Source organism: Lissotriton vulgaris, chromosome 2_1 (assembly GCF_964263255.1).
Source record: "Lissotriton vulgaris chromosome 2_1, aLisVul1.2, whole genome shotgun sequence".
NCBI classification, from domain to species: Eukaryota; Metazoa; Chordata; class Amphibia; order Caudata; family Salamandridae; genus Lissotriton; species Lissotriton vulgaris.
Window position 1 is genome coordinate 619,796,050 of NC_141687.1, and position 144,179 is coordinate 619,940,228.

The 144,179-nt window shown below is 46.8% G+C and overlaps 1 protein-coding gene and 1 non-coding gene across 5 annotated transcripts; one reads left to right on the forward strand and one right to left on the reverse strand.

Annotated features, from left to right (window-relative positions):
* Positions 1-27,939: 27,939 nt before the first annotated feature.
* On the forward strand, positions 27,940-28,309 carry LOC147730860 (small Cajal body-specific RNA 2). Its single transcript, XR_015308945.1, has one exon.
* A 14,371-nt stretch (positions 28,310-42,680) lies between these two features.
* TSLIG1 (tRNA splicing ligase complex subunit 1) lies at positions 42,681-98,845 on the reverse strand. 4 transcript variants are annotated; one of them, XM_086955707.1, is made up of 7 exons: positions 98,606-98,845; positions 71,551-71,575; positions 70,877-70,998; positions 70,707-70,789; positions 64,990-65,042; positions 64,809-64,845; positions 42,681-44,754 (listed from the first exon to the last, which is right to left on the reverse strand). In XM_086955707.1, the coding sequence occupies exons 1-7, from the start codon at positions 98,685-98,687 to the stop codon at positions 44,668-44,670; spliced, it is 489 nt and encodes a 162-aa protein (XP_086811833.1). In that variant the 5' UTR covers positions 98,688-98,845; the 3' UTR covers positions 42,681-44,667. The 4 variants fall into 4 exon arrangements, with proteins under 4 accessions (XP_086811833.1, XP_086811835.1, XP_086811834.1 ...); XM_086955709.1 differs by having other exon boundaries at positions 71,468-71,575; positions 98,606-98,729; XM_086955708.1 differs by lacking the exon at positions 71,551-71,575 and having other exon boundaries at positions 98,583-98,722.
* Between the last annotated feature and the right edge of the window lie 45,334 nt (positions 98,846-144,179).

Below are 144,179 nucleotides of genomic sequence, written 5' to 3' on the forward strand. Positions count from 1 at the left end.
GCGTAAAGGGCAGGGATCAGGATCTTACATAAGAGAAGCGACTCTACCCCCCCTGGACATCCAGTAACGCAATCCCCTCCCCAGGGAGCATCAGGGGGTGGGTTCTTTGTCCCCAATGCCATACCTTAGTCCTCCACCGACCACAACCCTACGGTGCATGTCATACAGAACCCGGGCATCCCTCTTGCCCCACCTGAACGCTTTCATGGGGATCCAAAGAAATTTGAGACATTCTTAAATCAATGCCGGCTCCACTTTTTGTGTAAGCCTGCGGTGTTTCAGGACGATGCCTCCAAAACGTCATTTATGATGTCCTATATGAGTGGGAACGCGGCTAGTTGGACAATCCCGTTAATGGAGAAGAATGATCCGGTGTTACATCATTTCCTTGATTTCTGTTCTGCCCTCCGGAGGTTGTTCGACCGCAAGACTCATATGTTGTCCTTGGACAAAGAACTTATCACATTACGCCAGGGGTCGCAGGACCTATTGACCTATATCACCGCTTTCAACAGACTGGTGGTTGAGACTGACTGGCCACAGGAGAAGCGCACCTCATTGTTCTATCAGGGACTTCGAAGTGAGTTAAAGGACGTCTTGTCTCAAGTAGTCCAAATGCCTGCCAACTGTGAGGATTTGATAGATCTTACAGTGCAACTCGACCATCGCCTTCTGGAAAGGCGGGGAGACCGGAACCGGAGCGACATGAAAGGATGGTATCCCAAACCCAAACCGTCGGCGGAGGAAGGCTCTAAGAATCCAGAGTGGGGGGTTGAGCCGATGCAGATCGGTGGGATCCGAGGCCCTCTGACAACGGAAGAACGGGAGCGCAGACGAAGGATGAAGCTTTGTCTATATTGTGGAAAAGGGGGGCACTTCATACGTGAATGTCGAGCCAGGGCCCAACAACCCGAGAGAAACTCAGGGCCACGAAAACCCGTTATCCTGGGAACCAAAGAGACGTCGGAAAACTAAAAAGTCCGGCCCAGACGGAGGTCGCTGGGTTGGACGTGAGACAGACATCGATCTCCTCTCTCCTTGCCAACACGATGATGCCAGCAGTGGCCCATATAAACATGCCGGTGACCTTATTTATAGCCGGGAACAATGTCACTCACGTGGAAGCCCTGTTGGATTCGGGAGCCACAGGGAACTATATCGACCTCGAGTATGCTGCCTCCCTTGGGATTGCGTGGGAGCGGAAGAATGAGCCAGAAAACGTCAAAGCTGTTGACGGCTCTTCCTTGACCTCAGGGCCAGTAACCAAACATACGGTGCCTCTTCGCATGCAGCATGAAGAACACCAAGAATTCATCCAATTTGACTTGATAGCGGCGCCACAGTTCCGCCTCATCCTAGGCATGCCCTGGCTGACTCTCCACGATCCTGATGTGAGCTGGTCAGTACGAACGGTGACGATGAATTCGGCTTACTGCAAAGAACATTGTTGCAAAAGTTTCCCGGAGGCAACCGACGACGATGAAATCCCTTGGGCGCATCATTTGGCTGTCTCCTGTGCGGAAGCCCCAAAGAAGGCCAGCTCTTTACCCAAAGAATATGAGGGCTTTCATGAACTCTTTGACAAAAAGCAGGCAACAAGATTACCCCCGCATCGTGTGTACGACTGCTGTATCGATCTCCTACCAGGGGCTGCGATACCCTGCAGTAGAGTCTATGCTCTAGCAGAGAAGGAGAACCAGTATTTGAGGAAATACATTGATGAAAACATGGCCTCCGGATTCATTCGCCATTCTACTTCCCCTGCTTCATCCCCTTTATTTTTTATTCCGAAAAAGGACTGCGATGAATTGAGACCCTGTATCGATTACCGAGCACTGAATAGTATCACGGTCAAAAACAGGTACCCCCTTCCGTTGATATCCGTGCTGATGGATCAAATCAAAGGAGCCCGCTATTTCACCAAGCTGGACCTTCGTGGGGCCTACCATCTTGTGCGCGTAAAACAAGGCGACGAGTGGAAGACCGCCTTCCGCACCAAGTTTGGGCTCTATGAGTATAGGGTAATGCCATTCGGTCTATGCAACGCCCCTTCCGCCTTCCAATATTTCATGGATGAGGTGCTAAGGGGATTGTTAGATACCATATGCATGGTATACATAGACGATATACTCATCTATTTGAAGACCATGCAAGACCACGTACAACACGTCACTGCAGTGTTAGAACGTCTGCAACAAAACGAATTATACGCTAAACTTGAGAAGTGTCTGTTTCATGTCCCAGAGGTGTCCTTTCTAGGATACGTGATCAACGCTTACGGTTTCCAAATGGAAAATGGAAAGGTAGAGGCCATTAAGAACTGGGCTACGCCACAGAGCGTCAAATCCGTGCAGAGTTTTTTGGGCTTTGCAAATTATTACAGGAGATTTATAAAAGATTTCTCCAGGATTATCCATCCCATCTCCTGTCTGCTGCGAAAAAACGTGCCATTCAAGTGGGGGGAAGAAGCAGACTTATCCTTTCGCACCCTCAAGGAGCGATTCACTCAAGCCCCCATTTTGCGCCATCCGGATGCCCAACTACCATTCATACTGGAAACAGATGCATCTCAATACGCTCTGGGAGGGGTTTTGTCCCAACGCCATCCAACAACTGGACAAATACATCCCGTCGCCTATTACTCCAAGAAACTGAGCCCAAGCGAGATCAATTATTCCATCACGGATAAAGAATTGCTCGCCATCAAAAGAGGTTGCGAAGAATGGAGACACTACTTGTGGGGGGCCAGGCACACCTTTGAGATATACACGGATCACAGGAACCTTTTGTTTTTGAAAACGGCGAAGGCCCTCACGCCAAGACAACTCCGATGGACACTCTTTTTCTCGGATTACGATTTTGTGATCAAGTATCGTCCCGGCCCTCAAAATGGGAAGGCCGATGCCCTTTCCAGGAACATGGACATCCCTGACTCAGACACCCTAGACCACAGTGAACCACCTTCTATCTTGTCTGAGGGTGCTTTTCCCGAAAGCACCATTGCCTTGCTCACATCCACTGATTTCCTCGAGGACATTAGGGTATCTTTGACGGAGGTCGATATTCCAACTTGGCTCCAAGAAGAACCCCTAGGGCGAACACAAAGCAACGACCTTTTGTATCATCACCATGCCTTGTATGTCCCGGACCCTGGCCTACAGATGCAGGTACTTACGTGGGCTCACGACTCTGTACTAGGAGGGCATTGGGGTGTATATAAAACTATTGCCACCATAGAACGGTCTTTCTGGTGGCCCAACCTCAGAAACGACGTAAAGAAATACGTCCGGAATTGTTCGGTGTGTGCACAAAGCAAGGCGATACATAACCGACCAGCTGGGTTGCTCCGCCCGATTCCCATTCCTCCCAAACCTTGGCACACTGTATCAATGGACTTCATTGTGGAAATGCCTTTGTGTCAAGGAAAGACTACGATCTTGGTCCTCGTTGACCATCTGACCAAAATGGGCCATTTTGTACCGTTGGAGGGACTACCAAACTCCGCAGAACTGGCACTCGTGATCCTGCAACATCTTGTGAGAGCCCATGGCATCCCATCCGTCTTCATTACCGATAGGGGTTCGCAGTTTACATCCCGGTTCTGGAAAGCCCTTTGCAAAACGCTGACCATCGATGCCCGGCTCTCAACGAGTTACCACCCTCAAACAGACGGAAAAACAGAACGCCTCAACCAGACCATAGAGCAGTACCTGCGATGTTTTTCCCTGCAGAACTCTACGGACTGGGTCACCCTCCTGTGGATGGCGGAGTTCACCTATAATAACACCGATCACTCCACCCTGGGCTGCTCCCCTTTCTTTTGTCTTTTTGGATTTCACCCGAACATTCTTCCTTTTGAATGGCCTGTAGCATCCCAGCTGCCGAGCATCGAAGAACACCATGCTCATCTGCATGCGGTTAGGGTCGACGCCATCCATCATCTGTCAGCTGCACAAGCAACACAGAAAAGACATGCGGACAAGAAACGCAGCCCAGAGCCGGATTACGAGGTGGGGGACAAGGTATGGCTCTCCACGAGGTATATCCATCTCAGGGGTGTCAACAAGCTAAAGCCCAAATACATAGGTCCTTACAGTATCGAGGAAGTAATTAACCCTGTGGCCATGAGAGTGTCTATCCCTCGCACCTGGCATATCCACCCTGTGTTTCATGTGTCCCTTCTCCAGCCCTGTCCCGTAGAGACGAGACTGCCCGCTCATCCCCCTCCAGTGATAGTGGACGGGTTGGAGGAATATGAGGTGCAGGAACTGTTAGACTCAAGGCTGTTCCGGGGAAGGGTTCAGTATCTAGTACATTGGAAGGGGTTTGGTGTTGAGGAACGGACATGGGAACCTGAGCACAATCTCCATTGTCCCGAGTTGGTGGCTCGCTTCCACGAGGTGCATCCGGGGAAGCCGGGTCGACCGCCGAGTCGGCAGTCCTTAAGAGGGGGCTCTGTAGCGCTGCTGTCCTCGAGGGGTCGAAACAGGTACGCAATACGCGGAAACCGCCAGGGCACTACAACTCCCAGAAGGACCTGGGCGCGGGCTAACCGGAAGTGGTTGTGGGACCAGAGATATAAGCAATCCTCCTGCGTAGCTCAGTGCTTATCAATCTTGCCATCGTTTCAAGAGAGAGAGAGCCTGTGCGCGGACGCTTGCCTTCCCGCTAGGAGGACGCCGGATCGAGTTGTGCGCGGACGCTTGCCTTCCCGCTAGGAGGACGCCGAACAGAGTGGTGCGCGGACGCTTGCCTTCCCGCTAGGAGGACGCCGGATCGAGTTGTGCGCGGACGCTTGCCTTCCCGCTAGGAGGACGCCGAACAGAGTGGTGCGCGGACGCTTGCCTTCCCGCTAGGAGGACGCCGGATCGAGTTGTGCCCGGACGCTTGCCTTCCCGCTAGGAGGACGCCACATCTTTTTCCTTCTCGAACACTTAGAGGTAGGAACTTGTAAAGCACGGCCGTGCTAGAGAAACTGTTTCTTTTTGTCTCCCTTAGTCCAGAGGTGGAGTAACAATCCGTTGTTGTCATACTTCGTTTACTACCTCCAGTGACAGTAACTAGTAGGTTCTATCGAAGCCACCCCTGTAATCCTTTCAGGGTACCTAGTGGTAAAGGAACTCTTGAGTCTCAGGATTTCCGACCCTCACTACATCACCCAGAATCCTTTTGGGCATCTCCCCTGTTATTATTTGTAAGTACGGGTTTTTCCTTAAATCCTTTGGTTCTCTACGAACTGTAGGCAGGGAACTAATGGTCTGTTCGTTTGTGTTTTCCCAGTATTGTTGTGACTTGAAGACCTCCTTCCCTTGTGACCATACCAAGAGGGGTACTTCTCAACAACATCCTCCTTCGTTGTTCTCTCCCTTTTTCCTGGAGTGCCTTCTGTCCCTTGCATGTGTTTAGTGCAGGGAGAGTGGGCATTATTTGGGAACTGGGATACTATTCTTCGCGCTGTGGTCCCCGTCGGCCAGTACCTGAAGGTTAGTGGCTTAGGGTTTCTCTTCGTGGGATATCTGTGGGTTGCTAACCGCAACATCAAGTGACCTGAATTAATTTGGGGCTGATTAATGTGTCACAGAATATTTTTTTAGCTGGCACCTGCTTCCTTAGTGCTTCCTGATTAGTGATCTTTTGCACTTGCTAAGTGCTTTCATTGTTGCAAAATTAGTTACAACACCTGCCCTGCCCCAACTGACAATAATGAATTAGGGGCTGATTAATGGATTTGAACTTCCAGCCTGGCTCCTGCTTGTCTCCCTTAGCTGTAATTCAGGACCTTTGTGGCATATGTGTAACTATTCTGAGGTTCAGAGCTGGGTCACATAATAGTTGCAAGTAGGCAACTGAACTCTGGAGGGGCCCCTCAGGAAGCACTACAGGAAATGGCTACTAATGATGAGCCTGAACTTTTGAACCTGGTAAGTAGTTTCAGTTTTGCTAAGATCGTATTTCTGCAATTTAGCGCTTATTCGCGGGGCGCGAAGTTGTACTGGGAAGCCACGAACTCACGCGAACAGTGCGAGCAAGCCATAAAATCCGCTGCTCGCGGATTTGGCGGGAGATTCGCGAATCTCGCGGATTGCGAATTTACCGAAAATCCTCAAAATCCGCGAGCGAAACGGATTTTCCGCCCATGCTTAGTAATGAGGGGATTGTGGGGCGGAATGTGCGGGATTGATTTGCTTTGACGAACCTTTCGACATCGATCCGCGCCCTACTGGCCCTTACGGTCATCGCAGTGGAGACTGCGAACACTAGTGCCTATCTTAGAGGGGTAGTTGGGTGTGACGGTTTGGATGGGGTTGCTTCCGTTTGTGGGGGGGCCTGTCCTGGGGGGGTGGGTACCGAGAGTAGTTGGGGTCGCTCCGGTTGTTTTGGGGAGGGGGGGTTTCTTCTGTTTGGAGTGGGAGGGATGGGCAGTACGTGGTTGGCAAACGCGCATGGTCGATGACTTCTATTGTGTGCGAAAGGATATGGCTAGTACGGGGGCTCTGAAATGTGTGACCTGGAACGTGCGGGGTATGCAGACTATGACACGAAGGCACAAGGTTCAGGCGTACCTCAAGCGTAGGGGTGTGCACATAGCGTTCTTACAAGAGACACATCTCAACAAGCAGGAAGGGATTGCGCTACAGAGGAGGTGGAGGGGGCAACTGTTTAACACGACGTATTCAGCCTTCGCAAGGGGGACGCTGATTTGGATACGTGCGGGGGTCCCTTTCCAAGTCACTAAAACGTTGGTAGACCCAGAGGGCAGATATGTAGCGGTGGAGGGGAGACTGAGGGGTAGGGTGGTATCCCTCTGCAGCGTGTACGCCCCCAATGTGGATTTGCCCGCGTTCTTATCCACACTCTCTGGCAAACTGGCGAGTTATCTAGCAGGGCCGATGCTCATGGGGGGGGATTTTAACTCGGTGGTAGATGTTGATTTGGACAGGTCCCATCCCCCGCTGCGCGCATCCCCAGCACATAGGGTGGCTAAGCGCAGGCTAGAGTGGCAGGAGAGTTGGGCCCTCAGAGACGCCTGGAGGACACTGCACCCCGCCACTAGGGACTACTCCTTTCACTCGCATTTGCATGATCTGCATGTTAGGTTGGATGCTTTTCTGTGCTCATCACATATGCTCTCCACGGTGGGTGGGGCGGAGTATTTGGCTCGAACGATGTCGGACCACAATCCTTTGTTGTTGTCCCTGAACTGGATGGTGGAAGCTAACTGTGTGCCAACATGGCGACTGCAACCTGACACCCTGGATGACTTGCTTTTCAGGGAGGCCCTTGGGGAGCGAATAGAGCGCTACTTTGAGGAGAATAGTGGCTCCGCCTCCACTAGGGCGGTAGAGTGGGACGCGTTTAAGGTGGTGGTCAGGGGGCACTGTATTGGGAGCGCTGCGGGGGCCCGCAGGACTTTGATGGATGATCTTGAGAAGGCGCAAGAGCGGTTGAGGGAGAAGGAGAGGGGACGCCCGAATCACCCCGAGCTACAGGAGGGGCTTAGTGGCGCCAGGGAAGCGCTAGCGGTGGAGTTGGAACGGCTGCGTAGCTTTGACCATAAAACGTTTATGACAAAGGCGCATGCGGGAGGTGATAAGGCGGGGTCAATGCTGGCGTGGCTTGCCAACCCGATCAGGCGGGGCATGCCGATCATGATGATCCAGGCGGTGGGGGAGGAGCCCTGCCACACCCAAGCCGGAATACTGGATAGGTTCCTGGCGTACTACAAATGTTTGTACGAAAGTGGAGAGACGGGCGGGGCGGATGAGCTGGGCGCCTTTCTAGAAGGGTTACAGCTACCGCAATTGGAGGAATCGGAGGCAGAGGAGTTGGGTCGGCCCATCACGATCGGGGAGATAGGGAGTGCAGTGAAGCAGATGGCCAGAAATAAGACTCCGGGTCTTGACGGTCTCCCGATTGAGTTTTATAGTAAATATTTGGAGTACCTAGCCCCGCAACTGCAATTGGTTTATAATGAAGCGCAATCGCGTGGTCGGCTCCCAGGCTCCATGTGTGAGGCCCTCATGATCCTGTTATTAAAACCGGGCAGGGAGGGTGCGGCTCTATCCTCCTATCGTCCGTTGTCCATGCCTACAACGTACTATAAGATCCTGAGTAAAATCCTGGCGAATAGACTACTGGCCCATATGACCGGTCTGGTTCACAAGGATCAGTGCGGCTTCATCCCTACACGTAACACCACCCACAATATCCGCAGGCTTACAAGGTTGATGGGGGCCCACTGGTCGGATACCATTACTCCGTTTGTACTCTCTATAGACATCGAGAAGGCCTTTGACAGTCTTGAGTGGGGTTATCTGTACGAGGTGATGCGGCGTTTCGGGCTGGGGGACGGATACATCAACTGGACCAAAGTCCTGTATACTGAAGCTGTAGCTAGAGTCAGGGTTGGCTCACTGATCTCGAAGCAGTACTCCGTGCGACGAGGCACTAGGCAGGGGTGCTCCCTCTCTCCCCTCCTGTTTGCTTTGGCAATGGTACCCTTTGCTGTGGAGGCCAGATCGGGCCGCCACTATGCAGGACTGATGTATAGGGACAGGCCGCATCTCATTTCGTTGTATGCAGATGACCTACTTATGTTCTTGGCCGATGCGGACGCAGAGCTACTAGGGGTGAGACGGCTGTTGGAGTGGTTTGGGCGACTGTCGGGCCTGAAGGTCAATTGGCCCAAATCCTGTTTATTCCCCCTGAGACCAGGAGAACCGTGCCCTCTCACGGCGCAGGAACTCCGGTGGGAACCGCATTGTCTGCATTATCTAGGAGTTTACGTCTACCATACCCCAACGGATATGCTGGATGGTAATATCAACCGTTGCATTACCGCCCTGAGAGGGAGTATGGATTTTTGGTCCACTCTTCCACTGTCACTGGCTGGTCGGATCTCCCTTTTTAAGATGGTGGCTCTGCCCAGGCTGTTGTATTACTTTAGGACGCTTCCGGTATGGATCCCAGGCTCTGTTTTTCGGCGCCTGAGATCACTGGTCATAGCGTTTCTCTGGGGCACAGGGAGGCGACGCATCGCGCTGGATACCCTTTTGCGGCCCAAGGATGAGGGAGGCATGGCGGTGCCTGATTTTGAAGGTTACTATCTAGCAGCTCAGTTGCAGGCTTTCCCTCAGGAGGTCGCGAGGGTATATAGAGGCCCGGAGCATGCTAGAGATGAGGGCACCCCGCGGCATGTGCTGGCGTACATCACACTGCATCAGAAGCTCTTGGTTAGAGACCTGACAGTGGAGGAACAGACATTTCGACTCTGCTGGAATCGGGCGTGCAAACGAGCGGGGGTCCGCCTTATGTATGCTCCTGAAATCCCGTTGGGGATGGTTACGGCCCTCCCTCATGGAGGGGACTGGTCGCGGTTACTGGGCTGGGAAGAGGCTGGGGTCCAAATGCTGGGCGACTTGTACGAGGATGGTGTGCTGCTCCCGTTTCAGGAACTGCAGGAGCGGTTCGACCTCCCACGAGGCAACTACTTGTTGCATGCGGCGGTAACGGGCGCTATGCAGGACCATTGGGGAGAAGGGTTGCAGGAACCGGGGACCTCCTTGGCATGCCAATATACGATGATGGCAGCCGGGACCTTTAAGGCTGTCACCTGTCTATACTCCAGAATGTTGGGGGAGGATTTGCAGCCGCTCGCAGCTTTGAAGGCCAAGTGGGAGTTGGACCTCCAAATGGAGATCCCTGATGCGACCTGGGGTCAGCTGCTGCGACGGGCACGGAAAAGTTCGAGAAACGCCAGGTTTCAGCTAATCCATTTCTACATTATCCATCGGGCATACCTCACACCGGGGAAAATACGGCAATACTTTGGGGTGGAACAAGCAGCCTGTCCCAGATGCAATACAGTTGGAGCGGACTTGGGTCACATGCTGTGGGACTGCCCTGCCCTGGGGGATTACTGGCAGGAGATTGGGAGGGCTCTGAACAATGCAACGGATAGGGACATACAGTACACCAAGGCAGTGGGGGTCCTACATTGGTTTCCCCACACGTCTTAGAATAAAAATACCAGTAAATTTATAGATTTTGGGCTGATCCTTGCAAAGCGGGAGATCACGAGAAATTGGAAGTCGAAAGCGGGACCCACATATAAGCGATGGTATGGTGAATGTTTGCGGTGGGCGGCATGTGAAAGCACCTTGAGGTACCAGGTGGCTTGGAGAACGGATGATGAGAAGGCTATGGAGAGGGCGACTGCATGGGAAATGATGGTACAGGCGCTCCGAGATGATGCTGATGAGGAGAATGAGGAGATGGAAGAATTAGGCGCAGCTAACCCCGCTAACTTACTGGGGGACACACCTTAGCGAATGTATAAGACCTTCCTTCAACACACCAGACTTTACTTTGACTAGAATTTTTGCACAGCGCGGCCACGGGGGGGGGGGGGAGTTCGGAACTGTTGGGGTGATGGGGGGAGGGTGTTTGATAGGGGTGGGGCGAAAATCACAAAAGCAACCCACTTTTTCTTGCAACAATGATGTCGGACAATGAAGTATGCAGCGAGGAATGACCTAAGGGTAAAGGCAGAACTGTCTTCTTTATGGGGACGTGCCACTCAGGATGGGGGACGATAATCACCACTGTATCTTCTTGCTATGCTTTCTGATCGTACCGTGAAATTACTGTCTGTGCATTTATTTTGGTGATGCAATAAAAACGATGTTACAAAAAAAAATCTATCCATCTCTTTAATCCATAAATCAGTATTTTCTAAACCCTTAGCAATCTGTATTGCTTCTTCTAATGTAGAATCTTTAATAAGCAATTTTTCGCACACTCTTTTGTTGTTAGTACACCTAACAATTTGATCACGTATAAGTGAATCTCCCAAATGTTCAAATTGACAAGTCAAGGAAAGTCCCCTCAACGCAGCAACATAGGTTGCAATATCTTTCGTCAACCTTTTGTGCGCTGCAGAAAAACTTGTGCCTCTCCAATACTGCATTGATATTTGCAATAAACCTCTTTTCCAACATCTGCATGCTCATATCATAAATGTTACTTGGTTGCCCATTCCCCAAACCCAGAGAAATTTCTGGTAAGTTTTCATACAATCAACGTCCCTCTACGCCTAAATGATGAAGCAAAATAGCTTGTTTGCGAATAGGTCCATATTTGTCTGAGCCTGTTGCTAAAATATAGGTTAAGAATACTTTCTTCCATTCTTTCCAAGGAATGGAAGGTTCACCAGGGGTAGAGAGAAAAGAGGGAGGAGCTACCAAACCTTGATCACCCATGAGGTAAGTGTAACTTAAATATCACCTGGAAAGAAAGTAATGTTGTTAGGGTAGCAGTTTAAAATGATAAAATTACTGACAATAAGTTGTCCACAATTCAAAAATAATAAGTTAAAATAAGAAATTACTGTTACTTTTGTCCATGTTGCTTACAAATTTCTCTGTAGATTGAACTCTCTTCTAAATTTTCATTGCTGTAAGTCTCTCTTCTGTAAATTAGATCGCTAGAAATTCCCATGTGAAGAAATTAAGAAGCATGAGGAAAAGAAAAACAAGGTTTGAATTCGGGTTGCACGCGTTGTGTGTAGTTTTTTGAAGGAAGTTGCTGTAGTTGTAAAAATAAGTTTTCCCAACCTCTCAAAATGGCCGCTTAGCGTAATGCACGTCGCTTTCTAGTGGAGGTTGTACTCAGCGTAATGCACGTTGCTCTCTAGAAGAGGTTGGGCTCAGCGTAATGCACGTCGCTCTCTAGAGGAGGTTGGGCTTAGCGTAATGCACGTCGCTCTCTGGAGAAGATCGGGCACACACAAGTGTTCTGCTCTTGCTAAGACACCTGCACACACGTAAAGCAGAGGAGAAAATGTCGGGCGCTGCAAACGAATTCCAATGTTTTAGAAGATGCCGTTTCTAACAAACTTCACCCTTCCGAAAAACAAGGCTCCAAATCAAGTTTTTGTGTACTTCAGATATAAACAGTAATTTTGAACAATATGCCATGTTCACAGTTATGCATTAATGTAGATCGTGCATATTTTCATTAGATGCAAATGGTGATTTTGAACAATCAGTAATGTCACAGACACACATGATAGAGCGCGCAGGTCACCCGGCTCAGAGTTTACCAGATTTTCACGCACTTGGGCCTATGACGTGATTACGAAATACAATTTTGTTAGTCGGGTGATTTTACACGCCACTATCAGTATTCTATGTGTGTTTCCTGTAACACTTTTACCATGGTACCTGACTTACCACAGTCACTTACTCCTCCTGATGGATCAGGAGCTGTCGAGGACAGGTGATAACACTTCTAAAACACTTAATCTATTCATATAACATCAGTTGTACCTTTTCTGAATGACCACAGACACCTGAGGCGTTTTAAAGTCTTTATATAAGAATGTAAAGTTTAAAGTGACAAAAGTATAAGGCAAATGCTGATAAAAACATCAATAAGCAGAATCACAAAGATTATGTAACTATGAATGAGGGAAAACACTATTGAGGGCAACTGAGTTTCTATAGGGTAAGGGTAACCGGGAACATACTATTCAGTTTAGGCTTAAACTAGGGACTGTAAGTTTAAAACACATTAGTCAGTGAATCTCTATAATCTATAAGTGATTCAAACCCTAATCTTAGTCTATCTAACTTGGATCCTAAAGATTCATCACACTTTATTTAAGCAAACAGTTTCGATATGCCCTATAGGAAAGGGAAAAATGGAACATGCTAACAAACAATTTGCAAATGCATCAGTAGAGATATCAGAGAGAAAATATCATGGGCATAGAGGCTTTATTAAAGAGCAGGAAGGAAAGGATAGTAGATGGACACCCACGGGTATATTTACCTAGGACAGGAATGAGGACTAACCCTGGCCACTGGTCAGCTTCGGGAAAGGACGAGGACAAAGACCCTCAAGGATTTAGGATGCCAGTAGGTGAGCAGTTACAGCTCACAGAAAATCAGGACAGGATACCCCTCAGGATTTGGGTCAGGACTGGGCTCACCAAAGGGCACGACCAACACCTGCAGCTTCGGATGCAATGCCTGCGCTACCCCCTCACTGCACGGAATCCGCCAATAACCCCGATTGGGTTCTCGATTCTCCCAGCAAAGTGCTCCGCCAGCACTTAGGACTATTTCCACCCCTTGGAGTTTGTGAAAAATTTGGACAGAGCGCTCCGCAGCTCTCTGTATCAATCACCTATAGAGTCGTGGGGTCGGTGACAGGTCAGCTATTCAGACAAGTCGGACAATTTTCACTAACTAACTAGGCTAGATATACCCTTTCTGGGTCCACAGACCACCCACAAATGTTGCAAGTGACAGGGTCCCAACTTATGATTGGTCAGGAGAGGCGAATAGGTCATTATTACCTCCTAAAATTCTACGTTCCCATGATGAATATTAAATTTTCATACCCGCCCCTTACATTCCTGTTCCCAGGCATACGTGTAGAAGAAGACAATGGTGCATACAGTGGACAGAAACAAATGTAACAATTTTAGGTGGATTTCAGCATCTTCTCCCAGGACAGAGGTGTGTTCCCAGGCGGATCTTGCTTCAGAAGCCAGCTGGCTTGGTTCTGCTTCTGCGCAGTGTGGGTTTTCCCTCATCACGTGACAGGGTCGGACGGGTTTCAAATATGGAGCAACCCCCTCTCCCAGGCCCATGGATGCGTGGTACATGAAAAGTAAGCGAAAACAAATTAATAACACAGAAAAATAGAACACACTGTACACCGTGATAATCTGCACTGCACCCCTTACTTCATAATAACTATATCGATTAATGATTATGCAGGAATAGACAGAAATGCGAAGCAGCGTAGGCAAGCAGGACGCGTGATTAAATTAAGCGGCCATATCAGCTACAATGCTCATGGGCGAACTTCTCCCTCCAAATCTGCGAGTGCGTCACATCACATGGGTATGACCGACGCATGCGCAGACTGTATTTCTGCGAAGCGGCCATTCTGTAGTATGCAAGCGGAGTTACGATTAGTAAACACATATGCAAGTATCTCTAGGACACCCGCGTGTACTATAAAAGTGCAATATTAATGACGAACAGGAGTGTTTAGTACTATTACGAGTTAACGAGGTTCATTAGAAGGAGCAAGTCGTTTTACGTGCGAATTCTCACTCCATCACACACATTAACGCGAGTGCAAAGGAAAATTGGCAGCAGTTGTCGAATTCTTAGCAACGAAAGTGATCCACTTGTAGAAAATTGACAAGTTGGAAAGTTGACGAAAACTGGTGTGTTATAAATAAAGAAGGAAAGCTAATGTAGAGTCAATTTAGATAGAAATGCTGGTAATAAATAGTAGAACAAAGATATTCTTCAGATACAGACAACATACCAGTTACAAAGTATCTTGAATTATCTTGCGAAGTTCTTGTAGAAATGAAATGTATACCCAATCCAGGTATCTTCAAGGGGTGGAGGTACTTGATGTCTGTCCCCTGCACCGACTGGTTACCTCATCGCCAATGTAAAGATTTCTCCAACAACAGAAGTAGGTCGGTAATTTCTTTTATTGGTACACAGGTAACAAGACCTCCAGCTTCTTCTCCAGCTCCTGAGTGCCTCTTCGCAAACTTCAAGAAATAACATTCCATTCACCTGGCATCAAGTCTAACATTCTACAATGAGTAAATCACCACACTGTGCCTTCCCTCTGACTCAGAGCGAGGGTCAGCCTTCTGAGGAAGCTGACTGATTGTGAGCCTGAAGAAGGAACTGTCTCAGAGGAGCTTGAACCTGATCGGGTTGAGTTAGGGACAGGGGGACCTTCCAGGGCAGCTCTGAGTCAGGTGCAGTTGAGCTGCCCTTCTCTTGAACCCCTCAGACAGCAAGCTGCTGCTGGGAATGCTTGTGGCACCCATATAATCTATTGGTATGAAGGGCTCCTGTATTCAGAGAGTAGAGACCCCAAGCCTGGTGCATCCTGGAGGTTGGTCATACCTTTAGCTTTCAGGGGTTTCCTTTTGACACTAGCCCATGATATTCCTTTAGCAGGACACCTGGGCCAGAACAAGACTTGGGACAGGATTGTCCCTCACTTTCACTGGCCCCACATGTCTGAAGACACAAAAGAGTTTTGTCGCTCCTGTGTAACCAGCCAAGCCAGTGGTAAAGCAGGTGGCACTACAAAGAACCCCCTTATACAACTACCTGTGGTGGGGGTTGCCTTTGAACGTGTAGAGATTGACATTGTTGGACCAAAGGATCCGCAAACTGCATCTGGGCACGGGTTTATCCTGGTGATAGTGGATCATGCCACCAGGTACCCAGAAGCAATCCCCCAAGAGCCCTCTTGGGAGTTTTCTCAAGAGTGGGTTTCCCTAAGGAGTTAGTATCTGACAGAGGTGCAAACTTTATGTCTAGTTACTTGACTGCAATGTGGAAGGAGTGTGGAGTGAACTACAAGTTCACCACACCCTATCATCCACAGTGCAATGGTCTAGTTGAAAGATTTAACAAGACCCCAAAGGGTATGATTAAGGGTCTCCCAGAAAAGCTCAGGCGGAGATGGGATATCCTGCTACCCTGCCTTTTGTTTGCATACAGAGAGGTTCCACAGAAGGGGGTTGGCTACAACCCATTTGAACTTTTGTTTGGACACCCTGTTAAAGGACCACTTGGTCTGGTGAAGGAGGGATGGGCGTTACCTCTCAAACCCCCTAAACAGGATATTGTGGACTATGTACTTGGTCTCCGCTCCAGGATGGCAGAGTACATGAAAAAGGCAACCAAAAACCCTGAGGAAGGCCAAGAATTACAGAAACCCTGGCATGATCAAAAGGCTGTGCTGACTGTTTACCAGCCAGGACAAAAAATGTGGGTGTTGGAACCTGTGGCCCCAGCAGCTCTTCAAGACAAGTGGAGTGGACCCCACACTGTTGTTGAACAGAAGGGAGAGGTTACCTATTTGGTAGATCTTGGAACTCCCAGGAGCCCCCATAGGTTGCTACATGTCAACAGACTGAAACCATATGTTGACAGGGCAGACATGGGCTTGCTCATGGCTACTGATGAAGGACAGGAGGAAGAGATTGACCCTCTCTCAGACCTGCTCTCCCAAGACCATGATGATAGGTCAGTTGATGGAGTAGCCTTGGCAGGCAGCCTCACTGACCAGCAGCAAACTGATTGCAGACAAGTTCTACAACAGTTCAGGCATATGTTTTCACTGACTCCAAGTCAGACTACCTGGTGCACTCATGCAGTGGACACTGGGGACAGTCTGCCTGTTAAAAATAAGATTTACTGGCAACCTGATGATGTCAGGGACTGTATCGGGACAGAAGTCCAGAAAATATTGGAATTGGGAGTAATTGAACCGTCAGATAGCCCTTGGGCTAGTCCAGTAGTCCTAGTACCTAAACCTCACACCCAGGGTGGTAAGAGAGAGATGAGAGTTTGTGTAGACTACAGAGGTCTCAATGCAGTCACTAAGACTGATGCCCACCTAATACCCAGAGCAGATGAGCTCATAGATTCTGCCAAGTTTCTGAGCTGGCTACTGGCAGATCAGACTATCTGATGATGCAAAGCCAAAAACAGCATTTTCAACCCTTAGTGGACATTATCAATTTGTGGTAATGCCCTTTGGTCTGAAAAATGCACCTGCCACATTTCAAAGGTTGTGGGCAACTTATTGTCAGTAATTCTATCATTTTAAACTGCTACCCTAACAACATTACTTTCTTTCCAGGTGATATTCAAAGGTTGGTGAATAAAGTCCTCACAGGCCTGGAAAACTACTGTGCAGCTTATCTTGATGATTTTGCTGTCTTTAGTCCCACCTAGGAAGATCACCTGATCCACCTGAAAAATATTTTGGAGGCCCTGCAAAAAACAGACCTCACTATCAAGGCTACTAAGTGCCAGATAGGGCATAGTCAGGTTGTGTACCTGGGCCAGGTTCAACCATTGCAGAGCAAAATCCAGACCATAATGGACTGGGTTGCTCCAACCACCCAGACTCAGGTCAGAGCTTTCTTGGGCCTGACTGGGTACTATAGGAGATTTTCTCAAGGGGTATGGTTCCATAGTGACACCCCTGAATGACTTAACTTCTAAAAGAATGCCTAAGAAAGTTCAGTGGACTGTCAGCTGTCAAAAGGCATTTGATGACCTGAAGCAGGCCATGTGCACTGCACCAATTCTGCAAAGTCCTAACTTCTCCAAAGAATTCATTGTCCAAACAGATGCATCTGAGTTGGGGGTAGGGGCTGTGCTATCACAATTGAAGGATGAAGGTCAGGACAAGCCGGTAGTTTTTATTAGCAGAAGGCTGACCCCTAGAGAGAAACGTTGGTCAGCTATTGAGAGGGAGCCTTTGCTGTGGTTTGGGCTCTGAAGAAGCGGAGGCCATACTTGTTGGCTCTCACTTCACAGTTTAGACAGACCATAGACCCCTCTTATGGCTAAAACAGATGAAGGGTGAAAATCCCAAACTACTCAGGCGATCCATTTCCCTACAGGGGATGGACTATACAGTGGAACATAGACCTGGGAGTAACCATGCCAATGCAGATGGACTCTCCCGATATTTCCACTTAAAACATGGAAGACTCAACTGGTCAAGGTTAGTTTCATGTCCCTGCGTTTGGGGGCATTATGTAGGAGAGTAGGGTCTGCTTCCTATGGTTACCCCCACTTTTTGCTGTGTTTCACTGTTTTTTTGACTTTAGTCTGGCTGTGGCCCTGCTAATCAGGACCGCAGCCCAGCTGTTCTCTCTCAAAATTGATACCATGTACTTTAGGTACATACCAGATTGATTACTGGGTCCCCCTTGTGAGTCCCTCTATATGGTACCCAGGTCATAGGTACCCCAGAGGCCTACCAGGGGCTGAAACATGTATTATGCCACCCCTGGTTAGCCTTCCAAAATGGCACCACAGGTCTGCACTTGCAGCCTGGGTAAAGTGGTGTAATCACCCCTTACTTAGATATAGTATACCTATATCTACCTTTACATATAGACACGTATTAACCTATAAGTCACTCCTATGGCAGGCCTTGACAATCCTGAAAGCAGAGTGCTTGCTTTTGTGTGAGAGGGTGCCCTAGGAAGAGCTGAGCCCCTCTGCAGCTTTCGGAAATACCTCCGTATAGCTGTTATATGATATAGCCATACCATACATTATATTTTAAGTGCATTATAATCCTCGCGGTTAATGCTAACTTTGGTTTGGCTTTATCAAAACGTGTCCTGTAAGGTGTCAAACACTTTGGAATACTACCCCCCCAACCAGTTCTGGAGGCGGGGTAGCATTCCACCGTTCTGGAGTGAGAAGACATGTACATACTGGTAAACCCAGTTAAAGCTAAACAGAGCCCCAGCATCACAAAATGGATGCTGCTGCCACAGGCACGAATCTGCCCTCCTGCTGCTGGACGAAACTCTGGCAGGGGAGGCCTGGGCAATAGGTTTCCTGTCCAGGGAGGTGCTGGCTTTAGTGTATTGGGGCAGGGTGGGTCGCATTCAGTGAATGCTTTTCATACACTGCCTGGGGCACACAAGGTGCTCCATGCATTTCCCAGTTCAAACTGGTTGCTGGGGCACTCAGCCCCTGCTCTGGGGCGAAACTGGAAAAGGGGAAGGGGTGTAACCACCCCCTCCCCAGGTCCACCCATAGGTCTGGCCTTAGAGTTAGCCCAACCCCTAAACTTAGTATAAGTATAGGAACCCAGTCCCTAGGACTTTAGATGACCCTGGACGAAACTCTGAAGAAGAAATTTTGGACCTTCGACATTTCATTTTGACTAAAAGACTGAAGAATCTCCCTTGGGGTCAAGGAGTGACTCCCCTGTTCAAACAGGCACCAAAGAAGCATCTTTGCCGGTCTGCATTTTTATTTTTTTTTGGTAGCAAATAGCAGACTTTAATTTGATATAAAGTAACAATTGTGAGAAATAGCAAGCCTTCATATAGCACATTGAGACATTAACAAAACACAATAATAAAAACAAAATACAGTTGCATTAATTTACCAATACCACAGCATCAAATCATCACAATATCAACTATACCTTGCATCAATTTCAATTCTATAATAAGAAAAAAACAATGACTTTGTCAAAAAAACCTTAGACCTCTCCTAGTGCACACTATCCTGTGACCGGTGGAAGCCCTGTGCGGTACGCAGGACTAAGTTAGCCCCATAATCTGTCAATATTGGCTCTGAGACAAAGAAAATTAAACATTTTCACTGAGAAAAGAAATAACTCAAAGAACCATAGGCCCCACTTGGCCTAACACAAGATACATATGATCCCCCAGATCCAAATCTTATTTCCCGAACGTCCAAATCGTATCCTGTAAAACACCCAAGGGATAAGCGTACCATCTGTGTCACACATAGTGGTCCAAGCGAACAATATCTCTAACTTCTTCCAGACGCAAACAGTGTTAGAAACCAGAAGCACTGAGAAAACCCCTTTAGATTAAAAAATAAGATTGAGGTGCTGGCCCTATATCACACTCTTGGCATGTGTGTCATACCCAGCGGACCAAGCGACAACCAATACTCACCCTTTCTAGTTTGTTGACTGTCAAAATTGTGTGCCATCTGAGGGCGCCTTGCGGATACTCAGTTTGGACATATAAAATGGCATTTGGGCAAATGCCGGTCTGCATTTTCGAGGCTCCTGCTGGATCCTGAAGAATCTGTGACACAGGACACAGATTTCCAGACATCTCTGAAGCTGACATGAGTTCCCAGCAGAGCTGAGACGAGAGAGGTGGGACTAGAACTCCTGGACATCCTGCACTTTTGAGATTGCACCTACTTCCCGAAGTTTCCCGAAGTTGTGCATTGGGGTATTTGAAGCCCCTGCCCGAGCACCTTTTGCACCGAAGTACAGAGTCCAGCACTCCATGAGTAACCCGTGAGTCCCCTTTCTTCACCGCAGCTCGAGGTTCCTTAGCGGTGCCTAGTTCGTTGGCTAGTGGGCCCCCACGAAGGACAATCCTTTGTTTCTTGAGCTTTCCTGGTTGCTCCAGACTTGTTCTGACTCCCCTCCAAAGGGTGAGTCCCTCAGACCTTGCTGGTTTGCACTGAAGTTAATCTTGTCATCTTGTGTAGGTTGCTGTTGCCAAGGCTTGTTGGGTCCAATCCAGATTCTGGCGCTGCAGCACTCAACATCCTTCGTGGGAAGGCTCGAATCCAGCTCCAGGTCATTGTCGACGCCTCCTTGTCCTCGTGGCTGAAAAGTCAAGCTTCACCTACTTCACTTGAAAGCATCCGACATCGGCTGGCATCTTCCTGTCGCCATCCTGGTCACTGGCTAGTGACCCAGGCTCTGTCCCCTCTGCTTTCAGGTTCTTCACATCTCCGATCCACCCAGACACTTTTCCTCTGGTCGCCTGCAGCATTTCTTCGCAGCTCTCCATTGGAATCGATGACGAAACCCGACACTAAAAGACACCTATGCACCCGGATTCCCAGGGTGAGGTAACACGAGTACTCCGGTGCTCCCGTGGGTCTTGACTCTCGAAGTGTCCTAGGCTAAAAGGGTTCCATCGTAGTTCACTCCCAAGTGTCCCTAATCTTTAAAATTGTAACTTTGTTCGTTCTCCGTAGAAAGTCAATGGTGATTTGCGGCTGTGTTTAGACACTGCACGCGTCCCCCGTGGGTCTCCTGTGTCCCTACCTTGGGTGGTTCCTGGTTGCCCTAGCAGTTCTACAGGCCCTAGGCATGACTTCCATCTCTCATGTGGTTCTTATACCACTATTTTAGTATATGGTTTGTGAGGCCCCTTAGGTATACCGTATACTGTGCAACTTATCGTATGCTAACTAAGTTCCTTGCATTGTACTTTTACCTCTGACCTCATAAAGAGACCAGAGGGGTTGTGTTTCGAATAAATACATATTTGATATATACCTTGTGTGGTGTACTTTCATTTGATCATTCAAGAGATTATAGACTGGTAAAACAATTTGCTTAACTCGCCTCTAAATCTTAGCCTGAAGGCTGCTCTCCACAGCTACCACTAGGATAGCTTTCTATAAGGTTGACTTTAAACCTACCATCAATAAGGGTTGTTTGGACTGGTGCAAGGTGCCCACTAGAATAGTGGACATCATATGCCAGGCCAACGTCTCACAGGCATGGGGCTGGTTTGGGTGCCTTGGCTTTGTTGATGGCAAAGTGTACGCAGTGGTGGTCAATCCATGGCAGCTGCATTGTATGGCTGAATAGAACGCTGTTTCCTGCCGCGAAGATGGGGTCGTGGGTGTGTCTTGCTCGGTGGGTCGGTGTGTTGATGAGTTGTTTAAGTCCGATACTAGTGAGGTTGGCACAAAGGATAGTGGAGTTGGGGTTGCTGGGCTTCTCAATGTGGAAGTTCATGTCTCCAATGAGTATGTAGTTTGTTGAGGCAATGGCGTGGGTGCAATGAAGTCGGTGATGCTGGTGGTGAAAGGTGTTCGGGGGCAAGGGGGTCTGTAAACGAGGGTTCCTCGGAGTGTGGCTTTGGATCTGGAAGTGCAGGTGTTCAACAGAGGGGAAGGTTTCGCTGGAGGTGGTGAGGCGGAGGGCGCTCTTGTGGGTGATGGTAAGGCCCCCTCCTGGGTGGTTGGGGTGTCTCTCCTCTGGATCTTGTATCCATCTGGGATGGCAGTGCTGATGTCAGGGGTGGAGGATGCGTTGGTACAGGTCTCTGTGAAGAAGGCGATGTCGGGCGAGAGAGTCGAGTAGGTTCCAGATTTCCATGGCGTGTTTGTGAACGGAGCATACGTTGAGGAAGATGCATTTTAGGGTGTCGCCGGTGCTGGCGTCAGCGCTGTTGGAGGCCGGGATGGGGGTGAGGGTCTGGTAGCAGTGGAGGCGGGAGAACTGGCCGTGGGTCGTGTTCAGCGAGGCCTGTTGGCATTCTCTAGGTCTTCCAGGGTTGAGTGCGAGGAGGGTGGTGGTGTCGTAGCGATGGGTAGTGGGAGGTCCAGGGTTCCTAGTGCTGGCTGCAGTCGGGTTTTGGACGGGCGCAGACGGGCTTGCCTTTGGTGTACCTTCGGTGCGCCGGCGGTGCGGCCGCCATTAAGTAGGGGAGGTGGGAGGGAGGAGAGGCTGGGAGGCCGGAGCGGGGGAATTCTGGGAACATTTTGGGGGGTGGAGGGGCCGCAGGTGGTGCAGCAGCGAAAGGCAAAAGGAACAGGCAGGCACAAGAAAATAAAAACAGTGGTGGAATTAGAGCAAGACACAGATGGGCACAATAACAATGCCATAACAGGAAATAATTAAGAAAAAAAAAAGCTGAGAAAGGTTACGGTGGTTGTAGGCAGTCTGGTCCCAGTTTGAGTGGGCAGCAGGCACAGGAGCCGGCAACAGCCTCGAACCTCCCAAGGAGGAGGTCGGGTCTGGAGGCAAGAGACGGCACAGCGGAGCTACGGTGAGAGTGGACCTAGACCGTGGGTTGGAGGTCTTAGTCAAGTGGAAGAGCTAAGCTAAGTACTTGATATACGGTTAGTGTGCACTAATCCTCCTATAGTAATAAGCAGGAGCAAGTATCAGTATCTTCAAAGACTATAGACTTTCCCTCCATAACCCCTCTGAGATTTACTCCGGGGCTTGTGTGTTTATACTCCAGACTCTTCTTGCAACCTTGGCACTAGAACTTTGACAGTGCAAGGATTAAAGTCTTTAGTTCAGTGTTTCTCTAATGAACAGTAGTGGCAAGAGAAAGTACTTCAGAGTCTTTGATATGTGCATGAACCTAGTACCCCAACTTGTGCTCTGAATGTTTCCTTGGAGTGCAAGTAATTCCAACCTTGGTTGTGCGTTTATCTTTGGGAGTGCAAATAACTCTAACATGTGTTCCGAGTGTATCCTTGGGAGTGCAAGTAACACCAATCTGTGTTCTGTGTTTATCCCTTGGAGTGACACACTCCATTCTGTGATTGTGGTTATTCTGCTCTCATACTGTGCTGCTGATGAAATCTGTAAGTGTCACTGTAGTTAATGCATGGTCACTGTAAGCAAAGATCTGTTCATGTACTGATGGTAACTGCCTTCTCTTATTTTTTTCAGTGTTCAGTATTTTCATCGCAAAATCAGAGATTTTGGTCCAGTGTACATCTACCTCACAAGCGCAGGTGTGAGAAGTGACAAATCGTGTTACGCAGCATCGCACAGCGGCCGAGCAGATCCATTACCGCAAGACTCTTTTCTTATTGTATTCCAACCCACCTCCCCCCAGGGGCACTGCGCGGTCTATGGAATTTGGTCCCTTGATCTTGTGCGGCTCAGAGGGATAGGAGGTCCAGCATCTGCCCCAGTGTCGTCTCCGCGGTTGGGACCAAGTGAGCGCATGACAGCCAAAACAGAACAAGATTACTGTAATGGACAAGAAGATTCAGTGTGACCCCAGGGACATGACTGAACAGAAAGTGTGCAGTTGAAAGAATGTAGATTTAGGACAAAGTAATTACATGTGGAACGAAAGTCAGTTCATCAATAAAGTGGACTCCAAGGCTACAAGCCAGGCACGAGACTACGAATTTTTAAGTTTACCCTGGCCTTAACTTGCATACAAATAATTAGCGCTGGAGTGGATTTGTTCATTCCTATCCAATAGAAAATTTCAGATCTTTGAGGGAGCCACCATCTCTACCAGCAGGCCCTTGGACTGTGGAGTCCCGCAGGGTTCTTCACTAAGCCTGACGTTGTTTAACGTCTATATGAGACCGCTGGCTGGGATCGTCCGTCCGTATGGTATTAAGATCGTGACCTACGCGGACGATACACAGCTGGTGGTCTCTCTCACGCGGGCTGGAGACCCTGTGGGCACAGTGGACCTGGCGGGATGCCTGAGCGAGGTCAGCAGCTGGATGACCCTGTCTTGTCTCAAACTTAATGGGGACAAGACAGAGGTCATGATGTTGGGACATCCAGCTCCATCTGCAACCAACCAGATCTGGCCAGCTTGCCTGGGCACTCCTCCAGTCCCCAGGGATGCCATCAAGAGCCTGGGTGCCTGGCTGGACAAGTCCTTGACGTTTGACCATCAGGCCGTTGTACTATCTGCCACCTGTTTTGGCCTGATTAGAATGTTGAGGAAGATTCTTCCTTGTTACCTTTTGAGGCGAGACAAATTGTGATCCAAGGACTGATTCTCTCGAGGTTAGATTTTGGGAATGCGCTTTACCTTGGGGCCCCAGATTTCACACTAAAGAAGCTACAAGTGATTCAAAACTGTGCGGCCCGGACCCTGCTCCAAATCCCCCGTAGGACCTCTGTGAAAGCCGGACTAACAAGACTACACTGGCTCTCGGTGAAGGACAGGATCAGTTTCAAATCTCTCTGTGTCGCCCACCAATCCTTTTGGGAAACTGGTCCAGTGATCAGTCGCCCTTTAATTACTCCTTACCTTCCTAGCAGACAGCTTCGGTCTTCCAACGCCTTACTTGCTGTTGTGCCAAAGGTTAAACGGTCTAGATCAGGAGGTCGTTCTTTCTCCCTGAATGCGGCCAAACTGTGGAACAGTTTACCTTTTCACCTAAGGTCCAATTCGGACCTTACCTCTTTTAGGAAACACCTGAAAACTTTTCTGTTCAATAAATAGTGTGTTTTTGTTTTGCATTACAGCCCAACTGAGAACACTTGTTAGCATTCAGCGCTGGGACGCCTCCGGGCAGCTATATGCGCTTTACAAAACCCATTTTCATTTCATTTAACTGACCTAGAGGAATTACTATTGCATGCTCCCCCTCTTTTCCTACTATCGAGTGATCCCTCTCCTCACCTAACCTCCTCTGAAAGTCCTACACTCCCTATTCACAGCCTAATCAAAATCACGTCTATTTGCCATATTTTCTGCACTTACCCACATCTCATACCTTAGATCACACAACCTCCTTCTTTTGACTGTTTAACTGTATCCCTGCAACCTATCAATACTTAATCTTTTCTAGCCCATCGATCCATCCTTCCAATCATTTGCATAAAGTCACAACACATAGCCCCTACCAAGATGACACATAACTCATGTTCACTAATCGCTAGGAAGCTGAAGTAAATGCAAGACTAAACCTAATAACAATTAACCACCAGCATTGGGTTCTGGGGAAGTGTGCTACTCGCTGTAAAACGTTGACACCTTGGGGATAGTAAGCACAAAATAAATGCAATCACAGTACAATATTTCTAAATTAACTCAATTTACTAATAGTTTTGGTGCAACAAAAAATGTCTACAAAACATATATATATATATATATATATATATATATATATATATATATATATATATATATATATATTCCAATCAAACTGTGCTCCACACTAGAAGGTAATATATATTTGTTAGGGGGTGCACTCCTCCGTACTCCTTTCTATTACTTTAGATGTTAGGGGGTGCTGCAACAAGCAAGAGCTGCCAACCCTTGCTAATAGTACTCCTTGGTTATCACAAGCACCGAGACTTGAATTTGTTGCGAGCACTTCACCTGGTGTATTTACACCACAATATAAACATACAATTTTAACAGTGTATTACAATTTTATTCTGGTTTTTTTTTTGAAGATTTTAAACACAAATCAATGTGCATTACATTGCCATTGTATCAATGATTAAATCATTATGTTCTTCGTATACATGTACTAAAACATAAATATCGCTTTCACAAAATCACAATCTGTTCATTGTTGGCGTCCAATGCATTTCGGAACCATTAACAGTTCCTTTTTCAGGGGCTAATCTTCCTCTGGTTTAAGCATGTCTAAAAGATCAGTGTGCCTGTAGAACTCAACATCCACTATCAGAAACCAAAATCTAATTCCACTTTCCCTGGGTCGTGTTATCTTAAATGCGTTCGAATAATCGCCTCAGATCGACTTCCGTATTTTCCCGGGAAGTCAGGAGCAGGCTCTAATGAGCAGTGAGAAGCAGACAGAGATGCATCCACTAATGGGCAGTGTGAGGAGATTGCTACTTTGTGTGCGGTGTGGATTCTACAGTGGTAAGCAACATAAAAAGGTGGGCTATGTGACAAGAAGCCCACCGTCAGCTTGCATTAAGGTCGGTCTGTCCTGGCCATTGTGAGGAGCTGCCACTGGTACGCCATTTGAGTATCTGACATTGGAATGTAGTGTGAGAAGGTAGAACTGGTATGGACTTGGTGGGACCCGTGCATAGTATTGAAAGCAGCCATGGATATGGTTTTTCCATTGCCAAGTTGGCCATCAGATCCCACCATGTAGCCATATTATCACAAGGGCTGCCTCTGGGCCATAACACCTAACACTATTACCATGATGTAAAACAAGCATTTGCAATGCAATAGGTCTCGCATTTACACAAGTTTGAGCTATTGACATTGCAAATGACAATGCCTTTTATTTTTGCTTTCCTTTTGAAAACATAAATAAAAGGCTTTGTCATTTACAATGCCAATAGCTTAAACTTGTGTAAATGCAAGACCTATTGCATTGCAAATGCTTGTTTTTAATTTTGTTAGACAACTAAAAGAAGTCTTAATTCAGCTTTACATTATACATTGAAAATGCAAATGTTTGATGCATTTAATGTACTGCTGTATTACGATAGTTATTTTTAGGTCAAGCAGACCTACCCTCAATGCGTGAGCATTGAAGGTGTCTGCTTCAGACCTATTGTGGCCCGTATTTAGGAATGTGGACAGCTACCAGACGCGCGCTTTGACGAGGTCAGATTTTACCTCGGGAGCGAGCGTCTGATAGCTGCGCATGCGCGGTGCAAAGCCCTTGCTCACACACAGACACAGGCAGCCCCCACCCCTCTGCATGCACGCACGCACACACACAGGCGCGCGCATGCACACGCAGGCATACGGCACACATACAGGCACACATACAGGCACACTATCCCCTACCTCGCATTCTCTCTCAATCACACACAGTCACGCATGCGCACACACATTCCCTCGCGCACACACGCACACACGCGCGCACACACTCCCCCCCCCCCCCCCCCCCCTCCCACAGGCATACACACAGGCACGCACGCACTTCACATCAGCCCTGGGCCCCACTCACCGACTGCGCTCTTCCGGCGGGGCTCCTCACGGCGCGGCGCGTCTCGTCATCTAAATCGGGGCTCCCTCAGGTCAGAGGAGCCCCGCAACAGGCGCCACACTCCTCCTTCTCCCCGGCCCCCTCCTGGGGACCTGGGCTTCCCCCTGACGGCAGGGCGCTCCATGCGCCGCCAGCTCGCGGACCTCGGGAGGCGGGACTTCCGGTCGGCCGTGAGCGGATTGGCCGGCCGGCCAAGAGCTTCCGGGTCGCCGCGGGCAGCGCGGCGGCGCTGAAAGGCTGACCTATATCTCTCTGGATGTAATGTGCAAACGTATGCAAAATGAACCTCTGTCTACCTGTGTTACCATATAAAAGCCGGACCTCTTGTTTAAGAAAAGTTGAAATGCTTTTTTTCTCGATTGGCCTCCCTGGCCCGACGAAAAATCATTTGATTGGTTGCTGAGCTTTAGCCAAATCGCAGAGGTGAGGGATAATGTCAAAGATACTAACAGTGAAAACGGACAGAGGCCTGGCACGATCAGCCGCCATCTTTATAAATGAAACCGAGCCCTCGGATTGAAAGGAAAAATTGTTCAGCTATCAATAGAGCGTGATACCGTACGTTCGTATTGCGCACATCTGAGCCGTCAACCATTATATCAAAAACACTTATCTTTATGTGTATAGTATATATGAATAATTAACATCATAACATTGCACCTTTCTCCCTTAATAATCACTCTTAAGACAAAAATAAAGATTTTTTCACTATAGATTATTTAATTTCTTCGACAAATAATGGGTGTTAGGTGCCATATATTTTGCCTTATCTCGTGCAATTGGGCCCTAGTTTTGTTGTCCATCTTCTATGTTTCGGTAATAATGACCCGGCAAATGATTCCCAGAATGCACTGGGCGTATTTTATGTGTATAAACCCGCGAGAAATTGGAGCGGCCGTGTGCTGAGCGGTGAGATGGTTGAATGGGTTTGTGAGTGTGTGTGGCTGTGCATGAGAGGTGATTCTGTGTGTGGGAGAACCGTGTGTTTGAGCTCCCGCTCAGCACTCATTACACATTGATCTTATTTGACCGGCTAGGGTTCTCCGCTGCCGGCCTCGGGCTGGGATGAGAAGACTTCCTCGGTCGCTAGCCCTGTTGTTGGGCCCTGTGCGCAGAGGCTTTCAAATCAGGCAGCGGATCCCGTCCTCCGGGGCTCAGACATGATGATTCGATCAGATATACTAGGCTGGGGGTGCGAGGCTTCGGCCCAGAGCACCGAACTCGCCCATGAGTATTCAGCGATCCTGATCTGAGCTCCGAAGAAAAGCGGACCTGCTTCCTAGATGTTTCTTTTGGGGAGTTTGATGGTGACGTTAGCATTCGAGAGGACTTGATGTTACAGGAGCTTTAATGTGGCAGGGTGAAGGTTGTCCGTGTAGGCATTGCCGGTTGAGAAAGTAATCTCGGCATACTTTTCATGACGACACTTGTAAGTGATTTTGTCCACAAGCAGTGAGTAGCTACTGAATGTGTAATGCTAATAAAACAAGTGGTGGAACGGAAGAGACTAAATGGATACGTTCAAATGAAAATGTTGTATTTCTGTTATGTCAATAAAATTGTCCCCGGTGAATGCAAATGTTTTACAGGTAATATGTTCAAGAAGTCACTACAATAGTTTCAAATTATCAGTGGATTTAGTGAGAGGGACATAAGTTATGAGTGTACATGCACACTATAACAGGCTTTCATAGCTTTCTTTAACAATTTTTTAACCTTATCCACCTTAAACGTGTCTTTTTTGTGCATTGTAAGTCAATAGTGATTTCCATACGCAGGTTAAGCCTTTTCTTGTTGATAAAAGGGTGTGAATTAGCTGTTGTTTCAACACCATTTTTCCCCTGAAATAAAAAAACTCCCTTTTAGGTTTCGCTTTTAATAACGAGTATATAGTGGGTGAAACAAACTCTTGGCCAAGCGCGGATCACGTGCAGTTCATGAGACGCGCGTGCAAGGTCAAACCCATCAGTCTCGCACCAGACTTCAAAGGAATGCCCCCCAAGCTGCTCCCCCGCCATCCCACAAAGCAAGCCAAGAACATCAAAGCGACCGGCCGCTTTGAGTCCATTTGCCACCATCCACTTCACGCACTCCGCAGGTCATAAACAGGACCATCTGCTCGTGAATCGGGATGCCTTTCCTCTGCCTGCTACTCATCACCCTTTTAGTGCTTATCCTCTTCTCCCCGCTTTATTTCTTCAAGCAGATTACTTTGCATCATTCTTGTTCCTCTTTGCCCCAGCCCCGCCCTTCTGCATGCTACATTTTTCCCTCATGCTTCTGGCCCTAACTGCATCTCATTAGCTGAGCTTAATTTTTTGTTTAGGAGGGCCCAGCAGCTGCAATTTTTTACTGGTCGACGTGTTTCTTTTCTTTGTGCATTGTGTGCGCTTTCCCCTTTTTTCACAATTTAATTTACTGTCCACCATGTTTCAATGGTAAGTGTCCGCTAATGCGCCATGACACATGCACAAGCACACATCAAAAAATAGACATGAGCATCCATCACAAAGCCTTCGTGCACAAAATGCAGTTATCTTACGATAGGCTTTCTTCAAAAGAAAACCCATACCAAGACTGATGACCATGTGTGCGAGCGCCTCCTCCTTGGGATGCAGCTGAAGAAATAAAACCCATTTGACTATTTTTTGTAGGTGCACAACTGTGCGTTAGACACTCGTGAATGGCAGCTTGACCTCTGTGCGGGAATTAATCTTATCCCTCCTCTCCTGGTCTTCCCTATCAGCTTCCGCCCCTCCTCTCCCCTCCCCCAGCACCCACCGGCCCGAGCGCCTTATTTCTCAGAGCCCCGATCAGCATGCTGCCGTCCGCTCATACATTTCCGGCAGCTCCGGGCTCTCACCCACTCCTTCCCACTCTCTCCCGGCCTCCTCTCGCCTTACCTCCTCCTCCTTCTCTAACTAGCTTCCCCGTACTGACGTTTTCTCCTCAGTCACCTCTCACCCTAGTTCCCTCCCTCCTTCTCTTCAGGCTTCCTCACACATACAGAGACCCCTTTCCCAGACCCATGGTAAACCTCATGCAGAAGCGCCTCCTTGGGATGCAGCTGAAGAAATAAAACCCATTTGACTATTTTTTTTAGGTGCACAACTGTGCACTAGAGACTCGTGAATGGCAGCTTGACCTCTGTGCGGGAATTAATTCTATCCCTCCTCTCCTGGTCTTCCCTGGCAGCCCTCTGCCCTGCGTGGCCATATTTTAACTCCAGAGACTCTTCCTGATTTCAGGAAAGCTGCTTGGGACCTGGGAGGCAATTTGTGCATTGTCGGAATCTGGGATGCTGTGGGCAATCTGCGAGTAGCATCATCGTGTTAACACAGAAAAACTTTTGCGAATGACCTAAGAAGCAGGAAAAGAGAGCTTTATACAGGCTTAGGGTTGCTGTTGTATGATGGAGAGAATCTACATCAGTGCAGAAACGCAAAACAATGACCCCTCCCCCCACCTCCAACCGCTGTATGGATGTCAATTCACCAGTATGCCAGGGTAGTGGAAATGACATCGACACACCCGTCAAACTTAATTTCATCACAAGAAGTGACGTGGTGTGACCTTTGACCCCCAAACATCCCAGTAAGTGCTGTCACATGACCTTAACCATGGTGACACTTGCCCTATCTATCTATCGCCCTCACTTTACCTATCTATCTCCCTCACTCTATCTATCTATTGCCCTCTATCTATCTATCGCCCTCACTCTATCTATTGCCCTCAGTCAGTCTGTCTACCTACCTATCGCCCACACTCTGTCACCCTCACTCTATCTATCTATTGCCCTCTCTATCTATTGCCTTCACTCTACCTATCTATTGCCCTCACTCTATCTAGCTATCGCCCTCACTGTATCTATCTATCGCCCTCACTGTATCTATCTATCGCCCTCACTCTATCTATCTATCGCCCTCACTCTAGCTATCGCCCTTCCTCTAGCTATCGCCCTTCCTCTATCTATCGCCCTCCCTCTATCTATCGCCCTCCCTCTATCTATCGCCCTCCCTCTATCTATCGCACTCACTCTATCTATCGCACTCACTCCATCTATCGCACAACCACAGCATCACTCAGAACCACCATAGCATCATCCAGGGGCACCACAACATCACTATGCGCTACCACAGCATCACTCGTCGCCACCACAACATCACTCAGCGCCACCACAGCATCAATATGTGCAACCATTCAACAACAACTGGTTCAAATATGTTCTCTCAATGTTTCAAGATGTATTACAAATGTCACAAAAAGATGTTAATATTTCACTTCTGTTCTTGGATTTTCGTCACAATAAAATACACTGAACATAATCTTCACAAAAGGTACTTAAAAAAATTTAAGCTATTGCCATTATAATGACAATAACTTTTATTTAAGTATTAATTATTAAAAAAATAAAAGCCATTGTTATTTGTAATTTCAATACTTCTAAGTCACCTAAATACAACACATATTGCATTACAAATGCTATAGGTGTCACATTTGCCAAAGTTAAAACTATTGGCATTGTAAATGACAAAGCTATTAATTTCGCTATTTTGAAAACCAACACATAAATAAAAAATGTGTCATTTACATACCAATAGCTCAAACTTTCCTAATGCGAGACCTATTGCATTGCAAATGCTTGTTACATTGTAGCTTTAAAGTATCGTAATGTGAGCGGAATAAAACTAAGAGGGTTGGACAGTTTATGAATTTCCCTGTAACTAAGCCTGTGTCTGGTACGGAATTATGGGTGTTCCGCTCTCAGTGCTAAAACTTCTCTCACGTTACTCGCAACAATAAGGATTTTCCATAAACACCATCTCCAAATAACAGAAAAAAAGCACCGCGATTCCATTCAGTATCTCTCGCCATGTGCACCGAAAGCTTTTCAAATTGTGCATATCACAAATCTGTAGGCTTTTATTTTTACATCCAATCCTGGGCCTGTTTCTGTGCTTCATAAAAGTCACATGTGTAAGGCCATTACCAGCCTCACTGGTGACTTTAAACTCTTCTGTGGTAGACAGCACTCCCGCGATTACAATATAACAAATAAAGTACCTACAACGTGTACAAAGCGTTACCTTTGTTTGATCTAGTAGTATTCACCAGCCTTTATGTGTTCTTGCAAGTACTTTTACAGCACCTACAAACTCACAAATGAGAGGGGACCCGGGAGGGAGGTATGTACGTGTCACTGATGCAGTGCATTAAAAAAAAAATAGACCTGCATTCGTAAGGGTGGAAAGTATTAGTCACCACTAAATGTGTCCGCAGAACAGAGAGACACTTGTCCTTGGTGATCAGTGGAAAGGGGGGGGGGGGGTTGAATACATGTGCTTTCAGTGTTTTATAAGGTAGGTACCGAGATACAAACTTTCTATTCTGGTGTACAGTTTCAAACTCTTGAACTGGCTAAACAACTTTGTCGTCTTTACACCCATATTGTTTGATAGAGCATTTATCACCTAATTCAAGTTCCTACATTGATGGAAAGTTTGTGTAGGGGAAACACGTTTTTCAAAGAAATAGAGATGTGTTGCTAGTACAAGTAACGCTGCACATTTTACACTGCAGTTAATGGGAAATGCTCGATATGGACCAATAAGGGGAATCTCTTGACTTGATTTTGGGGAGGGGGCACACAATGGGCCGAAAAAACCGGGAGGCATCCTACAATGGGCGTTGTGTGCGTTATATAATTCGATACAAAGTAACGTTATCTTTTTAAGCAGGAGGCTTTGAATTAAACATCACTATATGCTGTGGTACGGTCCCGGGTGTCTCCGTCACTATCGTACTCCTCCTCACACCTCTGTCTGCGGAAGTCACTGTTAGATATTTACTGTTTTTTCTCTCGCATGAAACAATCTGCATTCCTCACACCAGATCCCTTTCCTTTAGCACCCTCTTTTCACTCTCTCCGGCATCTTCTTCATTCATCAATCCCCCACACGCACACACAATATACACCCACTCACCGATACCGACTCACATGCACACACGGCATGTTCTTTAAATTTCGCCCTGTCAATAGTTTCAGAGTTGCACACCTCATTCACACACTTTTGCATATAATCACAATTAAAAGTTGTACACATGACTATTGTTTGTGCGATCAGGAAACAGGCCAAGGATTAGAGGAGCAAGTATTCCGAGCCTCTTTATAAGCCGCCGACAGAAGCTCAGCCTGAATGCAACTCTCAATAATGGGCAACCCACAAAACCTGCACACAGGAGCAACTTGTGTCACATTTCGCAGTACACATTAGTAACAAGATGCCTGAAAACACTGCAGAAACACACCATCCAATATACTTCGGTAATGCAATTGTAAGCAAAACATGAAATGTAAACAGGAACAGGCAGTCTGTTTTTAGGTTTCGGCTGCAAAAAAGCTGCGCAAGCAGCTTTTGCGCAGGAGAAATCTATTGAGTTACAGTATGTGGCTCTGGAATCCGCCCTCTGTTTCATTGGCTAGCTCCATAAATGGAGGCTAGCCATTGGAACAGAGAGGCGTCCGTCATGGCCGGACCAGATTCGGGGGCGTTCCCGAGAATTTTTGGCTTTTGGCTACATCATGCGACGTCAGCCAAAAGCCAGGAACGCCCCCGAATCTGGTCCGGCCGGGCCGTGCTTGCTGCTGTCCTGCCTTCCTCCATGTCCCTCCTTCCGCCGTCCCCCCTCCCGTTTTCATGACCCTATCTCTTAGGACTCCGCTCCTTTTTTGTAGCCCACCCTGACCCTCAGTTGATGGGATTTTCAGAGTAAGGTTTTCCGATTCCAACACTTGAAGTGGGGGACGGCGACATGGGCCCGGCACCTGTCACACACAGGGCCGGAAACGGATATTCGGTAGCAGGATTGAGCCTTGAACCCACGCAGAGGCCTTCCCCACACAAGGTATAGGCTGAATATGTATGGGATGTGTCTATTGGTTGATTCGTGAAGTTTGACGGCTCACAAGCCGAGGCAACAATGGTCAGGGAAATGTTCAATAAAGGGCTGCGGCCTGCGGCCTTTTACCAATAAACAGCGACTGTGTGTGCTCCGTGTGAAACTGCGGTTGCTGCGGGGTTGATCAGAAGAAGCCGAGTGGGGAGAGTGGCCGGGTTGTTAGTTCTGAGGGTTTTGAAGACTGCATTTATTGTATGGTGTATCTTGGCGTCTTTCAGTTAATTTGTTTGAGTTTGGTCACGTTACTGACATTGTATCGGGCTTAGTATCTTTCATTTTCACGTATGTATTTTATTCTGCACAGACAGAAGGTCGCTTCAAGGAGCTAGAGTGGAAACAACACTTACAGGTTGAACACAAGACACAACGAACTACGAGTACTTCAACAAAGAAATGACGACAAAAAAATGTGATTTAGTAAGTGGGAAGAGGCTAATGCAATAATCTTAACGGCATCGGTGGTATTTTCCGCAGGTTGCATTTGACATTAGGTATATATGCCTATTGAATGCATTGAGAAGTGAGTAAATTGTCAGTAGGATGTACTTTGTATACTTTTAGTTATATTCTCGAGTTCTCAGTATGTAAACGGAAGTATACACCAACTTAGATGCACACAGGTGAAAACCCGACAGCCATGGCATCGTTTTACATGCATGTCTTCAGTGTGCTGTTTTCAACTGCATTGAGGTTGGCGCAGATTATGCGACTGAAAACTGATTTTTTTTCAGAATACTTCTGAAATCACTGTTTGGGGGTTGCTCGAATTCGGTTGGTTTTTGCCGGAGGGTCAAATGCTAAATCTCGCCTTTTGAAGCCAAGGCTCGTCTTAATAGTTAACTAACTACGCGCTTTCAGATGAATGCGTCACACCTGTGACACTAACCACCGTCTGGACTGTGGTGGTGGTGCTTCTTCTGCACGCCAGCTCCTGAACCGCTGGCATTGTCTGTGCACCCCCACGCCCCTCCCCGGCCGGGCAGGTTCTACTTCTTGTCCTCAGAGGGGCCACGGCCCCCTCCACCCCCAGAGACGGGGAGGCTGCCCGGTATCTGAGGCGGGCTCCGGAGACAAAGGCCTCCTGCGCGGCACCCCCGGCCTTTCCTTTCATCCTGCCGGGGACTTCACACCTCAGTCTGGGGCATTGTCCGAGCGAGAGCAGGAACTGACGGGGGCCGAGACAAAGCGCCCGCCATAAAATGCTAAAGGCTGCTCTTCCTGCGTCTCTTTCTTCCTATCTGTCGCCCTCCCGTTCTTACTTTCTATCTTTCCCTTTAGTTTGCTTTTCATTCTTTAAGTCTTGTCATTTCTTTTACATGTATTGTATCCGCATATTTTTTATGGTTCTTTCTTTCCAATATTCTTTATGTATTTATCTTTCTTTGTTGCTACTTTTCTTTCTTTCATGCCAAATTTCCCTCCATTGTTCCCCTTCGGCCCTTTTTAGGTTTCGGCTGCAAAAAAGCTGCGCAAGCAGCTTTTGCGCAGGAGAAATCTAATGAGTTACAGTATGTTGCTCTGGAATACGCCCTCTGTTCCATTGGCTAGCTCCATAAATGGAGGCTAGCCATTGGAACAGAGAGGCGTCCGTCATGGCCGGACCAGATTCGGGGGCGTTCCCGAGAATTTTTGGCTTTTGGCTACGTCATGCTTCGTCAGCCAAAAGCCGGGAACGCCCCCGAATCTGGTCCGGCCGGGCCGTGCTTGCTGCTGTCCTGCCTTCCTCCGTGTCCCTCCTCCCTCCGTCCCCCCTCCCGCTCTCCCCCCTCCCGCTCTCTGTGTGGTCCTGCCTTCCTCCGTGTCCCCCCTCCCGCCGTCCCCCCCATCCGCTCTCCGTGAGCCCGGGGCACATTCTTGTTCACATTGAAATCCAACTGCTGTTTGTTCATTCGTAGTGATTGAGCAGCGCACTGTAAACTTTATGTAAACAAGAACAAAATAGTGTTTAAGATCTTTGATTATGCGTTTTTCTCAAGTTTGGAGCTAAAGCTATTTAAACAGAAGCCATGCCCGGGTTTAATGCTGCTTAAAACACCTGTTCTATGGTAAATCCAGAGATCGGCTTCAGGAAGCTCGGGTTTAAGAAGCGCCGAGGCACCATGGCCCCTCGGCGTCGCGCCGGCTGTAGGGCCTGGCTTTGATCGTGAGTCTTCAGGCCGGCTCAGAGGCTTTTCTTAGCGTTCTAGCATGAAATGACGCACGCTGTTATCGCGCTTGCGTGTCAGTGACTGGAAAAACAGCATTCCGGGGACTAGTGGGGCGATCCTTCTGATAGAGAAGTGAAGAGAGGCCTTTGAAGCGGTAAAACATTCCGCGGAGCTTAATCCGGGTCTCCCGCCCGAATGGGCTGAGTATAGATACTGAGGGAGAATGTCGGCATTGTAATGTATTTGTATCGGAGCATTTATAAAGCGCTTTCCGGTAGTGGAATTGGGAAGAAATACTCTCGGAATGCTGAAATTGGCGGTCAACGAGTGGCAGAGCAAAGGGGGTGGAGTCACGAGAGGCGGAGCTTGAGTTTGACAATCGTAATCCAAATAAATGACTAGCATATCCACCACTCAAATTACTTTCATATTTTCACTATACTAATTCACCACTAATCCTTTATGGGTTCCGTAGTAGAGTGATACTTGCCATAAAAGCGCTTTGACGCCTCGTCAGGTTAGTAAGCGCTATATAAATGCAATTACAATTTCAATATAATAGAATTTAAAGAGGTAAAATAAATCTAGTGGTAAACACAGTTCTGAGAGAGTTCTGTGTTTCGTGCAGTCACAGTTATGACTCAAAGCAGCATAGAGAGTCAATGTGCCACCTGCAAAGCACACAGTGTAACTTTAACATGAAGATCACACATTTGTATTTTATTTAGATAGGTAAGTGGGCTACTGCTTTTGAGATAGATATAATTTTTTTGCGTTACTTCCAGTTCATAAGTAAATGCGAATCCATTACGTCTGTGACATCTCCTAAGAACAAAATAGATATATTTTGCTTTCGGTCTGTACTAATCTGCAAACATTTGTAACAATGGAACACTGGGAGCTTAATTACTTTTCCTTGTACCTAAAGGGCATGTAGGTTATGTGCCCTTGGTAAATTCATTGACTGTTTTGGAATTATGACAATGTGAGTATGAGGAGGATACATGAACAGAAGGGTATTTTATCCCACCAGTTTTATAATTAATAACTGTGTGGGCTGTGAGAGCTGTGTGGGCTGTGAGAGCTGTGTGGGCTGTGAGCTGTGTGGGCTGTGAGAGCTGTGTGGGCAGTGAGAGCTAAGTGGGCAGTGAGAGCTAAGTGGGCAGTGAGAGCTGTGTGGGCTGTGAGAGCTGTGAGAGCTGTGTGAGCTGTGTGGGCTGTGAGGGCTGTGTGGGCTGTGAGGGCTGTGTGGGCTGTGAGGGCTGTGTGGGCTGTGAGGGCTGTGTGGGCTGTGAGAGCTGTGTGGGCTGTGAGAGCTGTGTGGGCTGTGAGAGCTGTGTGGATGTGAGAGCTGTGTGGGCTGTGAGAGCTGTGTGGGCTGTGAGAGCTGTGTGGGCTGTGAGAGCTGTGTGGGCTGTGTGAGCTGTGTGGGCTGTGTGGGCTGTGTGGACTGTGTGGACTGTGAGAGCTGTGTGGACTGTGAGAGCTGTGTGGGCTGTGAGAGCTGTGTGGGCTGTGAGAGCTGTTGGCAATGTAAATAACAATGCCATTTATTTAGAAGTAAAAAAAAGAAATGAAATGTCATGAGCAATGCCAATAGCTCTTACTTTTCCAAAGGCGAAACCATTGCATTGTAAATGCTTGTTGGGGTCTGTCTCCGGCAGTGGAGCCAGGATATTTACAGAGAGGGCACTGGCCCCACCTAGCCTTTCCTCACGACGCCAATAGGCCCAATTTCTTGGCTCTGAAGAGGAGATGGCCCCAAGAGGAAAGACAGCTTCGAGTGCAGCTGCACTGGATGCATTCTTATCTTCCAGTGCTTGAACAGTTAACAAAGGCAATGAGAAAAATCCGAATCATTGTGAGAAGATATAGACAGCCATCGGCTGAATCGGTGAGGTCGGAAATGTGAGACAGCAGAATGAAACAATTATCAGACTTCAAGTTTAAGAACTTGACAAAGTACCAGCGAGCGAGAGAATACAAACAAGCGCTCACCATGACGTATACTTTTCTTTTGGCTTCAAAAATCGGGAGTCTCCCGTTTGAATCAGGTCTTTTGGAATGTACGCGTTAGGCTTCCATACATTGTTATTTAAACGTGCACTGATGTACAGGCGAGCTGATTGTCCACTGTCCCACATCAAAAGCGCTCCCTCATTTGAAAGCTCCTATGCGCCTACTTTATTCCCAGCTTGAGTCCCAATAAAAATAGTGAAACTACCGCATTTGTATAAAACTCTATACGTTGGTTAAACACCAGGTTGACTCATGAGCTCACAATGGAAATGTAGAAGTACCTCCGTGCATTCTGGCATGCCTCTTATTCACCAGCCCCAGCACAACAGTTGCAGAACGGTGCACGAGTGTCCATAGGAGCAACACCCCCCTTTCAAAAACACATTGTCACGTAAATTACTTCCTATGTCTGTACGGTTTAGGTAAAGGGGATAAAGGGGACCAGGCGGTCGAATTCGTATCCCAGAGAAGCAGATTCTCTGCATAGCTACGAGGACCGTTGAAAGGTGTTTTATTCAAGAAAGAGCTGCAAAGCGGCGTCGCTGTGATTCTTCAGATGTGCCTTTGTGTGTATTTGTTATTTTATAAGTGCATGCGTCGGTGTGATCTTATGTGTATGTTTGATGGTCAGTGTACAATAAAGGTGTTACTAAAAGTATCTGTTTATTCTAGTGCTTTGTATGTGTGTGTGTGTGTGTGGGGGCTGTGTGATCTTTTCTGTGTGCGTGCGTGCTGGTGCGTGTGATTATCAGTTTGTGTTATTGTGTTTAATTATGAGTGACTGTCTTTGTTTTAGTTTTACGCATGCCTATGTGCTTCCGCTTTGTGTGTGCCTGTGTGTAGATGTGTATATGCGCTTGCGCGTTTATCTTTGTGTCTGTATATCTCTGTGTGTCGTATGTTTGGGTGTGTTTACTCGTCTCATTTCCTTGAAGGTGCCTGTGTGTTCGTGTATTTGTGCGTGCGGAAGTCTCTGTACGCATGTACATAGCTGTGTGTGCTGCGCACTCACTGGTGACCACAAATACCCAAAACACATGATGCAACCGCGGCAAACGCGTTGTAATCCACACAACCACAGCGTGACAGTCAAAGCAGCCTGACAGATGCTTCAAGCACTAATGGGCAGTCTTGTGCCACTCAAAATCTCTCTCCATTGTAGGCGCTTTACAAAGATTTGACGTCAATTTACAGTATGCGTGTTTATATTTACACACTCGGGTGTATGTTTACTTATTTGTGTATAATTGTAAGTCTTTGCAGTCAGATTTCGCCAAATAGTGGTGTTTGCTTGAATGACCGTTGTCTATCCACACACTATGACCCCGAGGAAAAAAGGTTCTTGGCAGTCAACAGTCTCTGAGCCTGGCGACGAGGCCACGCAGAGCGGATCACACCTTGTTGCCTTTCAATAAATGAACTGTACATAGTTGTAATCATTCCGAGTTTAACGAGGAACATTACAACGTTTAAACCCTAGCAGCACAACTAGTGAGGCAGCGCGAAACACAGGCAGACGTCACTGTGACGTAAGACGAGAAGAATGAGCCTGACATCAACAGGAGAGAAATATTAAAGAAAACTTACCCTTAAATGGAATTTATAGCAATGCATTTACAAACTGTCACTTTAAGTGATAAATGAAGTTTTATCAATAATAATTCGACGGAATAGGGACCATTTAATGTCGCAGATGGATATATTGCGGGGGAGTGCTTGTGTGTGTGGGGGGCTCTCATCAGCAATGCCCCCACCTCCCTGCTGCGCAGGGGGTACCCTGAGACCTGTCGGGCACATCACACAGTGCGGTCTTTATTGCAGAAAGCACCCCAAATCTGCCTCGTTTACGCCCGACACCAGCAGCTCTCAATCCGTTTAGCTGCTTAATGGGACAAGAAGACCCCTTTATGCCTGTTTGCTTTTCACTTCGTCACAAGAAAAGACACTTTCTCGGACGCAATTACCTGAATTTACATCCAGCAGCAGGAGACGAAGCCTCCACCAGAGCTAGCACCCTGCGCTGAGGTGACCTCGAGTCCCTCCCACAAAAACATTATGCTAACAAACATAAACATCACAACACCTTCGCTGGAGACTGTTTCTGCTTCCACAGTAAATCGCCATGACTTAGACTTTTCTCTTTTTAGGTCCGTCTCACTTGGGCCTGCTTTCCTTCTGGCGTAAAAGGTTTTTATTAGGTTTCGCCTGGTGTAGCACTGCGCAGCAGTGCACGCGCAGGCGGAATCTTATGTTTACTAGTATGGGGCTTTGTCCCGCCTCTCTCTTGCATTGGCTAGCTCCATAAATGGAGGATAGCCATTGGAAGAGAGATCTGTCTGTCATTGTCGGAGCACATTCGTGGGCGTTCCGGCGATTATTTCGCTCTCCGCCCCTTTTAGAACGTCATTGCGGTGGTGGTGGGGGTGTTTTTTTTTTCCGCCATGTTTTTGTTATTTTAGTCCTGCCTTTTGCAGGATTGGGCTGCGCGATTTATGTTGCCGGGATGGATCCGCTTGCGAGCAGGTAAGCAGCATTTTTTTCTCTTTTATGCCCTTTCTTCCTCAAACAACAGTCTCGGTTTTAAGGGCATTGGAAAAATGGGAAAACGGAGACGAAGGAGACGAGGTTTTGTTGTGTTGAAGAGGGGACGTGGGACAGCTGCTCTCTGCCTTCAGCCGGTGCCGGTGGTGGAGGGGAAACAAGCGACGAAAACCAGTTGGCCTTGCTGTATTCTTCTCCGTCCCTAAGCAGCTTGAGTTTACAGTCAGTCCGCCTTGGTATCTCAAATGCCCCAGGCTGAGTTGAAAGGAAATCGGAGACACTGCCAAACAAAAGACGCAAAAGCAGGTACCTCCTTTGTGTTTACAGCAGTAGCCGTCCGGTGACATTTCTCCTTTACGCCGCCACCGCTGTACAATGCCCCCCCAGCCCCGCCCCCCCCCCCATACAAGGACTGGAGAGCTCTTCTACATTCTAAATCTACACAGCATGAATGCGGACAGTGAGGTGCGCTCTGTGTGTGTCCGGGGTGTGGGGTTGTCTGCAGTGTGTATGCATAGTGTGGGGTTGTGTGCACAGTGTGTAAGCAGGGTGTGGGCTTCAGTGCACTGTGAGTATGCAGGGTGTGGGGTTCTGTGCACAGTGTGTATGCAGGGTGTGGGGTTCAGTGCACTGAGAGTATGCGGGGTGTGTGGTTCTGTTCAGTGTGTAAGCAGGATGGGGGCTTCAGTGCACTGTGAGTATGCGGGGTTCTGTGCACTGTGTATGCAGAGTGTGAGGTTGTGTGCACAGTGTGTATGAGGGTTGTGGGGATCAGTGCACTGTGAGTATGCAGGGTGTGGGGTTGTGTGTATGCGGAGTGTGGGGTTGTGTGCACTGTGTGAATGCCGGATGGAGCTTCACATCCCTTGCTTGGAGGCCTTGGAGACGTTTATTGGTGTGGGTAATTTACTCTTTCACATAACTTCCCCAGCACTGTGGCTGTAGTTTGTGCGACGTTTGAATTGCTTTTGAGCATAGAGTGTTTTGACTGCACGTTGATTTGTATTTCAAAATTATCGAGTGGACTTCCTCTGTGTGTCTCTCTTTGGCAGGCCCCAGCTGTGCAACTTCCGGCATATGTGGCTCTGTGTATGGCTGTGTGTGTGTGGCTGTGTGTGTGTGCGCGTGTGTGTGTGTGTGTGTGTGTGTGTGCAAATGCAATAGGTCTCGCATTTGTGAGAGATTAAGCTATTGGCATTGTAAATGACAATGCCATTTATCTGTTTTCAAAACCAACACATAAATAAAAATGTTGTCATTTACAATGCCAATAACTCTAACTTTTGCAAAGGCGAGACCGTTGCATTGTAAATGCTTGTTATGTTTATGGGGCCATCTGTTTAACCCCCATAAAGATAACAAACCTTTTACCCCAGCAGGAAGTCATGGCAGACCGTCCAAGTGGGACGGCAGAAAAAGAGAAAAGTGTACGTCATCAACACCTCTTTCCCAATGGCCGGCAACCGTGACACCAGCCAATGAGCAAGAGGGGCAGGGCTTACAGCCCGCTAGTGTAAGCCACTCTAAATCATTAAATCTCGCGAGCGAGACTGCACGTGTGCAGTCCACGCCAGCGCGACCTAAAAAGGGATACATCTGAGACCAAAGATATAGCCCGGAGGCAGCTGCATCTGGGACAACAGATCCCACACATTGGCCACATTGTAAGAAGCAATGCATCAGGGCCATCCGATCCTACCCTATGGCCATGATGCAGAAGGGAGTCTCCCCATCACTGCAATGATGTCAGAAGGATGCATCCCAGTCGTTCTTAACCAGTCTGCATCTGTGCTGTTGACATCAACCCAGCAGCCTGGCACTGATCAGCAGCATCGGAGGCAGCAAGGTGCTGTAGTGTAGTAGAAGGAAAGGAAACAGCACTTACTGGACAGGGAAGAAGAAGAGCTACAAGAAGACCAGATTTCAATGTTGTACCAAAGATCCCCACGCATTTCTGTATTTTTCAAATCCCAATCTTTAATTGAGGTCACCATTTTATACATACGAACATCAAAATAAAATAAGGCTTCATGTCAATATTAAAACAGTAACTGCATCTTCCTTTAGGCTTCTAAAATAGATTTTAAGATAGATGAGATACAGTGAGGTCTCTTGAGCTCCTGTACAAAAAGAAAAAGTAACGTTTTGAGATCCCAATTTTTTTCCCAGCTAGCCCCGTGCCAGGTTGTGTTTGTAAGTAAGAGATAATACACAGCCATCCCACATAGATGGCGTTAGGCCACAGAGAGCAAGCAAGCCATTCTGGCTAGTGTTCAAATTTGACCGAAGGTGTGTCTTGCCACCCTTAACTGAAGCGAACATCTAGGAGAAAGCTCTGCTTATCAGCTATGCAGCAAAGGAACAATATGACCAGAATAGGGTGAAAGTAAAATCGCTACTTCCTAAAATATTACTTTCAAGGCCCCATTAGTTGGCTCCAGGGGGTAAACCTTGCACTTCAGACAAGCTTGTCCTTTTGAATTACAGGTTGGGTGGGCTACAAAAAACATCTTGTAGCGTGCCCAGCTCTTGCTGGAACGGTGAAAGGAAAAGAAAAATTTGCCTTTGTTTCTTATGGTCTTTCTTTTTTTAAAGAAAGATGTTTCCTGGCAGTCACGAAAACAGCTTTGTAGCAGCCACGAAAGACAAGTCGTGTCGTACACAACCATGGACAGGCAAGTTAAGCCTGTCAATGCAAGGGACTTGCTGCTCGTACAAAACCTCTATCCTGTTCACTAATATGCAAAAGTAAGATAAAGGTACTAGGGGTAATGACAGTGGAAGTCCTAGCTAACCTAATGGTAACTGCCAGAAGCTGGTTCTGTCAGCTACTGCAAATAGATTGATCCTCTTCTTACAGCTTCTTAACGAAATTAAACAGTTTAATCAAAAAGGCACTGAAGATAGAAAGGGATTTCTTTGCTTATTTTCACTTGTGAGCGCTATTTTAATAGAGTTGAAATGAGGCTATCTATGTATGTGTAGGATGAACAGAAGCGAGTATCACATGAACCCTAATTTACCAGTCCTGTAGCATGTATTAGATAAATCACTTTATTCTCAGAGTTATAGACTTGGTTCTTTAAAATCAATAAATAAAAACTGATAAAGATTTGTGAAAGAATAACACAGTAAAATTTTGTGTCCCAATAAAATTAAATCCCAATAAACTTAAGTCATGTAAACTACAAGTTACCATAAGAGGTGAGGTAAAACATACCCTGTAGAGTGAAGGCAAGCATGGGTATTCAATCAGTGAATGTTTGTGCAGGGAAGCAAACAGTGTTTGCTGTGAGAATGCACAGAGGGCAGTGGGCAGCTACAGCAGGCCCACATCTACAGGAATACCATTGTGGTTTTTGTGGGAGCATGCACATGTCTTCAACGTGAAATTCAGTCATTAAGGGACTGTGCAAATAGAGGCTTCCACAATTGTAAAGGTCTCCTGAGAGCTCCCTCTCTTCCCCACAACAGCAAGACAAAGACACCAATGGTGGTGCTCTGCGTATATCACACCACTAATAGCTTCCAGTTTAAAACACTTGCGTGCACACTGTGCTATCAGTATCTTTCCACATTTACAAAATGCATTTGCAGGAGTAAAATAGCAGACATTTAGCAGCAGGCAGCACATGCCGCATTTATAGTTTTTTCAGTCCATAAAGGTCTGTTTTTTCTGCTGGTGTAAGAGGCCGTCTGCCTCCATCTATGCAACAAAGCACCGAACACGTCCACCTCAAAAGTGCGGAGGTCCCCAGATATTGGGCTGATGACTAACGTTTGGTAACATCAACAGTGTATCCAGGAGAGAAGCGATCTGGAGTAAGCTTCAACATGTACATCCATCCGTATGTATTCGAGGACGATGTTGAAGCGTAGAATTTGTGCACACCCGGCAGAGAAAGAGCAGACTTTCTACCGCTGTCAGCAGCCTAATTTTTCTATTAGATATCAATGATGACAAACACTTCTGGCTTCTCCTCCTCGTGAATCTGCATTGCTGAATAGGTGATGGCCTTCACCTCTGTGCCCTGAGGGAGACAGAAAGAGGTGGACATATCAGTGCTATGGACTATACAAGAATTATTTTGTTAGGTTCTAGAGAATTAATAAAGCACAGCCCTCCAAACCCCACACACCTTTTTGCCCTAGTAGAACAGGGAAGACAATTTGATTATCTGTTGTCTCAACAGCCCGTGGCAGGGGCTCTGATCTACAGACCCCCCTGACCATGCCCTTTCTTGAGACCACTAAAGAACATCATGGCACCTTGGTCCCTCACATATGCACATTTCTTTTAGTGTTAGGTGATTTTTAACCTCCATAAGGACAAGCCTTTAGATGTTGAGGTAGCCTCCTTTAGACATTTTGTCTTCACGCTGCCTCGTCCCACAGGTTTTCAAACCTACTCACTAGGCCGGTCATATCTTAAACCAAATTTCTCCAACTTTAAAGACTGTGTTGTTTGACCCTTCCCCATAAGTATGGTCAGATCATCATTTAATTTGGTTCAAATTTATTCATAATCAGCTTCACTCTGAAGAAACTAAGACCATGGTTAGAACATTACATAGATTTCTTCCGCCAGACTCTAGCTGCGTCTTAGAAGCAAATCCCCTTTCTTTGTCTGGGGATCCGGAAATAGACACTGTGCACATGAATGATTGGATTCTTGGCAGCATTAATGACTAGCTCCACTCTTTGCACTACGATCCCTCAGAACTAAACAGTCAGTCATTTGGTTTAATGAGAATCTCAGGACGTGTAAAAAACACTGTAAACGTCTTGAGAGGAAGTAGCAGAAAACTACAGTCTAGAGGACAAACGCACCTGTAGGGCAGCACTACAAGATTACTCCTCTCAGGTCCGCCTAGACAAAAAGTAATAATTCTTCAAGAAGAAAATGGAAGAATCAGATAAAAAAAATTTCAAGACATCTTTTAAATTGTTAAAACATTTCTGAACCCAGATGCAGCTATTAGACGCCAACAACCCTCAGCCGACTGGGGTGACCAGCTGGCCGTGTACTTTAATGATAAAATAACCACTACTCAAGAAAGCCTGTTGAGTGTGACTCAGGCGGCTGACTGTTCTAATGAAGTGCCTTACTCCAGTGTGACCACCTCCAAGCGCCTAACTTATTTAATTTTCCACCCATTTCTATGGACGAATCTTTACTGCCTATCAAGAGTCTGAAGTCTAGGTCCCCATCCGATCCTTGTCCGCTTAGACTACTTGTCAAAGTAGCTCAGACTAATAACCCGCAGTAAATAGTTTTGAATACATCACTGTCTTCCAGAAGGGTGCCTACCAAAAGGAAACAAGCCAAACTTCTGCCAATACTCAAAAAGCCGTTGGTGAATTCTAAGGCGTAGCCAACTACAGACCAATCTCTCTTCCGGCATTTTCAAAAGTATTATAAAACATGTTAACTCCCATATTTCAGCCTACCTCTAAAGTAACAATCTTCAGCATCTAAGTTATTCGGGTATTAAAGCAAACTGCAGTAATGAAACAGATTTTCTGGAAGTAATTGACTTAATTGAAGGCAAGCTAGATAATGGGGGCAAGGCCATTCTGCTTATGTTGGATTTATCGGCGGCCTTCAATACAGTACCACATGAAAGACTGCTTGCCTGTCTACAATCCATTGGGATTGAAGGTCGGGCCGTGAAGCGGATGATTTCCTTTTTGAACAACAGAAGCCAAGAAGTGTGGATTCCTCTGCTTGCATCTCCAATTTGAAAGTTGGAGTACCTCAGGGCTTGGTATTGAGCCCTACATTATTCTATGCCTATCTTGCCCCTCTGGCCGTCCTTGCTGAGGCATTGGGGGCTAAAGTAATATCATACACCGGCAATACTCAGCTGCTTTTCACTTGTGAAAAAGGGGCAGAATTTGATGAAGGAGATATTAAATCCTGTCCTAATGTGTTCAATTGTCTAAAATGCAATCCTGATAAAACAGATTGTGTTTTTGGCTCTACCCCACTTTAGGTTTGGAGGTCTTGATGCCCCAGGGTGTTCCTCCCCTGGCAATCAGAGCTTGGTTAAAACATTTGGGAGTCACAATTGACAGTGCATGATCTTTTCAACCTCAAATTCGGGCTCTGGTGGGCACCTGTTTTCGGCTGCTGCGCACTCTGATTTTTTTTTTTTTTACCTCGGCCATCTGTCAAAACTAGGAAAACTGTGATCCAGGCCCTAATTACTTCCAGGCTCGTCAATAAAAATGTACTTTATCTGGGTCTTCCTGATTATCTTCCGAGTCGCCTGCAAGTGGTCCAGAGTGCGGTGGCCAAAATAGTCCTTAATCTTGCTGCTAGAACTTATATGACCCCGCATTTGAAATCACTCTATTGGCTACCCATTAAAAAGAGGATTCTCTTTCAGACAGTGGTCCTGGCTCATAAAGAGCCTAATGAGAAAGGAACAGTGCCCCTGAGGCAAACACCCAGAAAATTTGCCACACCAGAATTGGAGGAAGATTCTTTTCTTATCTCGGATCAAGGGCCTTGAACAAACTCCTTCTGGAACTGCATGGAGTGGGCATAAGGCCCACGCCATGAGCAAGTTCTCGAAAGCTAATAATTCCATTTTGAGTTTGTCCCGACCTAAGAAAATAGGTGCCACCAGAGCTATTTAAAAATTTTTTAAGCTACAGTGTTTACCAGTAGCCACATATGGGGCTGAGGTTTGGGGATCGGGAAAAAGCCCCGGGATCCAGCGTGAAGAAGCAAGATTCTGTAGGAAAATCCTGGGCGCCCCAATCTCCTCCGCAGAATGGATCTGCCATGAGGAACTTAACCTCCCCTATGTGTGCGACTTTATTAGATCCGGACTAGCTCTTTTCTGGTTAAGGATCTGGAGAAATGATTTTGCAACCCTAACTCAAAATATAATCAAAGACTGTCTTAAAATGTGACCACGGCATGTCAATTCCCTGGCTCGCGGATGTTTCAAAAGCATTGAGCGATGTGAACAGGGAAGATCTTTTCTCCGATCCCAATAATATTGAACCGAATGACAAAATTGAGGTCAAACAAGCACTGTATGCACTTTATAGCTCAGAACGAATGGAAAAAGAAGCACTCAAATCAACTATTGCGATTTATCAGAAAAATGATTTAAGCAGGAACAATCTTGCACAATACCTCACCTTACCCATGACGAACTGGGAAAGATCATTATTGTTTCGATTAAGGGCAGGATCTATAAAAATTTTATTGGGATTCCCTCTGGGCTACCAACATACAAATGATTATAACCCATGCCCATGTGATGGTATTAGCAAACAGAATGATTTGCATTTTCTATTCTTCTGCAAATTTTACTTAAAATATATTAATTGGTTTTTAACCCCGTATTTTAGAAAACCTAGACCCCTTTCGCTAAGGGAATCCTACTCAATGTTATTGTCCCTGGATACAGATGAATTAACCTTCCGCACTAGCACTTTTTTGAGAACTATAATATGTGCACGTAAAACCATGGAAAGCCCTTCATAATTGTTTACCTGCCTTGTGAGAAATGCTTCAGTTTTTTAAAAACATATGATTCTATACTCGTTTTTATTGTACAAATGAATGTTTTTATTGTGTACTTTTAAGAATTTTATGAAATTCGAATAAAGGTCTTTTGAATTGAATTGAATTACTGCTCATGCACATATAAGTACCATCTATGCCTTAGGGATGGTGATTTATGTAGGAGGTAGAATGTTTACAAATTTGAATAAGAGTTTGTGGAAAAAAGAAAATTGGTATAAAAATAAGTTAAGGAAATGTATATGATTGTATTTATACTATAGTAAATCTTATTCGGTCTCTTAATAATTTTATATATACTGTTGATGGTTATTGGGGGACTCAGCATAAGGATCATACTGGATTTGATTATGAAATGGACTGCAGTGAGTGCTGTTAGACTTGGGCGACCGCAGTGAAATGAATGCTGAGGAAGTATCTGGGGCAGTCAGAGCACTTTCCTCGTGCTTCATTTTGAAAAAAATACATGGGACTAGTGCGCAACGTCTCAGTGACAGACAGAGGCTGCTTACGTACATGCAATGTGTATTTACAGATAAGCGCACTTCCACTGAACCTGGACAGGGCATGGAGGGTTCTGGCACAGGCATTGCTTAAAGACCAATGTTGTTCGTAAACGGAATTTACTTTGATGAGCTGCCATACGTGTCCCCGTTCCAACGTCATAGGGCAGCCATTTTGAAAGGTTGAGAGAATATTCTATTTAATGAATATTTAACACAGTCATATCATGGAACAACACAAAGAGGAATTTGGTAACTCAGTGCTGTTAAGTTCATTAGGTTCATCAAGAAGGAGTTTGTTGTATTGGAGGTATTTTTGAGAGAAATAATTTGGTTTTCTACGAAAGGTAATAAATAGATATTGAATTACTTTCATTAAGGCAGTTGCTTTAGATGAACACAGACTTGAGAAAACTCAAACATATATGGACTAATCTGTCTGAACAATTAGATAAATACTTTGATGAGTTTGCAAGGAAAACAATACCTCCTAAAGAGCAAGTTTGCGATTTAACAGAAGAAGATAGATTTTGGTCAATAGGGGAGTTGTAATTGCAGATGACTATGGGTACATTAGAATGGAAAAACGTGACACAGAAAAGCAAACATTTATGTAAGAAAAGGGCTAAGGATAGAGGCATAAAAGAACAGGATGGTTCTAATATTAATATCATGAAACCCTCATGCGCCCTCTGTTTAATGGGCCTAACAAATAGAGCTCATGTTGCGTTACGCCTGTGGCACTTTACGGTGCACGAACACTTGCCTGAGCTTTCCCTAGACCATTGATTCCATTACCCATGATCGAGTGTAGTGTCATTCCCCAAACTACAAGTGTCCTTTAACATTAACTCTATGTTGTGTGCAGCACTTTCTGGCGCGCCACAATTCCATGCCAGAGTTTCCCACTCCCCCAGATTCCATTATGCCTGAGCTTGCAAGAATTCCCTGAACATGTGAACCAATGGCTTGCCTTGCTTTCGATGTTACTATGGTCTTAGTGTTATTCCTCATGCATATTTAGACAAAATGAACATCCGCTTCCTGTTTACTGCTTTCATCCATTACTTTGTATACTGGTTTTGACCTTACAGGAAGAGCAGGTACAAACACATATTTCCTTCAGGAGTCTGGGAGAACCTTCCATACTACCACGTGCACCACATGTTTGCTTTGTATCCATTGGACACTGAACACGTTATATAAACCATGCCCAAACCCAGTCCCCGTGCTTGGCCTATGCCCCCTGCAGAACAAGCTACCTGCATACGCACTCACTTGAAGAATCAACCGACCTGGGCAACTCACTGCTCACCTTGGCTCCAGCTCCCTCAAGGCATCCTTCATCTCTGCCTCCTGCTCAGCTACTCCAGTTCCTCGGCAACTTCCCGAGTCAAGACCGTCTTCGAACATAGGACAAGTTTAAGTACTAGGCAAATTTCTTGATATCAGGTTAGTGCGCACTACCCTTTTTTTTTTTAGTAGCAAGAAGGCTGTAGTATCAGCATCGTCAACACTATAGACTTGTCTATAAGTTTCCTTCCAGTGACTTCCCTCCAGTTTACCTTGATTGTATTTGCTCCGGACCCTTCCTGCAACCTTAGCCTTTGAATTTTGGTTATACAAGGACTAGAGAATTTGCTCAGTATTTCTCTGATGAACAGTAGTGCCTAGAGAATTCTCCTCAAAGCGTTTGATTCATATGTGATCCTTGTACAGAGATCAATGTGCCTAGTATAACTTGGGAGTGTCATACTGCAACCCGTGTTCCTAGTAAACCATGGGAGTGTCGTACTCCAACCTGTATGGCTAGGTTTACCTTTGGGGTGCCATACTCCAATATGTGCTCCCAGTATACCCTGGGACAGCCAGAAACTCCAACCCATGTTTCAAGCGTAATCTTGGATGTAGCTTACTCCATTCTATGATTTTGGTAATTCTGCTCTCATGCTGTGCTGCTGGGGAAACTTGTACATGTATGTTACTAAAGTTAGGGCATGGTCATTGTATGTTGAGGCCTGTTACTGTACGGATGGTAATTGCCTCCTCTTGTTATTTTCAGTATATTACGCCATCGCAAACCAAGAGGCTCAGGTCCGGTGCATATCTATCGCACAGACCCAGAAGGTCTCTGAAGTGACAAAATCCTGTTACACACTATCATCCAGCTGCTGAGCATTTCCAGTACCGAAAGTCTCTTTTCTTATTTTATTCCAACCCCCTCGCCCCCTAGAGGATAGCTTGTATTAGAAGGTTTTGCTTCCTTTGGCATGTCCTGTCTTCGGGAGGGATAGAAGGTCCAGCATGGGCTCCATTGTGGTCTCCCTTGTTGGGACCAGGTGAGTGCACAACCGTTAAGAAGATGGCATCAACTCATAAAAGAGCACTAGAGAAGACTATAAGGGCCAAGAAAATGTGGCTTGTGGTGAATCATTCAATAGTGGAGATATGTGGTACACCGGATTTTGACAACTCCGATAAGTAAATTGAGAAGCCTAAAATAGAACGTTGGAAATATGTTTTAATGTTCAAGATGGCAAAAGGTTATTTGACCCATTTGGGACTATATGTTTGATCCATTGTTAGTGCAGCATCCTCAGTCACCTCAGTGGTCTCCAGACTGGCATGTAGCCCATTATTTTAAATGTTGGATTTGCAGAGAAAAGCCAAAGGAAGTAAGGACATGCTTAAAATGAGAATATCCTAGAACAAGTTTGTAATAAAAAATGTTGGTGTTCTTGACAAAGAAAAACCCAGGTTAGCATCCGAGGAAAGGATTAGACAATGGGCTTAAGGGATGCCAGGACAGGCTTCTCAATGTTTTGGGACCTTTGACAAAGGTTTTTGATACGTGTGGGGATGCGTATTTGCACAATACAGTCATCAATGTGGAAGAATTGCGCCAGTGGGAGCAGAGAGCAGTTTGATAGAAAACACTCATGCTGCCTTGTATGACAAAAGAGTATACTTCTGACAATAGATCAAAAGCTAGCTGAGCTTGCTAGTTAAGTGGGAGAAGCACCCTCGGAAGGTTTACTGTTTGGTGAATAATTTAAGTTTAGATGTGTTGGAACATTCAATAGACTACAGAGGGTGCAGAAAGATATCAAAAGTGTTTTTGGATGGGCGGGGTTAATATTTTGTCACAGATGAACAATGTGTCTGCAGTGAGGTATTTGAACAGACTGTGATTGTCCCCAATCAAGAGCACCAACTGATTTAGCATGGGAGTTTTGGCATTTTTTCTAGAGCAGAATATTATGCTTCTAGCTCAGCATATAGGATAAGCAATGTTGTTGTTAATTGCAATTCAAGGATTTTGATGGTTTCAAATGAGGGGTCGCTGAATAGTGAGATATTCTTTTGAAATATATCTTTTTGCCAACAGTTTGAATGCTCAGGTTCCTGTGATCTACAGTTGGACATCGGATCTTAAGATGAGAGGTAGATGCTTTCTTTCATTTATGGAACAAGAGTAAACTTTACGCGTTTCCACCATTTGCAAAGATCCAGAGAGTTTTGATAAAGGTGTAGTAAGAGCACTCGACGTATTATTAATAACACCATTTTGGCATATACAAATATGATTCCCGGATATTATGGGGTTGTTAGTGGACAATCCAGTGCTAATGCTAGGCTATCCTCAGTTGTAGAATAAAACAGAGGAGTTTCAGGAGTTGGTGGTAGAAGACAATTACAACAGATGGCATGGATGATTTCAGGAGAGTCTGGCAGGTGTTAGACTTGTTGTCAGAGGCTCCGGAGCTCATTAAAGAATCCTGGGAGCCAGGAACTTCAAAGGCATACAAATTGGTATGAGGAAGATGGGTTCACTGGTGTTCTGGAAGGGATTTGGATCCCGTTTCAGACCCTTCCGTTAGCGCAGTACATTTTTTTAAAGACTTTTCGAAGTATTGTTAACTACAGTTCATTTATGTAGACCAGCTATACCACCCGGACATCTTTTAGAGGACTGGTTACTTGTTGGACAGAATATTTTTGTACAGAGATCGATTACAAGTGTGCGTTTAGAAGCCCTGCCTGTGACTAAAAATAAGTCTTTGCAGGATGTGAATACAGTTCTTCGCGAACCGCAAAAAAGGGAAAAGAATGAAAATGTAACTTTGCAGAGTTTGTCTTTGAAACTGGCAACGTTGCTTGCTTGCTTGAAATCTTATAGATCTGTTTCAGATATAAGACCTTTAGACGTTTCTTTAAGAAGTTGTCAACCAAAAGTTTTTTAATCCAAGATTAGACTGTCATGAAAATGTGTGTGAGGCTGAATGTCAAAGTATACCAGTATGGAAGAGAAGGTCTGACAAAACCGGGAGATTCACAATTGTTTATATCCTTCAAACACCCCCATCAGCCAGGTTCTTCACCAACTTTCGATGGGTGAATAAAGGAAATTATGAAAGGAGGAGATGTAGGTGTTCTTCAGCTTGGGGCACATCCAGCACAAGATGCTATGTTTAACTCCTTCGCTGCGGCGGCTATTTCGCGGGCGGGCGCGTGGCTCACCGGTGCTGGTGACAGAACCGTTCCGTCACGGCTCGCGGGTGAGCTGTGCTTGTGACGGAACGGTTCCGTCACGGCCCCGCCCGCTTAATTAAACCCGCCGCGCAGGCGCGAAATCAGTGCCGCGCAGGCGCGGCGGCCGGGCCGTGACGGAACCGTTCCGTCACCAGCACAGCCCACCCGAGGGGCGTGATGGAACGGTTCCGTCAGCAGCATCGAAGGTGTTAACAAAGCTGTTACGGTTGGTGGAAATTTGTGTAATATTCTGAAGTCAGCTGATTGAGCAGATGAGTCTACATTTAAGTGATTATATTTTAAACCCATTGAGAGTGCTGTGGAAAATGTTATGGCAAAACTTTGAACAAGCATAATATTGGCCTTCAAGCCTTGCCATCATATGCCGATTTTCCACAGACCTAACTGTCCAAAAGGAAGAAAATCATGATTTTTTTTATAAACACTGATGCTAATATTAGTCCTCCCATCAATTTACTCTATGAATGATTATTTTGTGTTTTACCGAAGGTCAGTTTTAAAGAAAATAATTAAGTAACTTAAGTGACCAGTTGGAAAGCAACACAGACTACAGCGAGGACATGGAAATGGAAGATTTATTTGTAACAATAAAAAGAAGGAAGATAGCTGTGGCTTCTCTTTATTTATGCATGTTCCAGAATGTTTTAAATGATCTACTTTTAAAGTTCTTCCCTTGTTGCTGCCGAGTATGAGGAACAAAACAGATATGCATAATATAATGTGCCTTTGTCACTTTTTGACCCCTTGCATGCTGATGACGGCCCCCATCCGTCATGCACTACGGCGCTCGTGTGCTGATGACGGCTGGGGCCGTCATACACCCGCCCACTCGCGATTTTGTGGCACAGGCGTAGAATCGCGGCCGCATGCAAGGGGTTAATAAAATCCTCATTTTTCCCCACTAGGGCTGTGGAAAATCTGTATCATCGTTTTCTTGAATATGGTTTCAATAGTTTACAGAAAAGCAGCTTTCACTTATGCATTTCTTGTGAAAGGCGGAATAATCAGGAGAGGGGCCACTGACAGCAAAAGAGGTTTGTGGGGTCAGTCACAGCTACATTTTAGCTTCAAAACTAATCATCTACATGGAGCCATTTAGTTTGATTTTGAGAAGCTCTGGCATCGATTAACACAAGACGATACAAAATTGCACCTAAACACTTCACACATCTAAGTTCTCGCCCTAAAGAACGGTCTCGCTCACCTAAACTGGATGAAAGCAATTGTTAATCTTAACAATCTAGAAAATACTTCGTCTCTGCTACATTCCACATCAGCAACAAAGAGTCTAAATGAATCCAGCATTTCTGAATTTGTTAAATCTAAACCGGATTCTCCCTTTCCCCAGTACAATTTACTAAAACTCTATGAATCACAATTGATTAGTGTTCACATACCTATTAGACAAAATAATTTGTACACACTTTCATCTCCCAATAAAAAAAAGAGGCATCAATACTGAAAAACTCAAAACAGCCATACATGCCCTTGTCATAACCTAACCAGTCAATATTTTGGTAATGCTATTTTTCGTAGATGTGTTCCTCTTTCATTGAGCCCCACTCTTGCTCTATTGTACTTTCAGGGGGAATGTTACAGCATGGAGCTAAAAACGTCTGATCACATCTCGATGACCTTTACTGGCTACTTATCAGACCCAGGAGTAATTTGTAACTACGCATCACTGTTCACCAAGTAATGCAGAACGAGAACTGTCCACACGCTGCAGAACTGCTTATCTTCGGAGGAGTTTTGAGAGGCTTGGGAAGCGAATACTCCTTTCTCCTGGAAGTTCCAATATTCAAGATGCAATTAATCCTTCTAAAGAGCCACAGTATCAGCATGGAACGCTTTGCCAGCATCCTTTAGGAAATCTTCTTTCCTACCTTTCAGGTAGCAACTCAAGACACGCCTGTTCAAGCAACTTCAGGAACTCTGGTATTTGCTTATTTCTTCCACACCAACCCAAATTTCTCTGTATGTATCCACCAGCCTATGATTCTCTAATTTCTCTAAAATCTGAAAGCGATTCTTCTGTGGCAAGTGAACCATTCAGGGCAGCAGCAATATGGTTACGTCAGTTCAGGGTAAGTACATCTCTGCCGGCATCATTCTCAATTTGATGAAGTTTGTTGATGAGATGCTTTGTGAATTTAATGTACTGCCCAGTGGCACAGTCAAGGTATGGCAGCACTGTAGCAGTAGAGTCCTGACCATTTTTTTGAGGGGGGAGGGGGATGGGGGTGGGCGGGGAGGTTTTGTCAGTTTAACACTGAAAATAACAGAGGGCACCTAACTTCTTGCAATACTGGTACTAAGTAGAAAGGAGACCGTCACAAATGTACCCTATTTGTGAGAGAAGACAATCCATTTTAGGCCTATCCCATAACTCATTTAGACTTTGTAGTAGTAGCTGATGGCTCATCATGTCAAAGGCTGCTGAGAGATGAAGGAGGACTATAGCATCCCTGTGGAATCACTGGTGTTCTTGAGGTCATACAGACTGCAAGTGACTCTGCGGGTTGATATCCGTTTTTCTTTCTGAGGAAATCAGAGAGATTAGTGAAAACTTCAAATTGTGGGGCACACTCTTCCTCTGGGTCTGTAATTTCTTCTTGGGGTGTTCAGGGGCGCTTCCTCATCTAAGAAATTGGTTATTCTTTCAACTGTTAAAGAAACAATGTTGGGGGGCGGGGGGGGGGGGGGGGACAAGAACAACTGCCTACAGAAAAAAGTCTAAAAACAAGAATAATTCACACATTGTAAAAAGTTCAGCATCACTGCATGGGTAAGACTGGTTTTCAACTTTTTTTTCCAGAGACGGTTTAAAAACATCCATGGACAGTTGACCTATGGAAAGAGCAGTTCTGGGTCACATAGGAAGGAGAGATGTAGGTGTTGAGATGACAGTTTACATTGTCAGCCCTGCCAAGCTTCCCAGGCCCATGCATAATGAGCTGCTCCAGTTTAGGCGTTTCTTTGAATTTTGCGACTTATAGTCTTGCCTACTACATACGTCTTGCATATTCCATAAAGCAACAGGACTACAAGTCCCAGAATTCAAATGAAAAAACCTGTACACGAGCAGCACACGCATGGACATGTGAAACTTAACAGCTATGCATTGTTATCTGTGTCACTGCACCCGACTACTTGTTTATGCAGCTAATTTAAAGTAACTCTAGAAGCTGATATCTTGAGTGTGTACAACTGCACATGAATTTAGCGAGAAAAATTGTGTATGTAGGGCAGTTTAGTTTATGCTTGGATGAGTTGTTAAAAGTATGACATCTGTGTTAAATACAATCTTGTTGGTAGATTTGATATTAGAATACTGGGGGGATTTTTAGAACGAAGGACCCATAAACAATAGTTCTGTTTGAAAGTTCCACCCCCCATTCGCCAATCCCTATTATTACTAGTTGGTTCAATATTGCAGATTGAACTAACTACTTTTTAAGGGCCGTCGTTATGTAATTAATCGTCGTCATGTAATTAATATTAATACCAACGTAGATCAACACAGGTATGGATGGCCCTTTGGGCACATTACTATACACTTTGTAGATAGAGAGGGTTGCCGTTTTTATTAGAAAAAAACTGCGATTTGCTTATGTTTTGCTCTTAAGGAACAGTCCAGAACCAGTAACAGAAACAAAAAAAATGTTACAATTCTAGGACTCTTTTGTAACATGTTAATTATCCATGTTTCTTCTAATATTCATTCTGAAATTATATGAAACAGCTCTGAAATACTTTTAAACTGTTTTTTGTTGTAGACATGTTTCAAAAGGGAAACAAAATACCAGGTTTCACTGTATTTCTAATATTTTTTTACCATCCTGGGCATAAAAATACAGACAAGGCTGGTACAAAACAAACCAGGTGGCAACGCTATCTGTAAATCCAAGGCCAACTAAATGTTGCCACAGGTGGGAGTGCAAACAAGAATTTGGCACAACAGGGTGCAAAGCCAACCCCCAGCACTGAATTTAAGAAGCATGACAGTTAGTAGTGGGATAGAAAGGAAGTTTGTGTAATCCTAGCTGATCTTGGTGAGAAACCCAACGTGTTAAACTGCGTACTCATCTAGCAGCAATCAATCTGACCCCGTTGTGGCTCTTCAACATTTTCCACAAGACACATCTCAAGCTAGAAGGGGATCAAGGTAGGACCCTGTGACCCTACGATCACTGAGACTCCTTGCCCCACCCTCTTGACCTCTGCCTGGGGACATCATAGGCCAGTCACTGGTAACTATTTTTCCCAACTCAAAAGTACGCAAACTTTCATTGTCCAACATTATGAAAATCTGTTTCCTGCTGTACTGCAGCTTTGTGGCCAAGCTGGGAGGGAAAAGAGACTATTGGGTGCCACACAAAAAAGATTGAACAAAGCTGTAACATGTTCTCCCTGTTCAACCCATCCTAAAATTTGAATGGCCAAGGCACAGGGTAATTTAGGGGGAAGTAGAATAACGAACAGCAGTGGTAAATTACAATACAGACCAGTTGTGGTGTCCGGAGCCCCTAAATGTCAGTCTCGAGACCACAACAACGTATCATGCCCAGTTAGAACTGATACATGATTGACTATTGAGGTCACGAATATCACCCACGCCAAGACAGCTAGGCGCAGATGTACATATTTGAGTTGGTGCAAAGTGATGTAAATCGATGCTAAGTCTTGCAAGGGTAATTACTTTCTGACTGTAAGACCTGTCAGCCCTTTGGGTGGTCCCTCCTTTTATTTATTTATTTTGTCCACTTTTTGCCCCCTACGCCTTGTCATTTTTATGTCCACTGGAATTTTTGGCGTTGTCCTAGGGGTGAGGGGCTACCTTGACCCTCAAGTTTTTTTAGGCCTAGTCGCCCACACATAAAATGGGGAACCCAGAGACATAAAATGGTGGCCTGTAACTGCCAAAACTTTTACCTCAGAAGTTCTGACCCATAGGACTACATAGGTAAGTTTTAGAACCTTCTAGCCAGTTCCAGTAGCCAGAGCCCAGCCTCTAAATAGGTTAGGTTTAGGGCTGGCATTTTGTAGAGTGACCAGAGAGCCTGGTGAGGAGTGAAGCGATAGAGTGGGGAGGCTGGCGCACTGTTAGGGGTTAGATCGTCCCTTGGGCCGGCTACACTACTGGCTGACGTGCCCGCTACCTATTGACTAAGCCCTGACATAGGTCCATCACCGCTAGCTCACCAATCCTACTAATTGTCCGGGGAAGAATGCTCCTAGTTGTTAGAAACGAACTGTGAGAAACTGGCCTGGGAGATCCACGGAGAGAACCACTTCCTATATCAGGGATTGTGCGGCTGTTCCCCGTTTTTCTGTATGACCTAACCGGAGCTGCCTTCAAAGAGAGTGCTGAGGGGGTAGGGGGGGGGGGGGATTTGGGGGTTCTGTAGTATCCCTGCTTCTGTCCCCGAGTGCTCTCTGTGCCCGAAGAGATCGTTAAAAGAACCCTACCTGGTCGCAGTTGACAGCTGAGGTCCCATTCACTAGATTGCAGTAGCTCAATTGCGGGCCCCCGGTGTGGAGAGTCCGCGCGAAGAGCCCAGCTGGTAGCGTAGCAGAGCGGCAGGTCCTGTGAGGCGGAGACGCAGGAGTCAGTCAGCTGAGAGAAGGGGGCGGAGGTCGGAAGAGGCTGGCCCGCGTAAACACCCTTCTTCCTTCACGACGGAGCCCTGAGAAACGTTATGAGGGACGCAGTGAGGTTCCGGCCCAGCTAGCTGAGAGGAACTTGCAGCGCTGGGGTCGGGATAAAGATCGAGTAGCTGCAGCTAAATCAGCGTAAGTAGAACGAACTGCCCAGAACCCGGTAAGACCGTGAAATACACTGCGGGGTTCCTGGGGCTAAGAGGGCCGTGCTGCTGCCGGGGAGGGTTGTGGCGGAAGGGAAGAGTGAGTTGGCTCGACTTTCCAGCGGAAGCAAATTAACTGACTGTGACCGGTGACCTTGAAACCGTATTTGGACTTGGGAGAACACCTGTTAACCTGTGATAGTGATCGAACCTCCTGGGAGTGCGAGACATTGCTTTTCAGCCCCTTTTCCGGCCTAACTGAGGGGAAAAGAGATTTCTGTAAGGAGTTTGTTTTAGTGCTGAAGGGAGCCAAGTTTACATAGCGGTTCTAGGACTGAGAAAGCATTAGTGAAGGGGGAGTTGCTTCTTTATCGCAGCGTTAATCAAAACCGATAGAGTGTCATCAGTTCAAACTGCTAAACCAATGTGATAACAGAGCAAATTGTACGATTGTGTGAAATGACAAAATATCTTGCCTATCTTTATCTAGATGTCCAGCTGTATAAACCTACTAGGGGTCTGTTTATGGAATAGGTACTGAAAACGTGTATTCTCTTGCCAGCAATAACCTTGGGCTCTCAAGGGTAACGTACAGCCAAGTATAACTGTAAGGCAATGTCATTTTTGCTGTTTTCCAGGGGGGAAATATTCACTGTTGCATAAGGTGCCGGGGATATTACTGAGTTACTTTTGTGTGAGGGAGTAATGTGTAATTAATAATATGTGAAAATGTGTCTATGCTAATAATCAAATGCAGAGCAAATTAATGAGCGGAATCTAAATACTGCTAACAAAGAGAAACTACAAAGAGAATTTATAAAGCAGACAGTATTTTCAAAACCGGTGTGGTGTCCTTTATTTTAGGGTGGTTGGGCGCTGAGTTACTATAAGTGACTGATGTAAGTACAACACAAAAGCCTATGAGAATAGCCCCCGCGCTGTGCCAGGCTACCCTATGTGGACTGGTAACCCCAGGTCTAACACTGACTCATACAAGTATTTTGTGCTGAAATTGTGCCCTTTTCTCAGTGCAAATAGCACTCTTCACCACTTTGCATTAAGGGGGCATCATTTGGGTATTTCTTTGGAAGATCTGTGCAAGCACAATTAGGCTTTGCGTTGAGAACACTTCCTTGAAGCAGCCACTACAGATGAGAAATGCTTTAATTTCTCCAAATATTCTATACATTACATCAGGGGTCTTCAAACTGTGGGGCGTGACCCCCAGGGGGGGCGTGGAGCCACACAAAGGGGGTCACGCCTTCACAGTCCTACTTCTGCCCAGACCCAAGGGCTTTAGTCCCCCTCCTCCCTCGTCGTGTGTCTCTGTCCAGCTTCTGCCTCAGAGCAACTCGAGGTGCTGGGGGCTCGGCTGGGCAGTGTCTGGAGTCATCTCCGGCAGGCCCAAGTTTTTCACAGGTCATTAAAGACCATTTGCATATTTAACATGCCTTTGTAAACTGGTTCTACGCCCGATCCGCGTTGACGCCATACAGTGCCCTTCCTGGTCGCCAGCTTCAATCCTGGCGGCCTCACTTGATTGAATTTTAAGATTGCAGTGTTCCTTGTAAACAAGGGGGGATTGAAAGAAGCACTACAAATTATTCACTGTGCCTTATAGCAAGCAATTTCTTTTTTGTCATGATTTACACCTTGCTAATATAGACACGTGCTCTAAGCATCATTTGCCTAAATCATTGGAGCTATCCTGCCACAGTCATGACCCTAGGCCAGGTGCCTTCACCCACCAAGCTATCCTACTGCAATCTGATTGTTTACAATCACATAAGCGCCAAGTACTATTATTAACGATCCTAACACCTTTCTCTGTTTGCAAACGTCTGATATGCACCCTACGCACATTTCTTGCAGCTCTCAAGTGTGGTGGGCTTTGCTCCTGCTCAGCGCCAATAGAAATTTAAAGTGGCATTACACATGTCCATAGCGGACTCACATGTGGACATTCCATTTGTTTAATTTCACGCCACTTGTGCATATTTCCCACAAGTATTCGTTTCCGTAGTTACTTTTCGAGCAATATCTGTCTTAATTCCGCACTGCGTTGCCACTCACCTCCTTGTGTCCGGGTGCATTCACTCTTTGGGTGGCTGTTCGTAACGGGGCACATTTGAGAACTCTGTAGTTTAGGCTGAAGGCCGTGCAAGGGCCTTTTCAGTGGGCAATTTAACAATTCATGTGATTTATTTGGTCCAATACAGAGATACTTAGGTTTATATCAACTAATGAAAACTATTTACAAAGCGCGATGTTACCCCCAGTGAAAGGATGTCCAGGCGCTAAAGCTAACTAAAATTCGGAGGCCTCATCACAGCTGTTCAAATTAACAATGTTTTAAGGAACTCTCTAAAAGAAAGATAATCTGTTATGAGTCTCACAGTCAAGGTCTGCCTGCTCCTTACATTTGTATTTTACAATTACAGCTGTAGTGTGAGAATGCATTTAATGAAAAGAAATATAAAGTAGGGTTGCCAAAAGAAAAATGCCTGCCTGTTTTGTTTAAAGAGCCTGCAAAGACCTCCTTGACACTAAATAGACTTTTAAATACAAAAGTATGTATGTATTCGTTATGTGATGTATCTGTCTTTTTTCTCTTTATCAGTCATGGATCATTGAGGCAGCCCTAGAACACACTTAAAAGTGTGTTCTATTTATATTTGCTGTTCGAAGTATGCACAGATAAATGCTGAAAATACAGCTTTAGGTGACTGCTTATTTTTGTACCGACGGGGCAATCAAAATAATCTGCTGGCAACCCTAACCATAGGACTGGAAGTTTGTTGCAGGATCAGCACATTATTTATTTCCTCCACCCTCGATCCCCGATTAATGGCGCAATAGTTTGACTTAGATCTTAAACCCTACGCCGCCGTCAATAACATGCTGAGTTATTACAAGTGTGTGGGAATGCACCCTGCATTCAGACAACTCGCTCCTCATTCTCGCCCTTCACTTTCACGCTCACCCTGCACTCACAGTGATCAATCTGTACTCACAATGCACTTGCGCTGTTCACCCTATACCTCACACTGCAGTCACACGAGTACACTACTCATCCTGCACTCATGTGACTTTCCTGCCCTGTCCCCCTCACTGCTCAATATGCAACTCACTCAAACAAGCCCATCAGTAATCATACAGTCATTCGTCCCCTTCTGAACTTGCATCCGCACCCAAATTCATACGCCACCTCACTCACCCTGCAGTCACTCCTCTTACCCTACTCTCGCACTGTTGCATCACTCACCGTGCACTCACATGGGCACTCTTGTCACCCACAGTGTGCAGAGGGTTTATGTACCTGCTACAAAGAACGTGTACCATGCAGATCACAGAACTGAGTGTGAGTAAACTATGAGTAGTGCTATAAAAAATGAAATATTTGTCAGAAAGGTGCTATAGCGATAGGAGGTGCGTTGTTGGTGAGTGGCAGTGAAGCAATTCATGGAGAAGGAGGAAACGGGGGTGGGGCACCAAAAAAGACTGTTGCACCAAATGCGACCAGTGTTAGGATCAGCCCTGGCTGGGAGTGTTAGTCCCTTCCAAATTTCTGGTCTAGTGACTCCCCTTCTTCTGGCTATTATTATTATTTACATTTGTAGTGTGCTACTGTTACCAAAAGATGTCCTGGGGCTAATAACCTTCTGCTGCCTGTAGGCAAATGAGAAACACACAGAAGGAGAACCAGCCAAATGGGCTTACCCATAGAGAAAAGTTTTTATATCTTCCTAAAGGATAATAGATTCTTGGTGGAGCAAAGGAGGGTGCAAGTTCCATAACTGCGCAGCCTGCACCAAAACAGAGAGACGGACAACTCATGCCTTCTTGAATATGGAACAATAAGCAGAGTGGCACAGGCCTAGAGGAGCATACAGGTACAACCCGTATGCTTGGTGAAGAGAGATTAGAGAGGACAGCAAGGGAGTGAGCGAATTCGATTGAAGAGGTCAGGGATGAGGAGAAATGTGAATTGCCGAATAGAAGTGTGGACACACAAGAAGTGAGTGTGAGCCAAAGGTGAGGGCTTCTGTTAGAACAAAGGAAAGATGTGAAAGTTGAACGGGGGGACTGGAGAGGTCTAAGATACAAATAGACAAAAATTTGAATGGAGAGACGAGGTGGATGAGAAGTGCTGAGTGGCACGGGTGTTGACGGGACCAGAGAGGCCATGAAATACATGGGAGAGCCTGTTAGAGATGAGGACAGTGAAAAGACAGAATGGCAAGAGGTGATTAAGGGTGAAGTGAGAGGCTGAATGGGGAGAGTTCAGAAGTTGTAAAAAGGTGTGAAAGAAAATGGCCTGCATAGTGAGAGAGGGATCCAGGGTTAGGAGAGGAGAGAGGGATGGAAGGGAGGGGTTGAGAGGAAAGCTGCTTAACTCCGCACAAAACCGCCAGGTTTAAAAGGGACCCCTGCTTCTCCTGGCCAGGGCCAGGTGAGCTTCTAATGTGGCAGCACGTATTCCTGTGGAGTGGAAGGCCCTTCTCAAAGGTTGACTAGAAATCTTTCTGATGTTAATTGCTGTATTTTGGTTATAAATGGGTACTGATGGGGTGAAATCTTTCCTCAGTGTTACTGTGTAAAAATGTCAACATAATGAAGCAATGCTATCCCAAAATACGCGGCATAACATCACTTACATTTTCTTCCCACACAATTTAGTCAAGCCTGTCGCGCAATTTGGTCCTCACTGCCTCATAATTCTAGTAGCCCTGTTACAGGATTAGATATTTTTGTCAGGAGGGGGTCCTTAAGCCTCAAAATGTTGACAAGGGGGTCTCGGCATCCAAAAGTTTGAAGACCTCTGCATTACATGTATGCTGCGCTGCAGAGCACACATACAAACTGTGGGATGTTTATGAATTTGTCTGGGCATAGGATTTTGTATAGAAACGGTAGGTCTGTAGTACACATCTTATGCCAAACAGCACACCCACACCTCTGTACCACTATGCAAAGAATATGTGTGGCGCCAGGCAGGTTTTACAGTAGGGCACCAGCAGGAGACTAATTAAAAAAATATATATGGCTCAGCCCTCCTTTCACCCCCTTGAACAACTTGAGTTGCTGCGCTACTCCACAAATAAGGAATCTGCCCCTTTATATAATAGTTTTCTAGTTTAATTGACTGTTTCTCACATCTTTAAATATGAGTAGTGCAGGCGAAGGCCCAGAGCAGCGAGCTTTGCAGGGCGGCCCATAGGTTAATAATACAAATATTTGTGGTCAGAACTTGTGAAACAAAGACTAAAGACCTGTGGAATTCACTACAGATCTTCATTTAAAAAGTTGTAAGTCGAAAAAGAGAGAGAAAAAAAGACCATTTGAAGCAATAACGGTCTGGGCTTTGATTTTTATTATTTACAAAGTTGTGCGTGCTATCTTGTTATCTTGTATCAACATTAATAAAACAAAGAAAGAGTTGAGCATTCACACCTAAACTAAAGCTACTATTGAAGACCGAAGGAAACTAAAGCCACATATAACCACTGCATATTTTGTACACAGAATCCAGATACGGTGTTGAGAATATGCATAATGGTATCTCAAAGTGCTAAATACTCCTTTCAACCAACAGGATCACAAGAAAAAAGTACGAATATGCTGAGAGGCAAGGCATATGCAAAAGAATGATAACCAAATAAAAAGTCACAAACCTGGGGATGTTTTTCCAAACTAAACTCATCTCCCCACCTAAAGGACAAAGTAAATGCAAAGGTTTATAAACCAACAAGCACACCAAATATTAAACATTAGCCAATGGCCATGAACACAAATTACCTTCCTCTATACCTTCAATTACCCCTGCTGCCCCCATGCAACCTCCTACTCACTCACCCAATGGACCGGATCTTGAAAGCCGTTCGATCGACATGCAGCACTTTCACCTCCTGTAAAGAAAAGCTACATTAGTGGTTAGTTCCAAGATCCCTTCTACACATACTAAGATCTCAACCTACAAAATGTTGACAACCTAGAGCTTTAGAAAGAAATAACTGAAATCATGGAACAAGCAATGTAGAGGTATTCAAATAGGATTTTCATCTAATGTATCGTCTACAGAGGAAAATCTAAAACACTGAAGAAAGTTGTGAGAAATTCCATTCAAGAGAATGCCTAAAAATACATCCCCAACATGGCATCGAATCCCAAGCATGAAAATGATAATCAATTTTCAAAATACTAACAAACTTCCAACAATTTTAAAAGGAAGGAAACAGAGGGATTTAGAAAAAAATGAAGCAATATAAAAGAGAAAAACACTGAGTTTAAGGGCATTTTTTACGGAGAACCTTTAAAAAGATGGATAAGTCTGAGAGACACCTAGATGGAGCACTGTTGGCAGACAACAGCTACAGAAAACAAGTATTGCATAGCCAATAGGTCTTACCTTTGGGACCTTATAAGTGTTTAGTTTTCCAGTACAATATCCTTGGTACAACAACATCAAGTGTTGCATGGCTAAACACTTATAAGGTCCTAAAGGCGAGACCTATTGGCTATGCCAATTCTTGTTTTGAGTGAGTGAGGTAGAGATGCTAATTTTGCTTTTACAGGAGCAGTGGAAGACGTGGCAGTGGACGACGACGTGGTGGTGGTGGTAGACGACGTGGTGGTGGTGGTAGACGACGTGGTGGTGGTGGTAGACGACGTGGTGGTGGTGGTAGACGACGTGGTGGTGGTGGTAGACGACGTGGTGGTGGTGGTAGACGACGTGGTGGTGGTGGTAGACGACGTGGTGGTGGTAGACGACGTGGTGGTGGTGGTGGTAGACGACGTGGTGGTGGTGGTAGACGACGTGGTGGTGGTGGTAGACGACGTGGTGGTGGTGGTGGTAGACGACGTGGTGGTGGTGGTGGTGGTAGACGACGTGGTGGTGGTGGTGGTAGACGACGAGGTGGTGGTGGTGGTAGACGACGAGGTGGTGGTGGTGGTAGACGACGAGGTGGTGGTGGTGGTGGTAGACGACGAGGTGGTGGTGGTGGTGGTAGACGACGAGGTGGTGGTGGTGGTGGTAGACGACGAGGTGGTGGTGGTAGACGACGAGGTGGTGGTGGTAGACGACGAGGTGGTGGTGGTAGACGACGAGGTGGTGGTGGTAGACGACGAGGTGGTGGTGGTAGACGACGAGGTGGTGGTGGTAGACGACGAGGTGGTGGTGGTAGACGACGAGGTGGTGGTGGTAGACGACGAGGTGGTGGTGGTAGACGACGAGGTGGTGGTAGACCACGAGGTGGTGGTGGTAGACCACGAGGTGGTGGTGGTAGACCACGAGGTGATGGTGGTAGACGACGAGGTGGAGGTGGTGGACGTGGTGGTGGACGTGGTGGTGGACGTGGATGTGGTGGGGGGAGAAGTGGTGGTGGTGGAGGACGTGGTGGTGGAGGACATGGTGGTGGTGGTGGTGGAGGACGTGGTGGTGGAGGACGTGGTGGTGGAGGACGTGGTGGTGGAGGAAAAGGTGGTGGAGGAGGACCTGGTGGTGGTGGCCATGGTGGACTTAGTGGCGGACGTGGTGGTGGTGGACGTAGTGGCGATGGACAAGGTGGTGGACGCGGTGGGCTTGGTGGCGGTGTACATGATGGTGGTGGACGTGGTGGTGGTAGTGGACGTGATGGTGGGCGTGGTGGACATGATGGTGGACATGATGGTGGGCATGGTGGTGTACGTGGTGGTGGACGTGGTCGTTGACGTGGTGGAGGACGTGGTGGAGGACGTGGTGGAGGACCTGGTGGAGGACCTGGTGGTGGAGGAGGACCTGGTGGTGGAGGACCTGGTGGTGGAGGAGGACCTGGTGGTGGAGGAGGACCTGGTGGTGGAGGAGGACCTGGTGGTGGAGGAGGACCTGGTGGTGGAGGTGGACCTGGTGGTGGAGGTGGACCTGGTGGTGGAGGTGGACCTGGTGGTGGAGGAGGACCTGGTGGTGGAGGAGGACCTGGTGGTGGAGGAGGACCTGGTGGTGGAGGAGGACCTGGTGGTGGAGGAGGACGTGGAGGAGGACCTGGTGGTGGAGGAGGACCTGGTGGTGGAGGAGGACCTGGTGGTGGAGGAGGACCTGGTGGTGGTGGAGGAGGACCTGGTGGTGGAGGAGGACCTGGTGGTGGAGGAGGACCTGGTGGTGGAGGAGGACCTGGTGGTGGAGGAGGACCTGGTGGTGGAGGACATGGTGGAGGCTGTGGTGGTGGTCGCCATGGTGGTGGTGGTGGTCGCCATGGTGGTGGTGGACATGTGGGACGTGATGGTGGTGGACGTGATGGTGGTGGACGTGGTGGTGGACGTGGATGGTGGTGGACGTGGATGGTGGTGGACGTGGTGGTGGTTGACGTGGAGGACGTGGTGGTGGTGGACGTGGTGGTGGTGGTGGACGTGGTGGTGGAGGAGGACCTGGTGGTGGTGGAGGAGGACCTGGTGCTGGTGGAGGAGGACCTGGTGCTGGTGGAGGAGGACCTGGTGCTGGTGGAGGAGGACCTGGTGCTGGTGGAGGAGGACCTGGTGGAGGAGGACCTGGTGCAGGTGGAGGAGGACCTGGTGCAGGTGGAGGAGGACCTGGTGCAGGTGGAGGAGGACCTGGTGCTGGTGGAGGAGGACCTGGTGCTGGTGGAGGAGGACCTGGTGCTGGTGGAGGAGGACCTGGTGGAGGAGGACCTGGTGGAGGAGGACCTGGTGGAGGAGGACCTGGTGCAGGTGGAGGAGGACCTGGTGCTGGTGGAGGAGGACCTGGTGCTGGTGGAGGAGGACCTGGTGCTGGTGGAGGAGGACCTGGTGCTGGTGGAGGAGGACCTGGTGCTGGTGGAGGAGGACCTGGTGGAGGAGGACCTGGTGGAGGAGGACCTGGTGCAGGTGGAGGAGGACCTGGTGGAGGAGGACCTGGTGCAGGTGGAGGAGGACCTGGTGCAGGTGGAGGAGGACCTGGTGCAGGTGGAGGAGGACCTGGTGCTGGTGGAGGAGGACCTGGTGCTGGTGGAGGAGGACCTGGTGCTGGTGGAGGAGGACCTGGTGCTGGTGGAGGAGGACCTGGTGCTGGTGGAGGAGGACCTGGTGCTGGTGGAGGTGGACCTGGTGGTGGAGGTGGACCTGGTGGTGGAGGAGGACCTGGTGGTGGTGGAGGAGGACATGGTGGTGGTGGAGGAGGACATGGTGGTGGTGGAGGAGGACATGGTGGTGGTGGGGGAGGACATGGTGGTGGTGGAGGAGGACATGGTGGTGGAGGAGGACATGGTGGTGGAGGACATGGTGGAGGCTGTGGTGGTGGTGGAGGCTGTGGTGGTGGTGGTGGACGTGTGGGACGTGATGGTGTTGGACGTGATGGTGTTGGACGTGATGGTGTTGGACGTGATGGTGTGGGACGTGATGGTGTGGGACGTGATGGTGTGGGACGTGATGGTGTGGGACGTGATGGTGGTGGACGTGATGGTGGTGGTGGACGTGATGGTGGTGGTGGACGTGATGGTGGTGGTGGACGTGATGGTGGTGGTGGACGTGATGGTGGTGGTGGACGTGATGGTGGTGGTGGACGTGATGGTGGTGGTGGACGTGATGGTGGTGGTGGACGTGATGGTGGTGGTGGACGTGATGGTGGTGGTGGACGTGATGGTGGTGGTGGACGTGATGGTGGTGGTGGACGTGATGGTGGGCGTGATGGTGGTGGTGGACGTGATGGTGGTGGTGGACGTGATGGTGGTGGTGGACGTGATGGTGGTGGTGGACGTGATGGTGGTGGTGGACGTGATGGTGGTGGTGGACGTGATGGTGGTGGTGGACGTGATGGTGGTGGTGGACGTGATGGTGGTGGTGGACGTGATGGTGGTGGTGGACGTGATGGTGGTGGACGTGATGGTGGTGGACGTGGTGGTGGTGGACGTGGTGGTGGTGGTGGTGGACGTGGTGGTGGTGGACGTGGTGGTGGTGGACGTGGAGGACATAGTGGAGGACGTGGGGGTGGACGTGGAGGACGTGGGGGTGGACGTGGGGGTGGAGGACGTGGGGGTGGAGGACGTGGGGGTGGAAGACGTGGGGGTGGAGGACGTGGGGGTGGAGGACGTGGGGGTGGAGGACGTGGGGGTGGAGGACGTGGGGGTGGAGGACGTGGGGGTGGAGGACGTGGGGGTGGAGGACGTGGGGGTGGAGGACGTGGGGGTGGAGGACGTGGGGGTGGAGGACGTGGGGGTGGAGGACGTGGGGGTAGAGGACGTGGGGGTAGAGGACATAGTGGACGTGGTGATGATGGACACGGTGGTGGACGTGGTGGTAGGCGTGGTGGATGTGGTGATGGCCGTGGTGATGGCCGTGGTGGTGGACGTGGTGGTGGACGTGGTGGCCAGGGGTGGACGTAGTGGAGGACATGGTGGTGGACATAGTGGACGTGGTGGTGATGGACACCGTAGTGGTGGACGTGGTGATGGACGTGGTGGTGGTGGACGTTAACGTGGTGGATGTGGTGGTGGATGTGGTGGTGGTGGACGTGATGGTGGGCGTGGTGGTGGGCGTGGTGGTGGGCGTGGTGGTGGGCGTGGTGGAGGTTTACGCGGGGGTGGTAGTGGACGTGGTGGTGGTGGACATGGTGGAGGACGTGGTGGTGGTGGAGGACGTGGTGGTGGTGGAGGACGTGGTGGTGGTGGAGGACGTGGTGGTGGTGGAGGACGTGGTGGTGGAGGACGTGGTGGTGGAGGACGTGGTGGTGGAGGACGTGGTGGTGGAGGACGTGGTGGTGGAGGACGTGGTGGTGGAGGACGTGGTGGAGGACGTGGTGGAGGACGTGGACGTGGTGGAGGCTGTGGTGGTGGTGGAGGCTGTGGTGGTGGTGGAGGCTGTGGTGGTGGTGGACGTAGTGGACTTAGTGGCGGCAGACGTGGTGGCAGCGGATGTGGTGGCGGCCGACATGGTGGTGGTGGAAAAGTGAAGACAGATGGTTAAAGGCCCTCCTAGAGCAACGCATGCGCGCTGCCTAGGTGAGACCTAAACAGATGAGAAAATTAGCTAACTGGAAGGAAAAGTTAACTTGTGAAGGGGCAACAATCCAGGGGCAGGGAAAGGGGTCTAATTTAGTTCACATAACAATTAAAAGTAAAATTGGATGGTGTGGGAGGGAACCAAACACAAATAAAAAGGTGGGTATAACGAGTGAGTTTCCCCTCAAATGATGATAAAATGAAGAAAATCCAGAGGTGGTACTATGAAAAAAAGAGAAACAAAAAGCAGGAACGGTCAGAGGGTCTCTCCTGAAAGGGAATACAAAACAAACAGGCAACAATACAGGTTAATGAGGGGGGGTAGGTAAAAAAGAAAATTAGTGTAAACCTTTAAGAAAAACAAATTTGTTAAGTGCAATATGTGATAAAAGGCATATAGTGAATTTGATCCTAATATTCTGTGAATAGAATTGGTCTTGGAAATGTCAAGGAATTCGGTATTCTCATTGGGAGTACTCAAAATTGGTATTCTACTGATTTACTTTCTCTGCAATCATATCCAGCCCTTTACAAGAGTGCATCGCGAGATGGGGGGTTGAAATACTCACTATAGCTATAGAAAGATAAAAGGATGGAAGCAAATACCCTGGGAATGAAGAACTTATCAGCACTAAATTGATACAGCCACTCATCCAGGAAATTGTAGAGAAGAGACAACATGTCATGCCCTGGGAACAAAGATAAAAGGGGGGCATTAGATTAATGAATTGAGACAACATTGTGTGAAATATTCCGAGTGGGAGCAACACACGGACCTTCTACCTCTACCTCCACCGTGTCAATGGGCTCCACTGTGTCAATATCTGTAATGTAACCAAACATGGCCATAGCACACTGTTCAAAGGCCTCTTCCATTGTATCACCCCAAGCGTGTAATCTGCAGAGAGGACAAAAAAGAACTTTCAGAGGGTGTATAGCAGTATGGAAAGCTGGGGGAGGAGAAAGGTAGGAATGAAGTGGTGACATTAACCATACAAAGTGGAGAAGACCACCCTTCAGGCTGATAAACGTAGTCGCGGGGCAGTGGACCATGGACCAATTATCTTATCCAAAATAAGATGTTTAGGCTGAACAAACAAGCAGATTACTTCAAAGAGAGCCATTGTTCATGATATATTTACAGAAATCTACATACTGCCCTAGATCCACTAGGGGGCACCAAGTTCAAACATTACATGTACAGAACGTGGCCAAAGAAGTTATATTCTCTGGTCTGGAAACGAGCTGTCTCTGGAGAGTCCTCGACCATTTATAGACCCATTTGTGTTTGCCATTTGTTCTCGGTGCTCTCGGACACTACCCCATGTATGTTCTTTTGTTCCCATATCCCACAATATTTTAAATACTTCCCTTTCTCGGACCCTTAGCAAGTAATAGCTATCCCCTTTGCAGACAACACGGAAGAAAGCCTCTACCACCAGCTACTCACTGCACATCTGCGGTGTGATCCAGATCTGAAAGAATAAACAGATCAAGCATTAATTGAGCACCACATGAATCTGTAATGTAACATTTATGGTTAGAGACCATGTTAGAGGCTCTGCAACGTGGGTGTACCATGTTTTATTATTTTATAAGAACATTTGATTAATTATGTCCAATATACTCCACGCATTTGATAAATGTGTGCCCTTTATCCAACTTTATCATGATTTAAAATGTGCATTATGTTTGTGCACCTAATTTATCCCTATCCATACTAATATAATAAAGAGAGAGCCCAAACGTTTGAGGCGGGTAATCTCAGGAACCACAGCACCAATCACAACGCCCAATACAGCGTTGGAAAGGGCAGTTGCAGCAGAAGGACATAGGCAATGCAGACACCCACCATATACATTTAAAAGGTAAAAGAACCGTGCCAGCAAAGTAGTCCCATGTGGGCGTGTCTGCGTTGTGCTGTGGGCGTGTGCTGGGGGCGTGACAAACGCTGGGGGCGTGTGGTACGTTCCGCCCTTCATGCCATGTCTCTTATCGTGTGCTAATACCACCCTGCTCCCTTTAAATAAACCTGCACCCCATAATCATAACCCACCCTTACTCCTTAAAATACCCCAACACCCTTAACCCCTTCGAGGCTAATGACGAGCTGGGCTCGTCATGGCGCTTACCTGCCGTGCGCGGATGACAAGGCCAGCTCGTCATAAAATAATGTAAAACAATAAAACCCAGCGCAGGACGGGAAAACGCCTAGCAGCCATGGGGTTAAACACTAACCCATCTTAACTCTATAAATATACCCCTGTACCTCAAAACCCACACCTACCCCTGAACCCTAAAAATTCCACTGTACCCCAAAACCCAAACCTACCCCTGAACCCTAAAATACCCCTGTACCCCAAAACCCAAACCTAGCCCTGAACCCTTAAAATACCCCTGTACCCTAAAACCCAAACCTAGCACTGAACCCTAAAAATAACCCTGTACCCTAAACCCACCCCTGAACCCTAAAATACCCCTGAACCCCCAAACCTAGCCCTGAACCCTTAAAATACCCCTGTATACCAAAACCCAAACCTACCCCTGAACCCTAAAAATACCCCTATACCCCAAAACCCTAACCTAGCCCTGAACCCTAAAAATATCCCTGTACCCCAACACCCATACCTATCCCTAACCCCTAAAGCTACCCATGTACCCCATAACCCAAAACTATATCTGAACCCTTAAAGTACCCTAACACCCCAAAACATATACCTCAGTACCCCAAAACATATACCCCTATACCCATACTTACCATAACCAAACATTAAAACAAAACATGCTTTTGCCACTTATGCATTTACAACGAATTTCGTTGTAAATGTATGCGTGGTAAAAGCATACAAAATGTAATGCCATGCTTTATAATGGCATTGCGGAGTCATGGTACTTTCGTAATGAAAGTATGCGGAGTGATGGTATGCGGAAAGAAAGTTGCGGAATAATGGGTGTTTACCCTCCCCCGGTAAGCACATTGGTGGCCCACATCTCCAGCAACATCCTCATATTTTTTTCACCACCCATTTTAAAAATGCACAGGTCTCTCTCATGGGTGGCCAGCACCGACATACACTTTTAGACACACCTCCCGCCACAAGTTCTAGAATTGCGAACTTTAGAGCTGGGGAGCTACGTTCGAATCTCGGCATCAGCTCAACACCCTGTGTCTCCCCGTGCCTACCACAAATGAATGTGTTCTTCTGTAATGTAAATTGTGCTCATGCCATGTTGTCGAGTTCGCGCTATATAATATTGCAAGGAAAAATAAAGTAGGGAAACTCGAGCTCACACACTACTGAACGTGAACTCTAAAGTGCATCAGCAGTGCACTGTGAATCGGAGCGTTTCACAGGCCTGTCACAGATAAGAAATGCTATCAAAACTAAATCCTACAAAACAATATATTGGCCAGCAGCAATTCATACCCGGACAACGTCGGGACGAGCTGCTAGTATACAGTAAAGCACATTTCTTATAACAAATTTTTGAACCAAAACTTGAGTTCGCCTATCCCGCATAAGTATGCATTTATATCTGCACCAATATTGTATTACATCGTTGGTAAATGATTAGAGATGATTATATCAAATTCACAATTAGCTATGTCTGCTTATACCCTCTTTGGTCCTCTTTAAAAGTCTGTAACGCCCCAAAGTAGGTGTAACTTTACGCTGCCTACTGGCGCAAAGTGAAAGGCTAATTTCCTACAACAATCACATGACACCAATACTATATTTATCGTTGGTTTGTAGTGTATGAAGCATGCATACTGAAGGCTGGTTCAATGCACGATGTTACACTACATGGTATTTTATTAATAAACCATGTGTGGAGCTACTTTGTGCCGTGCGTGCTTTGGTATTTGTAGAGCACACTTATCATCGGTGTCTCTTCATAGTGATGAGGTTGTTAGGGGTCTGCATTAGCACAATAGTGTTTTTTTTTTTTAAGAGGTCTTCCTTCTCTGATATCAATCACAAACAGGCATTTGCAATGCAATAGGTCTCACAATTGCGAGATTTTGAGCTTTTGGCATTGTAAATGACAATGCTTTTTTTTATGTGTTATGTGTTTTAAAAAACTGCAATAATAGAAGGAATTTACATTTACAATACCAATAGGTCAAAGTTTCTAAAATACGAGACCTATTGCATTGCAAATGCTTGTTATATCTGGTGCTGGGCAGGATTTGGTTTCTCAACAGCTGTTCGGAATGTGGAGGTCGAGGACTATAGCTCAGGGATGATGGTGGTCCGAGTAGAATTGTGGGCCTGAGTGCTATGTAAATTATCCTGCAGTGAGAAATTGTAATTAGATATATATTCTCTGGTAATTTTAGCAGGATGCAACTGTTAGCTCGTACTGTCTTTAAACTGTGCTATAATTTCTGAATATAATAATGTGAAGACAGCTGTTAATATTTCTTTGGCTCTTGTAGAATGTTTAACTTTAAGGCTATACTTTCCTTGGAGGTTATATTTTGGATAAATAAAAATGATGTCTGTACCCAAATCAAAATGTTTTGGCAAGTCATAGTTTCGTTTGATTTGGTGGGGGGAGGGGGGGTCCACACTTGAGCCTCCTGGCCTATGTTTTCACGCACATACTCACTCCCCACGTCTAAATATGTTGAATGACAAATCCGGTTTTCAGTGCACTTCACAAAAAATAAACTAGTCAGTTTTGCAAAAGTCCTGCCGATACCACGCAATGCCGTCATTAATCTTAATCTCAGAAGAGATCAAGGAGGACCCTACTCACATGGGAACCAGGGCATTAAATTATATTAAAAGACAACGGCTCCTGTGGACTAGTACTAAAAATATATCCTTAACTATATAGCTAAATAGCAATTCAAAACGCACAAAAAGGGCAATCAGGGATGTCAAAAAAGGCTGCACCATCAATTTGAGAGAGTACTCAATATTGTTTATAAACCAAAAGCACTAATCACAAGATTGTACAGTTATATACAGCTTGTCACATAATCATGTGAACACAAAAAGAGAAAAGGTGCACAGTGTCCCAAGTGTACATGTGAAACCAAAAACATTAAATACATAAACAACATATATTGATTACATACACAAAGGTTTCTCATAACATAACAAGTAGAAAGGAAAATGACCAAAGTGTTAATAGTGAAAAAATCGTAGTGTCTATGTATAATCGTAGGCACTAATTGGTGTCTGCGGGTGGCGTTCTTGTGGGCTGCGTAGCTTTCTGGTGTTCATTCACGGATCCAGCTTTCGGCAGGTTTGCTTGGAGGCCTGGAGGTCTTCAGTGAACCAGCTGGCTTTCTTTTTGGTGTGGCTGTTGGAGGGTTTCTTGAGCGGGGCAAGGGTGTTGGCGCAGTCATCGATCCACTGTCTGAAGTTGTGGGCGGCGGGGTCAGTCTGGTCTACGAGTGGGTTCTGGGCGAGGGTGGTGGTTAGCTGGTCTTCGGTGACTTTGCTCCAGCAGCGGCAAGGCATCTGTTGGGTGCGGTGGTGCGGGTTGTGTTTCCGGAAGGTGAAGTGGATGCAGCGGTGGTCGGTCCAGTGGAGTTCGGTGGTGTGGTTGAAGGAGACTTGGGAGCTTGCGGAGAAGATGGGGTCAAGAGTGTGGCCGGCGGAGTGGGTGGGTGTTGTGACGAGTTGTCTGAGTCCGAGGTTGGCGCTGTTGTCGTTCAGGGTGGAGGAGTTGGAGTCGTGGTTGTTCTCGAGGTGCAAGTTTAGGTCCCCGAGGAGGATGTAGTCCGTGGAGGGGAGGGCGGGTGTGTAGACGAGGGTTTCTCAGAGTGTGGTGTTGGGGGTCGGTGTGGATCTGGAAGTGCAGGTGTTCGGCGGTGCCGAGGGTGTCGTCGGTGTTTGTTGAGACTTTAAGAGTGTTCCTGTGGACGATGGCGATTCCTCCTCCTACTCCGTTGGTGCGGTCCTTGCGGATGATCTTGTAGCCTTCTGGGATGGCTATGGCGATGTCGGGTGCTGAGGAGGGGTTCAGCCAGGTCTCCGCCAGGAAGGCGACGTCTGAGGTGTTGGAGTCGAGTAGGTCCCAGAGTTCAACGGCGTGTTTGCGGGCGGAGAGGGTGTTGAGGAGAATGCATCTGATGTATTTAGGTTCTTTGGTGGGTGAGTTGGTAGGCTGGATGCTGGTGAAGAAGTAGTTCCGGCAGGAGAAGGGCCCTTCGGTGCGCTTCGGGGGGGGGGAGGGCCAGGCAGCAGGTGCGTGATCGTCCCGCATTGAGGGCGCTGGAGTCGTAGCGGAGACGGGCGTCGTGGCGTTCGCGAGGGTAAGGGGTTCTGGCGCTGGGTGTGGTCCAGGCGCACTCGGGCTTACCTTAGGCGTGCCAGCGGCGCGCCCGCTGGGCGGCCTCCATATGAGGGGAGGTGGGAAGGAGGAGCAGCTGGGAGGCTGGAGCGGGGCGGTGAATGGGCGAGCAGAGGGTCGGGCCGCGGGGACGTAGCAGCGGGAAAAACGTGTGGAATACGGCGTGGGGAAAACAAAAGGCAAGAACAGGGCAAAGAAAAAAATGGCAGGGGGAAAAATAAGGAGATAAGGCAGGAGGGAAAAGGGATTTAAGGCAGTGAGAGAAACACAACAGAAATCAATACAGCAGCGGTAAAATAAGACCATGCCAACCAAGCAGTGCAGCAGCATGGTGAGCGACCTGCCTAAGAGCAGGGTCAAGGGTCACTCCTTTCACCGCTGCGCGGCCTCCATGTGAGGGGAGCGGGGCCGCAGGGAGGGCAGCAGCGGGAAAAACGGGTGGAGTACGGTGGGGGAAACAAAAGGCAAAAACAGGGCAAAGATGGAAATGGCAGGGGGGAAAACAAGGAGATAAGGCAGGAGGGAAAAAGGATTTAAGGCAGTGAGAGAAACACAACAGAAATCAATACAGCAGCGGTAAAATAAGACAATGCCAACCAAGCAGTGCAGCAGCGCGAGGAGCGACCTGCCTGAGAGTAGGGTCAACGATCGCTCCCCACGGGTGACCCTTGAGCACACACCTCTGCACAGCATTACTACACACACCTGTGTTACACACACATTCAGATATCTTTGCATTTCACAGCACATGCCGCCGCATACACAAAGTCGTTAAGTTATACACGACGTTCCACAGACCCTCTGAGCCCTCTAAACATGGAATTATTGAAGCACGCCTCTAGGCACAGATTCTCAGAAACACACACCTCGCTCTTGTAGTCATTTGCTCCCCCACCTCCGTAACACAAAACTTCTGATTGCAAGCAGAGTTTAGAATATATTCCAGATGAACACATAAAAAAAGAAACTTCAGTGGAGTGAAGCGGTATGTGGCTGAGAAACTGGATTTCTTTTCTCCCTCTGTACAGGTTTGACTAACAAAAATTTGCTGGTTGCTGTGTATTTCTGTTCTTTCAGTGTCTATAGCTGTGTGGTCCTTCGATGTGGGACATGCCATTTCTCCCCCTGCCCCACATGTGGCCTGGGGGATGGGGTGAACTGCAGAAAGCAGGCAAACTCTGCTCTTTGGTGCCTGCGTGCAGAGAGGGGGCGGGGGCTAGGTGTGCAGCGCACATCCCCTGACACTGCGATGCGCCTCCCCTTAGGTTGGATGCTGAGCTGCTGGCCTTTTTATCTCCAGATGCCAGAGAAGGGGGCATTGCAGAAAGGAGGGATTGGGGTAAGAGAGACGCCACAGGAACACTGCCAAGACTCTGCAGGAAAAACTGGCTTGCCCAATCCTGCACAATCCAGATGTTACATGCAGCGTGATGCATAAGCAAAGGATATTTCAATTCCTTTTTAGGTAAAAGGAGGCTAGTTTTTCCTGGGAAAAAACATTTATACCAAAATTTCCTTAAATACGAACAGCATTTATTTCAATATAAAAAAAAAGAACCTAATTTCAACATATTGCACGTCGAGACAACCCGCACAGCCAATATATCATAAAAGTTGCCCTACAACTTGAGTGCTTGTGCAAACTTGCAGATCAGAGCGCCCCTCCTCCTCGCCCCAATAAGTGCTCAGACCATCGCCCATGACACGGGAACTGAAACACGCAGCTCGCTGTACATTCCTCCTCACACATACCTCCTTCCAGCGCAAGAGCTGGTGTGGGTTTCCAAGTGTCCTCCTGTAGCTGGGCCCTGGAAGTTAAGCGTGCTCCCCACTCAGTGGCAGCTGCGCGTCTTCACCCAGGTTCCCTGCAGCAGAGCACCCAACCCGCAGTGCGCACCTTCACGGCCGGGACCTGCGCTGCTCCTCACCCCGAGCCTGCCGTGCAGCAGCAGCATGACTGCATGCTCTGAGTCACCGCCTGAGCCCACACACGCCAGCGAGGGAGCGAGCGCGGGAGGAGGCCCTTGCTGCATGCGGGATAAGGATTAGCCAATCCGGACCCAAGGGGCTGTCGCTGCCTGTGCAGTCGCAGTGTTGGACTGAAACCAGCTCTCCCACTCCACGGTGGCGGGTGTGTCTTGTGACCGCGTGCCGTCCTCCTTCCTGCAGCAGCTGTATAATTACACCGTTTTTTCAAATAAAGTAAAAAAAGGATTGTAAAATGTAAAAAACAAGCGCGGTACCGCAAAGGCTGCTACGTGTTTAGATTTGCATTGCGCTTTCACTTTAAGTGAAAGCGAAATGCATAAATAAACACGCGGCTGACTTTGCCAAAGCCGAATGAGAAGAAAGAAGTGCGTACAGACTAATGAAGGAGAGTGTCACGCCGCCAGTAAAGCATCCAGTCCCGGTGGGCGGGGCTAAAACTGGACAGGGTGGTCAACTAGGAGAGTCTAAAGAGCCTCAAACAATAGGAAGTCAGGGATTAGCATGCGCGATGATGCTAGCGAATGGAAACAGGGGGTGGAGACTACACTCCACTTCCAAAACTGTATTGATTACAAGATTTATTTATTTATTTATTTCGAGTTTTGTATAGCGCGTAGTTACCCTAGAGCATCCCAGATCTTGTTCCAGAGCAACATATAGCAGTCAAGTGTATTCAGAGGCATCAGTTAGGAAAGAGGTGCGTTTTGAGGAGTTTGCGAAACCGGAGAAGACAAGTCTCCGAGCGCAGACTCAGTGGGAGTGCGTTCCAAAGAATCGCTGTGTTCACTGAGAATCTTCTCCCCCCACCTGTACGTGCCTTTTTAACTTTAAGAATTTGAGCAAATGTTTCTGATCTGAGCGCAAGGCTCTATTGGGCTTGTAGGGCACAACTAAGTTCTTCAGGATAGGAGTTCCCTTGTCCTGAAGAATTTTATGCGCAATGCAAAGGGACTTAAATTTGACCCTTTCGCGCACCGGGAGCCAATGCAGCGCCTTCAATGCGGGTTTGACCGCCTCATTGAGGTACTCTTAAGAAGCCGTGCTGCAGCGTTTTGGATCTGTTGGAGTTTGTTGAACGTTGCTTCAGGCGCACAGAGAAAGATAGCATTACTATAATCCAATCTTGATACGATCAACCCCTGGATAAGCAGCTTTCTGGATGGCGGTGGAAGAAGGGACAGAACTTTCTGAGCTGAGCGGAGAAGACCAAAGCAGACTCCCGCCATTTTTTTCGCTTGGGTCCTGAAAGAGAGGTCTTGTTCCAGCCAGACCCCAAGACTCTTAATCTCCTCCTTTGGACTTGGGAGCTCGCCCAAACAACTGGGCCAGATAGTCGGAGGGAGTGTGGGTCCTTTGTGTCCTAAAAGCATTATTTCGGTCTTTGAGCCATTCAGCTTCAATGCCGATTCACAAATCCTATTATAGACTTTGGACATGCAGGAGTGCAGCGTATCTGGACTTTTAGCAAGCTGGGATAAGGTGACCACCAGCTGAGAATCATCAGCGTAGCTCACGATTTGGATACCAAATGGGGCAACCACAACCACATCCTCCAGGGGGGCCATATACACATTAAACAATGTGGGGCTTAGGGATGAGCCCTGTGGCACACCACAATGAGGGGGATTGACGCTGATTGTGCGCTGCCTTCACATACCTGGTAAGTCCGGTCGCTAAGAAATGACGTGAGCCATTTCAAAGCCGTCCCTGTCACTCCTACATCTGACAGCCGTTGAATTAGCACTTGGTGATTAACAGTGTCGAAAGCCACACTGAGATCCAGGAGGATCACTGCCACTGATCCTCCCGAATCCAAGATGCTTCTGGTTTCCTCAACGACTGCCAGAAGAGCGGTGTCGGTGCCCTGACCCGGCCGAAAGCCTGTTTGCGAATTACGCAACAGGCCATTGGACTCAAGAAAGTGTGATAGATGTTGGTTCACCAAACTTTCCGCGATTTGACTGAGTCCAGGAAGCAGAGAAATAGACCTGAAATTCGCCGGATCCGATGGATCTAGGTGAGGCTTTTTTCAGGAGGGCTTTCACAACTGCTCCCTTCCAGCTCGGTGGCACAAGACCCCGTGCATGGCGAGAGCAGCGCATGCACTCTGCTAACACCAGGTGAGACCTAAACAAGCATTTACAATGCAATAGTCTCGGCATTGTTAAAGTTAGAGCTATTGGCATTGCTCATGACATTTTTATTGATGTTTTTGTTTTTAAAACATCAATAAATGCTTCATCCCTCGCAAATGCGAGACCTATTGCATTTGCACCCACACACAGAGCCACACACACAAAGCCACCCACACACACATACAGAGCCACGCACACAGAGGCACCCACACAGAGCCACACACAGTCATTCACATAGAGCCACTCACACACACAGAGCCACCCACACAATCATTCCCATAGAGCCACCCACCCACACAGAGTCATTCCCACAGAGCCACCCACACACACAGAGCCACCCTCACATAGAGCCACCTACAAAAATAGCTACATACACAGAGCCACACAGACAGAGCCACACACACACAGACAGAGCCACACACACACAGACAGAGCCACACACACACAGAGCCACACACACACAGAGCCACACACACAGAGACAGAGCCACACAGAGGGCCAGAGCCACACACACTCACACACACACAGAGCCACACACACACACAGAGACAGAGCCACACACACACACACAGACAGAGCCACACACACACACACAGACAGAGCCACACACACACACACAGACAGAGCCACACACACACACACAGACAGAGCCACACACACACACACAGACAGAGCCACACACACACACACAGACAGAGCCACACACACACACACAGACAGAGCCACACACACACAGAGCCACACACACACAGAGCCACACACACACAGAGCCACACACACACAGAGCCACACACACACACAGACAGACACACACACACAGAGCCACACACACACACACAGCCACACACACAGAGCCACACACACACACAGAGCCACACACACACACAGAGCCACACACACACACAGAGCCACACACACACACAGAGCCACACACACACACAGAGCCACACACACACACAGAGCCACACACACAAACCGAGCCACACACACACACAGAGCCACACACACACACAGAGCCAAACACACACACACAGAGCCAAACACACACACAGAGCCACACACACACACAGAGCCACACACACAGAGAGCCACACACACACACAGAGCCACTCACAGACAGAGCCACACACAGACAGAGCCACACACAGACAGAGCCACACACAGACAGAGCCACACACAGACAGAGCCACACACAGACAGAGCCACACACAGACAGAGCCACACACAGACAGAGCCACACACAGACAGAGCCACACACAGACAGAGCCACACACACACACACACACACAGACAGAGCCACACACACACACACAGACAGACAGAGCCACACACACACACACACACACACACACACACACAGAGCCACACACACACACAGACAGAGCCACACACACACCGACCGACAGAGCCCAACACACACACAGACCGACAGAGCCCAACACACACAGAGTCCAACACACACACACACACACACATCCCTCAGTCTAGGTCAGCCACATGCCCATCTCTGCCCAGTAACGCCCCAGGAAACAGAGGCAAGAAAAAAAAAGGTGACAAACAGGGAACATAGGCAAGAAAACGGAGCACAAGCAGGGAACAGAGGCAAGAAGATCGAGCACAAGCAGGGAACAGAGGCAAGAAAATTAAGCACAGGCAAGGAACAGAGGCAAGAAAATTAAGCACAGGCAAGGAACAGAGGCAAGAAAATCGAGCACAAGCAGGGGACATGGGCAAGAAAAAACGCTCACAAGCAGGGAACAGAGGCAAGAAAAAACGCTGACCAGCGGGGCATAGAGGCAAGAAAAAACGCTGACCAGCGGGGCATAGAGACAAGAAAAAACGCTGACCAGCAGGGAACAGAGGCAATAAAAAACGCTCACAAGCAGGGAACAGAGGCAAGAAAAAACGCTGACAAGCAGGGAACAGAGGCAAGAAAATCGAGCCCACCCCACTGATTTTGCTAAGATCTACCCCTATCTTTTCCACATCAATACACCGCACCCCCTCCAATACAGCCCCACCCACTCCAATCTGCCCCACAGCCCTTCCCAATCTGCCACAATCTACCCCCATCCACCCCACTTCATTTCAATCCACTCCAATGTACCATGCTCCACCCCCAAACTCCCACGCTCCACCCCCAAACTCCCACGCTCCACCCCCAAACTCCCACGCTCCACCCCCAAACTCCCACGCTCCACCCCCAAACTCCCACACACCACCCCAATCTAGCCTGATACACTAAATTCTACCACACCCCACCATAATCTACCACATTTCACCCCACTCTACACCACCTCACTAAAATCCACCCATTCCACCCCAAGTCAAGCCAAGCCACCTCACCCCACCCCAAGCCTTCCCATGCAAAGCCAAGCCATCCCAATTCATCCCACTCAACTATACTATAAGTGAAATCCAGCGATACAAGGAAACACAAACGTCTTGGAATGAATTAGTTGATGGTGGTGATGGTGAAATGGTGACAGTGGTGAGGTGCTGAGAACCGCAGTGAAGGAGGAAGCAGTATGACACAGACATCTCCAAGAAAATATTCCCAAGGCCTGCAGGTCACGTGCTCATTGACAGTCCAAATAAACCGTCATTACGTCCTGAGCAAACGCTCCATGTGCACACGAAACGCATCTGTGAAAGCCAACAAATCTAAACAAAAGAAAAAAAAAGAAAAGAAAAAGCCCAAGCGGGTATCAGCAGCTTCGGTTTGAGGAGAAGGGAGGGCGGGTTCTGAAAACAAACAAAATAAGTCTGCCTCGACTGCTCGACAGAGAGAAAACACTGCCTCCGCCAGGAATACACACACCGGCTGGCATGGAGGGTGCCCCTGGGTGGTGGGGGGCTGGAGTGTGTGTGTGTGTGTGGGAGGGGGCACTAGTACAAAGAAAGCCCATAAAATGCCGCCCCGCCCCACTGCACACTGACTGCGCCCTACTGTACAACAATAGCAAAGTTAACACTGAACAGGCCTGGAAAAGTCACCCCGAGTCTTGCACAAGACGTCATCCTAACGGCCTGAGGGGGGACCACTGGCATGAAGGGTTTTTGGCAAAGTAGTAGTAACACCACTACCACCCCCCGCCACACAAAAATAAAGGGGCCTCTCATTCTATGACTGCATCATTCTACGACTGCACAGTGCACGATTCCTGATGGAAGTCTTCTAGGGAGTAAGATACGGTCTTACAACACTCAGCGGATGATACAATGCCTATAAAACAAGCACTGGTAAAGACAAAAGGTCTGGTGCTAAAGTATGCAACACACGTCTGTTTTTCTATGTGTTACCACATTAAAGGCAGACCAACTATGGGCTCTGCCAATGCTGATTTTTATTTTAAGCACCTGTGAAATATTTCTAAGAGCCCGTCGGCTAAATTTGTGTGAGTATTTCCTGGTTTGTCCCATTTGTCACGTGCAGTCTAATATAAAGCAAAGTGCCAATGAATTAATCAGACAACATGTTTGAGTTTAGAATCCATCTGATCAGATGTAAACTTCCCCAGAGTGCTTCTAAGCGCCCTAGCCTCCAAGGACACACCCACCCATCCATGCAGTAGAATTATAAGCACGCCTGCAGGTTAAAGCATCTGTTATGATGTCATTCTTGCCGTAGAGGGGTGCACACTCACTGCTCAAGTCACAGGGACGCCCATCCACTATGTATGAAAGGCCGGCGCTCCTCCACCCGCATTATTATGGGCCGCGCGTCATCACTCGCCCGCTCTTCTGAAGACTGAATCTTAACATTTCATTTCCAAGGGGCTTGCAGGACCCCCAGCTCCCCCCCCCCGCTGCCGGTTATTGCTCGCTTGATTTATGATGCATTCATGCCCCCCTCCCCCTTCCCGGTTGCACTGCTTGAACCCACCGTACAACGCTTCAACCACATGCAGTTGCCATAGAAACCGCGGAGGTCAGGCCACGGGGAGAGGGGAGAATCCTACCCGACCACTAATATCTAATAATTCCTTGCACGTGGCGAGGCGCTGAGTGCCGCGGTTAGAGGCTTTCCTGGTCAGCAGAGAGGTGTGAGATTGGGGGCCCTGGGAGGCGGGGCGTCTGCAGCAATACCAAGTGAACCTGGTCCTGCAAGGTCTTCTACGACAGGGTAGGGCTAGTTGGGAGTTTGATAAGGACATTTTGCTCCTTTCCTGACCCCCACAGTCATTACGTCAGCATGTATGTAGCGCACTTCTATAATCAGTATGGCCTTGTAGCACTTTCAGTACCTGGGAGCGCGGTCTATATGGTTGTGAGAATACTTACAGGTTGCATTCCTGGTGGCCTGTGCCTGGGTGGAGGTTTACTGCGATGTAATGGCAGGTACCCCTTTTCTTGGAGAAATTAATCTCACCTTTCCTCGCCCGATACAGTTTAAAAGAAACAGTGTATTTTACGCAGAGGGTAATCTTGCAGTTCAAACTCAAAACGAAAAAAAAAACGAGTGAAAAGCACAGTGCACGAGCAGCACGGTGAGCGTGACGAGGATGGCAGAGCGCGAGAGGTAGGCCAGCCTGCGGGCCCACAAAGCGCCCACCATCAACGGCCGCCAAGCAGGGGCCGGAGCGGACACGGAGCAGCGCGCGCCACCGCCTTGGGGGCCCGCCTCTCAGCGCCGCTGCCTGCCATTTTCCGCAGGCTTCTGCTCCTAACATTTTTTTTTTTTTAATTTGGTATGCTGAATGCCATCATGGACGGGCAGGTAGATCAGGAGGGCCAAGGCATTTAGTCTGCCTACACCAAGTAAAAAACATTTATAATGAATTCTACTCACCACATTTCGCCATGGTGCATCTTAGCGCAGCGTAGTGATTCACCTAAAGGGGAACAGTCTGCAACAGTCTGTTTTCAGTCGTGAACCTCGGACCACGCCATGATCACCACCATGTTTCTCCGAGGAGAAGCAGAAATGCCTCGGAGAAACCATCGTCATTTTTGGGATTGAGGGACGTGTTTTTCTTTCTCTCCTCTTCCCATTGGCTGGAAAGTAAAATTCCATCCAATGGGAAGAGGAGAGAAAGAAAGTAAAAAACACACCCTCTAGTCCGTAAAAAGACGGGGCTTAAACGGACAGACGCCCCTCTCCTCCAATGGCTGGCCTTCGTTTAGGAAGCCAGCCAATGGAGCAGAGGGGAGGGTTCAAGCCTCCTACTCTAAGACATAAGATCCCGCCGGCGAGACTGCGCAAGTGCAGCCTACGCAGGCCGAGACCTAAAAAGGGGGGACAAGGAGTTAATAAAAGGTTCAGAACCCTTGCTCCCAAGACCAAGTAGGAAAACACTAAAAGTGTATCTGTGCCTATGGTAGTGTGTGTCAGGATGGATATATAGCAAAGTAGAGGGGTTCTTCCTAAATAGGAAGTAGTGCCCTCACACATCCGTGAGGGTGTCATGCTTCATCATCGAGCTTAGCTCCTCGTGGGGTCGGCGCTGCAATAACCCACGGGCCCCGCGAAAGGGCTCTTTGGCAGAAATCTTTTAGCAAAATAGCTGTGATAATGAGTGCGGGTGTTTGAGATGAATAAAGTGGTGAGTTAAACTCCCCAAGGCATACCAAAAAGATACATTTAATCCAGGGCCCCCTTTAATGCTAGGAAGCAAATGGCAGACAGTGTATGGAGGCAGACAGTGCCTGCATCACCCCATGATAATTATTGATCTTTTAAAGGGGTGGGGTTTAATATCTTTCGCAAATCGCAGGGACTGAGCAGTACTGTCTTAAGAAGGGTTCAGGGATTCTACCCATCTCTCTGAAAACTTTTAAAGAGCTGGTTTTAAATAGTGCATTTTAGAGTACAAGTTTCACATCCATTTGCAATAAGCCAGAGAATCTTAAACGTTACTCCTGTTACAACTCGGAACCTATAACCCAAATACTCTTGCCGGTTGTATTTCTGGGGACAGTTAAATGTAAATGTACAGGTATTTATATAGCGCAAATCACCGAGCGGTTTCTAAGCGCTTGCTTAGGGAACCCGTCCTGGTATTCCCCTGTGAGATAACCCCGGCAGGGTATCCGCAAGGTGAAAGCCAGGCATCCCGCCGCGAGGGGCCGTTGTGGAGATTAAGCAAGCTATTGCCCAGAGTCGCAGAGTGTGAACCCGTGAATCGAGTAGGCACCGGAGCGAGAATTGTCGAATCCATGGACAATTTAGGACTCAAGACCCCGCCGAGCCGGGAATTGAACCCTGGTCCCGGGCTGACCTCTGCTTCCAGGTCTGCCTCCTCTAACCAGTGAGCCACACTTCTCCACTGGAAAATCAGTTTTTTGGTGGCCGGCTCACATCAAAGGCCATTTTTAAAGCCTTTAAATATAATGAGCCTGACCTGATGCACTTTAAGATGTGCCCCCTCGCTGTCAGAGAATGAAAATGGGCTGCTCAGGGTATCACAGCATGAGGTGTACCTGTCCCATAGCTCCCTCAGGGTATGACAGAGACTTCAAGGTGCTGCTGATGGGAAGCCATTAGAACTTGCTTTGTAGGATAGAAGGTTGGTGATGAGGGTGGGTGAGGGCCAGCAAGGGGGCTCTTCGGTTATTTTTGTCTCTTCCCCCTGCATGGAACAGGCATAGATAAATGTGTCTCTGAAGTTCTCCTATGCTTGGCAGAAATTAACTACTGCATTCAATAGGGGAAGATTGTGGCATTAACCAACTTTGAAACTGTGAAACCAGGTTTGAGTCCCAGCATCAGCTCAACATCTTGTGATTCTGGGGAAATCGCTTAATCTAAACAAGCCACAGACAATGTATCTAACTGTCTGTAAAGTTATCTGGGGCTCATACAAAGCACTCCAATGACTTTGGGACGATTTTGTACTGTATAAAGTTGCATGCATGTAAATAAATGTAAACTATTTTTTGGGGGTGGGGAAGTTCAACACTAGCATCATTCACTGTATTGGAACGTACACATAATGCTGGCAGCAAGTAAAGCCAAAACAAATGCACCTATCTCCAGTATCTGGGCATTAGAGGGACTCTCTCAAGTACTGTAAAAAATAAACTGAAATCTAAAAAGTCCAGGTTGAGCGTAAAAGGCTGTCTAGGTCTATGCCATTACCTGTTCCCCACTAGACATTAATCAAAACATTCACAGCAAATGTATGGATAAAAAAAGCAATTAAACAGGAATTCCTAATATTTTTCATAATTCACATTTTTCCATTGGAATATTAATCTCCAATTATCGTGCTGGCCCTATAAACCTGAGAATAATTTCATTACTGCAAATACGTGCCAACACATGATCATTACCAAGCAGTGTATTGCGAAAGGTTGTAATCTGCAAATGTGGGCCACTTTACTTTTTTTAGGTCGAGCAGACCTTACTCTCAATGCGTGAGCATTGAGAGTGTCTGCTTCAGACCTTTTGCCGCCCGTATGGGGAATGAGTTGGGAATGAGGACACCAATCTGTTACGAGCGTTTTTCCTCGCGGGAGCGCGCGTCTGATACCTGCGCATGCGCGGTGCAAGCCCTGGCTCTCACACAGACACAGGCAGCCCCCACCCCTCTGCATGCACGCACGCACACACACAGGCGCAAGCCCTCGCTCACACACAGACACAGGCAGCCCCCACCCCTCTGCATGCACGCACACACACACAGGCGCGCGCATGCACACGCAGGCACACTATCCCCTGCCTCGCATTCTCTCAATCACACACAGTCACGCATGCGCACACACACACGCACGCACACACGCATACACACAGGCCTTCACATTAGCCCTGGCCCTCCCCTCCCACTCACCGGGCTCTTTCGGCGTGTTTCGTGTCTCCTCTGCAGCGCTGGTCGGAGTCGGCCGGCTTCACTGCTTCCTCGGCGGCGGCGGGCGGAACTTCCTGCTGGATTGCAGGCCCCGCCCCCGTCTCAGCCAAAAGTGCCTGACTTCCGGTTTACACGGAGCAGGGCTGCGGCGGTGATTTCGAATGTTCATTAAGTTATTGAATGTTTTTTTTACTGCTTTTAACATAAAAATGCGGGCAAAGCCAATAAAATATAGTCTTGTGACTACCCTGCGCTTGTTTTTGCTGATGTTGTTGTGGTGGCGAAACTCCAGAGCAGTTTCAATACGTGTGTTCTGATTTCGCTTTGCTGCCCTTTGAGTGTGATATGTACGGTCAGGGGCATTTAGGAGAAGGCGTTGCGTACATCCTTTCGTTTGGTCTCAGCTAAACTACCCAAGGCCATTGTTTTTATGTGCCCGTGCACGAGCTTGCCGTTTGCTCAGGCATTTCTCCTCCCCCTAATTAGTCACCCCTGCTGTTGCTGCCCACGGCCGGCCGTACTTTGTCTCCCATTCCCCCCCCCCTCCCCACAGAAATTCCAAGAGCTTGTTAACGATGCTTTCTCTGCTGTAGCTATATACCAAGTGAGAAGTGGGCTGTTTCAGAATGTAGACACTTCAGTGGCTGGTTCTTGTTATCTTTGCCGAGGTCTGTCTGTATGGGAGTAACCCAATTTTCAATGACAGCCCGTGATTACGGGAAGGAATCACACCAACCCCCACTTGTTAAAGAAGCGTGAGCGGTTATTCTGCACAAGAGAGGGTCTATTTCGAACATAAGACGAACTCGTCCTGCATTAAGGCACTGAACTAGGCGGGCATCTAGCTGGAGTCGTTTAAAAAAGCATGCGTCTGGCGTGGGGTCTGTGAGGTGAAAGGTTGAGTGCTGAATTATGTTGACGTCGGAACCCACAGAGTTCCTGAGGGTTCAAGAACTACCATTGTCACCTTCAGACACAGCAAGGCCCCTCCCGTTAGGCAAGGCTGAAAGCAGGCTCACAGGCAGCATATTAATGAAGAGAGGCTTAATCCCAGAAGAAAACCAGCACAAGTACGCGACTCACCCTCACCCTCACCCCCCCTCACCCCCACAACCCCTCACAACAACCCTCACCCCCACACCCCCTCAATCTCAAACCCCCTCACTCTCACCCCCCCTCACCCTCACACCCCCTCCCCCTCACACACCCTCACCCTCACACCCCCTCACACCCCTACCTCCACACACCCTCACACCCCCTCACCCTCACCCCCACACACCCTCACCCTCACACCTGCTCACTCTCACATCCCCTCACCCTCACACACCCTCACACCCCCTCACCCACCCTCACCCTCACACACCCTCACCCTCACATCCCCTCACCCTCCCTCACACACCATCACACACACACCCTCACACCCCCATACCCCTCACCCTCACACACCCTCGCACACACTCACAACCCCTCACACCCCCACACCCTCACACCCCTCACCCTCACACCCCCCTAACCCTCACATCCCTTCACCCTCACACCCCCTCACCCTCACATCCCTTCACCCTCACATCCCTTCACCCTCACATCCCCTCACACACCCACCCTCACCAGCATAGCATAACAAAACACAGCATAGCATAACAAAATACAGCATAGCATAGCATAACAAAACACAGCATAGCATAGCATAACAAAAACATGCATAGGATAGCAAAACATAGCATAACAAAACATAGCATAACAAAACAAAGCATAACAAAACAAAGCATAACAAAACAAAGCATGACAAAACAAAGCATAACAAAACAAAGCATAACAAAACATAGCAAAACACAACAAAGCATAGCATAACAAAACATAGCATAACATAACAAAACATCGCATAACAAAACAAAGCACAAAACATAATAAAGCGTAGCCAAACACAACAAAACATAGCATAGCCAAACAAAACAAAACATAGCATAGCATAACAAAACAAAACATAGCCTATCATAGCAAAACATAGCATATCATATCAAAACATAGCAAAGCATAACATAGCATAGCAAAACATAGCAAAACATAGCAAAACATAGCATAGCAAAACATAGCATAACAAAACACAACATAGGATAGCAAAAAAAAGCATAGAATAACAAAACAAAACATAGGATAGCAAAACAAAGCATAGCATAGCATACAGCATCACTCAGCACCACCACAGCATCACTCAGGGGCACCACAACAGCACTATGCGCTACCACAGCATCACTGAACGCCACTGCATCACTTGTTCGCCATCACAACATCACTCAGCGCCACCACAGCATCAATCTGTGCAACCATTCAACAACTGGTTCAAATATTTTCTCTCAATGTTTCAAGCTTTATTACAAATGTAACAAAAAGATGTTAATATTTCACTTCTGTTCTTGGATTTTCGTCACAATAAAATACAATGAACATAATCTTCACAAAAGTTATTTACTAAAGTTTAAGCTATTGCCATTATAAATTACTATGACTTTTATTTAAGTATTAATTATTTAAAAAAATTAAAAGCCATTGTTATTTGTAATATCAATACATGCAAGTCACGTACATACAACACATATTGCATTACAAATGCTATAGGTGTCATATTTGCGAAAGTTAAAACTATTGGCTTTATAAATGACAAAGCTATAATTTCGCTATTTTCAAAAACAAAACATAAATAAAAAATGTGTCATTTACAATACCAATAGCTCAAACTTTCCTAATGCGAGACCTATTGCATTGCAAATGCTTGTTTTTTTAATCTGCCCAGGCCCAATTGTGTACCAAATTGAACCCTGCTGGTAAGTGCAGACACAGACATTCACATATTTAGACATCTCTCCACCAATTTTTATTTAGGGATGCTGAGACAATAGAGGAAGGAAAGAAGGCATGGATGTGATCTGGGAAGGGGGCTGCGCTGCAAAGGAGGGAGCTCAGAGAGAAGCAGCAGCCCCATATCGGGAGGAAAACTAAAGAAAAGCTGAGGATGTGGGAGAAGAGCGGTGGCTGACAGGAGGAGCTAGGTTGAACGAGAAAGACAGTAAACAGTGAAAGCAAGAGGCCAGAGTGTAGTAAGAGATAACAGAAGGGAGGAAGAGGTAGGATGGAGAACGGAGGATTCCAGCAGCTGAAGTAGGGAGAGAAAAGAGCTGGGATAAAGAATGGAGCTGAGGTGTATGTATGAGGTTGATCTGTACTCAGAAGTGAAGAGATGGAGCTTTGTGTTCCTGCTTATTTGGAAACTACTCATGGTATTCGCAGGACTGGGGGAATATCACCCTAATTTTGGTCTTGAAAAGTTGATAGGTTTGGGACTCTCTTTGAGCCATGGTCTTGCGCTAGACTCCGTACCTGTGTTGACAACAAAACTTGGGAATTGGGCATAAGCAGTGTTCCTATGCATCAAGACCAACACTATCAAAGATATTTAAGTTGTACTTCTTCCACATGTCAAAATTGTCTGCATTTGAATCAGCTATTCTCCAAAAAAGCTTTGTTGATCTTTGCCCCTCCCTCCCTTTTTTAACACTCACCCACACACACTTTCTATTCGTAGCACTCCACAGATTCAAATCCTGAACAGGGCCTGTTATTATCTCAATCGAGCAACGCTGTAGGCTACCTGCCTTAAATGCGCCACGAAATATGGTTTATGACAAATCCCATTTTCCTGGCTGGAACAAGCCGTTTGAAAACCTGCAAAAACAACAGGTGATGGACCGAATGAGGATCAATGTCACACATTCAACCCAGTCAAAAGATCTGGGTCCTAATCCATCGTTTTTTTGCACTCCACACCACCCTGGGTTAGACAATGGCGATATGCAAATCAGCTCTGACCCTGTGCCCCATGGGAACAGTCCAGTCCGAACTACAAAAGCCATGTCCTTCCCAGAACGGAATCAAGCATCCGAGGACCGGACCGGTTTCGAGGTAACACCTCTCATCAGCCCGGCTAGCTTGACTCCAGTGGTGTGGAGTGCCTGGGACCCACGTCTGGGCATCCCCAGTACACTTATAGCGGAATTGCAAAAACAACAGGTGATGGACCGAATGAGGATCAATGTCACACATTCAACCCAGTCAAAAGATCTGGGTCCTAATCCATCGTTTTTTTGCACTCCACACCACCCTGGGTTAGACAATGGCGATATGCAAATCAGCTCTGACCCTGTGCCCCATGGGAACAGTCCAGTCCGAACTACAAAAGCCATGTCCTTCCCAGAACGGAATCAAGCATCCGAGGACCGGACCGGACTCGAGGTAACACCTCTCATCAGCCTGGCTAGCTTGACTCCAGTGGTGTGGAGTGCCTGGGACCCACGTCTGGGCATCCCCAGTACACTTATGGCGGAATTGCAAAAACAACAGGTGATGGACCGAATGAGGATCAATGTCACACATTCAACCCAGTCAAAAGATCTGGGTCCTAATCCATCGTTTTTTTGCACTCCACACCACCCTGGGTTAGACAATGGCGATATGCAAATCAGCTCTGACCCTGTGCCCCATGGGAACAGTCCAGTCCGAACTACAAAAGCCATGTCCTTCCCAGAACGGAATCAAGCATCCGGTCCGGTCCTCGGATGCTTGATTCCGTTCTGGGAAGGACATGGCTTTTGTAGTTCGGACTGGACTGTTCCCATGGGGCAACAGGGTCAGAGCTGATTTGCATATCGCCATTGTCTAACCCAGGGTGGTGTGGAGTGCAAAAAAACGATGGATTTGGGCCCAGATCTTTTGACTGGGGGAATGTGTGACATTGATCCACATTCGGTCCATCACTTGTTTTTGCGTTTGAAAACCTGCAGCAGGCCTAAAAGCCATGTTAGTGAATGCAACAACATGGCATTGAGCCACTTTGTAGCTATTTATCCCAATCCATCTCTCTATGTCCACATTTCCCTATTCTTTCACTTGTGATGATGGGTGGTTATTGACTTCATACAGGACTTAAAATAATTGTAACTGCATTTATATAGCGCTTAATACCCTAGACGAGGCATCAAAGCGATTTATGCCGGGCAGCTTACTGCCTTGGGACCCAAGGTAAATGGTTAGTTCAGTGTCATTGGTTACTCTTCGTTATTTATTGAGATTAGTCTTGCACACTCACAGCAAACCACTCCATGCAGTCATTTCAGGTTTTATTTTTTATGCTGGACTAAAGTAATAGTGGTAGGTTGTGATCCTTAGAGGGGGCAGGGTGAGATCAAGCACATGGTTAGTAGGAAGTTAGAGAGTATTAGGTATGGTTAGGCTGCATAAGTAATTATGACTTTCAGCAGAAGGAGGAGAGATTGTGATCTTCTAAAGGAGTTGTGGGAAATTTGCTGCAATAGAGAATTGTCAAACGTGCATGTGTCGAAGTAGGTTGTGCGCAGAGAGAGGAGGCATGCAGAAGATGGAAGGAAACGGACATTGAAAGAAGAAAAAAGTAGAGGCAAAAAACAGAAGTTTGAATTGAAGGACAGTTTTTTAACGACGGATTTAAGGAATGTAGTGAATCTATTTGAGACAGCATGCAGTTTGAGGATGGAAGAATGTAGAAAGAAACAACATTATTTACTTCTGAAGATTGTTCTATAGTGGGACATTTTAATGGGTACTAGACTCTGGTAAACCGTCTATCCGCTGCTAGGTTACTTCTAGACCACCAATCCAGCCAATTTAGCTGATAAGCTCAAGGGTTGAAAGTGAAAAATAATGACTGGATACATATGTTGAAAAAATAAATGGGAGACAATGTACACAATGAAAAGGAGATTCTGCTGTTCATCCTCAGATTTGACTCAGAGAATAATTTATAAAGTAGTATGGGATACATTTGAATGCCTCTTGTTTGCATGCGCACCACATGGAAGATGAGGACACCTTACTTGACAGTGGAAGTGTATCACATGGCTGGAGGGCGAGGGATGCAAACACCGGGTGAGTGAAGGGATAGTGAGAGGGCTCCCTTTACAATTCCAATTAACACTTTTGTTAGCAAATTGCTGCTGATTACAATTCCAGGAGCTCTGTCCTTTTTGTAGATGCTATGGGTGAGTAGGGGTGGAGCAACAAGGTGAAGGGGACCCTTTAGGTGAGGACAAGCATTGGTCTACCTTAACCACACTTCAGTGGAGAACCCTCACACTTCTTTGTGCCTTTGTTGTGGGAGCTCCAGGGTACAGACAGCCCTGCTGCGAGGGGCATCCCTTTACAAAGACTTTGTTTCGAGTGCAGCCTGGAAGACATTTGAAATGTAAACTTACTGAGATTTACCATTCCTTTATCAGGAAATGTAGCTCCCTCCAGCCTAGTGTTTTCCGACATGGGTTATGTGACAGAGGTACAAAAGCCACAGAAGGATCGAACCAGGCTTAAGCCAGATGCATGGCTCTGCTCGAGGGTTGCTGGGCTCCCCGTGTTCAAAACAAACCGAGCCTTCATGTGGCTTCTGTCTGCCACCCTTGCTCTAACCTCATGCACCAGGAATTAAAGACAAGCATTAACTTTTCATGTAAAACATGACAGGGGAAAGAGATAGCCATGTAATGTCTGAAATCGCGCAGTGTGAAACCAGAAAAACTGATGTAAATTCCGGCTTCCCCACTTGACCAAATTGTGTGATTCTGGGCAATTGTTTTATTTCACTTTGCCTCTTTTTTCTTCTTTATCACATTTGAGAGCACGTTGAAATACATGACTTCATGACGTACACTGTGCAAAACCTTCTCTTCCGTTTGATTTAATTATAACAGCCTAGGCCACCCAAGAGGTGCACGCGACAAATAACTTGCCTCTTGGTTCACTAATGGCATTGTTATCATGGCAGGGGAGACAACTTGTTGGTAGAACTGGAATCTTGGGTGAGCAGCACAGGGATAATTCCCCGGACACAAACAGGCTTTCGGCCAGGACTGGGCACCTTGACCAACTTATCCGCATTAACCCTCCTTGTTAACAAAGCAATCCACAACTCCACCCCGCTGTACACCTGTTTCCTGGACCTAAAAGCGGCCTTTGATAAAGTGCCCAGATCCAATCTTTGGGCCAAAATTAAAGCCTGGGGCGTGCCGCCAAAGTTGTTTGGGAGCAATAATTGAGCTTTATTCAGACACTTGGGTCCAAGTGAAAAAAGGAGATGGCCGACCCCTGACAAAGAAATTCCATACAACCAACGGTTTAAAGCAAGGCTGCGCACTGGCCCCTAGCCTCTTTAACATCTACACCGCAGACCTAGAAAGTGACCTACGTACCATTCAGGGGGATCCACCAAAATTGGCCCACTCACCTATAATAAGTCTTCAATATGCAAACGTTGTGCTCCTCTCAAAACCCCCCATCGGTCTACAACGCTTGATCTCCAAACTGTTGCAGTACCTCTCGAACGCACAATTGACTATAAATCTAAAAAAAAAAAAACATCCTATGCTTCTGCGGCTCAAGAAAGAAAAAACTAAATTTTGTCTGGAAGATAAATTCTACCTCTCTAACCCAGGTAGACCAATATAAATACCTGGGAATCTTATTGGACCACCGATTAAAGTTTATACAGCACCTGGAACAGGGGAAATCCAAAGCCAAGCAGCTTCAATTTGCTTTTAAAAAACTGTTCAAAAGTAACTAAACGGACATTCCACCGGCAACATTCTTAAGATTGCAGCCGCTAAATTTCTGCCATCACTAACATATGGGCCTGAATTACTGGCAACCCGGGACTTCGCAGTGTTAAATCTCGCTAAATCCAGGCTGTTCAAAAATCTTCTCAATCCCGCGTCATATCTCTCAAACTCAAATTTGTTTGGAGTTCGGTCTTACTAACCAGCTTCCGGCAAGACAAGGAGCACTCATCAAATATTATTGGCGCATGAGGGATGCAGCAGACTAATCCTGGTGCACCTTTGCTGGTCAGAAGTTGAAAAACAGGCCGGGCTTCCAGACTCAACATACAGACCTTGAGGCAAGCTCTCGAAGCATTAAAATTGGAAGAATCCTGGCTTTTGTCCATGACTTATTCTGCTTTCAAGCTGATAACCAAGAAAGCAGTCAAACAAGCATAATTACTCATGGATAAAGCCGCAATGGCTGGCAAAAACCATGCCTGGATCGTTTTGCCGTCATATACCTACTTAAAACCTCAGGAATATTTGAAAGAATGCTTTAGGAACCACTACAAAAAGAAACTAAGCCTTTTAAGGCTGGGCTGCTTTTCGTCCAAAGATCTCACTCCTAAATGGCTACGGTTGTGGGCAACTCCCGACTGCCGCCTCTGTGGCACTGGCGCAGAGTCTTTACTGCACCTTATTTGCATATGCCCGGCACTTCAGAATCTTAGAAAAACGCTTCTTCAATCACTTCTAAGAGAAGCCCAGGTGAGAACTTGCAGGGCGGCGGTAATAAGATGCCTAAGTGGATCTTGGATAGAACTCTCATGTAAAACCATAACATTTTTGAATCTCGCCGCCATAGAGCTGGAAAACAGGGCAGCAACCAAAGAGTCTCTGGACAATAGGCCAGGCTTTGGCCGGCCACGGACTCTTCCACTCTTTTCCCCTCCTCTCCAAACGGTCGCCTTTCTGTATCACGAGTTAAAAATCAACGTGCCCCCTGTTTGAACTACCATTATTCTCACATACCTTTCCACCTCTCTCCCTCTTATTGTGAGTTAAAAATAATGTGCACCCAGAACGAACTCACACCATTCCTTTCATTCTTTTTCCTTTTAGACCTTTCCCCGCTAATTTTGCATATTTTATGATATCAGTTTTTAACTTGATTTAAAGTTGATTTTGTGTTGTTTTTATGATGAAAATGTTGCTTGCATGGTGGTAAGCCCACCCTTTTATGATTTTTTTAAATCAAAAAGGATTATTATCATGGTCATTGGCAGGGGAGACATGCATGTTTCTAGGTTCAAGTCTGAAAACTTCCACTCTAAATAAATGCCTCTTAATGCAGTGACATAATCCGATGTCTGTTATTGAATTTTGAAAAGGTTATTGTGTGTATACCTTTTTGTTGCTTAAGGTCTTTAAACTGGACATGTTCGTAAAGATAAGTAATGCAGGGCACTGTTTCTTTTCCTTTACTTAAGTGTAAGTAAATACTTTCCCGTTTAAAAGTTTTCTGAATGTTTGTTATTTGCCAAGCAAACAGTTACCCTATGCTAATATTCACTAGGGGTCCCCTGTAAAGGTCGAGAAGACCGCAACACGTACATTGAGTATCCATGCACTAGCACAAGGGAGGCACCGAAATAGGACCAAATATTCACGGACATGACAGCTCATTGTTCTTAAAAAAGTCTTCAAATGATTGAGGAAAGTATTTTGGATGTTCTAGCCTGGGCAGGCAGCCAGACTTGTATAGTTGTTGTGAAACTTAAATATGCATAGCTTCAAAATAAGGAACATAGGCAAGATCAACAGGAAGATTGGGGCACTGTGAGAACTAGGTTCAGGGAGGCAATGTTGTTTGAATAAGGGGGTCAGGGAAATGGGGAGAATATAGGGTATTCCATTGATGAAGCTTTGTACTTTAAAATAGCATGATTTAGATCTTTAATTTGCTGGTTTCCGTCAGCCTCATCTATTAATTCATGAATTTCGCAGTCCGTACTATTCCAGCAGATCTGCGCCCAAGGCTGACTTTCTTCTGTGATCTATATACAAGTGAAATAATTGTACTTGTACAGATCGGCACTACACTATAATGGGAAAGTATCGGCAGTCAGCACACGGAGCAAACAGGTACTCTAGGTAGTGAGTACCTGTAATTCCATATTAGAATTTAAAGCACTGTGTGTCCTACACATTCTTTCAGACTCACAAGACGGCTCAGGAGAGCTCCGTCCAGTCGTGCCCCTAGATATAAAACAGAGACTGCACTGACCATATCCTGGAAAAACCTTCAGGTATCATAACCACCCTACTCAGCCGCGCTAAACGACACACGTCATGTTCAATTTAAGCAACGGTAGCAACGCCCAAAGGTAAAAAAAACACAGATAAACTCAAGTCCCGAATTCCCACGCCTCGCTGAGGCGAACGCGGCTGTCCGCATCTATGTCTTCTATCTCTGAACCTGCCTCCCACATTTTGCATCAAGGTTTCGTGTCATCGAAGTGAATTCCCACTACTTTCGACTGGTCGCCAAGATCCTCCACCCATTTCCCAACTAGACTGAAACCCATTCACGCCTTCCTAAAGGATATCGGTTTCCTCCATAATGCTCGTCTCCGTCACAACAACCGCCTTCTCCCACTCACACTCATGTTTCTTCGTCACGGGTGGGTACTTGGCCTTCACCAACTTCTGATCCTCGCTCAGGTTGTAGTAACGCTCATCCATGACTCCACACCTCGTTGCCGGCTTCGCTTCCGCCTTCCGGTCGCTATGGCAGCCTCCGCGCCTGCCTCATACCCAGTCATGTGACAGAACTACCGGAAGTTCGACACAGTCCTCTACGAGACTTTTAGACGTGGACCCGAGACGTCTCGTCATCCAACAGATACATTACGAAACTGTATCTGTTGGGTGACGAGACGTCTCGGGTTTTCAGGTGTTGTGTAATATAGAGTACAGTACACTACACCGTAGAATTCGGGAATCTCATCCAGGACCGGCCTTTGGCGTGGGCGAGCTGGAGCCAAGCACAGGGCGCCAATCTTCAGAGGAGCAGCCTGCAGCAGTGTCTGGCCTGGCTGCAAAGAAAACCGTGTTGACTGCAAAGAAAAGTGTGTTAAACACACACACTGGCAACTATGTCCACATTTTGTCTCTTTATAGTCTCATCTTGTTTCTCACATTTCCTAGGCTGCACAAGTTCCAGTAGGCAGCTGTCTTCACTTCAAGAAGTTCCAGTGCGAGGCGGCTGAAAAGCGAATGAAATAAGGTAGAGTATCTGGTAAATGATGAAGGAACAGGAGGGGTATACTGCAGCTGGTGCCCATGTAGGGGTGTGCCACACATGACTGGCATCTTCTCCTGCTGCTGCTGACCCGCTGGAGCCATCTGATCTATCGTCCATATCGGCCATAGCAGCACCGCCCACTGTTTCATCTCATACCCCCAGGGAAGTGACTTGTTCTGCTCCCATTTTTTCCCTTTTCTTTATTGATACGTTGTTATGTTTTTCTAAGTTCTTCAGCTGTTTGTTGTTCCCTACATCACAATTTAGCTGAAGCAATACCAGCAGGTGCAGCAGAGGGCACTGTTGTCAAGCATGACTTTGATTAAAGCATTTACGGTGCTCCAGCCACATTAAGTCAGAAAATGTAAATCTCTCCAGAGAGGCAGACCTCAAGCTGCAAAGGAGGGCGGTCTAAAGCAAGCTGAAGGAGTAAAAGGGCATTATGTGTCCTCTATCATACGGTCGGCGAATCTGTAGTCTATGTTCGTCAATGAACCCCATCCTCTTTCTGACAATAGAGTTGCTTTTCTGCCCTAACTGAACCGGTTTTTGCCCCTGCTGACTACTACTGGTTTCTTTTTCAGTTAACATTCAACCATTTCTCAACCTGTTGGCTTCCCTCTCATTCCTAGGTGCATGCGCGCATGCTCACTGTTTTTTAACATTTTACATTGCCGCTTTACATTATCTCATGTTTGAGAGCAGGTGCTTGGCTTCACTCCTTCAATTTACCTCCAAAGCCCTCTTTCTCAATCTTAACACTGATTGGAGCAGTGTCCACTCCAGTCCTAAGTTAGTATCTTGGAGTAAGGGCTGCCTGCTTTCAGCTACCAAGGCAGAAGCTCCTTAACACCCTCTTCAATAGAGAGTACTGGCACTAATCTCCTCAACGTGTTGTCCTTACAGTACGGTGCACAGAGCAGCATCTCCCCTAAGTCTATTAGAGTACTGCCTACGCCGCTTTCTCAACCTCTCAAAAATGCAACGCCTGCATCCTCATCACCCACTAATCCTCCCTCTCTCACATCCAGACAAGTCAGTCAAAGATTGTTGCGTACTGCCCCCCAAAGCCTCTCTGTCACCCCTCTGAGTAAAATAGTTCCTGTGCGCACCTCTATGTACAGAAAAGCAACCACAGGGAATTCGAAATCCTGCCCCGTCGCCAGTATCACCTTGTTTAATAGCATCCCTAGCCCTGATACCCGGGACCCATCGCCTCTATCACAGGCTACACTAACGGACCTTGAATCTCTGAATCACCAAACAGTCAGCATATCTCAGAGCATCTATAACGCTATTCTTGAAATGAAGAACATCTTACACCTCACTGATTACTCTCTCGCTACAATCGAACACATTCAAAAATCAGTACTCCACATTCAAAACAAGCCAAAGCATCAACCGTTGTCGTTGGCAAATAGACAATATCGCCCTCGCACACAACTTAACTATTTATCGGAGGATGAAACTCTAGCTCTTCTATTATCTTATGAGTCAACACACGCTTCTTCCAGTCCCACCGACAAAAATGACGTAAACGAAATCCATACGATCACAAGTAACGCAAATAGATCTTCCACATTCAGAAATAGAAGGGTAAACAGCAACAACTTAAAACAAGTACCTCTACCCACCTCAACTCCCAAGACAACACCGGGAAACTCAGCGACACCGCTCTCTGGTCTTAATTAATTGCTGATCAGCAGTGAAGCACACCTCTGACATCGCCAAGCTAATTTTAAATCAAACTGTAGATGTCGCAATCTTAACTGAATATTGGCTCAACAAAGTATCATCACCCTGCATGGATTTGTTGGTTCCTCCAAACTACAACATCGTAAGGCTAGACAGACAAATTAAAAAAGTGGGTGGTATCACGTGCATCCACCACTCCGACCTCATCATTACCCAACTTCACTCTCATCCCTTTGACTCCTGCGAATTACTCGCACTCTCCATAAGCAACGACTCTAACCAACTATGCAAGCTGCACACCATATACCACTCCACGGGCAAGAATGACCCATTCATCGACCACCTCATGGAAATCATCACAGCAAATGTCCCCCCGCCCCCCCCCCCCCTCCTCTCCAATGATATATTCCTAGGGGAATTTAACCTTCATTGGAATGACCTTAATGACAATCAGGTCAACATATTTCAAGATTTCCTAGCTGACCAATCACTTACTGAAGCCTGCACCTTGCCAAATCACATGAAAGGCTCTTCACTCGATTGGATTATCTCACAGGAAAAAGCGGTCATACTAACCTCAATTGCTCCTTGCGACTTGTCAGACCACCACGCTATTACCTTGCATTCTGATGCCATTGCATTCTGATACAAAATGTCAAGTACATATCAGAGCCAAGTGTTGCCAAGCCAAGTGGCACATGAAGCTCAAGTTTAAAAGTAAACACGCCGGTCTTCACTAAGTCAAAGCAGAGTGACCAATCAGACAAAATATAAACACACAGTCCCATGTGAACAACATATGTGTCAATAAAATAAAAAAATGTAAACAAAGACAAATTACACATATTCATTTGACATGGGCTTTGTCTCCATGCACTTAAAACAAGACCAGTAAAACCAAAACTATGGCGTAGGGACACAAAAAATGTAAACCTTGAGATCCTGGCAGCATGTTGCTTAAAGGATCTCCCCCTTCCCCCCAAGCTCTCTAATGTCAGCGAACTTACTGAACATTACAACACAACAATGTCTGATATAATTGACTCTCTAGCCCCTTTAAAACTGAAAAGCACCCAGGTTAAAGACAAAAATCCCTGGTTTAATAGGCTCCCTAAACAATGAAAGGAGAAATCTGAGGCTAACGGAACGGAAATGGAGTCCACACCCCTCCTCCTCCCAGCTAAATCTTCTTAGAAAGACCAGGAATGCGTACACAAAAGCATTCTCAAATCTAAAAAAGAATTCTTTAGATTGGAACTGGAGAACACTAAACAGACCTTGTAAGCTCTTTGAAATGGTAAATCAACAATCGAACAAACTGGCCAAATCCTCTAAAGAAGCAACAAAATCCCCAATAACCTGTGATGAGTTTGCCTCCTTCTTCTCAGCCAAAATCGACTCGTTGGGAAACGAGCTGAGGTCCGCAGATATCGTTCCAGTCTCATTCATCGGCGGCACAAATCAATGTATCTTTTGGAAATATTCAGGTAGTTAAGGAATCTTTGATGATTCTTCTTACTGGAGTGGCAGCAGAGTTTGTTAAAAGAATTGTCTTTAAAGTTTGTGGTGGACACGGGTCAGAAGGGCTGCCGGCAGTCCTGCTTGCTTTTACCAGGTCCATAAATTCATCGTATGCGATGTGTTGGAAGGAACAGAGAGGCTGGGTTAGAGTATTCTTGGCTTGTTGTTTTGTACAAGGGTTAGTGGTGGTGCTTTGTTTCTGTTTTAACCCGTTTGCTGCTTCGAACGTTCCGCGCCGGTGCGGAACGTTCTATTCAGCGGGCGGGGCCACGTCAGCCAACGGACATGCGCAGCACTACGGAGATAGTGCTCGTGATGGCAGTTGGCCGACAGAAGCAGCAAAGGGGTTAAGTACGAGTCCAATGTGTCTGCTTTGTCCGTGTAATGATTTGCCAGTTTGTCTGTGAAATCTTGAGTAACAGGATGAGTTCATTCTAGGCAATTTGATTTGCGCAATTTATTGAGTATTTTATAGAATTCTTTATTTGCACATTTTGCATTTTGAATTCTGTCTGAATAGTGCCTTTTCTTAGCTTTTTTGATAGCTGACTTGTATAATCTGTTAATTTTCTGTAGGTGAAGTTTGTCTTGTTTGGCATTTGTTTTGAGTATGTTGCAGTTTCTAATTTGTTGTTTCATGTCTTTTATTTCTATGTTCCCCAAGGTGTTTTTTTTCTTTTGTTCTGTTGTGTGGTTTTGAGTGGTAGCAGGATGTCAAAAACTTCCTGTAGCCACTCATATAGATTTCGAACAGAGTTTATTGTTTCCAGATTTGTACTGGATGTTAGTTGTGTTTCTAAGTGTTCCAAATTGAGTTTGTTCCACGGCCGATAGGTGGATGGATGTAAGGTAGTTTTAGGTGTGTCACTTAGTGTTGTTTTATGTTGGAAAGCAAGCAAGTGGTGGTCTGACCATGTGACTAGAGTTATAGTTTGAAAGGTAACTAGTTCAGCATTAGCACAAATGACATATAGGATATGTCTAGTGATGTGTGTGGGTTTGTAGCTAATCTGATGTAGGTTCAATGCGTCTAGATCAGTGATTATTGCTTTGAATGGGTCAAATTGGGTTTGTCAAACCAAATGTTGAGGTCACCCAGAACGCATAGGTTCGAGTGTATTGTTATCAGGTTTGAAACTGTGTGCAGAAGTGCGTCTGGGAATGTCGCCTTGCTAGGTGGAGGTCTGTAAAGGAGCAGGAAGTTACAAGAGGAAGACGGTGTAGGATTGCATCTGGTGAGAAGAGCCTCACAATTCTTTATGGTGATGTCATCAACTTTAGTGATATGTAATGTTTGCCTGAACACAACAGCTAGATCACCTCCTTTTTTGCCTATACGATTTTGGGTGATTGTTTGATAGTCTAGAGGAACAGCTTCATGCAGGACTGGCACCATATCATCTCCCAACCATGATTCAGTTATTAATAGTATGTCTGGTTTTGCATCTGTGAGAAGGTCATAGATGTGGTGATTGTTTTTAGGGACGGATCGAGCATTTATTAGTAGACAGTTTAGAGAATGATCTTTGGTGATAGTGAGACTTTGTTTTGTAGAAGAGTGATCAGTATTGTGTGGGTTTGTAGAAGGTGTGTTTTTAGTGCTGGCATTAGCTGTATTAGGATAGCAATCGTATAGCTGTTCTGTAACATGTTCCTCATCCAGCATGCTAAGAAGGCATTTTGATGGGTCTGCGTGTGCATGTGGTGGAGATGGTGTTTGAGAGTGAGTGGGTGTGCTTTGTTGTTTTTGTGGTGTAACATTGTTGTGAGGTAGACATGGAGAAGCGAAGTTGTGAGGTGTTATTTTATTACTGCTCCCAACAGATTGCAGTAGCCATGACGCGTTTCGCCACTTGATCATATGACGCACTTTTAGCTGGATCAGTTATTTAAATACAGTTTTTCTCACTTTTTGCAGCGTGATTTTCTTAAAGTGACCAGTGCATTGTGACAACAGGGTTAATCATAGACCTAGAAATGGCAACACTTGAAAGGTTTTTCAATTATATGGCATACATTTTGCGTACCTGCATGTTTATGACTATTTCTCACATATATAGCAGCACAAATCAACTAGTCCTAGTTGATAAACGGCAAGCACACGGGTATCCTGTTGTGAAATTCTTTATTTCAAACCCCCTTCACCCTTGACAGACGCGTTTCGCTGTAAAAGCTTCGTCAGTGTCAGTTTGTGCATAGGAATGATCGCCATTTTGAACCCCACCTAACATTTCATTTTTCAACGACATAGATGATGGTGAATCTTGGTAAACGTGGTGGCCATTTTGGAGTGTAGTATTAAACATACATTTCATTGGTTATTATGGCGAATATAAAGTGCTCTAGTGCAAATTTAAAAACATTGACAGCAACAAACATTTCATTATCCGCGTGCACACTTCATTTCATTAAGTTCATCAAGTATTAAAACAGTCCCTTGATGAAATGGTTAAAATTAGATTTTTACAAATTCCTGTTTTTACTATAGCGGGGTGTATCCCCTAAGTAATTCTTTTAGAACCACAGGGACTTAACAACTTGTTCTCAGACTGGTTGTTTTGCCCTGTATGGGCTTAATTTCTACTATTACTTGAAAAGAATGTATGAATACAATGTTACATTTTAGGAGTTCTTAAGGATAGTCATAGTACTTTCTGTTTCTGTTTTCCAGTTCTGACCCATTGGAGAGCAACCCTTCTTCATCTACAGGTGCGCCCACATCTCCTCATCATTATTAAGACCCCACGGTGTTATGGTTTTGAGGTCAATGATGTACCTGGATTCTGCGATGCGGAGTGCTTTTTCCCTGTCCCAACCGCGTTCTAAGCGCTTGATTTGATTTATACAATAAAAACTGAGGAGATCCCTATTGCTTCCATGGAATTTTGCAAAATGAGCTACCGGATAGGATTTGTCCTTATTCGCGATAGCTCTCATATGTTCTAGGATTCTCAGTTTTGTGGGGTTGATAGTGCTACCTATGTAACGTTTCTTACATGGGCACTCTAAACAGTAAATCGTATAGTCAGAGTTGCAATTGAGATGTTTGGTAATTCTTCTGTTCTGTTTCTCATCTCCCGTTCTCCCTGGATACTCTTTGACTTTTTTACTATACTTACAGGCTTTGCAGCGTAAGCATGGATAGAACCCCTTTATACTGTTTATGGCCGGGGATTCAGTTTGAGGGGAGAAATGAATGTGGATTAGATGGTCTGATAGAGACTGGCATCGACAATAAGTTATCATCGGCTTATCAGACAGATGTTTCTTCAAGATATTGTCCGTGTGTAAAATATGCCAGTTTTTCTTGAAGGTGTGGACCAGATCACCTGATTTGGTAATAAATGTGGTGATCATTCTCACTTGATCATTATCTGTTTGCACCTCTTGCACCACTAGGAGATCCCTCCTGTTAATTGCTGATGCCTTTACAGCTGCCTGTTGTAAAATGCACTTTGAATAGCCCCTTGCTAGGAACCTATTACCTTGCATCTTGTTTTGCATCTTGGAAATCTTTCTCAGCTGAGCAATTTCTTTTGAAGGCGCAGATATTCACCATAGGGTACGTTCTTGATCAGACTCCTCGGATGGTGGCTTGCCGCGTGTAACACGGCATTGCCCGCCGTTGGCTTTCTATAGAGTCGAGTCTGGAGACTATCATTCTCCACAAATACCTCTAGGTCAAGATAACATACACTCTTTTCGTTGATGTTACTGGTGAATCTCAGATTGAGATCATTATTGTTCAGGGTGGCGACATATTCCTCCGCCGAGGTCCTATCTCCACGCCAAACAATAAAAAGCTCGTCAATATATCTTGTCCACATTAAAATCCTTTCTCTCCACATTTCATTAGTACCTCCCCATGCCTCATGCCTCGTGCCTCTCCCACCAGCCCACGAACAAGTTCGCGTAGCTGGGGGAGAAGCACGAGCTCATAGAAGTACCCCGTATTTGTCTATACAGGTGGCCAGAAAAAAGGAAAAAGTTGTTATACAGACAGAATCTCATTATACATAATAACATGTCACTGTGTGCCTGGAATTTATCATGTTTCCTATCCTGTAACCACTTTGTCGCTCTCAGACCACTTTCATGATCTATGCATGTATAGAGATTGACAACATCCAATATTATTAAGAGCATGTTTTGTTCCCATGAGATGCTGTCCATTATGCGAAGGAAGTCTTGTGTACCCCTCACATATGAGGGTAAGTCCTTCACAATAGGGGCAAGATAAGAGTCAATGAAGCGGGAAGTATTTTCTAACAGGCTGCCGATCGCCGACATAATCGGCCTCCCTGGTGGTCTTTTGGCGTTTTTATGGATCTTTGGCAAGTGATAAAAGGTGGGCAGTACTGGAGATTCACAATAGAGAAAAGCATATTCATCTGTGCTAAGCATACCATCTTCTTTCCACCCATTTAGTAGTGTCTGATATTCTATGGTGCTTTTTAGGTCTCGGCTAGCCGCGCGGAAGCGCGTCTCCGCCGAGAACCTTTTGTCGGCGAGTGTGCTTCCCAGGAGACACTCCTGGCCGCGCGCAGGCGATTCTAAAGTGGCACGCGCACAAGTACGAGCGCTGCGCGAAGCTCCCACACAACACACGCATGCGCATACATAGAAACACACACAGAAGCGCACACGCACGCACATACATACAGAACCCCCCCACTCATACACACACGCTCGCACACACACACACACACAAGCGCACCGCCCCCCCCTGCCCCCCCTCCCCTTTAACTTACTGTGGCAATCTGGGGGACTCCGCTCTCCGCACGGGCAGGTAGAGTTGACGCTGCGGCTCTTGGTAGCTCCTTTCCCGGGACTCCCTCTTGGTCAAGGGAGCCCCGCAACACGTGTGCAACGTCCTGTTGTCGGCCCCCGGGGCTCTCCACCGCTCGCAGGAGCCCCGGGCCGCTCGACGCATTTCCTCCGCCTGCCTCCTCTTCCGGTCCGGACGCGGCTCCGCCCCCGTCACAGGCGACCTTGCCTGAATTCCGGTGCGGCTGCGGCGGAATTCCGGGGGCAGTAAGAGTTATTTTATATTTTTCTAGTGTGTTTTCTCGGGATGGTGGGGGCGTGATTGTTAGCAAGTTGTTTTATTTTCAAACTTTATTTCCCTTTGCACAGGATAGAACGGGCAACACGAATGTAGCACGCAGGGTGAGTTTATGGTTATTACAGGCTTGCTCCTTTGCACGAGACGCTTAGGGTATGTGGACGCGCTTTGCAGAGTTGTGAGTGCAGAGTTGTGAGTGCAGAGTTGTGAGTGCAGAGTAGTGAGTGCAGAGTAGTGAGTGCAGAGTAGTGAGTGCAGAGTGCAGAGTAGTGAGTGCAGAGTAGTGAGTAGTGAGTGCAGAGTGCAGAGTAGTGAGTGCAGAGTAGTGAGAGCAGAGTAGTGAGTAGTGAGTGCAGAGTAGTGAGTGTGAGTAGTGAGTGCAGAGTAGTGAGTGCAGAGTAGTGAGTGCAGAGAAGTGAGTAGTGAGTGCAGAGTAGTGAGTAGTGAGTGCAGAGTAGTGAGTGCAGAGTAGTGAGTGCAGAGTAGTGAGTGCAGAGTAGTGAGTGCAGAGTAGTGAGTAGTGAGTGCAGAGTAGTGAGTAGTGAGTGCAGAGTAGTGAGTGCAGAGTAGTGAGTAGTGGATGCAGAGTAGTGAGTAGTGAGTGCAGAGTAGTGAGTGCAGAGTAGTGAGTAGTGAGTGCAGAGTAGTGAGTGCAGAATAGTGAGTGCAGAGTAGTGAGTAGTGAGTGCAGAGTAGTGAGTGCAGAGTAGTGAGTAGTGAGTGCAGAGTAGTGAGTAGTGAGTGCAGAGTAGTGAGGAGTGAGTAGTGAGTGCAGAGTAGTGAGTGCAGAGTAGAGTGCAGAGCAGTGAGTGCAGAGTAGTGAGTGCAGAGTAGTGAGTAGTGAGTGCAGAGTAGTGAGTGCTGAGTAGTGAGTGCAGAGTAGTGAGTAGTGAGTGCAGAGTAGTGAGTAGTGAGTGCAGAGTAGTGAGTGCAGAGTAGTGAGTGCAGAGTAGTGAGTGGTGAATGCAGAGTAGTGAGTAGTGAGTGCAGAGTAGTGAGTAGTGAGTGCAGAGTAGTGAGTGCAGAGTAGTGGGTAGTGAGTGCAAAGTAGTGAGTAGTGAGTGCAGAGTAGTGAGTGCAGAGTGCAGAGTAGTGAGTGCAGAGTAGTGAGTAGTGAGTGCAGAGTAGTGAGTAGTGAGTGCAGAGTAGTGAGTGCAGAGTAGTGAGTGCAGAGTAGTGAGTGCAGAGTAGTGAGTAGTGAGTGCAGAGTAGTGAGTGCAGAGTAGTGAGTGCAGAGTAGTGAGTAGTGAGTGCAGAGTAGTGAGTGCAGAGTAGTGAGTAGTGAGTGCAGAGTATTGAGTAGTGAGTGCAGAGTAGTGAGTGCAGAGTAGTGAGTGCAGAGTAGTGAGTAGTGAGTTCAGAGTAGTGAGTGCACAGTAGTGAGTAGTGAGTGCAGAGTAGTGAGTGCAGAGTAGTGAGTAGTGAGTGCAGAGTAGTGAGTAGTGAGTGCAGAGTAGTGAGTGCAGAGTAGTGAGTAGTGAGTGCAGAGTAGTGAGTGCAGAGTGCAGAGTAGTGAGTGCAGAGTAGTGAGTAGTGAGTGCAGAGTAGTGAGTGCAGAGTAGTGAGTAGTGAGTGCAGAGTAGTGAGTAGTGAGTGCAGAGTAGTGAGTGCAGAGTAGTGAGTAGTGAGTGCAGAGTAGTGAGTAGTGAATGCAGAGTAGTGAGTGCAGAGTAGTGAGTGCAGAGTAGTGAGTAGTGAGTGCAGAGTAGTGAGTGCAGAGTAGTGAGTGCAGAGTAGTGAGTAGTGAGTGCAGAGTAGTGAGTGCAGAGTAGTGAGTGCAGAGTGCAGAGTAGTGAGTGCAGAGTAGTGAGTGCAGAGTAGTGAGTAGTGAGTGCAGAGTAGTGAGTAGTGAGTGCAGAGTAGCGAGTGCAGAGTAGTGAGTGCAGAGTAGTGAGTAGTGAGTGCAGAGTAGTGAGTGCAGAGTAGTGAGTGCAGAGTAGTGAGTGCAGAGTAGTGAGTGAGTGCAGAGTAGTGAGTGCAGAGTAGTGAGTGCAGAGTAGTGAGTGAGTGCAGAGTAGTGAGTGGTGAGTGCAGAGTAGTGAGTGCAGAGTAGTGAGTGCAGAGTAGTGAGTAGTGAGTGCAGAGTAGTGAGTAGTGAGTGCAGAGTAGTAAGTGCAGAGTGCAGAGTAGTGAGTGCAGAGTGCAGAGTAGTGAGTGCAAAGTGCAGAGTAGTGAGTGCAGAGTGCAAAGTAGTGAGTGCAGAGTGCAGAGTAGTGAGTGCAAAGTGCAGAGTAGTGAGTGCAGAGTGCAGAGTAGTGAGTGCAGAGTGAGTGTGCAGAATGCAGAATAGTGAGTGCAGAGTAGTGAGTGCAGAGTGAGTGTGCAGAATGCAGAATAGTGAGTGCAGAGTGAGTGTGCAGAGCAGTGAGTGCAGGTGCAGAGTGGTGTGTGCTGTTGAGTGCAGAGTGCTGTGTATTGGCAATGTAAATGACAATGCCATTTATTTATGATTTAAAGAAAAAAAAAAAGAAATGTCATGAGCAATGCCAATAGCTCTACCTTTAATGATGCGGAGACCATTGCATTGCAAATGCTTGTTACATATTGTTCTCTCTTTACAGTGACATAGCACTCAGTGTCTTTTAATTGCCTTAGTGCTTCTTGTTCATAATTCTCCATGCTAAAAATAACAATATTCCCACCTTTGTCCGAAGGCTTTATCTCAATCGTTTTGTCATTTTTGAGAGATTTGATCGCTTCCCATTCCCTTCTTGTAATATTGGAAGTCCTTATATCCATTTTGTCACCTGCCATTTTATCCAGATCTGCCAATATCGCTTCGTTGAAAACATCTATGGCATCATGGGACGCATTAGGCAGTTTTTAGGTCGAGCAGACATGTCTGCGAAGACAACTGTTGCTGGCGTGTCTGGGGGAATGTGATACAGCGTTCAGGCACGAGCCTCGCTGTCTCAGATTCGTCCGTGTGAACGCGCACGGCGCTGTGCCCATCTCCTGCCTCGGAAGCACCACACACGCATGCGCATTCACAGAGCCACACAAGCGCCCATGCACGCACCCATACATACAGACAACACATCCCCGCCGTCGCATACACACACACACACACTGCATACACACACGCATACACAGAGACACACACACAAGCAGGCACGCACGCACCCATACATACAGAGAACCCACCCCCGCCGTCGCATACACACACGCGTGCGCGCACACACAGCACACACACAAGCGCACCAAGACCCCCGCCGCCCCACCAGACCCGCCCCACTCACCAGGTTCTTCGTTCGTGTCCCTCGGCAGCCATCCGGTCATTCTGGGCAACAGGCGGGTGCCGCGCTGAGACGCAGTCACGCAAATCTTCCGGCGGGCACGGGAGCGCGGGGTAGACTCCCGTCTGCTTCCTGTATTTGGCTGGCCCCGCCCCCGTCCCAACAAAGGTTGCCTGGCTTCCTGTTGAAGCCGGGCTGCGGCGTTTTTAAGATAATGCGAAGCAGATATGCTACCACTTTTAGCAGCACACAAGTCAGTGGTTGGAGTGCTAGCACAGGTGAGTAGAAGAATTGCTCTTGAAATGGAGTCATTGACTCTGGCTTGGGCCCCCGGGAACAAATACAACAGTATCAGCAAGCGAATAACATTGTTGCACAGCCCAACTCTTTGCAGGTTTTTGAACATAGACATCCACTTTATCAGCATTCCAATGGCTTTTTCTCTTCTTGCATTTGTATTGGGCACACAGTCAATTTTTAAACTTTCATTGTTTAGGTCGAGCTGCAAGGGGCCAGTGTGTAAGTACAACTTTTATTTAACTTTCACAACACGGCTTTTTCGCTTCTTGCATTTGTATTTAAATTACCTGCAAACACACGCATATCGCCATTTTATATTAACAACACGGGCACACAGTCAATTTTTAAACTTTCATTATTGTTGTTTGTGGACTCCTTGTTATACCCACTCTGGAGCCTCTGCTTGCTCAGCCCTCCCCCTGCCCCCCAATCTCGAAAGTGCATTTTTTCTGTTCATTCAAATCTTACAAAGGCTCAGAAGCGGTATGCTGCAAGGGCCATTGTGTATGTACAACTTTTATTTAACTTTCACAACGCGCCGCGCTCGTCTTGCATCTTTATTTAAATTACATGCAGACGCTCGCATTTCACACTTTTAGATTAACAGCATGAGCGCACAGTCAATTTATAAACTGCGGGGTTAATGTTATGCAACACGCTGAAGGTGCAGGGAGAGGTTTGCCGCTGCAACCACCCCACTTGGTTTTTAAGAAGGTTTAAACTGATTAGATGGGGGAGGGGGTGTTTGCATTTGGTTCTCTGTCGATCTGGTCCCCATGCTTCCATATTTTTTAACATCAACATCGCAAGTTGGGGGAATGGATATGGTTGAGAGCAGATCAGGTTTAGTGGAAGCTTTTGTGTTGCCTAACTGGGTGCAAACACACGCATATCGCCATTTTATATTAACAACACAGGCACACAGTCAATTTTTAAACTTTCATTAAAGCACGGCAGGAGGGGGCTGTCGCCACCACTGTTCACTGTGCGCCCGTGTCGTTAATCTAGAAGGGCGACCATATGCTGTCTTTTGGAAAACAACTGATGGTGTTTACTCTTGCGGGGCATTCAGTCAATGCATTAGGTGTGCAGCACCCATACATTTTTAGGTCTCGCCTGTCGATGCGCATGCGCATCGAGCAAGGCGAGAGTATTGCGAGTTATCCACTCTTTATCTACACTGCAAGGAATCGTGGCGATTCCTTGCAGTGCCCGTGACTTTTAAGGTCAATGCGCATGCGCATTAAGCTTATGCGCATGCGCATTGACCTTAAAAGTCACGGGCGCGTGCATGTCCGTCTTTGTTTACCCGCTCCGCCCCCTCCCGCCGTGTCGCCTTGCCTACTCTCTTCCACAGCCTCCCCCAGCTCCGCCCCCTCACTACTTGATTGCACGGCCGCTAGGCCGTGCCTCCCCTACTCTCCTCCCCCCTCCTCCTCTCCTCCCTTGTTGACTTTCCTGTATGAGAAACCGAGCCGCAGTCTCCACGCCTATGTCTTGTGCTTTTCAACTTCCTGTTCTCATTGTTATCGCACAATGAGGCACCCTGAGCCGTGAGCACCGCTTCTACATCAGAACCCTTACACGCTGCTCCAAACTCCCCTCTCCGCCCCCTCCCCCGTTCCGCCCCCTCCCCTTCCCGCCGTGTCGCATTTCTCCTCCCCCCTCCCCTCTCTTCCCTCCGGCTTGTTTGTTGATTTGACCCGCTCCGCCCCCTCCCCTTCCCGCCGTGTCGCATTTCTCCTCCCCCCTCCCCTCTCTTCCCTCCGGCTTCTTTTTTTGTTTATTTTACCCGCCGTGTCTCCGATCCTTTCGCTTGTTTTTTTTTAGATAGACAAAGAGCAGCGTATTATCTCTGGCCTCACTTCCTAGCGTCCGTGTGTGCTCACTGTTCAGCTCTGGTATACGGGGGCCCGAGCAGCGGCCCGCACCACGTCCTCTGCTGTGCTCTGTTAGTAAGGGGATCCTCCCCAAAGTGTGTACTCGCTGCCTCTGCCCCTCCCCAAGTGTCGAGGCTGCTGAGTCCAGTCCAAAGGCGCCACGATTTCTCTCCGGCCTGTAAGCTCCCTCATGCAACTCAGGTGAGCCATGACCTTCGGTCATCTAGCCCGGTGGCCTCACATGCTGCCATTCGCTCCAAGATAGCAGAACGGGGATTAGACAGAGGCGGAGGTGCAACACAATAGGACTGCACTGCACCAGGCTACCATCCTGGGAGAGCCAGCCTGAAGCAGGACGTCGCCGCCAGTGCGCTCCTTCGTTGGATATGGCCACCGCTGGGTCTGCTCAGGCTGTTTTGCCGCTGCATAGAGTTTTCTCGCCAGATGCCAGCAGTCAGTCCCTCACCCTCAACCCCTCACCCTCAACCCCTCAACCCCAACCCCTCAACCCCAACCCCTCACCCTCAACCCCTCACTCTCAACCCCTCACCCTCAACCCCTCACCCTCAACCCCTCACCCTCAACCCCTCACCCTCAACCCCTCACCCTCACTCACCCTCACTCACCCTCACTCACCCTCACTCACCCTCACTCACCCTCAACCCCTCACCCTCACCCACACTCACCCACACTCACCCCCACTCACCCTCACTCACCCTCACTCACCCTCACCCTCACTCACCCTCACTCACCCTCACTCACCCTCACTCACCCTCACTCACCCTCAACCCCTCACCTCACTCACCCTCAACCCCTCACTCACTCACCCTCACACACCCTCAACCCCTCACCTCACTCACCCTCACTCACCCTCACTCACCCTCACTCACCCTCACTCACCCTCACTCACCCTCACCCTCACTCACCCACCCTCACCCTCACTCACCCACCCTCACCCACCCTCACCCACCCTCACCCACCCTCACTCACCCCCACTCACCCTCACTCACCCTCACTCACCCTCACTCACCCTCACTCACCCCCACTCACCCACACTCACCCACACTCACCCCCACTCACACTCACTCACACTCACTCACCCACCCTCACTCACCCTCACTCACCCTCACTCACCCTCACTCACCCCCACTCACCCTCACTCACCCACCCTCACCCACCCTCACTCACCCTCACTCACCCTCAACCCCTCACTCACTCACCCTCAACCCCTCACTCACTCACCCTCACTCACCCTCACTCACCCTCACCCTCAACCCCTCACCCTCACTCACCCTCACCCTCACTCACCCTCAACCCCTCACCCTCACTCACCCTCACTCACCCTCACCCACCCTCACTCACCCTCAACCCCTCACCCTCACTCTCACTCACTCACCCTCACTCACCCTCACTCACCCGCACTCACCCTCACTCACCCTCAACCCCTCACTCACCCTCACTCTCACTCATCCTCACTCACCCTCAACCCCTCACCCTCACTCACCCTCACTCTCACTCATCCTCACTCACCCTCAACCCCTCACCCTCACTCACCCTCACTCACCCTCACCCTCACTCACCCTCACTCACCCTCAACCCCTCACCTCACTCACCCTCAACCCCTCACTCACTCACCCTCACTCACCCTCACTCACCCTCAACCCCTCACCTCACTCACCCTCACTCACCCTCACTCACCCTCACTCACCCTCAGTCACCCTCACTCACCCTCACTCACCCTCACTCACCCACCCTCACCCACCCTCACCCACCCTCACTCACCCTCACTCACCCTCACTCACCCTCACTCACCCTCACTCACCCTCACTCACCCTCACTCACCCTCACTCACCCTCACTCACCCTCACTCACCCCCACTCACCCTCACTCACCCTCACTCACCCTCACTCACCCTCACTCACCCTCACTCACCCACCCTCACCCTCACTCACCCCCACTCACCCTCACTCACCCACCCTCACCCACCCTCACTCACCCTCACTCACCCTCACTCACCCTCACTCACCCTCACTCACCCTCAACCCCTCACTCACTCACTCACCCTCAACCCCTCACTCACTCACCCTCACTCACCCTCACTCACCCTCACCCCTCACCCTCAACCCCTCACCCTCACTCACCCTCACCCTCACTCACCCTCAACCCCTCACCCTCACTCACCCTCACCCACCATCACTCACCCTCAACCCCTCACTCTCACTCACCCTCACTCACCCTCACTCACCCTCACTCACCCTCAACCCCTCACTCACCCTCACTCTCACTCATCCTCACTCACCCTCAACCCCTCACCCTCACTCACCCTCACCCACCCTCACTCACCCTCAACCCCTCACCCTCACCCTCACTCACCCTCACTCACCCTCACTCACCCTCACTCACCCTCACTCACCCTCACTCACCCTCAACCCCTCACTCACCCTCACTCTCACTCATCCTCACTCACCCTCAACCCCTCACCCTCACTCACCCTCAACCCCTCACCCTAACTCACCCTCACCCTCACTCACCCTCAACCCCTCACTCACCCTCTCACCCTCAACCCCTCAACATCAACCCCTCACCCTCACTCACCCTCACCCTCACTCACCCTCACCCTCACTCACCCTCACTCACCCTCACCCACCCTCACTCACCCTCACTCACCCTCACCCTCACTCACCCTCACTCACCCTCACCCTCACTCACCCTCACCCACCCTCACCCTCACTCACCCTCACTCACCCTCACCCTCACTCACCCTCACCCTCACTCACTCTCACCCTCACTCACCCTCACTCTCACTCACCCTCACTCACCCTCACCCTCACTCACCCTCACCCACCCTCACCCTCACTCACCCTCACTCACCCTCAACCCCTCACCCTCACACAGTGCAATAGGTCTCGGAGCATTTGAGTTAGAGCTTTTAGAAATGTTTATGGCTTTTTTTTTAAATTCTTTAGCATTGGCTACAGGAAACAAAAATGCTAAAGATTTACAAAAAAACCCATAAACAATTCTAAAAGCACTAACTCTAATGCTGCGAGACCTATTGCATTTCCAATGCTTGTTGTTGTTTGTGGACTCGTTATACCCACTCTGGAGCCTCTGCTTGCTTCAGCCCCCCCCCATTCCCCCCAATTTCGAAAGCGCATGTTTCCTGTTCTTTCAACTCTTACAAAGGCTCAGAAGCGGTATGCTGCAAGGGCCATTGTTTATGTACAACTTTTATTTAACTTTCACAACGCGCCGCGCTCGTCTTGCATCTTTATTTAAATTACATGCAGACGCTTGCATTTCACACTTTTAGATTAACAGCATGGGCGCACAGTCAATTTATAAACTGCAGGGTTAATGTTATGCAACACGCTGAAGGTGCAGGGAGAGTTTTGCCGCCGCTCTCTTCTGGCAGACTTTATTTCACCGATCTCTACTCGATTATACCCCCACTCTCTTGTGCCGCCATTTCGCTGTCTCCATTCTCGCCTAGTTCTTTCTCTAATTCCAGTTCAAGCCCCTAACTTTTACTCGTTTCTCTTTATGGCTTTTATCTCTCCCACTGTCCACAGCCTCACCCTTTCCTCCCTCTTTCTCTTTCATCTACTTTTTCGTCTTCACACCTCTTAGATCCTTTATTCTCTTCTGTCATAGATCCCCTCTCTTTCACCCTCCTTCTTTTCATTTCTCTACACCCCTTTCCATTTTTTTGCACCCTCACACACACTGCACACACTGCACCCGCACACATACTGCACCCTCACACACACTGCACCCTCACACACACTGCACCCTTGCACACACTGCACCCTCACACACACTGCACCCACACACACACTGCACCCTCAAACACACTGCACACACTGCTCCCTCACACACACTGCCCACACTGCACCCTCACACACTGCACACACTGCACCCTCACACACTGCACCCTCACACACTGCACCCTCACACACTGCACACACCGCACCCTCACACACTGCACCCTCACACACTGCACTGCACCATCACACACACTGCACACCTCACCCTCACACACACTACACCCTCACACACACTGCGCACCCTCACACACTCTGCGCACCCTCACACACTCTGCGCAACCTCACACCCTGCGCACCCTCACACCCTGCGCACCCTCACACCCTGCGCACCCTCACACTCTGCACCCTCACACACTCTGCAATGGAACATACACTCCAAATACCACTCAGTGCCACTTAACACTCTATATATCCATCGCCCTCACTCTATATATCTGTCGCCCTCCCTCTATCTATCGCACTCACTCTATCTATCGCATCACCACAGCATCACTCAGCACCACCACAGCATCACTCAGGGGCACCACAACATCACTTTGCGCTACCACAGCATCACTGAACGCCACAGCATCACTCGTCGCCACCACAACTCAGTCAGCGCCACCACAGAATCAATCTGTGCAACTATTCAACAGCAACTGGGTCAAATATGTTCTCTCAATGTTTCAAACTTTATTACAAATGTCACAAAAATATGTTAATATTTCATTTCTGTTCTTGGATTTTCGTCACAATAAAATACAATGAACATAATCTTCACAAAAGTTATTTACAAAAGCATTTGCCATTATAAATTACAATAACTTTTATTTAAGTATTAATTATTAAAAAATAAGCCATTTTTATTTGTAATATCAATACATCTAAGTCACGTAAATACAACACATATTGCATTACAAATGCTATAGGTGTCACATTTGCGAAAGTTAAAACTATTGGCATTGTAAATGACGAAGCTATTCATTTTGCTATTTTCAAAACCAACACATAAATAAAAAATGTGTCATTTACAATACCAATAGCTCAAACTTTCATAATGCGAGACCTATTGCATTGCAAATGCTTGTTTAGATTTCTTTTTCAGATTGCTCTGGTCCCTCACTTGTACTATCGATACATGGTTGTCACCCTCCAAATGTGACTCCTGGTTCTGGAGTTCTTGTGTAGGAGTCAACAAAACATTCAAAAGAGTGTCTTCTGTAGTCATATCCGTGGAATCCACCGTGGTTGAATCTAAATGTGTTCCCACTTCCACATTTTTCGGATGTTGGAGGAAAATCTTTTTAAATTCTAGTTTCCTTATGTATCTAAACAAGTCTATTTTTGTATCCACAAGATTGAATTCACTTGCAGGGCAAAACCTTAAACCTTTTTTCAGTTCCTTGACTTCATCCCCTGTCAGAGATCTTTTTGACAAGTTTATGATGTTATTGTCTTCCATTTGAATTATCTTTTCCTTCGGTTGGAAGCACTCCGTGTCACCATTGGCGTAGTCGTTGCCTGCAAACCTCTCCTTGTGCCTCTTCCCCCGCCTCGTCCTCCTCTTTGGTTTTGTTGGGGGGGATGGTTCCTTAGCTGTGGCCGCTGGCGAGTTTCTTTCATTACCTGCAGTGGCGGTTTCCCCATGGGGGCGTTTGGGCGCCGCCCCCCCTGTTTTCTCGCCGTGCGAGAAGAAGGCAGAAACAAATGGTAGTTATTTATTTATAACTACCATTTGTTTCTGCCTGCCCTTCTCGCACGGCGAGAAAACACTACAGTCAGCAGAACAGAACTTCCTTCCTGGTTACTAACTCGACTCGAGTCTCAGGGAAGGGGGGAGTGGCTTGGGGGAGTGGCTTGCCCAATGTTGTTAATACGGACTGTTTGGACAGCCTGAGAGGCAGTCCAAACAGACAGTATTAGCAACAGAGGGCAAGCCGCTCCCCCAAGCCTCCTCCCACTTTCTGTTCTGCAGGATGCAGACTAAGTGGAATGACGTTTTTAGGGCAGCCGGCCGAACCAATCAGCGCCGGCTGCCATGGAGGGGAGGGAGGCTGCCTGCAGCCTTCCGTGACGAGAGCGGAGGCATTCGAATTTCAGGATGGCGGGAGCAGTCTCGGGACTCAAGAGTCAGAGCGGGAACTCGGGAAGCCATTGCCAAGGTAAGTTTTTTATATTTATTTATAGAGTTAATAAATGTAATGTATTAAGAACGAAACAAAAAATACTTGCCAGTAGTAAAGAAATAAGATTGAGTATTAGTAAGAGAGACAGTGTGTAGTGGACTTCAATCACTCCAGATCAAAGCAGCGAGAGCGCTAAGTGAATATTGAGATGTCATGCAAACGGCACATTTAACCTGGGAATTGCAGGTGATGCACAGTGCTCCGTCCTGCCGCCAGCGCATTTCAGCTTGAGGTTAAAATGACCGGATGGGGTTACGTTTTTGCAAACAAACTCTGACTGCCCTTGACCCCAGTACCAAGTTGAATAAAAGGCCCTCTCGGGTTTAGTATGAAGAAGATGGGTGGCGTCTCTATTTCTAGTGTGCACGTGGAAGCGAAGACGAATAAAAACTGTGCCGATTTTTTTTTTGATAATTAGGGGCAAAGAGCGGACATGTTTCCACAATCTGGTGTTTATAATTCCAATTGGTGTAATGTTCTGTGATGCATAGCATTCCACCTTATATAGACACTTTTGGATTAACGACTCCTTCTCAAGTAACTGACTGCTGCTTTTAAACATATGTTTGTGGAGGATGTTATGATACTTTGAAATGACCAGTTCTGTTGCTTTTACTTCCAGTGAGCTAAAAGGTGGTCAGTCGTGTATATGCACATATAAAACGTCTTGCAATTCCGATCTGGAAATGATGTGGCCTGACGTTATCTGTGGAAAGCACACATTTTGATGGGGTTCACCACTCTTGTTGGAGGTTAGGTTAACCAACAGGGATATTGTCAAGCTGCAGGCGGTTCGGATTTTTGTGCACACCATACCTGTGTTAAGCAAGTAGCTCGAGTAACAAACACGAATGAGAAGGGCGTTGTGTGCCTTTGTTCATGCCTCTGTGTGTATGACATGCGGTGACACTTGTCTTCACACGCACACATAATATGTGTGGTTAGCCCACAGCAGTGTTCCACCCTTGTTTTACTTTGTTAATATGAGACAGTTTGCGTTTATTTATTGTGTATTCTCAATCTCAGGTAACACTGGCGGAGCCTACTACCAAATCTCCCCTTCAGCTACTACTAGGTGTGTTGATACCAAAACAAATTTTGTTCTGTCTACAGCAGGTGGACTGTACACCTGTCGGCATACAGGCCGCGTATTTACATATTTACTTTGAGCACAGAAATCTAAAGCCATGATTTAGTCCACTTTGTTTATTATGCTAAGCGATCTTTGTAAATGCTCACATGAAGATTGTAATTGTGTTTTCATATTAGAATCTGCATAATTCCTTTACCAAATGTACATTATGTTTGTAATACTCTTTGAATCTTCTACGTTTAAACTGTCTCAGATTACACGCTGTTATCCAACTCCGCCTTTCATACTTTTGTTATAGTAAATACCATTAATTCAAAAGCATGTGTTGTTTAAGGCACTGAGAGAGTGCTGGGTCTTCAGTTTATGGAGTAAGGGTGCTGTGTATTGTGTCTAAGAAGATAAGGTGCCGACTCAGTACTGATTAAGGGGTGGGAGGAGTATGCAGGAGGGGTGAGAGAGCGACAAGAGAAAGATAAGGGAGAGAATAGAACGTGTGGAGGGAGAGAGAGAAAAGTAGTGGAAGAGGGGAGGAGAAAAAGTGTGAGCACTTGGAGGAGAGAGAAATATATGGAAAGAGTGACAGGAGATACGGAGGGAAAGGAAAATACAAACCACAAAGAAAGGAGAAAGAGGCAGACTAGAGTGAGCAAGCAGAGAGAGTAAGCAAGAGCAAGACAGGTAAATAATGGGAGGTGGAGAAAGAGAGAGGGAACGAAAGAGGAAGGAGGAAGAGAGGGGAGAGACAGAAGTGTAAAAGAGAAAGAATAGAAGATGAAGATAGAGCAGGAGAGGAGTATAAAGAAAGAAAAAGACAGAAAGATAGAGAAGAGTTAGAAGGATAAGGGAAGAGAGAAGACGAATCAGGGAAGACGAGAGAGAGAGACCAAGTGCTGCGATTTCTGTAATAAACACAAGATGATGGACGGAGTGCTGAATCTTTTCAACCACTCACCCTCAGTGAAGACAGCTGGGTTTAATCCATTGCTCTTTTGCTCACCGTGGAATCCTAGTTTGGACCTAGTCATATGCATATCAGTCTTGAACCTGCTCCTCATGGGAACAGTCCAGCACAAACTGCCAGTTTGCTATGTTTGCCCTAAGTGGGACGGGTAGGCCGGGCTCGCTCGCAGTGGTTCAGTATGACAATAATTTTACGCCCCACCACTTTCAAATGTCACCAGCCGCCACTGATTACCTGGTACTCGTCGAAAAAAGGTTTCGCTGTTTCCTTTCCTTTGGTAAGGGGGACCGCAGATTGTTCCCCGTCCGATGTTTCCACCTCCGACTCCTCGGTTTCAACAGTAGTCGTTTCACCGTTGCCTTGAGCAAGTCTTTTTCTTGTGGCATCGAACTTCCGTGCAAATGTTAAAATCCTGCCAGATAGATAATCCTGTTCGTCCCTTTGAAATTTTGTTTGTTTTCGCTTCCGTATGCCCATTTCATATTCCTTTAGTCTCTTTGCCATGGCGGTTCTAAGTTCCTCGCTGGCTTTAGTGTCTTTTTCTTTCGCAATGATATCCTCCAGGTCCGCAATGTCTTTAATGCATTTTTCTCGGTCGCTCCATGCATATTTAATAAGCATCCGGACCATCCCTTTGGAAGACTCTGCCGTGTATTCAGCCCAGTCTTTTAGAAGAGCTGGGTCGCGATTTTCATAGGACGGTATGGTATATATGCGGAGCCCCCTGGGGATTCTATTGCAGTCTATGTATCTTTCTAGGGAGGTGGCCTCCCACCACTTTCTGACCTCGCGTTCTTGCAGCTTTTCTAGTTTTTGAAACAAGCTTTTCAAATTGCTGGTTGTTGTTGTCAGTGTGGTGGTATCAGTTCTACTAGCAGGCTGATCAGTTACCGACATAAACTTTGCGTTTGCAGCCGCCTCCCTTTCTCCTGTAATTTCTCCCAAATTTGCCATTGTAGCTCAATTCTTAGAATCGTGCACTTTTTCTTAATATCTGTACTCTAGGGCGGTGGTGTTCCACTCACTTATCGGGGGTCTGAAAATGCTGGTTGGTACCTCGCGGGACAGAGGATGAGCGCATTAAATACTTATCGCATGTAGAGACAAGACAGGGTTCACTCACTGCACACGATGTCGGCGCTTGTTGGAAGTCCGCTACTCGCAGGCGTCCCCCTCGCGTCCTACACCGCATCGCGGGTGACCCGTTTGTTCTTCTATTGCAAAGTACTTGTTTTGTAGGAGACCGATGTCCGTCTCTCCTATTTAATCCATCCGCTCATATTTCCTTGGGGCAAACGGCCAAAATTAATTGCAGCACCGGTCCTTCACCGCCGTCGCTCCACCGCTTCCCGTTTGCTATTAGCCAGCGTTGGTGAGATGCTTAAACACAGCAGCACAAATCAACTAGTCCTAGTTGATAAACGGCAAGCACACGGGTATCCTGTTGTGAAATTCTTTATTTCAAACCCCCCTCACCCTCGACAGACGCGTTTCGCTGTAAAAGCTTCGTCAGTGTCAGTTTGTGCATAGGAATGATCGCCACTTTGAACCCCACCTAACATTTCATTTTTCAACGACATAGATGATGGTGAATCTTGGCAAACGTGGTGTCCATTTTGGAGTGTAGTATTACACATACATTTCATTGGTTATTATGGCGAATATAAAGTGCTCTAGTGCAAATTTAAAAACATTGACAGCAACAAACATTTCATTATCCACGTGCACACTTCATTTCATTAAGTTCATCAAGTATTAAAACAGTCCCATGATCAAATGGTTAAAATTAGATTTTTACAAATTCCTGTTTTTACTATAGCGGGGTGTATCCCCTAAGTAATTCTTTTGGAACCACAGGGACTTAACAACTTGTTCTCAGACTGGTTGTTTTGCCCTGTATGGGCTTAATTTCTACTATTACTTGAAAAGAATGTATGAATACAATGTTAAATTTTAGGAGTTCTTGAGTATAGTCATAGTACTTTCTGTTTCTGTTTTCCAGTTCTGAACCATTGGAGAGCAACCCTTCTTCATCTACAGGTGCACCCACATCTCCTCATCATTATTTAGACCCTGACCATGTCATGAATGATCTAATATGTGACATCATCAGCAGTGGATTGCGGGTGCGCTAAATATAGTTAGTACAACTAACTATATAGGAGCAATTTCAATGGTTTTGTATGAGTGAAATGTCCAGCTAACTATAACACCCCTAAAACTTATGGTTTTTTGAGTGAATTTCAAAGGTTTTTTAAATGCTAATTCCTAACTATATAAGGCCTGAAACATATGTTTTTTTCAGTGAATTTCAAAGGTTTTTTAAATGCTAATTCCTAACTATATAAGGTCTGAAACCTATGGTTTTTCAGTGAATTTGCAGGGTTTTTTAAATGCTAATTCCTAACTATATAAGACCTGAAACCTATGCTTTTTTTTAATGAATTTCAAAGATTTTGTTAATGCTAATTCCTAACTATATAAGGCCTGAAACCTATGTTTTTTTTTTGTGAATGTCAATGGTTTTTTAAATGCTAATTCCTAACTATATCAGGCCTGAAACCTATGGTTTTTTCATTTAATTTCGGAAGGTTTTTTAAATGACAATTTTTAAATGTATTAATTGTTACTTTTTTATACTGATTTACTACATTTTTGCAGGCAGGTGTTCAGAGGGCACGCCCCCTTTTTACAACACTCTGCAGCGCAACCCCTGGCGCGTTTGCAGTGGAGGAACTAATTCCCCTTGCATACTGGGGGGCCCTGGGGGGCAACTAGCCCACCAGGAGCCTCCAGTATAAGCTGCATTATTGCAGAGAGGTGTAATGAGGCCACACCCTTTTTTACACCTCTCTGCAACGCAGCCCCCGGGCGTGTTTGCAGAGGGGGAACTAATTCCCCTTGCATACTGGGGGTCCCTGGGGGGCAACTAGCCCACCAGGAGCCTCCAGTATGCACCAGGGGGCTGCTTTGCTTTGCCCGGAGGGCGGCGGTCCCCGGGGCAGTGTGGGGGGGATTGGGCACCCCCCACACTTCTTTATCCCTATGCTCCCGCGATTTGGTCCCCCTGGGGGTAATTTAAAAAAAAAAACATACCGGGTTTTAAAAAAAACAACATTTTTGGCCTTGGGGGTCCTTGTGGGACCCCCTGAGCAGGCCTAGGGGGTCAGGGTACTTCTACCCTGCCCCCTTTTCTTTTTCGACACGTTTTATTTTCTGCTTTCTTGTGCCTCGGTCTACCTAACACAAGATGGATGCCAACACTTCCTGGTTAGAAGTGTTGACAGCCAATGAGCATGCTGCTTTCTCGGGAAGGCATGCTGATTGGCTGCCACTGTCTGTCAACACTCCAAACCAGGAAGTGTTGGCAGCCATCTTGTGCCTCGGTAGAACCAAGGTACAAGAAAGCAGTGAAACAAAGGTGGAAATCACGCAAAGGGGGCAGGGTAGAAGCACCCTGACCCCCTAGGCCTGCCCAGGGGCTCCCACAAGGACCCCCAGGCCCAAAAAAATGTATTTTTTTTTTTAATTGCGGGGTGCGCGCACCTCCGCTTAGGTACGCGTATGGTGCGCGCACCCCGCGATTTAAAAAAAAATTATACATTTTTTGGGGGCCTGAGGGGTCCTTGTGGGACCCCCTGAGCATGCCTAGGGGGTCAGGGTGCTTCTCAGACCCTCCAGGATTTCGCGATTTCGCGATTTGCAAAAAAATCGCGAAATCGGCAGTTTTGTAAAAATGCCGCGATTTTTACAAAACTGCCCGCGAAATTTAGAAAATGCGCCCAAAACACTGAAGGTCCATACAAATTTCATGTTGAAGATGTAGATTTGTGAATTCCAGATACTGAAAAGCCGTCGATACATGGATGCGGGGGCAGGCATGCATGTTTTACCCACAGTGGCAGGCTCAAAGGGCTTCAGCCCCACTCCCTCCCCCGTCGTGTTTGTCAGCCCCGGCTGAGATAGCCCCGGGCTGGCGGCCGCTGAGATAGCCCCGGGCTGGCGGGCGTCTTGTCTTAAGGCAGCTGCACCGAGTACTTAACAGGTCTTTAAAAGACCATTCATTTGTTAATTAGGCTTTGTTCTGTTTTCACACCTTCGAGCCCCCCCCCCCCCCTCCGCACCTCCACTCTGCCTACTGCTGTAGAAATTTGACCCCCTCCTCCCCAAAATCGGGCCCAAGTTGAGCCTCTGCACAGTGGCACGGAATAACCGAAGCAGGCATAAAATCCTTCATCTGAAATACACGTATTCTTGCAGACTGCCGCAATAAAGCCATTGCTGCCCCGGTGAATGCTACATGGAAGGAATCTTTTGATAGCCGGTTTCAAGCACACCAGGCTTGCATGCAGACATTAGATTACGAAAGGCCTGGTGTGCAGCATGTCCACGGGCACGTATTTTTGTTTTGCACATCATTGGTGCGTGCGTTTGCCACTGTTATTCATGGCATGTGTCTGCAAAAAGGCATCCGTGATATGATTGAATACTTTACACCACTTTCAAGAGGGCCGGCCGGAGAGTCTCAGCTGAGGGGGTTGTGAGATGTGATTCATTCAGAAGCCATCAAGCCATCGAGCATTCAAAGCAGGAAGCGTGACTCATTCAGTAAACTCCGGAGCTGTGATAGATTGCCGCGCAGGTTTGTGATACCAAGTACTTATGGATCTTGGGGTAGGTTATATTTTGACATGCTCCAGAGTGGAATTAATAACACGCAATCGCTGCCTAACACAGTGCCAAATCTGCAGCAGCCTTTTCGGATGGGAACAGCCCACGGTGACAGTGCACTCTGTGCATCCAGAGTCAGAAAGACAGTACAGTAAAACTAGCAGAATTAGCTTGAGGGACAAGTGTTACAGTATTAGTTTCCTTGGAAATACAGCTATCCGAATCAAGGCGCGCTGTATGGTGCCACAAGATTGGGGGGGCATCAGTGGCACTCTCAATTCTTCGAATTGACGTGGGTAGGTAATCAGAGGTGGGCAAGTCACATTGGCACACTCAATTGCTTGTAGTCTACCCATGAATGCTGGGTATAGTCAGCGTTTGTGATGTTGAAACTGACCTAACCTCCAAGCTCACTACAGCAGTAGTGGCATACACTGGACTGCCAACTGAATTGGGCAGCACTTTATTACGGTGCACAGTACGCAAAGAATCCTTTTTTACTTTTCCCTGGGTGTGAGCTGGGAAAAATTAGTCAAAGGCTTTACAGCATTAACTGGATCTGAATCAATAGTTACAAGTTCATGTAAAATACAAGGATTAACTCTCCTCCATCAGGAGGACCCAGATGTATTTAATCAACTCAGGTTACTTGATTCAGTACTGGGGCAGGCGACTTCTGATGCTGGTAGAGCCTGCTTATCTTCCAGCAAAACCTGTTTGGTGGCACCTAGGCTTTCCTCAACATTACTTATCTTATAGTTGAGGGCCCCCATAGCACTATTTAAAAAATTTGCTAAAGAGGGTGCCTGAGGAAGAGGTGTAATGCCTCTCAGTTCCAGAGGCAGCGGTGCCCCGACACAATGCATACATGGGCACTAGAACATCCCAGGGAGAAATACAGCACACTCCCACAAGGTTAGGACTGGAGATGTGCTTCCCTATAGCAGCAGATACTTTAAATGTGCCTATTACAAGTGGAATACTCTGCTAAAACAGTTTCCATTGATTTCAGGCTGAAAATGAATGATTATGAGTAAATTAAAGTGCAGCAAAAATGCCGCTAAATTTTGATATTTGTGCCGCTAAATTTCCATATTTGTGCCGCTAAATTTACTAATCCATGCCGCAATATCCTGGGGGGTCTGGCTTCTACCCTGCCCCCTTTGCGTGTTTGCCACCTTTGTTTTTCTGCTTTCCCGGGCCTCAGTCTACCGAGGCACAAGATGGCTGCCAACAATATCTGTTTTTGAGTGTTGAATGACATTGGCAGCCAATCAGAATGCAGGTCACGCACGCGAAGGTCCACGCACATACGCGTACCGTGCGCGCACGGTACGCGTCCGGTGCGCACTTATAGATATATAAATTTTTTCAAATTCGATTTTCTCAATAACTACTGGAGGGATTTACACAATTTAAGCAAAAGGCCGATCTGCGATCCAAACTCTACCTCTCTGCCAAATTTGGTGTAATTGCGTTCAGCCGTTCGGGCTGTAGCCGTGTTTAATCGTCCTATGGAAAATAACATGGGGAAAACACGTTTTGGGACCCCTCTTTTTTCTCAGCCCCCACTTCACGAATCCCCCAAAACTTTCAGGGAAGGAGCGGAGCAGGCCATCTTCTTTGAGAAATTCGCGAAGATTCATCAACCGGCGCCAAAGTTATTCCCAATAGAATGTTGCGGATTTCCTTTGGAAACTAGGTCCTAACTATATATACCTATCCTCGACCGCCAGTAGGTTATATATATATATATATATATATATATATATATATATATATATATATATATATATATATGTATATGTATATATATATATATATATATATATATATATATATATATATATTGCAACACAATCCGACTATGTAGTCGAAAAACGGCAAGCACGCTGGTATCCGATTTACAATCTTTTAATGCAAACCCCCCTCACCCCAGACAGACGCGTTTCGCTATTCCAGCTTCGTCAGTGTCAGTTCGTGTAAAACCATAATCGCCATTTCAAACCCACCGGTCATTATTTCATTCATCAACATAAATGATGGTAAATTCTGTCAAAAACGGTGGCCATCTTTAAACATATGTTACTACATATCTCACAAGTGTTTGTCATGGCGAAAAATAAAGTGCTAGCGCAAATTTAAAAACATTTTCACATCAAACAGTTCATATTGCAAGTACATACTCTCATTAAAATACAAAGGATTAAATAATCAAGTCCCAAATAGCCACAATACAATATTATATTTTCTTACTGTCATTTCTTATATTCTTCAATTGTATTACGCTATTCAGGCCAGGGACCAGAACGTTTACCCTTTTGTTCTTTAGTATTTTTTTGTTGTTTTATCGCCCTGTATGGGCCGAAGTGTCTTATTCCATCATCCAATAGGCAGTGATGTCAGTTTATAGATATATGGTTGTTAGCAGACAGCATCTTTATTTTTAAAGGTAAAGTTAGGGCACCTGAGAGTATTTATACACATGATCCCATGTGCCTGTTCAGAGGTGGACCCACAATTCTTCATCATTATTAAGGCCCCAAGGGGTCATGGTCTTGAGATCGATAATAGATCTAGATTCTAAGATCCGGAGTGCCTTTTCTCTGTCCCCCCCTCGTTCTAAACGTTTTACCTGATCTATACAGTAAAAGGTCAGAAGATCCCTATCGCTCTGATGACATTCAGCGAAATGACGAGCAACCGGATAGGATTTATCCTTGTTTGCGATTGCTCGCATGTGTTCTAGGATCCTGAGTTTGGTGGGGTTAATAGTGCTCCCAATGTATCTTCTTTTACACTGGCACTCTAGACAGTAAATAGTATGGTCTGAATTGCAATTTAGGAGTTTCTTTATTTTCCTATTGGGTCTATTCTCTCCTGTTCTGCCCGGATACTCTAACACTTTCTTACTGCCTGTGACGGGGTGGGTTCTCCAATGGGGGTACAGCCCCCGGGCATGGACTGGTGGTCAGCCACCCCGCTTTCAGCTACTTCCCTTCCCTTGTTTCAGCAGCCTGAAGACGGCCCGCGGGATGCGTGGGCAGTACAAGACCAAGACCGCTGGTGGCAAGACGAGGAAGTAGCGGATCCCTTTAAGTAGGAGTATCCAACGCACGCAGACACACCCTCCGCAAGCGTCACAACATCAAGAGCAGGGCGGACCCAGGAAGTAAGGGACGGCATATCCCAGGTGGAGAAAGGAGTTTGCTACATCAGAGAAGAGAGAAAGACTGAAGAGGAGAGTATCGACAGAGCCCTGCAGACCCGGAAGGAGTCGGAGAAGCCAGGAGGCCACCGTTCCCACGAGGCGCCCGGCCACGCTCCCACGGGAGGAGCGTGGCTCCAACAGGTACGGGGCAGAGTGGCGGGCAGGGTGGGACGTTGGATACCGCCAGCCGAGTAACCTGTACAGTGTATAATAGCCTTGTGTATAGTCCTCGACTCCCCTGTTCCCTGCACGAGCACCTCGCACTACGGCTGTAGAAATTTACTGTGAGCACTGGTTACCCTCACTCCTGGTCCTTATCCTTCTGAGTCCCTACCCTTCCACTAAATCCGTCCTCTTTCTCCTTTTATTTCGGTGACTGCCCCGGAATCGGCGAGACAAGCGGCAACCTGAGGGAGAACAAGCTGGAGTCCATAAGAAAAACACCCATCGACCCGGCTGCTTTTGCTAGAGAGAGAATTACCAGCAGAAGGAAGTCCTGTATAAAAATAAAAACTTCCCTTAAAACTTTCTTTAAAGTTTCTGACTCCATCTCTTCCACACCGTCCTCTCCTCCCTCTCCAACCCTATCGAACCCAGGACACTGCCATTACAGGCTTTACAGCGCAAACACGGGAAGAACCCTTTGATGTTAGTAAGGTCAGTGGGCTGGGCCTTTGAGGAAAAATGGCTATGGACTAAGTGGTCAGATAGTGACTGACAGCGTCGGTAAGTTATTAAAGGCTGCTGAGGAAGATGTCCTTTCAAAACACTCATTAGACAAAATGTGCCAATTTTTCTTAAAAATGTGGACTAAGTCTCCAGATTTGGTGTTAAATTTGGTGATCATTCTCACCTCATCTTGCACCTTTGGTGCTTCCTTTGCCACCAGGAGGTCCCTCCTGTTGACAATAGACGCCTTATTGGAAGCCAGTTGTAATATGCTCTTGGAGTATCCTCTATTTTGAAATCTCTCACTTGCAACAGCTTCAGCGTGTTGAAAATCAGTATCTACTGAGCAGTTTCTTTTTAAGCGCGGTAGTTCGCCATAGGGGACGTTTTTAATTAGACTTCTCTGGTGGAAGCTAGCCGCGTGTAACACGGCATTCCCCGCCATGGGTTTTCTATAGAGTCTCGTTTGGAGAGTGTTGTTATCTATAAAAACTTCCAAGTCCAAGTAGCATATACTGGTTGCACTTATATTGCTGGTGAATTTCAAGTTCCAAATATTATTGTTGAGGACGGTGATATATTCCTCAGCCGAGGTCCGATCACCGCGCCACACAATAAAAAGGTCATCTATGTACCTAGTCCACATTAAAATTGTATCTGTCCATGCCTCATTGATCTCACCCCACGCCTCGTGCTTCTCCCACCAGCCCACGAACAAGTTCGCGTAGCTGGGGGAGAAGCACGAGCCCATAGAGGTACCCCTGGTTTGTTTGAATAATTGGCCAGAAAAAAGGAAAATGTTGTGGTACAAACAAAACCTCATCATGCTTAACAACATGTCACTATGTGACCTGTATCGCTCTGGTTTTCTATCAAGAAACCACTTAGTTGCCATCAAGCCGGTCTCATGGGCTATAGAGGTGTATAAATTCACCACATCTAATGTTATTAAAAGCATATCCGAGTCCCAAGAGATATTGTTCATAATACGAAGGAAGTCTTGTGTATCCCTCACGTATGACGGTAAGTCTTTTACAATTGGAGCAAGGTACGAGTCAATGAAGCGTGATGAGTTCTCCAAAAGGGCGCCCTGGTGGTCTTCTGGCATTTTTATGGATTTTAGGAAGGTGGTAAAAGGTGGGTAAAATTGTTGATTCACATTGTAGGAAAAGGAACTCATCCATGTTGAGCATGCCATCCTCCTTCCATTTTGTCAGCATTGATTGATATTCTACTATGCTTTTGGCATATTCCGTTCTTTGTATGATGGTATAGCACTCTTTGTCCTTTAGTTGTCTCAGTGCCTCCTGTTCATACTGTTCCTTATTAAAAATCACAATATTTCCCCCCTTATCCGAGGGTTTGATTTCGATGGTTTTATCATTTTTAGGGACTTTATTGCCTCCCATTCTCTCCTCGTAATATTGGACGTTTGCATGTCCATTTTTCCCTATGATAGTTTTTCCAAGTCCATAAGTACAGCTTCATTGAACACATCAATTGCATCATGAGGTGCAACAGGTAGTTTCCTAGACTTTTTCCTCATATTGCTTGGATCCCGCACTTGTGTCACAGATACATCTCCACCTTGTGAGCCTGTTAATCCCCTTTCCAAAATTTCTTGAGTTGGGGTCAGTAATAAGTTTGCCAGAGTATTAGGGTGGTTCTTATATTGATTCCTCTATGGTAATTCCCAAATGTGTTCCCACAGTCGTGTCTTTGGGATGTAGAAGAAAGATTTTCTTGAATTCCAATTTTCGGATGTATCTAAAAAGATCTATTCTTGTGTCCACCAGATCAAAATCACTTGCGGGACAAAAACTCAGTCCTTTCTTGAGTACTTTTATCTCATCACCTGTCAGTTCTCTTTTAGACAGGTTGATGACATTACTTTCATCCGCTGTTATTGTCTTCTCCTGCGGCTTAACGCACTCCGGGTCACCCTCGGTGAGGCGGTTGCCTGTATGCCTCCTCTTGCCCCTTTTGCCCCGCCTTGTCCTCCTCTTTGGCTTGTTTGGGGGGGCGGGGGTGATTCCTTTGCTGTGGTCTCTGGCGTGTTTCCTTTATGACCTGATATTCGTCGAAATAAGGCTTTGCGCTTGTTTTATCTTTTGTTGCAGGAGCTGCGGGTTGTTCACCATCAGACACCTCTGACTCTTCAGTGTCTGCACTGTTCATAACCACGGTCTCTTGCGCAAGTCGTTTTCTGGTGGCATCAAATTTGCGAGCAAAAGTCAGTATACTGCCTGACAAATAATCCTGTTCATCCCTCTGGAATTTGGTTTGTTTTCTTTTACGAATTCCCAGTTCATAATCTTTAATCCTTTTTACCATAGAGCTTCTTAGATCTTCACTTGTTTTTGAGTCTTTTTCTTTCGCGATTAAATTTTCCAAATCCACAATTTCTTTAATGCATTTATCTCGATCACTCCACGCATATTTTCTTGGTAAGCGCACCATCCCTTTTGATGATTCAGCTGTGTATTCCGCCCAGTCCTTTAGTAATGCGGGGTCGGGATTTTCATAGGAGGGTATCGTGAAAATGCGGAGACCCCTAGGGATCCTGTTATACTCTATGTAACGCTTTAGAGAGGTGGCCTCCCATCATTTCTGCACCTCTCTTTCCTGTAATTTCTCCAGTTTCTGAAAGAGTGTTTTTAAATTGCTGGTTACTGCCGGTGTTGTGACGGCATTATCCGCTCTCATGGGTCTGTCCATGGCGGATCTGAACATGACATTTGCCGCGGACTCTCTTTCACCCGTTATGTCTTCGTTTTCCGACATCACTGCTTATTAAAGTATGTACTTATTTCTACTCGTTTCTCATGCGGGGCGGTGACTTTTCACTTTTGCTTAGGGGTTTGCACTTTCTTCACAGTACCTTCGGGACAGAGGTTGAGCATGTAATGCAATGCAAAAATGTGGAAACGAGTCCACTCACCGCATTAGATGTTGCCGTTTGGTCGTCGTCAGCCGACGTCTCCCTCGCACCGCTCTCGTAACGACAGGCGAGCAGCTCGTTTTCTCCAGTTGTTAATCCTCAAGAGCATGTCATTCGTAACTCTAAAAGTTTGTGTTGCTCAAAATGCCTCGGGCTGAAGGCCATATTGATTTGTAGCACAGGCTCCTTCACCGCCGCTCCTCCTCCAACTCCCGGGTGCTTCCAAGCCAGCGCTGGTGAAACGCTTAGATACAGCGACACAATCCGACTATGTAGTTGAAAAACGGCAAGCACGCTGATATCCGATTTACAATATTTTAATGCAAACCCCCTCACCCCAGACAGACTTGTTTCGCTATTCCAGCTTCGTCAGTGTCAGTTCGTGTAAAACCATAATCGCCTATTGAAACCCAGAATAGAATAGAATAGAATAGAATAGAATAGAATTGAATAGAAAGAGAATTTATATAGCGTGATGGCTATCCAGGGGCGTCCCAGCGCTGTAAAAGAAAAGTGGTGGATTAAGCAGAGGAGGCTGGAGTTTGAGAGGCAGAAAAGAATTAGATGGGAGTCCTATTAAAAAGCCAGGTTTTTAAAAGTTTTCGAAAGGTGAGCAAGTTGGATTCAGATCTGATAGGGAGGGGGAGGGAGTTCCAAGTCTTGGCCAGATTGTAACCCACCGGTCATTATTTCATTCATCAATATAAATGATGGTAAATTCTGTCAAAAACGGTGGCCATCTTTAAACATATGTTACTACATATCTCACAAGTGTTTGTCATGGCGAAAAATAAAGTGCTAGTGCAAATTTAAAAACATTTTCACATCAAACAGTTCATATTGCAAGTACATGCTCTCATTAAAATACAAAGGATTAAATAATCAAGTCCCAAATGGCCACAATACAATATTATATTTTCTTACTGTCATTTCTTATAGGGATGTATCCCCAATTGTATTACGCTATTCAGGCCAGGGACCAGAACGTTTCCCCTTTTGTTCTTTAAAAAAAATATATATATATACATCCAAGAATACTCCTTCTCATTTCGATTTCCCCATCCGAAAGGAAGAGCACGGACCGCCAAATTTCGTTCCGCTGTTATTTTATTACTGCTCTCAACAGACTGCAGTATCCATGACGCGTTTGCTCGCTTGATGACGCGCTGTTAGCTGGATCAGCTATTTAAATACAGTTTTTTTTTCATTTTTTGCTGCATGATTTTCTTAAAGTGACCAGTGCATTGTGACAACAGGGTTATTCATAGACCTAGAAATGGCAACACTTGAAAGGTTTTTCAATTGTATGGCATACATTTTGCCTACTTGCATGTTTAGGACTATTTCATATATATATATATATATATATATATATATATATATATATATATATATATATATATATATATATATATATATACTTGGATGGTTCTTTTCTCCTCACTTTGTCGGCGCTTCCTGGGAGGTGCGTTGCTTTTGCCGATGAACCCCGCCGCTGGCAATTACACAACAACGTCTTTGAGAAGACAATAAAGCCGCAACTCCAGCCAGATTCTTTCCTGAAAGTTAATTTATTTTTAAATCCATTTGAAACACTAGCACAGGCTTGACCCACGCGTTTCAGTAGCCCTGTCTACCTTGATCACGGTCAGTCATTCATACGTTTACATTTCGTTTAAAACCGTTATTCTACAGGAAGTCTTAGTTACATCACTTCCTGTTTGTCAACAAAAAGGGAGGGAGTTTACCGCCAAGCATTCTGGACTCTGTGGTCCCTTCCTTATTATGTGACACTAATAAATTATAACTTTATCATGAAAATTTATTTGGACATTATGTTTCGTCCTCTTAATTTTGACACATCTAGTTTTCGAGTATTTTGCACACATTTTTTACAAACTCTATGGGATTTCATAATTTGACCATTGTCAATAAAGTTCGATTTTTTTCTCCCATCTCAATGGCTTTTTATTTAAATAAGACCCTCTAGAGGGTTATCGTCTTCTCTTCGATTGGTGTTCTTTTAATTTATTAACCCCATATTTTCAGCCCTCCAGTGGGCATGGTTCCTTGCTTGTCTTCCATCTGCGTTTCCTGATGCACGTTATACTTTTTTGAAGCTAATTGATTGTTCATAAATGTATATACAGTTCTTCCGACTATATATATATAAGGATGATCACAGAAGAAATGCTATATGAGTAAAAAACTACTAGTGAAAGACTTGTTGTTGTCACGTGCACTTGTATTACTGAATGCACGTTACCTACGTACACAGGGTCCTAATTTACAAAACATTTAGCAGAATTAACTCAAAAGAATTAATGAATGACAAAGCAGGTTTCCCCTGCGAAACGCGTCGAGAGAGCCGTTAAAAATAAACACGCTCCTGCAAATCTAAGCGGCCCGGATTCCTTTTCTTTAATGGGAAAGCATTTGGCTGAATATATATATATATATATATATATATATATATATATGCAGTCCAAACCTTCGTTTCAACGATAAGAAAAAAGGCGCTGACTCCGTGAGATTCAAACAAAAAGGAGTGTTATTCACCAAACGATGATGGCTTACGCGTTTCGGCGGTACAACCGCCTTGGTCACATATATATATAGTGAAAATATGTTGGAAGCATGAGCGCCAAAAAGCGTAGGGTATTGATCCAGAACAGAGAAAATTAAGAGGCTCATCTGTATCCATTTGTATGTCTGGCATTGTGTTCCTCCGTAAAATACAGTGGTGTTAATGGCATAATAATGCGATTAGCAAAATAGTCATCCTTGACCATTTTGTCATAATTGGTTGAGTTGTGATATACTGAGTGCCACAATTTACATATTAAGAGCATGACTGGCCTACTCTTAGCAATACCCGACACAATGGTGATCGTTTTTTTGCATAACGGCCATGTCTGATATACAGTGAGCATCCTGGAAAGAAGACGTCCCGCCTTGGCATTAAGTTGGGCATTATTAGCACAACACTTGCATTCTTTGTAATATGCTGAGCTTCCATGACTTATGATTGTAATATTTGGGTATTTGAAGGACAATTTGTCAATTTGAGGAACTTTTACATCGTAGTACTGGATGAAAATAATAAATGAGGTTTGGGGACTGTATTTTAAAAAAATTATTTTTAAAGGAAAGAATTACATTTTTTCAATAAAGGGTTTCTTTTGGAAAATGGAGTTTACCTGCCCAAAATGGAAAGTGCTTTTTTTTTAAGTGCATTTTCAAAAACGAATATGCTTATAAAGACAAAATATTACAATTGCAAAACACATTTACAGTTGATAATAGAATGATCATTCAATTTGAGATGGGGAGACTTATGGTTATGTTGATTATCTGAATGTTACTTCATTACTCAAGTGGAGGCTTACCATTGGTAAACGTTTGCCTGGCATTTCTGCTGTTAACCTCGATTGGGATGCTTTAGTGGTCACTACTGGTAATCCCTTATGGTGGCTGTGGTGAAATTTAACCCGTTGTCACTATTTTACAGTGAAAAATTTGCGAGTAGCTCAACAGCACCTTCTTTGAGCAGAAGTAGCTCTAACTACAAAAAAAGGTTGCAGACCAATTATTCTAGAGTATGAAAAGGGGGGTTTTACTTTTAGTCTGATAATACAAACATAAAAGTTCAGGAATTTCTTTTAGACAAATTCATGAAAGTGATTGTTGGGACAGAAAAGCCACCTGTAGGGTGAATGATGTCTACCCCTGAAGAGAATGCCCCTCAGCTGCATCCATATCTGGACCCCAGGTATTGATTTTTGGTCAAGGCGAATAACCCAGGTCTGTCTCACAATAATATGGTCTGCTTAAACGGGCAGGGTCATACCAAGTGCTACCCTTGTGCAAGTAAAATTATTTTGTCCTTTCCTGGATTTAAGTGATACAGCAGTGTGCAGGAAAGGACACTTCAAAAAAGGTGACACCCCCAATTTCAAAGGACAGACACTAAATCACATATGCCCTAATTTAGACTATAAAGATGAGAGCAAGTGCAGCATACTTTGTTGAACAGCGTTGTCTCATCAGTAGAGGGAAGACCACCAAGACTTTTTTGACACTGGAATCAAAACTGGGGACCAAGGTTTGCCAGTCTCCCATTTGGGTGAGGGGCCATCACCCAGGAGCCAAGAACACTTGCCCCAAGCTTGAAGCACCAGCATTCTGCCTGACAATATGGCCCAGTTTCATCACTTAGGCACTATCTTAAAAAGAGACAATATTTGTTCATGGTGGCCTGTCTTGCATGCATTTTACTGCTTTTATACTAAAATCAGCATTGCAACTAAAAAGCACATTACTGGGGACCTCAAGTATATTGAGTTGTAAGCCCTTGCATACCTTGCAACTATCTCCCCTTAAAGAGCCTTGGACAGCTCGGCCTTCACTACCACTAAGAGTCAAGTGCTGAAGAGGTAGTACTTAGACCAGTTACTCAAAGTCCATAGTAAGCAAGACCCCAGGACATCGGGCTCAAAGGGCCACTAACTCCCTGTTGGGCCCAGTAACTCCTGCTTTCTCTGTGGCCCGCTAAAGGGGTTTCTGTCAGTACTTAACTTTTGGATTTTACCTTGCTTCTGTTTTCATGATCCAGAGTATTGGGGATTTCAGTGATTGATGAAAGAGCACTACCAGAAAAGTGTACATTTGCTAATTTCCGCAATATCTACTAGCTATGATATATGTTCTAGTATGGATGAGAAAGCTGGGAAGTTGAAGTATCATCAACATGTTTTTCTGGCACAGTCCACTTGACATGTTTTACCAGTTACTCCAGATCGCCGTTTGAGGCGATATAAACTGCATTTGAAAAGGTGAAATGTTTCTATTTGTTATTTGCAGACCACATAATCTACCTTTAGTCTGCAATCACACAGTTTTTCTGATGTTAGGGGTGTCTTTTCTAAAATGGCTTAAATGTTTCTGTCCAGTTACTCAATAGACCAAATGGAGTTGGGTGCGATATTGACATAAGTAATAATCTATTGTTGAACATGACTGCATAGACCGCAGACCTTAAAAATATTACAGAAAGTAAACTCTTAATGTCACACAAATGACAGGAAACCCTATTACACCAGAGTATATGGCAAATGTATGCCTTGCATCAAACACTAGTTTGACCAATGAGTCCACATACTCCTGCTTTAGAAGCACCATCAGTTCAATTACTAGTTCTAAACTAAATTAAGGGTGCTGGAAAATAGCTCCAATTTGATTCTCCCTTTAAATCACACACCTTCATAATGCACTGGAACATATGTGGCCAAGCAACAACATATCTAACTCACAAAGTATAATGTACAGCAAGGGAAAAAGTGTGAGCAGCGTTGTATTTGAATCTCAAGCAATTTACCAAAGTTACTAGTTAAAACGCATCTGTTTCACAAAGCACACTTTCCCCACCCTCAAATGATGACCATCATACCCACTGCTAGTTACTCAGCTAACATCGCAAAATACCAAAGTTAGAGTTCGTGCAACGACAACCAAGCACTCACAATTCTAAGTCCTTCGACTTATGGTTTTGATACTTTTAGTCACTGTCCTAAAATGTTAGAGAGGTAACTGTAATTTTAAAGAAAGTATCTGCAGTAACAAACACCTCTTAGTGCAAGACTGATATATGCACGACTTTATCAAACAAGCATTTGCAATGCAATAGGTCTCGCATTAGGAAAGTTTGAGCTATTAGTATTGTAAATGACAAATATTTTATTCATGTGTTGGTTTTGAAAATAGCGAAATTAATAGCTTTGTCATTTACAATGCCAATAGTTTTAACTTTCGCAAATGTGACACCTATAGCATTTGCAATGCAATATGTGTTGTATGTACGTGACATAGATGTATTGATATTACAAATAACAATGGCTTTTAATTTTTTTTAAATAATTAATACTTAAATAAAAGTTATTGTAATTTATAATGACAATAGCTTAAACATTTGTAAATAACTTTTGTGAAGATTATGTTCAGTGTATCATAGAATAGTGATGACACCAGACCTGTCCAACGTGCCTCTGCAGCATTTGAAGGGCCAAAAGGGACATAGATGACTGTCAGGAGGGTACACGTAAATACTACAATACCGAAAAAAGGCAAGCCTTATCGTGTGTACCAACAGCCAGACAGCACAGCATCAACACCAAGACTCAAAATGGGCGTAATTAGTGGGAGCGGTATTTATTTATACAAGGCAGGCGTCCATGTGTTTCCCCCTCCACGGCTGGAGACTGGAGTATCGATTAGAGGGGTTCAATTCCAGCAGCAGTTGGCCAATCACCCGGGCTGGTCTGGCTCAGAGGCCCAGAAATAGAGACCAGCTATGCCGGCCCTTTACAGCCTTGAGTAAAATGCTCACGTGGAACAGGGCTGTGTGCCGTAGATGGTGGAGGGCGAAGGGCAAGGTAGGTAGGTGTGTACACAGAAATGCCAAGTACACAGAAAGGAGAAGTTCGCAAGCCTTTGGTGTACAGCACAGCTGAGAAGACGAGCAGGGAGGGGCGAAAGGAGGAAACGAGGGGTGTGTGGAGGTTCCTGGCATTGATGACGCTCTTCTGAAACTGCCCCCCTCCCCACCCCCTTCAAGGGTGCACAGCACTATGAAGTTGTCATGCTTAGGGTCACATGGAGCGACGCTAGCAGTAATGCTATACATAAGAGCCAACAGATCACCTCGCCATCCCACCCCTATCGACACACTTCTTAAGCGTGAATTCCCAAAAACCAACACAAAGCTTACCAGTGGCTGAACTTGCCGCCATTATCGGCGCCTTGGATCAGGGCCAGACGGTAATGAGTGCACGCTCTGGCCTAGGCTCGGGTTTCATTTAATTTTTCTACATACTGATTTGGCATTTCACACAGATGGATCGCATATCGGACCTACACTGGCAGCAAAAAAAAAACACCTTTCACAAGGCCTCAGGCTAAACCAAAGTAAAAGCTTCTCTGCTCAACGCCCAGTCTGTTGTTTTTTAGGGGAGGGAGGACGCACGTAGGCACGCACACACGCGCTCTCTCTCCAGTCCGATCTCCTGATTTCATTTAAGCGAAATAACAAAATACAAAAATTAAATCTTGGTCGTGCCTTTTAGCACTGTTCTGCGTGACCGAGTTAATAGCTGTGTATATAGACAAAATTTCATTTGAAACAAGCACTAAGGGGTGTAAAAAATCCCATGGGAGGCAGGCGCCGCCGCGCTGCCCGCAGCGACCCGGAAGCTCTTGGCCGGCCGGCCAATCCGCTCGCGGCCGACCGGAAGTCCCGCCTCCTGAGGTCCGCGAGCTGCCGGCGCATGGAGCGCCCTGCCGTCCGAGGTAGCCCGGGTCCCCAGGAGGGGGCCGGGGAGAAGGAGGAGTGTGGCGCCTGTTGCGGGGCTCCTCTGACCTGAGGGAGCCCCGATTTACATGAGGAGACGTGCCGCGAGGAGCCCCGCCGGAAGAGCGCAGTTGGTGAGTGGGGCCCAGGGCTGAAGCGAAGTCCGTGCGTGCCTGTGTGTATGCCTGTGGGGGAGGGGAGGGGAGGGGAGGGAAGGGGGGGAGGGAGGGGAGTGTGTGCGCGCGTGTGTGCGCGTGTGTGCGCGAGGGAATGTGTGTGCGCATGCGTGACTGTGTGTGATTGAGAGAGAATGCGAGGTAGGGGATAGTGTGCCTGTATGTGTGCCTGTATGTGTGCCGTATGCCTGCGTGTGCATGCGCGCGCCTGTGTGTGTGTGTGTGTGCGTGCATGCATGCATGCAGAGGGGTGGGGGCTGCCTGTGTGTGTGAGCAAGGGCTTTGCACCGATCATGCGCAGCTACCAGACGCTCGCTCCCGAGGTGAAATCTGACCTCGTCAAAGCGCGCGTCTGGTAGCTGTCCACATTCCTAAATACGGGCCACAATAGGTCTGAAGCAGACACCTTCAATGCTCACGCATTGAGGGTAGGTCTGCTCGACCTAAAAACTGAAGTCTTCACTACTAAACATGTTTGCTACAGTTTCCACCCTAACAAAATACATATGGGACCGTGCAGGTAAATCCAGACCACAGAAAAGTGAACATTGCAACATTTAGTCTCCCTGTAAACGGAACTCACAAGTCAAATCACATGCCTCACTCATGTGTAAACTGACATTTGACTTAGTGGACAAAAAGCATTCAATCAAGGATATACATTTAATGACTTTCTCCATGCAAGCTTTTTTTTTTAACAACCCATGCTAACAAAGTAACTTGTTTGTAACGTTGAATGTATCCATTTCCACGACGTGTGCTACAGATTAGAGAACATCCCACCCATAATATTAAACTCAACCCTCAGTCCATTGAGTACCTTCAATATCATCATGTGGAAACCTGTGAGTATCAAAAAAAATATGAAAGAATCTTATTTTGCAATTTAAGTATTATAACAGAACTTTTTTTTTGTTAACTTTGTTTTATTGAGTTTCAGTCAATGAAAAATACATCGTACAAGCATCTTATAATGCTGCAACCATACAAGGGCCTCCCAAGGCCCCCCATCCACCGACCAAGCCACTTCATGAAGCAATGGTGCAGACCGCTCGTATAGCGAGTGTCCTGGAAGGCCTGGCTGGTCAAGTGTCCCTGTTAAGTTCTCCAAACAGAAAATCAGTTTTATGATAGGAACTAAAAACCACCAACACCCTCCCACCCCTCCCGGAACCGGTGTGTCTGAGATAGTCCCAGAGTACATCGAGCGCACTGCGACGTAGGTACGCCTATGCCATTAACTGTGTTCTCCGGGTGTGAAGAGACCGTGAGTCTCAGAAGGCGGAGGTATTTCGGGCAGGTGACTTCATTAAATTCTGTCGATAGGATTGCGATCAACGGCTGCCAAGTAGTAGCGAAAGTGGACAGGGATTGGGTGAGGGAAGCCTGTATGCGCTCCATGCCTGCTATATACCACAATCTATGAAGCCACCCTATGTGAGTCAGTCGGGTCTGTGTACTCCAGAGCGACAGGATGTGTTGCACTGCCGCCCCTAGTGCTAAACCCATCTGTTTTCCCGGGTTGATTTCAGAGGGAAAGTAAGTTTGTTGCGTAAGCCCAGGAGTGTATGCTGGGAACCTAGGGATTTCGGTGTCAAAGAGTTTGTCAATTTCATTAAGAACCTCTGTCCAGTAACCCCCCACCTCCTGGCATCCCCAGAGCAGGTGACTCAGTGTGCCTTCCTCGTCGCATCCCCTCCAGCAAGTAGGACTCCGAGTAGGGTTACCTCTATGCAGGCAGACTGGCGTAAAATACCAATAAGTGGCAACTTTGACTGCCGCCTCCCTGCTCGCAGTGTACCTTGCGGTGTGATTTGCTCTGTAGTATATGGCCTGCCACTCCTGATCAGAAAGAGCCCTACCCAAGTCACCCTCCCAGCGCTTCTGACCCGCTGAACGCAGTGTAGGGAGTGGAGGGTGGAGCATGCAATAGAGCTCCGAGATCAGTGTCCGATCTGATTCCTTAGTGTCTAGCCATTTCTAATAAGCCAACAGATTCCTACTTACCAGTGGGTGCAACTCAGGGTGCAACAGCCAGTGTCTAAGTTGGAAGTATTGGTATCTGCTCGGGTTGTGAAGGTAATAGAACTGCTTGAGGTCTGAGAGTTGCATAAACCCTTTGAGATCGAATAAGTGGCCTGCCGATTGGCACGGGGATGTGCGCCATTGCGAGAAAGCCAGTCTGTCCATCCTGGGTTCAAAGTCCGGGTTGTCGAGCAGAGGTGTCATCGGTGAAGGAAACGTAGTAAGCCCCCTCCGACACCCGACTGCGTCCCAGACTCTCATAATTGTGTGAGTGATAGGAGATCTATTAAGATATTTCAGCCTGTCCACGCATTTCAGGAAAGGCACCCTCCAAAGAGCAGTCTGCGCCATCGCTCGGTGCTGAAAGAGCCACCTCTTTTCAGATCCGGACGGCTCCACTCCACTAAGTATCGGAGTTGGGCTGCATGGTAGTATTGTAGAAGGTTAGGGATCCCCAGCTCTCCCTCATCCGGAGTACGATGAGACAGATCCCTGCACATCCGCGGCCGTTTCCCGGCCAAAATGAAGTGTTGGATGGTGTCCTGGAGCTTGCAGAGAGTTCCTAGGGGTGGGCCGGCAGGGATGGTTTGTAAGACATATAAGATTATAGGAAGTATGGACATTTTTATCGCTGCAATGCGTCCCAATAAAGACAGCGGATATTGCTGCCATCGACGCAGATCACCCTGGACTTGAGAAGTGAGTCTCGTATAGTTCAAGGAGACTGTCTGCTCCGTGGATGGGGTTAGAGTAATTACCAAATATGGGTTCTCTGGGTAAACTCGAAGGTCCCCAAATTCCGGGGGTATGTTCGCCGGCTTGGAAACATTGCTACCCTAGGGAAGAAGCATGGATTTTCCAGTGTTAATTTTAAAGCCCGACACCGCACCAAAAGCCTCCAACTCGCGAAGGAACGCGGGCACGGACTGCTTTGGTGTCTCCAGTGCCGCTAGAATATCATCTGCGTACAGACTAAGTGTGTGGTGCTCCCCACTGAAGGAAACCCCCAGGATGTCAGGGTTATTCCGGATTCTCTGGGCAAGAGGTTCTATGTAGAGCGCGAAGAGGAGGGGGGATAAAGTGCACCCCTGCCTTGTTCCTCTCTGAATGTCGAATGGGCATGATTGTGTACCGTTCACCCGAATTGATGCCCTCGGCTTAGCATAGCAACTCGTGACCCAGGCCCTGAACTGATCCCCAATGCCAAAGTGTGCCAACACATTATCTAGGAACCCCCAGTCTACCATGTCGAACGCCTTCTCAGCATCGATCGACAGTAGCATGGCGTCAGACTTGTTATAGTGGGCTTTGTTGATGAGATGCATGAGGCATTTGGTGTTGTCGCTACATTGGCGGTTCGGGATAAAGCCAAATTGGTCAGGCTCTATGATGCCAGGCAGCCTGGGCCCAGTCTGGAAGCTAAAACCCCTGTGAATAGCTTTAAATCCTGATTGAGTAAGGAGATGGGTCTTTACGCGGAACATTGGGTAGCATCTTTCCCTGGTTTGGGCAGCACAAAGATGTCCGCTTCTAGCATATCTGGTGGGATGGTGCCGGCCCCTGAAAAGAATTAAAAAGTCGGGTTAAAATTGTCGCTATGAGCGGGCAGAATGATGTGTAGAAACCCGCAGAGAAGCCGTCGGGCCCTGGGGATTTCTATGTTTTGAGTCTAGAGATCGTTCCAATGACCTCCTCGATCCTGCTAGGCGCATCCAGAGCTGCTTCCCCCGAGGAGTTAAGGGCCATGGTTGCCGCTTGGCTAAGGTATGCCTCGCCTGCCTTGTCAATGGTCGGGTCCCTGCTACAGAGAGATGCGTAATACTCCCTAAAAGAGTCAGCTATCATGTCATCAGTCGCTACCGTCTCGCCCCGGGCATCCTTGATGGTAGCAATCTTGGCCTGCTGAGTGTGGGCCCTGAGTTTGCTCGCCAGGAGGCGCCCTGTTTTGTTACCCGCCCACATAGTAGGTGTGTTTAAGCCGCAAGGCCGCGAATTCCACACTTCCAAGTCCAGGCCTGCAAGTTGTGCCCTGGCCGCTTCCAGTTGGCTCTAGATCCTAGGGGCGCCCGTGTGGCTATGACCCTGTTCAAGTTCTGTGACCTTGGCTGTGAGCATTTCCCTTTGTTCCGCTTGCTCCTTGTTATCCGCT

Excerpts from the sequence above, each read along its gene's own strand:
- TSLIG1 (XM_086955706.1), bottom strand. The coding sequence starts at position 71,153 with ATGGTCCACTGCCCCGCGACTACGTTTATCAGCCTGAAGGGTGGTCTT. Across the intron at positions 70,790-70,876 it reads GGTGGAGGTAGAGGTAGAAG|GGCATGACATGTTGTCTCTT; the intron begins GTCCGTGTGTTG and ends CTTTGTTCCCAG. Across the intron at positions 65,043-70,706 it reads ATAAGTTCTTCATTCCCAGG|GAGGTGAAAGTGCTGCATGT; the intron begins GTATTTGCTTCC and ends TTTTCTTTACAG.